The sequence below is a fragment of the Watersipora subatra genome, chromosome 8, assembly GCF_963576615.1.
Source record: "Watersipora subatra chromosome 8, tzWatSuba1.1, whole genome shotgun sequence".
Taxonomy (NCBI): Eukaryota; Metazoa; Bryozoa; class Gymnolaemata; order Cheilostomatida; family Watersiporidae; genus Watersipora; species Watersipora subatra.
The window spans coordinates 23,552,480-23,696,658 of record NC_088715.1 but is presented as its reverse complement, the minus strand read 5'-3'; positions in this window follow the sequence as shown (position 1 = coordinate 23,696,658).

Below are 144,179 nucleotides of genomic sequence, written 5' to 3'. Positions count from 1 at the left end.
GTTGGCCTTTTTTGTTAAGAATACAGTGTACAAACAGATTTTTTTTCACAGATCCGTAGAACCCAATTTGTTCATCGATTATATCTGCTAAAAATATTGTCAAGCTTTGAAAAGCCTTTAACTGCGCATCTATTTTAAAAATAATCATTCAATTGACCGTATAAAATTTGTTTTGTCAAAATTAAATTGCTAACAATTTATTTTCACGGCAAACAATTATTTTGGCAATTATCAGCGCTATGTGCATCAGCATGTAGGAACTAAATCCAAAAGCATTAGAAAAAGATAATGCGGTGCATGGGTATCGAACACACAGCTTTTTGCATATTAAATGTTTGCCTTTTTCATTAATATAATTTCTTTATTCTAAGCACATCATAACGCGGCTCTTGGCTTAACTATATAAATACTGTATTATAGATAATAACCGAAATCTGTTTGCTCCAATTTTTTGTGCGCCCATAGGAGCTCACCGCAACAAAGTAGCATTTAGGCAACTTGTTTGAAAGCTTCTAAAGTTATTTGCCAATTTGTTTTTCACGGCAAACAACTATTTTGGCAATTATCAGCGCTATGTGCATAAGCATGTAGGAACTAAATCCAAAAGCGTTGAAAAAAAATATTGCCGTGCATGGACATCGAACAGACAGCTCTTCCCATATTTACTGTTGGCCTTTTTTGTTAAGAGTACAGAGTACAAAAAGGTTTTTTTCACAGATTCGTAGAACCCAATTTGTTCATCGATTATATCCGCTAAACATATTGTCAAGCTTAGAAAAGCCAATTACTGTACATCTATTTTAAAAATAATCATTCAATTGACCGTGTGAAGTTTGTTTTGTCAAAATTAAATTTCTAACATTTTGTTTTTCTCGGCAAACAACTACTTTGGCAATTATCAGCGGTATGTGCATCAGCATGTAGGAACTAAATTCAGACGCATTGGAATAAGATATTGCGGTGCATGGGTATTAAACACTCAGCTTTTCGCATATTTAGTGTTTGCCTTTTTCATTAATACAATGTCTTTATTTCAAGCACATCATAACGCGGCTCTTGGCTTTACTATATAAATACTGTATTATAGATAATAACCGAAATCTGTTTGCTTTAATTTTTGTGTGCGCCTTTAAGGGCTCATCACAACAAAGTAGCATTTGGGCAACTTTTTGAAGGCTTTTAAGTTATCTGTCAATTTGTTTTTCACGGCAAACAACTATTTTGGCAATTATCAGCGCTATGTGCATCAGCATGTAGGAACTAAATCCAAAAGCGTTGGAAAAAGATGTTGGGGTGCATGGGTTTCGAACACACAGCTTTTTGCATCTATGATTTTAGCCTTTTTTATTAAAACAATTACTTTATTCTAAACAAACCATGATGCGACTCTAAGTTCCACTATAAAAATATGGTATCACAGAAAATAACAGAAAACTGTTCGCTTCAAAATTTTTGTGCGACTTTAGGAGCTCATCACAATGAAGTAGCATTTATGCAAATTTTTTGAAAGCCTTCAAAGTTACCACAAATATTTCAAAAACTTGGTTACTGTAGCAATTTGTGAATCTGAGATGTCTGGTTGCTTGCTATGAGCAAACTCTTTTCGAAAACTCTGTTCATAGTCGCACTTTCCTATTATACCTTTAAATATTGATCTACATTTTCTGACTGACCTTTCAAGAATATCTTTTAATTACTTTCAAACAAACCTTTTTGTATTCTGACTTCCAATCGTGTGAACAGGGCTAGTAAGTGTCTACATTTATACAAGGCTCCTCAATCAAGAATATATACCATATAGTTTAGACTGAAAAGTGACTAAACTATTTAAATTACAGCAACTTGTCCAATGTTTCTTGGGTTAATTTTTATTACTTGTTAGAGCAACTAGTAATCAATTTATATAACTTGATTTATGCTATTTGAACCTTGCTCTGTGACAGGTTTTAGATAGCCATAAGTTTCTTTGGCATTGGCAATTTTTAAAGTAGGTCAGATGATCAATTGCAGAATAACAACAAGGTTGGTGTTTCATACTTTTTCATAGCGGTTTTTAAGTGAGCAGCGCAGGCGCCAGCGAGTCAGTTTAATTATTTTTGGCATCAGGCCTGTGTTACACAATCTCACTTACTCGTTAATGTGCCAACACTACCGCTAATCTTTAGCGGAACCAGTCGTCTGCAAAACTTTCTCTTTTTGATGTGAGTAATCCGTCTCAAATTCCTCAAGCCTAGACTTTCATTGAAAGTTGGGAGTTTAAACCGCACTGAATAGAACCCAATTTATTTAGTGTTTATATTTGCTACACACATTGTCAAGCATTGAAAAGCCCTTAACTGCACATCTATTTTCAAAATAATCATCCAGATGACTGTGTGAGGTTTGTCTGGTCAAATTAAATTGCTCACCATTTGCTTCAACAGCAAAGAACTATTTTGGCACTTACAAGGGCTATGTGCGTCAGCATGTATAAACTAAATCAAAAAAAGAAAGGTATTGCCGTGCATGGATATCGAACACACAGCTTTTCCCATATTTACTGTTGACCAATTTTGTTAAGAGTACAGAGTACGAAAAGGTTTTTTTCACAGATTCGTATAACCCAATTTGTTCATCGATTATATCGGCTAAAACTATTGTCAAGCTTTGAAAAACCATTAACTGTACATCTATTTTAAAAATAATCATTCAATTGACCGTATGAAGTTTGTTTTGTCAAAATTAACATGCTAACAATTTGTTTTTTCACGGCAAACAACTATTTTGGCAATTATCAGCGCTATGTGCATCAGCATGTAGGAACAAAATCAAAAAGCGTTAGAAAAAAATAATGCGGTGCATGGGTATCAAACACCCAGCTTTTTGCACATTTAATGTTTGCCTTTTTCATTAATACAGTGTCTTTATTCCAAGCACATCATAACGCGGCTCTTGGCTTTACTATATAAATACTGTATTATAGATAATAACCGAAATCTGTTTGCTTCAATTTTTGTGTGCGCCTTTAAGGGCTCATCACAACAAAGTAGCATTTGGGCAACTTTTTGAAAGCTTTTAAGTTATCTGTCAAATTGTTTTTCACGGCAAACAACTATTTTGGCAATTATCAGCGCTATGTGCATCAGCATGTAGGAACTAAATCCAAAAGCGTTGGAAAAAGATATTGCGGTTCATGGGTTTCGAACACATAGCTTTTTACAATCTCACTTACTCATTAATGTGCCAACACTACCGCTAATCTTTAGCGGAACCAGTTGTCTGCAAAATTTTCTCCTTTTGATGTGAGTAATCTGTCTGAAATTCCTCAAGCCTAGACTTTCATTGAAAGTTGCGAGTTTAAACCGCACTGAATAGAACCCAATTTATTTAGTGTTTATATTTGCTACATACATTGTTGGGCTTTGAAAAGCCCTTAACTGCACATTTATTTTAAAAATAATCATCCAGATGACTGTGTGAGGTTTTTCTGGTCAAAGTTAAATTACTCACCATTTGTTTTTTACAGCAAAGGACTATTTTGGCGGTTACAAGCGCTATGTGCATCAGCATGTAGGACTAAATCAAAAAGGGTTAAAAAAAATATTGCCGTGCATGGGTATCGAAGACACAGCTTTTTGCATGTTTAAGGTTTGCCTTTTTCATTAATACAATGTCTTTATTCCAAGCACATCATAACGCGGCTCTTGGCTTTACTATATAAATACTGTATTATAGATAATAACCGAAATCTGTTTGCTCCAATTTGTTGCGTGCCCATAAGAGCTCATCACAACAAAGTAGCATTTAGGCAACTTGTTTGAAAGCTTTTAAAGTTGTTTGTCAATTTGTTTTTCACAGCAAACAACTGTTTTGGTAATTATCAGCGCTATGTGCATCAGCATGTAGGAACTAAATCCAGAAGCGTTGGAAAAAGACGTTGCGGTGCAAGGGTTTCGAACACACAGCTTTTTGCATCTATGATTTTACCCTTTTTTATTAAAACAATGACTTTATTCTAAACAAACCATGATGCGACTCTAAGTTCCACTATAAAAATATGGTATCACAGAAAATAACAGAAAACTTTTCGCTTCAAAATTTGTATGCGACTTTAGGAGCTCATCACAATGAAGTAGCATTTATGCAAATTTTTTGAAAGCCTTCAAAGTTACCTCAAATATTTCAAAAACTTGGTTACTGTAGCGATTTGTGAATCTGAGATGTCTGGTTGCTTGCTATGAGCAAACTCTTTTCGAAAACTCTGTTCATAGTCGCACTTTCCTATTATACCTTTAAATATTGATCTACATTTTCTGACTGACCTTTCAGGAATTATCTTTTAATTACATTCAAACAAACCTTTTTATATTCTGACTTCCGATCGTGTGAACAGGGCTAGTAAGTGTCTACATTTATACAAGGCTCCTCAATCAAGAATATATACCATATAGTTTAGACCGAAAAGTGACTAAACTATTTAAATTACAGCAACTTGTCCAATGTTTCTTGGGTAAATTTTTATTATTTGTTAGAGCAACTAGTAATCAATTTATATAACTTGATTTATGCTATTTGAACCTTTTTCTGTGACAGGTTTTAGATAGCCATAAGTTTCTTTGGCATTGGCAATTTTTAAAGTAGGTCAGATGATCAATTGCAGAATAACAACAAGGTTGGTGTTTCATACTTTTTCATAGCAGTTTTTAAGTGAGCGGCGCAGGCGCCAGCGAGTCAGTTTAATAAATTTTCGCATCAGGCCTGTGTTACACAATCTCACTTACTCGTTAATGCGCCAACACTACCGCTAATCTTTAGCGGAACCAGTCGTCTGCAAAACTTTCTCTTTTTGATGTGAGTAATCCGTCTCAAATTCCTTAAGCCTAGACTTTCATTGAAAGTTGCGAGTTTAAACCGCACTGAATACAACCCAATTTATTCATCGTTTATATCTGCTACACACATTTTCAAGCGTTGAAAAGCCCTTAACTGCACATCTATCTTGAAAATAATGATCCAGATGACTGTGTGAGGTTTGTCTGGTCAAAGTTAAATTGCTCACCATTTGTTTTTTACAGCAAAGAACTATTTTGGCAGTTACAAGCGCTATGTGCATCAGCATGTAGAAACTAAATCCAAAAGAGTTGAAAAAAAATATTGCCGTGCATGGACATCGAACACACAGCTCTTCCCATATTTACTGTTAGCCTTTTTTGTTAAGAGTACAGAGTACAAAAAGGTTTTTTTCACAGATCCGTAGAACCCAATTTGTTCATCGATTATATCCGCTAAACATATGGTCAAGCTTTGAAAAACCATTAACTGTACATCTATTTTAAAAATATTCATTCAATTGACCGTATGAAGTTTGTTTTGTCAAAATTAAATTGCTAACAAATTGTTTTTCACGGCAAACAACTATTTTGGCAAATATCAGCGCTATGTGCATCAGCATGTAGGAACTAAATTCAGACGCATTGGAATAAGATATTGCCGTGCATGGGTATCGAACACACAGCTTTTTACATTTTTAATGTTTGCCTTTTTCATTAATACAATGTCTTTATTCCAAGCACATCATAACGCGGCTCTTGGCTTAACTATATAAATACTGTATTATAGATAATAACCGAAATCTGTTTGCTCCAGTTTTTTGTGCGCCCATAAGAGCTCATCACAACAAAGTAGCATTTAGGCAACTTGTTTAAAAGCTTCTAGAGTTATTTGCCAATTTGTTTTTCACGGCAAACCACTATTTTGGCAATTATCAGCGCTATGTGCATCAGCATGTAGGAACTAAATCCAAAAGCGTTAAAAAAAAATATTTCCGTGCATGGACATCGAACACACAGCTCTTCCCATATTTACTGTTAGCCTTTTTTGTTAAGAGTACAGAGTACAAAAAGGTTTTTTTCACAGATCCGTAGAACCCAATTTGTTCATCGATTATATCCGCTAAACATATGGTCAAGCTTTGAAAAACCATTAACTGTACATCTATTTTAAAAATATTCATTCAATTGACCGTATGAAGTTTGTTTTGTCAAAATTAAATTGCTAACAAATTGTTTTTCCCGGCAAACAACTATTTTGGCAATTATCAGCGCTATATGCATCAGCATGTAAGAACTATATCCAGAAGCGTTGTAAAAAGATGTTGCGGTGCATGGGGATCGAACACCCAGCTTTTTGCATATTTAATGTTTGCCTTTTTCATTAATACAGTGTCTTCATTCCAAGCACACCATGATGGGACTCTTGGTTCCACCATAAAATTACGGTATCACAGAAAATAACAGAAAACTGTTCGCTTTGATTTTTCTGTGCGCCTTTGTCAGCTCATCACTACAAAGTAGCAATTATGCAACTTTTTTGAAAGCTTTTAAAGTTACCACAAATGTTTTAAAAACTTGGTTACTGTAGCGAATTGTGAATCTGAGATGTCTTGTTGTTTGCAATTAGCAAACTCTTTTCGAAAACTCTGTTCATAGTTGCACTTTCTTATTATATCTCTACATATTGATCTACATTTTCTGACTGACCTTTCAAGAATTATCTTAAAATTACATTCAAACAAACCTTTTTGGAATCTGACTTTTGGTCGTGTGAACAGGGCGAATAAGTGTCTACATTTTTACAAGGCTCCTCAGTCAACAGAGTATATACCATATAGTTTAGACTGAAAAGTGACTAAACCATTTTAATTTCAGAAACTTGTCCAATGTTTCTTGGGTTAATTTTTATTAAATGTTAGAGCTATTAGTAATCAATTTATATAACTTGATTTATGCTATTTGAACCTTGCTCTGTGACAGGTTTTAGATTGCCATAAGCTTCTTTGGCATTGGCAATTTTTAAAGTAGGTCGGATGATCAAATTCAGAATAACAAGGTTGGTGTTTCATACTTTTTCATAACAGTTTTTAAGTGAGCAGCGCAAGCGCCAGCGAGTCAGTTTAATAATTTTTGGCATCAGGCCTGTGTTACACAATCTCACTTACTCGTTAATGTGCCAACACTACCGCTAATCTTTAGCTGAACCAGTCGTCTGCAAAACTTTCTCCTTTTGATGTGAGTAATCTGTCTCAAATTCTTCAAGCCTAGACTTTCATTGAAAGTTGCGAGTTTAAACCACACTGAATAGAACCCAATTTATTCGTCGTTTATATCTGCTACACACATTGTCAATCGTTAAAAAGCCCTTAACTGCACATCTATTTTGAAAATAATCATCCACATGACTGTGTGAGGTTTGTCTGGTCAAATTAAATTGCTCACCATTTGCTTTTAACAGCAAAGAACTATTTTGGCACTAACAAGAGCTATGTGCGTCAGAATGTATAAACTAAATAAAAAAAAAGGTATTGCCGTGCATGGATATCGAACACACAGCTTTTTCCATATTTACTGTTGGCCTTTTTTGTTAAGAATACAGTGTACAAAATTGTTTTTTTCACAGATTCGTAGAACCCAATTTGTTCATCGATTATATCCGCTAAACATATTGTCAAGCTTAGAAAAGCCAATTACTGTACATCTATTTTAAAAATAATCATTCAATTGACCGTGTGAAGTTTGTTTTGTCAAAATTAAATTGCTAACATTTTGTTTTTCTCGGCAAACAACTACTTTGGCAATTATCAGCGCTATGTGCATCAGCATGTAGGAACTAAATTCAGACGCATTGGAATAAGATATTGCCGTGCATGGGTATCGAACACTCAGCTTTTCGCATATTTAATGTTTGCCTTTTTCATTAATACAATGTCTTTATTCCAAGCACATCATAACGCGGCTCTTGGCTTTACTATATAAATACTGTATTACAGATAATAACCGAAATTTGTTTTCTCCAATTTTTTGTGCGCCCATAAGAGCTCATCACAACAAAATAGCATTTAGGCAACTTGTTTGAAAGCTTCTATAGTTGTTTGTCAATTTGTTTTTCACAGCAAACAACTGTTTTGATAAATATCAGCGCTATGTGCATCAGCATGTATGAACTAAATCTAGAAGCGTTGGAAAAAGATGTTGCGGTGCATGGGTTTCGAACACACAGCTTTTTGCATTTATGATTTTAGCCTTTTTTATTTAAACAATGACTTTATTCTAAACAAACCATGATGCGACTCTAAGTTCCACTATAAAAATATGGTATCACAGAAAATAACAGAAAACTGTTCGCTTCAAAATTTTCATGCGACTTTAGGAGCTCATCACAATGAAGTAGCATTTATGCAAATTTTTTGAAAGCCTTTAAAGTTACCACAATCATTTCAAAAACTTGGTTACTGTAGCGATTTGTGAATCTGAGATGTCTGGTTGCTTGCTATGAGCAAACTCTTTTCGAAAACTCTGTTCATAGTCGCACTTTCCTATTATACCTTTAAAAATCGATCTACATTTTCTGACTGACCTTTCAAGAATTATCTTTTAATTACATTCAAACAAACCTTTTTGTATTCTGACTTCCGATCGTGTGAACAGGGCTAGTAAGTGTCTACATTTATACAAGGCTCCTCAATCAAGAATATATACCATATAGTTTAGACCGAAAAGTGACTAAACTATTTAAATTACAGCAACTTGTCCAATGTTTCTTGTGTTAATTTTTATTATTTGTTAGAGCAACTAGTAATCAATTTATATAACTTGATTTATGCTATTTGAACCTTGTTCTGTGACAGGTTTTAGATAGCCATAAGTTTCTTTGGCATTGGCAATTTTTAAAGTAGGTCAGATGATCAATTGCAGAATAACAACAAGGTTGGTGTTTCATACTTTTTCATAGCAGTTTTTAAGTGAGTAGCGCAGGCGCCAGCGAGTCAGTTTAATTATTTTTGGCATCAGGTCTGTGTTACACAATCTCACTTACTCGTTAATGTGCCTAAACTACCGCTAATCTTTAGCGGAACCAGTCTTCAGCAAAACTTTCTCCTTTTGAAGTGGGTAATCTGTCTTAAATTCCTCAAGCCTAGACTTTCATTGAAAGTTGGGAGTTTAAACCGCACTGAATAGAACCCAACTTATTCATCGTTTATATCTGCTACACACATTGTCAAGCGTTAAAAATCCCTTAACTGCGCATCTATTTTGAAACTAATGAACCAGATGACTGTGTGAGGTTTGTCTGGTCAAATTAAATTGCTCACCATTTGCTTTTAACAGCAAAGAACTATTTTGGCACTTACAAGGGCTATGTGCGTCAGCATGTATAAACTAAATCAAAAAAAGAAAGGTATTGCCATGCATGGATATCGAACACACAGCTTTTCCCATATTTACTGTTGACCAATTTTGTTAAGAGTACAGAGTACGAAAAGGTTTTTTTCACAGATTCGTAGAACCCAATTTGTTCATTGATTGTATCCGCTAAAACTATTGTCAAGCTTTGAAAAGCCATTAACTGTACATCTATTTTAAAACTAATCATTCAATTGACCGTATGAAGTTTGTTTTGTCAAAATTAACATGCTAACAATTTGTTTTTTCACGGCAAACAACTATTTTGGCAATTATCAGCGCTATGTGCATCAGCATGTAGGAACTAAATCAAAAAGCGTTGGAAAGAAATAATGCGGTGCATGGGTATCGAACACCCAGCTTTTTGCACATTTAATGTTTGCCTTTTTCATTAATACAGTGTCTTTATTCCAAGCACATCATAACGCGGCTCTTGGCTTTACTATATAAATACTGTATTATAGATAATAACCGAAATCTGTTTGCTTCAATTTTTGTGTGCGCCTTCAAGGGCTCATCACAACCAAGTAGCATTTGGGCAACTTTTTGAAAGCTTTTAAGTTATCTGTCAAATTGTTTTTCACGGCAAACAACTATTTTGGCAATTATCAGCGCTATGTGCATCAGCATGTAGGAACTAAATCAAAAAGCGTTGGAAAGAAATAATGCGGTGCATGGGTATCGAACACTCAGCTTTTTGCACATTTAATGTTTGCCTTTTTCATTAATACAGGGTCTTTATTCCAAGCACATCATAACGCTGCTCTTGGCTTTACTATATAAATACTGTATTATAGATAATAACCAAAATCTGTTTGCTTCAATTTTTGTGTGCGCCTTCAAGGGCTCATCACAACCAAGTAGCATTTGGGCAACTTTTTGAAAGCTTTCAAGTTACCTGTCAAATTGTTTTTCACGGCAAACAAATATTTTGGCAATTATCAGCGCTATGTGCATCAGCATGTAGGAACTAAATCCAAAAGCGTTGGAAAAAGATATTGCGGTTCATGGGTTTCGAACACATAGCTTTTTACAATCTCACTTACTCATTAATGTGCCAACACTACCGCTAATCTTTAGCGGAACCAGTTGTCTGAAAAATTTTCTCCTTTTGATGTGAGTAATCTGTCTGAAATTCCTCAAGCCTAGACTTTCATTGAAAGTTGTGAGTTTAAACCGCACTGAATAGAACCCAATTTATTTAGTGTTTATATTTGCTACACACATTGTCAAGCATTGAAAAGCCCTTAACTGCACATCTATTTTGAAAATAATCATCCAGATGACTGTGTGAGGTTTGTCTGGTCAAATTAAATTGCTCACCATTTGCTTTTAACAGCAAAGAACTATTTTGGCACTTACAAGGGCTATGTGCGTCAGCATGTATAAACTAAATTAAAAAAAGAAAGGTATTGCCGTGCATGGATATTGAACACACAGCTTTTCCCATATTTACTGTTGACCAATTTTGTTAAGAGTACAGAGTACGAAAAGGTTTTTTTCACAGATTCGTAGAACCCAATTTGTTCATCGATTATATCGGCTAAAACTATTGTCAAGCTTAGAAAAGCCATTTACTGTACATCTATTTTAAAAATAATCATTCAATTGACCGTGTGAAGTTTGTTTTGTCAAAATTAAATTGCTAACATTTTGTTTTTCTCGGCAAACAACTACTTTGGCAATTATCAGCGCTATGTGCATCAGCATGTAGGAACTAAATCAAAAAGCGTTGGAAAGAAATAATGCGGTGCATGGGTATCGAACACCCAGCTTTTTGCACATTTAATGTTTGCCTTTTTCATTAATACAGTGTCTTTATTCCAAGCACATCATAACGCGGCTCTTGGCTTTACTATATAAATACTGTATTATAGATAATAACCGAAATCTGTTTGCTTCAATTTTTGTGTGCGCCTTCAAGGGCTCATCACAACCAAGTAGCATTTGGGCAACTTTTTGAAAGCTTTTAAGTTATCTGTCAAATTGTTTTTCACGGCAAACAACTATTTTGGCAATTATCAGCGCTATGTGCATCAGCATGTAGGAACTAAATCAAAAAGCGTTGGAAAGAAATAATGCGGTGCATGGGTATCGAACACCCAGCTTTTTGCACATTTAATGTTTGCCTTTTTCATTAATACAGTGTCTTTATTCCAAGCACATCATAACGCGGCTCTTGGCTTTACTATATAAATACTGTATTATAGATAATAACCGAAATCTGTTTGCTTCAATTTTTGTGTGCGCCTTCAAGGGCTCATCACAACCAAGTAGCATTTGGGCAACTTTTTGAAAGCTTTCAAGTTATCTGTCAAATTGTTTTTCACGGCAAACAACTATTTTGGCAATTATCAGCGCTATGTGCATCAGCATGTAGGAACTAAATCCAAAAGCGTTGGAAAAAGATATTGCGGTTCATGGGTTTCGAACACATAGCTTTTTACAATCTCACTTACTCATTAATGTGCCAACACTACCGCTAATCTTTAGCGGAACCAGTTGTCTGAAAAATTTTCTCCTTTTGATGTGAGTAATCTGTCTGAAATTCCTCAAGCCTAGACTTTCATTGAAAGTTGTGAGTTTAAACCGCACTGAATAGAACCCAATTTATTTAGTGTTTATATTTGCTACACACATTGTCAAGCATTGAAAAGCCCTTAACTGCACATCTATTTTGAAAATAATCATCCAGATGACTGTGTGAGGTTTGTCTGGTCAAATTAAATTGCTCACCATTTGCTTTTAACAGCAAAGAACTATTTTGGCACTTACAAGGGCTATGTGCGTCAGCATGTATAAACTAAATTAAAAAAAGAAAGGTATTGCCGTGCATGGATATCGAACACACAGCTTTTCCCATATTTACTGTTGACCAATTTTGTTAAGAGTACAGAGTACGAAAAGGTTTTTTTCACAGATTCGTAGAACCCAATTTGTTCATCGATTATATCGGCTAAAACTATTGTCAAGCTTAGAAAAGCCATTTACTGTACATCTATTTTAAAAATAATCATTCAATTGACCGTGTGAAGTTTGTTTTGTCAAAATTAAATTGCTAACATTTTGTTTTTCTCGGCAAACAACTACTTTGGCAATTATCAGCGCTATGTGCATCAGCATGTAGGAACTAAATCAAAAAGCGTTGGAAAGAAATAATGCGGTGCATGGGTATCGAACACCCAGCTTTTTGCACATTTAATGTTTGCCTTTTTCATTAATACAGTGTCTTCATTCCAAGCACACCATGATGGGACTCTTGGTTCCACCATAAAATTACGGTATCACAGAAAATAACAGAAAACTGTTCGCTTTGATTTTTCTGTGCGCCTTTGTCAGCTCATCACTACAAAGTAGCAATTATGCAACTTTTTTGAAAGCTTTTAAAGTTACCACAAATGTTTTAAAAACTTGGTTACTGTAGCGAATTGTGAATCTGAGATGTCTTGTTGTTTGCAATTAGCAAACTCTTTTCGAAAACTCTGTTCATAGTTGCACTTTCTTATTATATCTCTACATATTGATCTACATTTTCTGACTGACCTTTCAAGAATTATCTTAAAATTACATTCAAACAAACCTTTTTGGAATCTGACTTTTGGTCGTGTGAACAGGGCGAATAAGTGTCTACATTTTTACAAGGCTCCTCAGTCAACAGAGTATATACCATATAGTTTAGACTGAAAAGTGACTAAACCATTTTAATTTCAGAAACTTGTCCAATGTTTCTTGGGTTAATTTTTATTAAATGTTAGAGCTATTAGTAATCAATTTATATAACTTGATTTATGCTATTTGAACCTTGTTCTGTGACAGGTTTTAGATTGCCATAAGCTTCTTTGGCATTGGCAATTTTTAAAGTAGGTCGGATGATCAAATTCAGAATAACAAGGTTGGTGTTTCATACTTTTTCATAACAGTTTTTAAGTGAGCAGCGCAAGCGCCAGCGAGTCAGTTTAATAATTTTTGGCATCAGGCCTGTGTTACACAATCTCACTTACTCGTTAATGTGCCAACACTACCGCTAATCTTTAGCTGAACCAGTCGTCTGCAAAACTTTCTCCTTTTGATGTGAGTAATCTGTCTCAAATTCTTCAAGCCTAGACTTTCATTGAAAGTTGCGAGTTTAAACCACACTGAATAGAACCCAATTTATTCGTCGTTTATATCTGCTACACACATTGTCAATCGTTAAAAAGCCCTTAACTGCACATCTATTTTGAAAATAATCATCCACATGACTGTGTGAGGTTTGTCTGGTCAAATTAAATTGCTCACCATTTGCTTTTAACAGCAAAGAACTATTTTGGCACTAACAAGAGCTATGTGCGTCAGAATGTATAAACTAAATAAAAAAAAAGGTATTGCCGTGCATGGATATCGAACACACAGCTTTTTCCATATTTACTGTTGGCCTTTTTTGTTAAGAATACAGTGTACAAAATTGTTTTTTTCACAGATTCGTAGAACCCAATTTGTTCATCGATTATATCCGCTAAACATATTGTCAAGCTTAGAAAAGCCAATTACTGTACATCTATTTTAAAAATAATCATTCAATTGACCGTGTGAAGTTTGTTTTGTCAAAATTAAATTGCTAACATTTTGTTTTTCTCGGCAAACAACTACTTTGGCAATTATCAGCGCTATGTGCATCAGCATGTAGGAACTAAATTCAGACGCATTGGAATAAGATATTGCCGTGCATGGGTATCGAACACTCAGCTTTTCGCATATTTAATGTTTGCCTTTTTCATTAATACAATGTCTTTATTCCAAGCACATCATAACGCGGCTCTTGGCTTTACTATATAAATACTGTATTACAGATAATAACCGAAATTTGTTTTCTCCAATTTTTTGTGCGCCCATAAGAGCTCATCACAACAAAATAGCATTTAGGCAACTTGTTTGAAAGCTTCTATAGTTGTTTGTCAATTTGTTTTTCACAGCAAACAACTGTTTTGATAAATATCAGCGCTATGTGCATCAGCATGTATGAACTAAATCTAGAAGCGTTGGAAAAAGATGTTGCGGTGCATGGGTTTCGAACACACAGCTTTTTGCATTTATGATTTTAGCCTTTTTTATTTAAACAATGACTTTATTCTAAACAAACCATGATGCGACTCTAAGTTCCACTATAAAAATATGGTACAACAGAAAATAACAGAAAACTGTTCGCTTCAAAATTTTCATGCGACTTTAGGAGCTCATCACAATGAAGTAGCATTTATGCAAATTTTTTGAAAGCCTTTAAAGTTACCACAATCATTTCAAAAACTTGGTTACTGTAGCGATTTGTGAATCTGAGATGTCTGGTTGCTTGCTATGAGCAAACTCTTTTCGAAAACTCTGTTCATAGTCGCACTTTCCTATTATACCTTTAAAAATCGATCTACATTTTCTGACTGACCTTTCAAGAATTATCTTTTAATTACATTCAAACAAACTTTTTTGTATTCTGACTTCCGATCGTGTGAACAGGGCTAGTAAGTGTCTACATTTATACAAGGCTCCTCAATCAAGAATATATACCATATAGTTTAGACCGAAAAGTGACTAAACTATTTAAATTACAGCAACTTGTCCAATGTTTCTTGTGTTAATTTTTATTATTTGTTAGAGCAACTAGTAATCAATTTATATAACTTGATTTATGCTATTTGAACCTTGTTCTGTGACAGGTTTTAGATAGCCATAAGTTTCTTTGGCATTGGCAATTTTTAAAGTAGGTCAGATGATCAATTGCAGAATAACAACAAGGTTGGTGTTTCATACTTTTTCATAGCAGTTTTTAAGTGAGTAGCGAAGGCTCCAGCGAGTCAGTTTAATTATTTTTGGCATCAGGTCTGTGTTACACAATCTCACTTACTCGTTAATGTGCCTAAACTACCGCTAATCTTTAGCGGAACCAGTCTTCAGCAAAACTTTCTCCTTTTGAAGTGGGTAATCTGTCTTAAATTCCTCAAGCCTAGACTTTCATTGAAAGTTGGGAGTTTAAACCGCACTGAATAGAACCCAACTTATTCATCGTTTATATCTGCTACACACATTGTCAAGCGTTAAAAATCCCTTAACTGCACATCTATTTTGAAACTAATGAACCAGATGACTGTGTGAGGTTTGTCTGGTCAAATTAAATTGCTCACAATTTGCTTTTAACAGCAAAGAACTATTTTGGCACTTACAAGGGCTATGTGCGTCAGCATGTATAAACTAAATCAAAAAAAGAAAGGTATTGCCATGCATGGATATCGAACACACAGCTTTTCCCATATTTACTGTTGACCAATTTTGTTAAGAGTACAGAGTACGAAAAGGTTTTTTTCACAGATTCGCAGAACCCAATTTGTTCATTGATTGTATCCGCTAAAACTATTGTCAAGCTTTGAAAAGCCATTAACTGTACATCTATTTTAAAACTAATCATTCAATTGACCGTATGAAGTTTGTTTTGTCAAAATTAACATGCTAACAATTTGTTTTTTCACGGCAAACAACTATTTTGGCAATTATCAGCGCTATGTGCATCAGCATGTAGGAACTAAATCAAAAAGCGTTGGAAAGAAATAATGCGGTGCATGGGTATCGAACACCCAGCTTTTTGCACATTTAATGTTTGCCTTTTTCATTAATACAGTGTCTTTATTCCAAGCACATCATAACGCGGCTCTTGGCTTTACTATATAAATACTGTATTATAGATAATAACCGAAATCTGTTTGCTTCAATTTTTGTGTGCGCCTTCAAGGGCTCATCACAACCAAGTAGCATTTGGGCAACTTTTTGAAAGCTTTTAAGTTATCTGTCAAATTGTTTTTCACGGCAAACAACTATTTTGGCAATTATCAGCGCTATGTGCATCAGCATGTAGGAACTAAATTCAGACGCATTGGAATAAGATATTGCCGTGCATGGGTATCGAACACTCAGCTTTTCGCATATTTAATGTTTGCCTTTTTCATTAATACAATGTCTTTATTCCAAGCACATCATAACGCGGCTCTTGGCTTTACTATATAAATACTGTATTACAGATAATAACCGAAATTTGTTTTCTCCAATTTTTTGTGCGCCCATAAGAGCTCATCACAACAAAATAGCATTTAGGCAACTTGTTTGAAAGCTTCTATAGTTGTTTGTCAATTTGTTTTTCACAGCAAACAACTGTTTTGATAAATATCAGCGCTATGTGCATCAGCATGTATGAACTAAATCTAGAAGCGTTGGAAAAAGATGTTGCGGTGCATGGGTTTCGAACACACAGCTTTTTGCATTTATGATTTTAGCCTTTTTTATTTAAACAATGACTTTATTCTAAACAAACCATGATGCGACTCTAAGTTCCACTATAAAAATATGGTATCACAGAAAATAACAGAAAACTGTTCGCTTCAAAATTTTCATGCGACTTTAGGAGCTCATCACAATGAAGTAGCATTTATGCAAATTTTTTGAAAGCCTTTAAAGTTACCACAATCATTTCAAAAACTTGGTTACTGTAGCGATTTGTGAATCTGAGATGTCTGGTTGCTTGCTATGAGCAAACTCTTTTCGAAAACTCTGTTCATAGTCGCACTTTCCTATTATACCTTTAAAAATCGATCTACATTTTCTGACTGACCTTTCAAGAATTATCTTTTAATTACATTCAAACAAACTTTTTTGTATTCTGACTTCCGATCGTGTGAACAGGGCTAGTAAGTGTCTACATTTATACAAGGCTCCTCAATCAAGAATATATACCATATAGTTTAGACCGAAAAGTGACTAAACTATTTAAATTACAGCAACTTGTCCAATGTTTCTTGTGTTAATTTTTATTATTTGTTAGAGCAACTAGTAATCAATTTATATAACTTGATTTATGCTATTTGAACCTTGTTCTGTGACAGGTTTTAGATAGCCATAAGTTTCTTTGGCATTGGCAATTTTTAAAGTAGGTCAGATGATCAATTGCAGAATAACAACAAGGTTGGTGTTTCATACTTTTTCATAGCAGTTTTTAAGTGAGTAGCGAAGGCTCCAGCGAGTCAGTTTAATTATTTTTGGCATCAGGTCTGTGTTACACAATCTCACTTACTCGTTAATGTGCCTAAACTACCGCTAATCTTTAGCGGAACCAGTCTTCAGCAAAACTTTCTCCTTTTGAAGTGGGTAATCTGTCTTAAATTCCTCAAGCCTAGACTTTCATTGAAAGTTGGGAGTTTAAACCGCACTGAATAGAACCCAACTTATTCATCGTTTATATCTGCTACACACATTGTCAAGCGTTAAAAATCCCTTAACTGCACATCTATTTTGAAACTAATGAACCAGATGACTGTGTGAGGTTTGTCTGGTCAAATTAAATTGCTCACAATTTGCTTTTAACAGCAAAGAACTATTTTGGCACTTACAAGGGCTATGTGCGTCAGCATGTATAAACTAAATCAAAAAAAGAAAGGTATTGCCATGCATGGATATCGAACACACAGCTTTTCCCATATTTACTGTTGACCAATTTTGTTAAGAGTACAGAGTACGAAAAGGTTTTTTTCACAGATTCGCAGAACCCAATTTGTTCATTGATTGTATCCGCTAAAACTATTGTCAAGCTTTGAAAAGCCATTAACTGTACATCTATTTTAAAATTAATCATTCAATTGACCGTATGAAGTTTGTTTTGTCAAAATTAACATGCTAACAATTTGTTTTTTCACGGCAAACAACTATTTTGGCAATTATCAGCGCTATGTGCATCAGCATGTAGGAACTAAATCAAAAAGCGTTGGAAAGAAATAATGCGGTGCATGGGTATCGAACACCCAGCTTTTTGCACATTTAATGTTTGCCTTTTTCATTAATACAGTGTCTTTATTCCAAGCACATCATAACGCGGCTCTTGGCTTTACTATATAAATACTGTATTATAGATAATAACCGAAATCTGTTTGCTTCAATTTTTGTGTGCGCCTTCAAGGGCTCATCACAACCAAGTAGCATTTGGGCAACTTTTTGAAAGCTTTTAAGTTATCTGTCAAATTGTTTTTCACGGCAAACAACTATTTTGGCAATTATCAGCGCTATGTGCATCAGCATGTAGGAACTAAATCAAAAAGCGTTGGAAAGAAATAATGCGGTGCATGGGTATCGAACACCCAGCTTTTTGCACATTTAATGTTTGCCTTTTTCATTAATACAGTGTCTTTATTCCAAGCACATCATAACGCGGCTCTTGGCTTTACTATATAAATACTGTATTATAGATAATAACCGAAATCTGTTTGCTTCAATTTTTGTGTGCGCCTTCAAGGGCTCATCACAACCAAGTAGCATTTGGGCAACTTTTTGAAAGCTTTCAAGTTATCTGTCAAATTGTTTTTCACGGCAAACAACTATTTTGGCAATTATCAGCGCTATGTGCATCAGCATGTAGGAACTAAATCCAAAAGCGTTGGAAAAAGATATTGCGGTTCATGGGTTTCGAACACATAGCTTTTTACAATCTCACTTACTCATTAATGTGCCAACACTACCGCTAATCTTTAGCGGAACCAGTTGTCTGAAAAATTTTCTCCTTTTGATGTGAGTAATCTGTCTGAAATTCCTCAAGCCTAGACTTTCATTGAAAGTTGTGAGTTTAAACCGCACTGAATAGAACCCAATTTATTTAGTGTTTATATTTGCTACACACATTGTCAAGCATTGAAAAGCCCTTAACTGCACATCTATTTTGAAAATAATCATCCAGATGACTGTGTGAGGTTTGTCTGGTCAAATTAAATTGCTCACCATTTGCTTTTAACAGCAAAGAACTATTTTGGCACTTACAAGGGCTATGTGCGTCAGCATGTATAAACTAAATTAAAAAAAGAAAGGTATTGCCGTGCATGGATATCGAACACACAGCTTTTCCCATATTTACTGTTGACCAATTTTGTTAAGAGTACAGAGTACGAAAAGGTTTTTTTCACAGATTCGTAGAACCCAATTTGTTCATCGATTATATCGGCTAAAACTATTGTCAAGCTTAGAAAAGCCATTTACTGTACATCTATTTTAAAAATAATCATTCAATTGACCGTGTGAAGTTTGTTTTGTCAAAATTAAATTGCTAACATTTTGTTTTTCTCGGCAAACAACTACTTTGGCAATTATCAGCGCTATGTGCATCAGCATGTAGGGACTTAATCAAAAAGGGTTAAAAAAAATATTGCCGTGCATGGGTATCGAACACACAGCTTATGCATGTTTAAGGTTTGCCTTTATTATTTGTTAGAGCAACTAGTAATCAATTTATATAACTTGATTTATGCTATTTGAACCTTGTTCTGTGACAGGTTTTAGATAGCCATAAGTTTCTTTGGCATTGGCAATTTTTAAAGTAGGTCAGATGATCAATTGCAGAATAACAACAAGGTTGGTGTTTCATACTTTTTCATAGCAGTTTTTAAGTGAGCAGCGCAGGCGCCAGCGAGTCAGTTTAATTATTTTTGGCATCAGGCCTGTGTTACACAATCTCACTTACTCGTTAATGTGCCAACACTACCGCTAATCTTTAGCGGAACCAGTCGTCTGCAAAACTTTCTCTTTTTGATGTGAGTAATCCGTCTCAAATTCCTTAAGCCTAGACTTTCATTGAAAGTTGCGAGTTTAACTCGCACTGAATAGAACCCAATTTGTTCATCGTTTATATCTGCTACACACATTTTCAAGCGTTGAAAAGCCCTTAACTGCACATCTATTTTGAAAAGAATGATCCAGATGACTGTGTGAGGTTTGTCTGGTCAAAGTTAAATTGATCACCATTTGTTTTTTACAGCAAAGAACTATTTTGGCAGTTACAAGCGCTATGTGCATCAGCATGTAGAAACTAAATCCGAAAGAGTTGAAAAAAAAAATTGCCGTGCATGGACATCGAACACACAGCTCTTCCCATATTTACTGTTGCCCTTTTTTGTTAAGAGTACAGAGTACAAAAAGGTTTTTTTCACAGATTCGTAGAACCCAACTTGTTCATGGATTATATCCGCTAAACATATGGTCAAGCTTTGAAAAGCCATAAACTGTACATCTATTTTAAAAATAATCATTCAATTGACCGCATGAAGTTTGTTTTGTCAAAATTAAATTGCTAACAAATTGTTTTTCACGGCAAACAACTATTTTGGCAAATATCAGCGCTATGTGCATCAGCATGTAGGAACTAAATTCAGACGCATTGGAATAAGATATTGCCGTGCATGGGTATCGAACACTCAGCTTTTCGCATATTTAATGTTTGCCTTTTTCATTAATACAATGTCTTTATTCCAAGCACATCATAACGCGGCTCTTGGCTTTACTATATAAATACTGTATTACAGATAATAACCGAAATTTGTTTTCTCCAATTTTTTGTGCGCCCATAAGAGCTCATCACAACAAAATAGCATTTAGGCAACTTGTTTGAAAGCTTCTATAGTTGTTTGTCAATTTGTTTTTCACAGCAAACAACTGTTTTGATAAATATCAGCGCTATGTGCATCAGCATGTATGAACTAAATCTAGAAGCGTTGGAAAAAGATGTTGCGGTGCATGGGTTTCGAACACACAGCTTTTTGCATTTATGATTTTAGCCTTTTTTATTTAAACAATGACTTTATTCTAAACAAACCATGATGCGACTCTAAGTTCCACTATAAAAATATGGTATCACAGAAAATAACAGAAAACTGTTCGCTTCAAAATTTTCATGCGACTTTAGGAGCTCATCACAATGAAGTAGCATTTATGCAAATTTTTTGAAAGCCTTTAAAGTTACCACAATCATTTCAAAAACTTGGTTACTGTAGCGATTTGTGAATCTGAGATGTCTGGTTGCTTGCTATGAGCAAACTCTTTTCGAAAACTCTGTTCATAGTCGCACTTTCCTATTATACCTTTAAAAATCGATCTACATTTTCTGACTGACCTTTCAAGAATTATCTTTTAATTACATTCAAACAAACCTTTTTGTATTCTGACTTCCGATCGTGTGAACAGGGCTAGTAAGTGTCTACATTTATACAAGGCTCCTCAATCAAGAATATATACCATATAGTTTAGACCGAAAAGTGACTAAACTATTTAAATTACAGCAACTTGTCCAATGTTTCTTGTGTTAATTTTTATTATTTGTTAGAGCAACTAGTAATCAATTTATATAACTTGATTTATGCTATTTGAACCTTGTTCTGTGACAGGTTTTAGATAGCCATAAGTTTCTTTGGCATTGGCAATTTTTAAAGTAGGTCAGATGATCAATTGCAGAATAACAACAAGGTTGGTGTTTCATACTTTTTCATAGCAGTTTTTAAGTGAGTAGCGAAGGCTCCAGCGAGTCAGTTTAATTATTTTTGGCATCAGGTCTGTGTTACACAATCTCACTTACTCGTTAATGTGCCTAAACTACCGCTAATCTTTAGCGGAACCAGTCTTCAGCAAAACTTTCTCCTTTTGAAGTGGGTAATCTGTCTTAAATTCCTCAAGCCTAGACTTTCATTGAAAGTTGGGAGTTTAAACCGCACTGAATAGAACCCAACTTATTCATCGTTTATATCTGCTACACACATTGTCAAGCGTTAAAAATCCCTTAACTGCACATCTATTTTGAAACTAATGAACCAGATGACTGTGTGAGGTTTGTCTGGTCAAATTAAATTGCTCACCATTTGCTTTTAACAGCAAAGAACTATTTTGGCACTTACAAGGGCTATGTGCGTCAGCATGTATAAACTAAATCAAAAAAAGAAAGGTATTGCCATGCATGGATATCGAACACACAGCTTTTCCCATATTTACTGTTGACCAATTTTGTTAAGAGTACAGAGTACGAAAAGGTTTTTTTCACAGATTCGCAGAACCCAATTTGTTCATTGATTGTATCCGCTAAAACTATTGTCAAGCTTTGAAAAGCCATTAACTGTACATCTATTTTAAAACTAATCATTCAATTGACCGTATGAAGTTTGTTTTGTCAAAATTAACATGCTAACAATTTGTTTTTTCACGGCAAACAACTATTTTGGCAATTATCAGCGCTATGTGCATCAGCATGTAGGAACTAAATCAAAAAGCGTTGGAAAGAAATAATGCGGTGCATGGGTATCGAACACCCAGCTTTTTGCACATTTAATGTTTGCCTTTTTCATTAATACAGTGTCTTTATTCCAAGCACATCATAACGCGGCTCTTGGCTTTACTATATAAATACTGTATTATAGATAATAACCGAAATCTGTTTGCTTCAATTTTTGTGTGTGCCTTCAAGGGCTCATCACAACCAAGTAGCATTTGGGCAACTTTTTGAAAGCTTTTAAGTTATCTGTCAAATTGTTTTTCACGGCAAACAACTATTTTGGCAATTATCAGCGCTATGTGCATCAGCATGTAGGAACTAAATCAAAAAGCGTTGGAAAGAAATAATGCGGTGCATGGGTATCGAACACCCAGCTTTTTGCACATTTAATGTTTGCCTTTTTCATTAATACAGTGTCTTTATTCCAAGCACATCATAACGCGGCTCTTGGTTTTACTATATAAATACTGTATTATAGATAATAACCGAAATCTGTTTGCTTCAATTTTTGTGTGCGCCTTCAAGGGCTCATCACAACCAAGTAGCATTTGGGCAACTTTTTGAAAGCTTTCAAGTTATCTGTCAAATTGTTTTTCACGGCAAACAACTATTTTGGCAATTATCAGCGCTATGTGCATCAGCATGTAGGAACTAAATCCAAAAGCGTTGGAAAAAGATATTGCGGTTCATGGGTTTCGAACACATAGCTTTTTACAATCTCACTTACTCATTAATGTGCCAACACTACCGCTAATCTTTAGCGGAACCAGTTGTCTGAAAAATTTTCTCCTTTTGATGTGAGTAATCTGTCTGAAATTCCTCAAGCCTAGACTTTCATTGAAAGTTGTGAGTTTAAACCGCACTGAATAGAACCCAATTTATTTAGTGTTTATATTTGCTACACACATTGTCAAGCATTGAAAAGCCCTTAACTGCACATCTATTTTGAAAATAATCATCCAGATGACTGTGTGAGGTTTGTCTGGTCAAATTAAATTGCTCACCATTTGCTTTTAACAGCAAAGAACTATTTTGGCACTTACAAGGGCTATGTGCGTCAGCATGTATAAACTAAATTAAAAAAAGAAAGGTATTGCCGTGCATGGATATCGAACACACAGCTTTTCCCATATTTACTGTTGACCAATTTTGTTAAGAGTACAGAGTACGAAAAGGTTTTTTTCACAGATTCGTAGAACCCAATTTGTTCATCGATTATATCGGCTAAAACTATTGTCAAGCTTAGAAAAGCCATTTACTGTACATCTATTTTAAAAATAATCATTCAATTGACCGTGTGAAGTTTGTTTTGTCAAAATTAAATTGCTAACATTTTGTTTTTCTCGGCAAACAACTACTTTGGCAATTATCAGCGCTATGTGCATCAGCATGTAGGGACTTAATCAAAAAGGGTTAAAAAAAATATTGCCGTGCATGGGTATCGAACACACAGCTTATGCATGTTTAAGGTTTGCCTTTATTATTTGTTAGAGCAACTAGTAATCAATTTATATAACTTGATTTATGCTATTTGAACCTTGTTCTGTGACAGGTTTTAGATAGCCATAAGTTTCTTTGGCATTGGCAATTTTTAAAGTAGGTCAGATGATCAATTGCAGAATAACAACAAGGTTGGTGTTTCATACTTTTTCATAGCAGTTTTTAAGTGAGCAGCGCAGGCGCCAGCGAGTCAGTTTAATTATTTTTGGCATCAGGCCTGTGTTACACAATCTCACTTACTCGTTAATGTGCCAACACTACCGCTAATCTTTAGCGGAACCAGTCGTCTGCAAAACTTTCTCTTTTTGATGTGAGTAATCCGTCTCAAATTCCTTAAGCCTAGACTTTCATTGAAAGTTGCGAGTTTAACTCGCACTGAATAGAACCCAATTTGTTCATCGTTTATATCTGCTACACACATTTTCAAGCGTTGAAAAGCCCTTAACTGCACATCTATTTTGAAAAGAATGATCCAGATGACTGTGTGAGGTTTGTCTGGTCAAAGTTAAATTGATCACCATTTGTTTTTTACAGCAAAGAACTATTTTGGCAGTTACAAGCGCTATGTGCATCAGCATGTAGAAACTAAATCCGAAAGAGTTGAAAAAAAAAATTGCCGTGCATGGACATCGAACACACAGCTCTTCCCATATTTACTGTTGCCCTTTTTTGTTAAGAGTACAGAGTACAAAAAGGTTTTTTTCACAGATTCGTAGAACCCAACTTGTTCATGGATTATATCCGCTAAACATATGGTCAAGCTTTGAAAAGCCATTAACTGTACATCTATTTTAAAAATAATCATTCAATTGACCGCATGAAGTTTGTTTTGTCAAAATTAAATTGCTAACAAATTGTTTTTCACGGCAAACAACTATTTTGGCAAATATCAGCGCTATGTGCATCAGCATGTAGGAACTAAATTCAGACGCATTGGAATAAGATATTGCCGTGCATGGGTATCGAACACACAGCTTTTTGCATTTTTAATGTTTGCCTTTTTCATTAATACAATGTCTTTATTCCAAGCACATCATAACGCGGCTCTTGGCTTAACTATATAAATACTGTATTATAGATAATAACCGAAATCTGTTTGCTCCAGTTTTTTGTGCGCCCATAAGAGCTCATCACAACAAAGTAGCATTTAGGTAACTTGTTTAAAAGCTTCTAGAGTTATTTGCCAATTTGTTTTTCACGGCAAACAACTATTTTGGCAATTATCAGCGCTATGTGCATCAGCATGTAGGAACTAAATCCAAAAGCGTTGAAAAAAATATTGCCGGGCATGGACATCGAACACACAGCTCTTCCCATATTTACTGTTGGCCTTTTTTGTTAAGAGTACAGAGTACAAAAAGGTTTTTTTCACAGATCCGTAGAACCCAATTTGTTCATCGATTATATCCGCTAAACATATGGTTAAGCTTTGAAAAGCCATTAACTGTACATCTATTTTAAAAATAATCATTCAATTGACCGTATGAAGTTTGTTTTGTCAAAATTAAATTGCTAACAAATTGTTTTTCACGGCAAACAACTATTTTGGCAAATATCGTTGCAAGATACTTGTATTACTTGTATACGATAGTATAGTTTATACCATTTTAGTTGAGCCAAAAAATGTGAAAACTATTAACAAACGGCAGTAGCTTGTGTTAATATAGCCTTAAGTTCTATAATGAAATATAATAAACCATAAGGTAATGAAATAATAACAGTTAAAATATGCAATTTTGTATCTTACTGCAGTTTTAAGTTGGGTGGCCTACAATATTTTTCAATATTGATCTAAAGTGTTTGACTGATATTAGAAATAATCCTTGGACATCATTTAAGCAACTCTTTATTGGCTCAAATTTTGACTGTATGAACAGGGCTAACAAAGTGGCTATAGCTCAACAAGGCTCAGTTTTCAGCAGAGTTTATATAATTTAAATTAAGCTAAAAAATGCAATAACTAATAAAAAAGCGGTAAGAAATGTTAATATTAGGTTAAATTACATAATAAGAAATGATAAATAAAAAGATGATCAAGTAGTAAAACTAGAGTTATGGTATTTTGTACATTATTTGAGTTTTGAAAGCTAGTTGACCAAAAATTTTTGCAGTTGTAAAACTTGAAAATGCTTATATTCATAGTGCTGTAACATGAGGTGGTAACTGATCTTGCAATGCATTAGACATATTAATTTAAAGTGTTTTTGACAAACTGAGGTAGCATACATTTTTCAATAAATCTGAACTAATCCATTGAAACACTTTTTGTACTATTTCAACTCTCTAATAGATTTCATATAACGACTAGAACCCGCGGAGTGCCGGAGAGGCTTGTTATAAATCCTATATGTATTTCGAAACAATAGTTTAAGCAGACGACAGGTGATAATGAGTTGTTCTAATACTTATTGGCACGAGTCGTCTGCAAAACTTTCTCCTTTTGATGTTAGGAATCTGACTCAAACATCTCGAGCTTAAGCACTCATTGAAAGTGGCAGTTTTAAATAGCACTAATAAAACCAAATCTATTCATTGTTTATTTTTGCTACACCCATTTTCAAAGCAAACAAATAGACATGTTGGAAAGCAATTACCTGAACAACTTCAAAAACAACTATCAAGATGATTTTTTGAGATGTGTCTGATCAAAATTAAATTGCTAACAGTTTGATTTCCACAGAAAAACTCCTTATGTAAATACAATTACTGTGTTTATAAGTCGGTCTGAACTGATTCTACAAGCTTTGAAAAAGATATTGCCATGGATGAGTATTGAACACACAGCCCTTTGCGTATTTGCCGGTGACATTTTTCGTTAATACGGCGTATTGTTTCCAGGCGCACCGTGATATAAATACTACTGGCACATAATTTACATTAGATGACACACAATAGCCTAACATGATCATTTTCTTGGTATCTTCCTAATGCAACGTTTATTCAACTCTACGCTGATCTCAAATTTGATTGAATCCTATATAATAAGAGAAAACTGTTTTATCCTCTTTTTTGTGAGCTCTAAAAGGTTTACCGCAACAAACTTGTAATCTTGACTTTGAAGAAACTTTTTAAAACACGCATGCGTGTTTAATAACTCAATCATGAAAATATAACAGCCATTTTGACTTTTTCGATAGTTTTTAAAATTACTGCAAATTTTCCTAATTGTTTTAATATAACGCATTGCAATTTTGAAATGTACTGCAGCCTTCGATGACCAAATTCTTAATTTATGAAAAAGTAGGTTTAAAAATGTATTTTCTTACGATATTTTTATTGATTAATCTAAATAGTTTGACTGACATTTGTAAAATATCTTTTAATTCCATTTGAACAACCCTATTTTGGCTTTGACTTTTGACTGTGTTAACAAAGAACTTACTCACCTAAATTATATTGAGGCTTGATTTTCAGCAGAGTTTATATCGCGTAAGTTAACCCCAAAATTTGCTAACTAGTAAAAAACAAGAGTAGATCGCGTTAACATAGTTTAAAATACATGATGTGGGAAAAATCATTAATAAAAGTTATTAATAATCAACTTAGAATTATGCCATTTTGTACCTTATTGTAGTTTTAAAAGTTACGTGGCCAAAAGTTTATTGCAGTCGTATAACTTAGAATGAATGATAATCGTCGCGCCGTGAAATGAAATGCTGATTGAAATTGCAATGCGTTAGACAATTTATTGTAAAGAGTTCTCTGTAAGCTGCGGTAGCGTACATTTTTAAACACATCTGCACAATTTTATTGAAAAACGTTAAACTGCCTTATGTAAAATAATCTTTAATAAGAAAATCGAATAACAAATTTTGAATTATGCAATTTTGTACCTTATTGTAGCTTTCATAGTAAGGTGGCCAAATGGTGATATTCGTCGCGCCGTGAAATGAAATGCTGATTTTAATTGCAATGCGTTAGACAGTTTATTGTAAAGAGTTCTCTGTAAGCTGCGGTAGCGTACATTGTTAAATACGTCGGCACAAGTTTATTGAAAAACGTTAAACTGTCTCATGTAAAATAATCTATAATAAGAAAATCGAATAACAAATTTTGGATTATGCAATTTTGTACCTTATTGTAGCTTTCATAGTAAGGTGGCCAAAAGTTATTTGCAGTTGTAAAATTTAAAAAGGCTTGTATTCATCGCGCTGTAACATGAAGTGGTAAATGATCTTGCGATGCATTAGGAATATTAATTTAAAGTGTTTTTGACAAACTGAGGTAGCATACATTTTTCAATAAATCTGAACTAATCCATTGAAACACTTTTTGTACTATTTCAACTCTCTAATCGATTTCATATAACGACTAGAACCCGCGGAGTGCCGGAGAGGCTTGTTATAATTCCTATATGTATTTCGAAACAATAGTTTAAGCAGACGACAGGTGATAATGAGTTGTTCTAATACTTAATGGCACGAGTCGTCTGCAAAACTTTCTCCTTTTGATGTTAGGAATCTGACTCAAACATCTCGAGCTTAAGCACTCATTGAAAGTGGCATTTTTAAATAGCACTAATAAAACCAAATCTATTCATTGTTTATTTTTGCTACACCCATTTTCAAAGCAAACAAATAGACATGTTGGAAAGCAATTACCTGAACGACTTCAAAAACAACTATCAAGATGATTTTTTGAGATGTGTCTGATCAAAATTAAACTGCTAACAGTTTGATTTCCACAGAAAAACCCCTTATGTAAATACAATTACTGTGTTTATAAGTCGGTCTGAACTGATTCTACAAGCTTTGAAAAAGATATTGCCATGGATGGGTATTGAACACACAGCCCTTTGCGTATTTGCCGGTGACATTTTTCATTAATATGGCATATTGTTTCCAGGTGCACTGTGATATAAATACTACTAGCACATAAATTACATTAGATGACACACAATAGCCTAACATGATCATTTTCTTGGTATCTTCCTAATGCAACGTTTATTCAACTCTACGCTGATCTCAAATTTGATTGAATCCTATATAATAAGATAAAACTGTTTTATCCTCCTTTTTGTGAGCTCTAAAAGGTTTACCGCAACAAACTTGTAATCTTGACTTTGAAGAAACTTTTTAAAACACGCATGCGTGTTTAATAACTCAATCATGAAAATATAACAGCCACTTTGACTTTTTCGATAGTTTTTAAAATTACTGCAAATTTTCCAAATTGTTTTAATATAACGCATTGCAATTTTCAAATGTACTGCAGCCTTCGATGACCAAATTCTTAATTTATGAAAAAGTAGGTTTAAAAATGTATTTTCTTGCGATATTTTTATTGATTAATCTAAATAGTTTGACTGACATTTGTAAAATATCTTTTAATTCCATTTGAACAACCCTATTTTGGCTTTGACTTTTGACTGTGTTAACAAAGAACTTACTCACCTAAACTTTATTGAGGCTTGATTTTCAGCAGAGTGTATACTGTGTAAGTTAACCCCAAAATTTGCTAACTAGTAAAAAACAAGAGTAGATCGCGTTAACATAGTTTAAAATTCATAATGTTGGAAAAATCATTAATAAAAAGTATTAATAATCAACTTAGAATTATGCCATTTTGCACCTTATTGTAGTTTTAAAAGTTACGCGGCCAAAAGTTTTTTGCAGTCGTATAACTTAGAATGAATGATAATCGTCGCGCCGTGAAATGAAATGCTGATTGAAATTGCAATGCGTTAGACAATTTATTGTAAGGAGCTCTCTGTAAGCTGCGGTAGCGTACATTTTTAAATACGTCGGCACAAGTTTATTGAAAAACGTTAAACTGTCTCATCTAAAATAATCTATAATAAGAAGATCGAATAACAAATTTTGGATTATGCAATTTTGTACCTTATTGTAGCTTTCATAGTCAGGTGGCCAAAAGTTATTTGTAGTTGTAAAACTTGAAAAGGCTCGTATTCATCGCGCTGTAACATGAAGTGGTAAATGATCTTGCGATGCATTAGGCATATTAATTTAAATTATTTTTGACAAACTGAGGTAGCATACATTTTTCAATAAATCTGAACTAATCCGTTGAAACACTTTTTGTACTATTTCAACTCTCTAATCGATTTCATATAACGACTAGAATTCGCGGAGTGCCGGAGAGGCTTGTTATAATTCCTATATGTATTTCGAAACAATAGTTTAAGCAGACGACAGGTGATAATGAGTTGTTCTAATACTTAATGGCACGAGTCGTCTGCAAAACTTTCTCCTTTTGATGTTAGGAATCTGACTCAAACATCTCGAGCTTAAGCACTCATTGAAAGTGGCATTTTTAAATAGCACTAATAAAACCAAATCTATTCACTGTTTATTTTTGCTACACCCATTTTCAAAGAAAACAAATAGACATGTTGGAAAGCAATTACCTGAACAACTTCAAAAACAACTATCAAGATGATTTTTTGAGATGTGTCTGATCAAAATTAAATTGCTAACAGTTTGATTTCCACAGAAAAACCCCTTATGTAAATACAATTACTGTGTTTATAAGTCGGTCTGAACTGATTCTACAAGCTTTGAAAAAGATATTGCCATGGATGGGTATTGAACACACAGCCCTTTGCGTATTTGCCGGTGACATTTTTCGTTAATATGGCGTATTGTTTCCAGGTGCACCGTGATATAAATACTACTAGCACATAAATTACATTAGATGACACACAATATCCTAACATGATCATTTTCTTGGTGTCTTCCTAATGCAACGTTTATTCAACTCTACGCTGATCTCAAATTTGATTGAATCCTATATAATAAGATAAAACTGTTTTATCCTCCTTTTTGTGAGCTCTAAAAGGTTTACCGCAACAAACTTGTAATCTTGACTTTGAAGAAACTTTTTAAAACACGCATGCGTGTTTAATAACTCAATCATGAAAATATAACAGCCATTTTGACTTTTTCGATAGTTTTTAAAATTACTGCAAATTTTCCAAATTGTTTTAATATAACGCATTGCAATTTTCAAATGTACTGCAGCCTTCGATGACCAAATTCTTAGTTTATGAAAAAGTAGGTTTATAAATGTATTTTCTTACGATATTTTTATTGATTAATTTAAATAGTTTGACTGACTTTTGAAAAATATCTTTTAATTACATTTGAACAACCCAATTTTGGCTTTATATATCGGTCAATATATAAAGCCAAAATTGGGTTTAAATATTGACCGATATATAAAGCCAAATTAATTTGGAATAAATTAAATTGGAATATTAATTTAAAGTGTTTTTGACAAACTGAGGTAGCATACATTTTTCAATAAATCTGAACTAATCCATTGAAACACTTTTTGTACTATTTCAACTCTCTAATCGATTTCATATAACGACTAGAACCCGCGGAGTGCCGGAGAGGCTTGTTATAATTCCTATATGTATTTCGAAACAATAGTTTAAGCAGACGACAGGTGATAATGAGTTGTTCTAATACTTAATGGCACGAGTCGTGTGCAAAACTTTCTCCTTTTGATGTGAGGAATCTGACTCAAACATCTCGAGCTTAAGCACTCATTGAAAGTGGCATTTTTAAATAGCACTAATAAAATCAAATCTATTCATTGTTTATTTTTGCTACACCCATTTTCAAAGCAAACAAATAGACATGTTGGAAAGCAATTACCTGAACAACTTCAAAAACAACTATCGAGATGATTTTTTGAGATGTGTCTGATCAAAATTAAACTGCTAACAGTTTGATTTCCACAGAAAAACCCCTTATGTAACTACAATTACTGTGTTTATAAGTCGGTCTGAACTGATTCTACAAGCTTTGAAAAAGATATTGCCATGGATGAGTATTGAACACACAGCCCTTTGCGTATTTGCCGGTGACATTTTTCGTTAATACGGCGTATTGTTTCCAGGCGCACCGTGATATAAATACTACTGGCACATAATTTACATTAGATGACACACAATAGCCTAACATGATCATTTTCTTGGTATCTTCCTAATGCAACGTTTATTCAACTCTACGCAGATCTCAAATTTGATTGAATCCTATATAATAAGAGAAAACTGTTTTATCCTCCTTTTTGTGAGCTCTAAAAGGTTTACCGCAACAAACTTGTAATCTTGACTTTGAAGAAACTTTTTAAAACACGCATGTGTGTATAATAACTCAATCATGAAAATATAACAGCCACTTTGACTTTTTCGATAGTTTTTAAAATTACTGCAAATTTTCCAAATTGTTTTAATATAACGCATTGCAATTTTCAAATGTACTGCAGCCTTCGATGACCAAATTCTTAATTTATGAAAAAGTAGGTTTAAAAATGTATTTTCTTACGATATTTTTATTGATTAATCTAAATAGTTTGACTGACATTTGTAAAATATCTTTTAATTCCATTTGAACAACCCTATTTTGGCTTTAACTTTTGAATGTGTTAACAAAGAAAATACTCACCTAAGTTTCACCGAGGCTTGATTTTCAGCAGAGTTTATATCGCGTAAGTTAGCCCCAAAAATGCGCAAACTTGAAAAAAAAACAAGAGTAGATCATGTTAACATAGTTTAAAATACATAATGTGGGAAAAATCATTAATAAAAGTTATTAATAATCAACTTAGAATTATGCCATTTTGTACCTTATTGTAGTTTTAAAAGTTACGTTGCCAAAAGTTTTTGCAGTCGTATAACTTAGAATGAATGATAATCGTCGCGCCGTGAAACGAAATGCTTATTGAAATTGCAATGCGTTAGACAATTTATTGTAAAGATTTCTCTGTAAGCTGCGGTAGCGTACATTTGTAAACACGTCTGCACAAGTTTATTGAAAAACGTTATACTGTCTTATGTAAAATAATCTTTAATAAGAAAATCGAATAACAAACTTTGAATTATGCAATTTTGTACCTTATTGTAGCTTTCATAGTCAGGTGGCCAAAAGTTATTTGTAGTTGTAAAACTTGAAAAGGCTCGTATTCATCGCGCTGTAACATGAAGTGGTAAATGATCTTGCGATGCATTAGGCATATTAATTTAAATTGTTTTTGACAAACTGAGGTAGCATACATTTTTCAATAAATCTGAACTAATCCGTTGAAACACTTTTTGTACTATTTCAACTCTCTAATCGATTTCATATAACGACTAGAACTCGCGGAGTGCCGGAGAGGCTTGTTATAATTCCTATATGTATTTCGAAACAATAGTTTAAGCAGACGACAGGTGATAATGAGTTGTTCTAATACTTAATGGCACGAGTCGTCTGCAAAACTTTCTCCTTTTGATGTTAGGAATCTGACTCAAACATCTCGAGCTTAAGCACTCATTGAAAGTGGCATTTTTAAATAGCACTAATAAAACCAAATCTATTCATTGTTTATTTTTGCTACACCCATTTTCAAAGCAAACAAATAGACATGTTGGAAAGCAATTACCTGAACGACTTCAAAAACAACTATCAAGATGATTTTTTGAGATGTGTCTGATCAAAATTAAACTGCTAACAGTTTGATTTCCACAGAAAAACCCCTTATGTAAATACAATTACTGTGTTTATAAGTCGGTCTGAACTGATTCTACAAGCTTTGAAAAAGATATTGCCATGGATGGGTATTGAACACACAGCCCTTTGCGTATTTGCCGGTGACATTTTTCGTTAATATGGCATATTGTTTCCAGGTGCACTGTGATATAAATACTACTAGCACATAAATTACATTAGATGACACACAATAGCCTAACATGATCATTTCCTTGGTATCTTCCTAATGCAACGTTTATTCAACTCTACGCTGATCTCAAATTTGATTGAATCCTATATAATAAGATAAAACTGTTTTATCCTCCTTTTTGTGAGCTCTAAAAGGTTTACCGCAACAAACTTGTAATCTTGACTTTGAAGAAACTTTTTAAAACACGCATGCGTGTTTAATAACTCAATCATGAAAATATAACAGCCACTTTGACTTTTTCGATAGTTTTTAAAATTACTGCAAATTTTCCAAATTGTTTTAATATAACGCATTGCAATTTTCAAATGTACTGCAGCCTTCGATGACCAAATTCTTAATTTATGAAAAAGTAGGTTTAAAAATGTACTTTCTTGCGATATTTTTATTGATTAATCTAAATAGTTTGACTGACATTTGTAAAATATCTTTTAATTCCATTTGAACAACCCTATTTTGGCTTTAACTTTTGACTGTGTTAACAAAGAACTTACTCACCTAATCTTTTTTGAGGCTTGATTTTCAGCAGAGTGTATACTGCGTAAGTTAACCCCAAAATTTGCTAACTAGTAAAAAACAAGAGTAGATCGCGTTAACATAGTTTAAAATACATAATGTGGGAAAAATCATTAATAAAAGTTATTAATAATCAACTTAGAATTATGCCATTTTGTACCTTATTGTAGTTTTAAAAGTTCCTTGGCCAAAAGTTTATTGCAGTCGTATAACTTAGAATGAATGATAATCGTCGCGCCGTGAAATGAAATGCTGATTGAAATTGCAATGCGTTAGACAATTTATTGTAAAGAGTTCTCTGTAAGCTGCGGTAGCGTACATTTTTAAACACATCTGCACAATTTTATTGAAAAACGTTAAACTGCCTTATGTAAAATAATCTTTAATAAGAAAATCGAATAACAAATTTTGAATTATGCAATTTTGTACCTTATTGTAGCTTTCATAGTAAGGTGGCCAAATGGTGATATTCGTCGCGCCGTGAAATGAAATGCTGATTTTAATTGCAATGCGTTAGACAGTTTATTGTAAAGAGTTCTCTGTAAGCTGCGGTAGCGTACATTGTTAAATACGTCGGCACAAGTTTATTGAAAAACGTTAAACTGTCTCATGTAAAATAATCTATAATAAGAAAATCGAATAACAAATTTTGGATTATGCAATTTTGTACCTTATTGTAGCTTTCATAGTAAGGTGGCCAAAAGTTATTTGCAGTTGTAAAATTTAAAAAGGCTTGTATTCATCGCGCTGTAACATGAAGTGGTAAATGATCTTGCGATGCATTAGGAATATTAATTTAAAGTGTTTTTGACAAACTGAGGTAGCATACATTTTTCAATAAATCTGAACTAATCCATTGAAACACTTTTTGTACTATTTCAACTCTCTAATCGATTTCATATAACGACTAGAACCCGCGGAGTGCCGGAGAGGCTTGTTATAATTCCTATATGTATTTCGAAACAATAGTTTAAGCAGACGACAGGTGATAATGAGTTGTTCTAATACTTAATGGCACGAGTCGTCTGCAAAACTTTCTCCTTTTGATGTTAGGAATCTGACTCAAACATCTCGAGCTTAAGCACTCATTGAAAGTGGCATTTTTAAATAGCACTAATAAAACCAAATCTATTCATTGTTTATTTTTGCTACACCCATTTTCAAAGCAAACAAATAGACATGTTGGAAAGCAATTACCTGAACGACTTCAAAAACAACTATCAAGATGATTTTTTGAGATGTGTCTGATCAAAATTAAACTGCTAACAGTTTGATTTCCACAGAAAAACCCCTTATGTAAATACAATTACTGTGTTTATAAGTCGGTCTGAACTGATTCTACAAGCTTTGAAAAAGATATTGCCATGGATGGGTATTGAACACACAGCCCTTTGCGTATTTGCCGGTGACATTTTTCATTAATATGGCATATTGTTTCCAGGCGCACTGTGATATAAATACTACTAGCACATAAATTACATTAGATGACACACAATAGCCTAACATGATCATTTTCTTGGTATCTTCCTAATGCAACGTTTATTCAACTCTACGCTGATCTCAAATTTGATTGAATCCTATATAATAAGATAAAACTGTTTTATCCTCCTTTTTGTGAGCTCTAAAAGGTTTACCGCAACAAACTTGTAATCTTGACTTTGAAGAAACTTTTTAAAACACGCATGCGTGTTTAATAACTCAATCATGAAAATATAACAGCCACTTTGACTTTTTCGATAGTTTTTAAAATTACTGCAAATTTTCCAAATTGTTTTAATATAACGCATTGCAATTTTCAAATGTACTGCAGCCTTCGATGACCAAATTCTTAATTTATGAAAAAGTAGGTTTAAAAATGTATTTTCTTGCGATATTTTTATTGATTAATCTAAATAGTTTGACTGACATTTGTAAAATATCTTTTAATTCCATTTGAACAACCCTATTTTGGCTTTGACTTTTGACTGTGTTAACAAAGAACTTACTCACCTAAACTTTATTGAGGCTTGATTTTCAGCAGAGTGTATACTGTGTAAGTTAACCCCAAAATTTGCTAACTAGTAAAAAACAAGAGTAGATCGCGTTAACATAGTTTAAAATTCATAATGTGGGAAAAATCATTAATAAAAAGTATTAATAATCAACTTAGAATTATGCCATTTTGCACCTTATTGTAGTTTTAAAAGTTACGCGGCCAAAAGTTTTTTGCAGTCGTATAACTTAGAATGAATGATAATCGTCGCGCCGTGAAATGAAATGCTGATTGAAATTGCAATGCGTTAGACAATTTTTTGTAAGGAGCTCTCTGTAAGCTGAGGTAGCGTACATTTTTAAATACGTCGGCACAAGTTTATTGAAAAACGTTAAACTGTCTCATCTAAAATAATCTATAATAAGAAGATCGAATAACAAATTTTGGATTATGCAATTTTGTACCTTATTGTAGCTTTCATAGTCAGGTGGCCAAAAGTTATTTGTAGTTGTAAAACTTGAAAAGGCTCGTATTCATCGCGCTGTAACATGAAGTGGTAAATGATCTTGCGATGCATTAGGCATATTAATTTAAATTATTTTTGACAAACTGAGGTAGCATACATTTTTCAATAAATCTGAACTAATCCGTTGAAACACTTTTTGTACTATTTCAACTCTCTAATCGATTTCATATAACGACTAGAATTCGCGGAGTGCCGGAGAGGCTTGTTATAATTCCTATATGTATTTCGAAACAATAGTTTAAGCAGACGACAGGTGATAATGAGTTGTTCTAATACTTAATGGCACGAGTCGTCTGCAAAACTTTCTCCTTTTGATGTTAGGAATCTGACTCAAACATCTCGAGCTTAAGCACTCATTGAAAGTGGCATTTTTAAATAGCACTAATAAAACCAAATCTATTCACTGTTTATTTTTGCTACACCCATTTTCAAAGAAAACAAATAGACATGTTGGAAAGCAATTACCTGAACAACTTCAAAAACAACTATCAAGATGATTTTTTGAGATGTGTCTGATCAAAATTAAATTGCTAACAGTTTGATTTCCACAGAAAAACCCCTTATGTAAATACAATTACTGTGTTTATAAGTCGGTCTGAACTGATTCTACAAGCTTTGAAAAAGATATTGCCATGGATGGGTATTGAACACACAGCCCTTTGCGTATTTGCCGGTGACATTTTTCGTTAATATGGCGTATTGTTTCCAGGTGCACCGTGATATAAATACTACTAGCACATAAATTACATTAGATGACACACAATATCCTAACATGATCATTTTCTTGGTGTCTTCCTAATGCAACGTTTATTCAACTCTACGCTGATCTCAAATTTGATTGAATCCTATATAATAAGATAAAACTGTTTTATCCTCCTTTTTGTGAGCTCTAAAAGGTTTACCGCAACAAACTTGTAATCTTGACTTTGAAGAAACTTTTTAAAACACGCATGCGTGTTTAATAACTCAATCATGAAAATATAACAGCCATTTTGACTTTTTCGATAGTTTTTAAAATTACTGCAAATTTTCCAAATTGTTTTAATATAACGCATTGCAATTTTCTAATGTACTGCAGCCTTCGATGACCAAATTCTTAGTTTATGAAAAAGTAGGTTTATAAATGTATTTTCTTACGATATTTTTATTGATTAATTTAAATAGTTTGACTGACTTTTGAAAAATATCTTTTAATTACATTTGAACAACCCAATTTTGGCTTTATATATCGGTCAATATATAAAGCCAAAATTGGGTTTAAATATTGACCGATATATAAAGCCAAATTAATTTGGAATAAATTAAATTGGAATATTAATTTAAAGTGTTTTTGACAAACTGAGGTAGCATACATTTTTCAATAAATCTGAACTAATCCATTGAAACACTTTTTGTACTATTTCAACTCTCTAATCGATTTCATATAACGACTAGAACCCGCGGAGTGCCGGAGAGGCTTGTTATAATTCCTATATGTATTTCGAAACAATAGTTTAAGCAGACGACAGGTGATAATGAGTTGTTCTAATACTTAATGGCACGAGTCGTGTGCAAAACTTTCTCCTTTTGATGTGAGGAATCTGACTCAAACATCTCGAGCTTAAGCACTCATTGAAAGTGGCATTTTTAAATAGCACTAATAAAATCAAATCTATTCATTGTTTATTTTTGCTACACCCATTTTCAAAGCAAACAAATAGACATGTTGGAAAGCAATTACCTGAACAACTTCAAAAACAACTATCGAGATGATTTTTTGAGATGTGTCTGATCAAAATTAAACTGCTAACAGTTTGATTTCCACAGAAAAACCCCTTATGTAACTACAATTACTGTGTTTATAAGTCGGTCTGAACTGATTCTACAAGCTTTGAAAAAGATATTGCCATGGATGAGTATTGAACACACAGCCCTTTGCGTATTTGCCGGTGACATTTTTCGTTAATACGGCGTATTGTTTCCAGGCGCACCGTGATATAAATACTACTGGCACATAATTTACATTAGATGACACACAATAGCCTAACATGATCATTTTCTTGGTATCTTCCTAATGCAACGTTTATTCAACTCTACGCAGATCTCAAATTTGATTGAATCCTATATAATAAGAGAAAACTGTTTTATCCTCCTTTTTGTGAGCTCTAAAAGGTTTACCGCAACAAACTTGTAATCTTGACTTTGAAGAAACTTTTTAAAACACGCATGCGTGTTTAATAACTCAATCATGAAAATATAACAGCCACTTTGACTTTTTCGATAGTTTTTAAAATTACTGCAAATTTTCCAAATTGTTTTAATATAACGCATTGCAATTTTCAAATGTACTGCAGCCTTCGATGACCAAATTCTTAATTTATGAAAAAGTAGGTTTAAAAATGTATTTTCTTACGATATTTTTATTGATTAATCTAAATAGTTTGACTGACATTTGTAAAATATCTTTTAATTCCATTTGAACAACCCTATTTTGGCTTTAACTTTTGAATGTGTTAACAAAGAAAATACTCACCTAAGTTTCACCGAGGCTTGATTTTCAGCAGAGTTTATATCGCGTAAGTTAACCACAAAATTTGCTAACTAGTAAAAAACAAGAGTAGATCGCGTTAACATAGTTTAAAATACATAATGTGGGAAAAATCATTAATAAAAGTTATTAATAATCAACTTAGAATTATGCCATTTTGTACCTTATTGTAGTTTTAAAAGTTACGTGGCCAAAAGTTTTTTGCAGTCGTATAACTTAGAGTGAATGATATTCGTCGCGCCGTGAAATGAAATGCTGATTGAAATTGCAATGCGTTAGACAATTTATTGTAAAGAGTTCTCTGTAAGCTGCGGTAGCGTACATTTTTAAACACGTCTGCACAAGTTTATTGAAAAACGTTAAACTGTCTTATGTAAAATAATCTTTAATAAGAAAATCGAATAACAAATTTTGAATTATGCAATTTTGTACCTTATTGTAGCTTTCATAGTAAGGTGGCCAAAAGTTATTTGCAGTTGTAAAATTTGAAAAGGCTTGTATTCATCGCGCTGTAACATGAAGTGGTAAATGATCCTGCGATGCATTAGGAATATTAATTTAAAGTGTTTTTGACAAACTGAGGTAGCATACATTTTTCAATAAATCTGAACTAATCCATTGAAACACTTTTTGTACTATTTCAACTCTCTAATCAATTTCATATAACGACTAGAACTCGCGGAGTGCCGGAGAGGCTTGTTATAATTCCTATATGTATTTCGAAACAATAGTTTAAGCAGACGACAGGTGATAATGAGTTGTTCTAATACTTATTGGCACGAGTCGTCTGCAAAACTTTCTCCTTTTGATGTTAGGAATCTGACTCAAACATCTCGAGCTTAAGCACTCATTGAAAGTGGCAGTTTTAAATAGCACTAATAAAACCAAATCTATTCATTGTTTATTTTTGCTACACCCATTTTCAAAGCAAACAAATAGACATGTTGGAAAGCAATTACCTGAACAACTTCAAAAACAACTATCAAGATGATTTTTTGAGATGTGTCTGATCAAAATTAAATTGCTAACAGTTTGATTTCCACAGAAAAACTCCTTATGTAAATACAATTACTGTGTTTATAAGTCGGTCTGAACTGATTCTACAAGCTTTGAAAAAGATATTGCCATGGATGAGTATTGAACACACAGCCCTTTGCGTATTTGCCGGTGACATTTTTCGTTAATACGGCGTATTGTTTCCAGGCGCACCGTGATATAAATACTACTGGCACATAATTTACATTAGATGACACACAATAGCCTAACATGATCATTTTCTTGGTATCTTCCTAATGCAACGTTTATTCAACTCTACGCTGATCTCAAATTTGATTGAATCCTATATAATAAGAGAAAACTGTTTTATCCTCTTTTTTGTGAGCTCTAAAAGGTTTACCGCAACAAACTTGTAATCTTGACTTTGAAGAAACTTTTTAAAACACGCATGCGTGTTTAATAACTCAATCATGAAAATATAACAGCCATTTTGACTTTTTCGATAGTTTTTAAAATTACTGCAAATTTTCCTAATTGTTTTAATATAACGCATTGCAATTTTGAAATGTACTGCAGCCTTCGATGACCAAATTCTTAATTTATGAAAAAGTAGGTTTAAAAATGTATTTTCTTACGATAGTTTTATTGATTAATCTAAATAGTTTGACTGACATTTGTAAAATATCTTTTAATTCCATTTGAACAACCCTATTTTGGCTTTGACTTTTGACTGTGTTAACAAAGAACTTACTCACCTAAATTATATTGAGGCTTGATTTTCAGCAGAGTTTATATCGCGTAAGTTAACCCCAAAATTTGCTAACTAGTAAAAAACAAGAGTAGATCGCGTTAACATAGTTTAAAATACATGATGTGGGAAAAATCATTAATAAAAGTTATTAATAATCAACTTAGAATTATGCCATTTTGTACCTTATTGTAGTTTTAAAAGTTACGTCGCCAAAAGTTTATTGCAGTCGTATAACTTAGAATGAATGATAATCGTCGCGCCGTGAAATGAAATGCTGATTGAAAGTGCAATGCGTTAGACAATTTATTGTAAAGAGTTCTCTGTAAGCTGCGGTAGCGTACATTTTTAAACACATCTGCACAATTTTATTGAAAAACGTTAAACTGCCTTATGTAAAATAATCTTTAATAAGAAAATCGAATAACAAATTTTGAATTATGCAATTTTGTACCTTATTGTAGCTTTCATAGTAAGGTGGCCAAATGGTGATATTCGTCGCGCCGTGAAATGAAATGCTGATTTTAATTGCAATGCGTTAGACAGTTTATTGTAAAGAGTTCTCTGTAAGCTGCGGTAGCGTACATTGTTAAATACGTCGGCACAAGTTTATTGAAAAACGTTAAACTGTCTCATGTAAAATAATCTATAATAAGAAAATCGAATAACAAATTTTGGATTATGCAATTTTGTACCTTATTGTAGCTTTCATAGTAAGGTGGCCAAAAGTTATTTGCAGTTGTAAAATTTAAAAAGGCTTGTATTCATCGCGCTGTAACATGAAGTGGTAAATGATCTTGCGATGCATTAGGAATATTAATTTAAAGTGTTTTTGACAAACTGAGGTAGCATACATTTTTCAATAAATCTGAACTAATCCATTGAAACACTTTTTGTACTATTTCAACTCTCTAATCGATTTCATATAACGACTAGAACCCGCGGAGTGCCGGAGAGGCTTGTTATAATTCCTATATGTATTTCGAAACAATAGTTTAAGCAGACGACAGGTGATAATGAGTTGTTCTAATACTTAATGGCACGAGTCGTCTGCAAAACTTTCTCCTTTTGATGTTAGGAATCTGACTCAAACATCTCGAGCTTAAGCACTCATTGAAAGTGGCATTTTTAAATAGCACTAATAAAACCAAATCTATTCATTGTTTATTTTTGCTACACCCATTTTCAAAGCAAACAAATAGACATGTTGGAAAGCAATTACCTGAACGACTTCAAAAACAACTATCAAGATGATTTTTTGAGATGTGTCTGATCAAAATTAAACTGCTAACAGTTTGATTTCCACAGAAAAACCCCTTATGTAAATACAATTACTGTGTTTATAAGTCGGTCTGAACTGATTCTACAAGCTTTGAAAAAGATATTGCCATGGATGGGTATTGAACACACAGCCCTTTGCGTATTTGCCGGTGACATTTTTCATTAATATGGCATATTGTTTCCAGGTGCACTGTGATATAAATACTACTAGCACATAAAGTACATTAGATGACACACAATAGCCTAACATGATCATTTTCTTGGTATCTTCCTAATGCAACGTTTATTCAACTCTACGCTGATCTCAAATTTGATTGAATCCTATATAATAAGATAAAACTGTTTTATCCTCCTTTTTGTGAGCTCTAAAAGGTTTACCGCAACAAACTTGTAATCTTGACTTTGAAGAAACTTTTTAAAACACGCATGCGTGTTTAATAACTCAATCATGAAAATATAACAGCCACTTTGACTTTTTCGATAGTTTTTAAAATTACTGCAAATTTTCCAAATTGTTTTAATATAACGCATTGCAATTTTCAAATGTACTGCAGCCTTCGATGACCAAATTCTTAATTTATGAAAAAGTAGGTTTAAAAATGTATTTTCTTGCGATATTTTTATTGATTAATCTAAATAGTTTGACTGACATTTGTAAAATATCTTTTAATTCCATTTGAACAACCCTATTTTGGCTTTGACTTTTGACTGTGTTAACAAAGAACTTACTCACCTAAACTTTATTGAGGCTTGATTTTCAGCAGAGTGTATACTGTGTAAGTTAACCCCAAAATTTGCTAACTAGTAAAAAACAAGAGTAGATCGCGTTAACATAGTTTAAAATTCATAATGTGGGAAAAATCATTAATAAAAAGTATTAATAATCAACTTAGAATTATGCCATTTTGCACCTTATTGTAGTTTTAAAAGTTACGCGGCCAAAAGTTTTTTGCAGTCGTATAACTTAGAATGAATGATAATCGTCGCGCCGTGAAATGAAATGCTGATTGAAATTGCAATGCGTTAGACAATTTATTGTAAGGAGCTCTCTGTAAGCTGCGGTAGCGTACATTTTTAAATACGTCGGCACAAGTTTATTGAAAAACGTTAAACTGTCTCATCTAAAATAATCTATAATAAGAAGATCGAATAACAAATTTTGGATTATGCAATTTTGTACCTTATTGTAGCTTTCATAGTCAGGTGGCCAAAAGTTATTTGTAGTTGTAAAACTTGAAAAGGCTCGTATTCATCGCGCTGTAACATGAAGTGGTAAATGATCTTGCGATGCATTAGGCATATTAATTTAAATTATTTTTGACAAACTGAGGTAGCATACATTTTTCAATAAATCTGAACTAATCCGTTGAAACACTTTTTGTACTATTTCAACTCTCTAATCGATTTCATATAACGACTAGAATTCGCGGAGTGCCGGAGAGGCTTGTTATAATTCCTATATGTATTTCGAAACAATAGTTTAAGCAGACGACAGGTGATAATGAGTTGTTCTAATACTTAATGGCACGAGTCGTCTGCAAAACTTTCTCCTTTTGATGTTAGGAATCTGACTCAAACATCTCGAGCTTAAGCACTCATTGAAAGTGGCATTTTTAAATAGCACTAATAAAACCAAATCTATTCACTGTTTATTTTTGCTACACCCATTTTCAAAGAAAACAAATAGACATGTTGGAAAGCAATTACCTGAACAACTTCAAAAACAACTATCAAGATGATTTTTTGAGATGTGTCTGATCAAAATTAAATTGCTAACAGTTTGATTTCCACAGAAAAACCCCTTATGTAAATACAATTACTGTGTTTATAAGTCGGTCTGAACTGATTCTACAAGCTTTGAAAAAGATATTGCCATGGATGGGTATTGAACACACAGCCCTTTGCGTATTTGCCGGTGACATTTTTCGTTAATATGGCGTATTGTTTCCAGGTGCACCGTGATATAAATACTACTAGCACATAAATTACATTAGATGACACACAATATCCTAACATGATCATTTTCTTGGTGTCTTCCTAATGCAACGTTTATTCAACTCTACGCTGATCTCAAATTTGATTGAATCCTATATAATAAGATAAAACTGTTTTATCCTCCTTTTTGTGAGCTCTAAAAGGTTTACCGCAACAAACTTGTAATCTTGACTTTGAAGAAACTTTTTAAAACACGCATGCGTGTTTAATAACTCAATCATGAAAATATAACAGCCATTTTGACTTTTTCGATAGTTTTTAAAATTACTGCAAATTTTCCAAATTGTTTTAATATAACGCATTGCAATTTTCAAATGTACTGCAGCCTTCGATGACCAAATTCTTAGTTTATGAAAAAGTAGGTTTATAAATGTATTTTCTTACGATATTTTTATTGATTAATTTAAATAGTTTGACTGACTTTTGAAAAATATCTTTTAATTACATTTGAACAACCCAATTTTGGCTTTATATATCGGTCAATATATAAAGCCAAAATTGGGTTTAAATATTGACCGATATATAAAGCCAAATTAATTTGGAATAAATTAAATTGGAATATTAATTTAAAGTGTTTTTGACAAACTGAGGTAGCATACATTTTTCAATAAATCTGAACTAATCCATTGAAACACTTTTTGTACTATTTCAACTCTCTAATCGATTTCATATAACGACTAGAACCCGCGGAGTGCCGGAGAGGCTTGTTATAATTCCTATATGTATTTCGAAACAATAGTTTAAGCAGACGACAGGTGATAATGAGTTGTTCTAATACTTAATGGCACGAGTCGTCTGCAAAACTTTCTCCTTTTGATGTTAGGAATCTGACTCAAACATCTCGAGCTTAAGCACTCATTGAAAGTGGCATTTTTAAATAGCACTAATAAAACCAAATCTATTCATTGTTTATTTTTGCTACACCCATTTTCAAAGCAAACAAATAGACATGTTGGAAAGCAATTACCTGAACGACTTCAAAAACAACTATCAAGATGATTTTTTGAGATGTGTCTGATCAAAATTAAACTGCTAACAGTTTGATTTCCACAGAAAAACCCCTTATGTAAATACAATTACTGTGTTTATAAGTCGGTCTGAACTGATTCTACAAGCTTTGAAAAAGATATTGCCATGGATGGGTATTGAACACACAGCCCTTTGCGTATTTGCCGGTGACATTTTTCGTTAATATGGCATATTGTTTCCAGGTGCACTGTGATATAAATACTACTAGCACATAAATTACATTAGATGACACACAATAGCCTAACATGATCATTTCCTTGGTATCTTCCTAATGCAACGTTTATTCAACTCTACGCTGATCTCAAATTTGATTGAATCCTATATAATAAGATAAAACTGTTTTATCCTCCTTTTTGTGAGCTCTAAAAGGTTTACCGCAACAAACTTGTAATCTTGACTTTGAAGAAACTTTTTAAAACACGCATGCGTGTTTAATAACTCAATCATGAAAATATAACAGCCACTTTGACTTTTTCGATAGTTTTTAAAATTACTGCAAATTTTCCAAATTGTTTTAATATAACGCATTGCAATTTTCAAATGTACTGCAGCCTTCGATGACCAAATTCTTAATTTATGAAAAAGTAGGTTTAAAAATGTATTTTCTTGCGATATTTTTATTGATTAATCTAAATAGTTTGACTGACATTTGTAAAATATCTTTTAATTCCATTTGAACAACCCTATTTTGGCTTTAACTTTTGACTGTGTTAACAAAGAACTTACTCACCTAATCTTTTTTGAGGCTTGATTTTCAGCAGAGTGTATACTGCGTAAGTTAACCCCAAAATTTGCTAACTAGTAAAAAACAAGAGTAGATCGCGTTAACATAGTTTAAAATACATAATGTGGGAAAAATCATTAATAAAAGTTATTAATAATCAACTTAGAATTATGCCATTTTGTACCTTATTGTAGTTTTAAAAGTTACGTGGCCAAAAGTTTTTTGCAGTCGTATAACTTAGAGTGAATGATATTCGTCGCGCCGTGAAATGAAATGCTGATTGAAATTGCAATGCGTTAGACAATTTATTGTAAAGAGTTCTCTGTAAGCTGCGGTAGCGTACATTTTTAAACACGTCCGCACAAGTTTATTGAAAAACGTTAAACTGTCTTATGTAAAATAATCTTTAATAAGAAAATCGAATAACAAATTTTGAATTATGCAATTTTGTACCTTATTGTAGCTTTCATAGTAAGGTGGCCAAAAGTTATTTGCAGTTGTAAAATTTGAAAAGGCTTGTATTCATCGCGCTGTAACATGAAGTGGTAAATGATCCTGCGATGCATTAGGAATATTAATTTAAAGTGTTTTTGACAAACTGAGGTAGCATACATTTTTCAATAAATCTGAACTAATCCATTGAAACACTTTTTGTACTATTTCAACTCTCTAATCAATTTCATTTAACGACTAGAACTCGCGGAGTGCCGGAGAGGCTTGTTATAATTCCTATATGTATTTCGAAACAATAGTTTAAGCAGACGACAGGTGATAATGAGTTGTCCTAATACTTAATGGCACGAGTCGTCTGCAAAACTTTTTCCTTTTGATGTTAGGAATCTGACTCAAACATCTCGAGCTTAAGCACTCATTGAAAGTGGCATTTTTCAATAGCACTAATAAAACCAAATCTATTCATTGTTTATTTTTGCTACACCCATTTTCAAAGCAAACAAATAGACATGTTGGAAAGCAATTACCTGAACAACTTCAAAAACAACTATCGAGATGATTTTTTGAGATGTGTCTGATCAAAATTAAACTGCTAACAGTTTGATTTCCACAGAAAAACCCCTTATGTAACTACAATTACTGTGTTTATAAGTCGGTCTGAACTGATTCTACAAGCTTTGAAAAAGATATTGCCATGGATGAGTATTGAACACACAGCCCTTTGCGTATTTGCCGGTGACATTTTTCGTTAATACGGTGTATTGTTTCCAGGCGCACCGTGATATAAATACTACTGGCACATAATTTACATTAGATGACACACAATAGCCTAACATGATCATTTTCTTGGTATCTTCCTAATGCAACGTTTATTCAACTCTACGCTGATCTCAAATTTGATTGAATCCTATATAATAAGAGAAAACTGTTTTATCCTCCTTTTTGTGAGCTCTAAAAGGTTTACCGCAACAAACTTGTAATCTTGACTTTGAAGAAACTTTTTAAAACACGCATGTGTGTTTAATAACTCAATCATGAAAATATAACAGCCACTTTGACTTTTTCGATAGTTTTTAAAATTACTGCAAATTTTCCAAATTGTTTTAATATAACGCATTGCAATTTTCAAATGTACTGCAGCCTTCGATGACCAAATTCTTAATTTATGAAAAAGTAGGTTTAAAAATGTATTTTCTTACGATATTTTTATTGATTAATCTAAATAGTTTGACTGACATTTGTAAAATATCTTTTAATTCCATTTGAACAACCCTATTTTGGCTTTAACTTTTGAATGTGTTAACAAAGAAAATACTCACCTAAGTTTCACCGAGGCTTGATTTTCAGCAGAGTTTATATCGCGTATGTTAGCCCCAAAAATGCGCAAACTTGAAAAAAAAACAAGAGTAGATCATGTTAACATAGTTTAAAATACATAATGTGGGAAAAATCATTAATAAAAGTTATTAATAATCAACTTAGAATTATGCCATTTTGTACCTTATTGTAGTTTTAAAAGTTACGTTGCCAAAAGTTTTTTGCAGTCCTATAACTTAGAATGAATGATAATCGTCGCGCCGTGAAATGAAATGCTTATTGAAATTGCAATGCGTTAGACAATTTATTGTAAAGAGTTCTCTGTAAGCTGCGGTAGCGTACATTTGTAAACACGTCTGCACAAGTTTATTGAAAAACGTTATACTGTCTTATGTAAAATAATCTTTAATAAGAAAATCGAATAACAAATTTTGAATTATGCAATTTTGTACCTTATTGTAGCTTTCATAGTCAGGTGGCCAAAAGTTATTTGTAGTTGTAAAACTTGAAAAGGCTCGTATTCATCGCGCTGTAACATGAAGTGGTAAATGATCTTGCGATGCATTAGGCATATTAATTTAAATTGTTTTTGACAAACTGAGGTAGCATACATTTTTCAACAAATCTGAACTAATCCGTTGAAACACTTTTTGTACTATTTCAACTCTCTAATCGATTTCATATAACGACTAGAACTCGCGGAGTGCCGGAGAGGCTTGTTATAATTCCTATATGTATTTCGAAACAATAGTTTAAGCAGACGACAGGTGATAATGAGTTGTTCTAATACTTAATGGCACGAGTCGTCTGCAAAACTTTCTCCTTTTGATGTTAGGAATCTGACTCAAACATCTCGAGCTTAAGCACTCATTGAAAGTGGCAGTTTTAAATAGCACTAATAAAACCAAATCTATTCATTGTTTATTTTTGCTACACCCATTTTCAAAGCAAACGAATAGACATGTTGGAAAGCAATTACCTGAACAACTTCAAAAACAACTATCAAGATGATTTTTTGAGATGTGTCTGATCAGAATTAAATTGCTAACAGTTTGATTTCCACAGAAAAACCCCTTATGTAAATACAATTACTGTGTTTATAAGTCGGTCTGAACTGATTCTACAAGCTTTGAAAAAGATATTGCCATGGATGAGTATTGAACACACAGCCCCTTGCGTATTTGCCGGTGACATTTTTCGTTAATACGGCGTATTGTTTCCAGGTGCACCGTGATACAAATACTACTAGCACATAAATTACATTAGATGACACACAATATCCTAACATGATCATTTTCTTGGTGTCTTCCTAATGCAACGTTTATTCAACTCTACGCTGATCTCAAATTTGATTGAATCCTATATAATAAGATAAAACTGTTTTATCCTCCTTTTTGTGAGCTCTAAAAGGTTTACCGCAACAAACTTGTAATCTTGACTTTGAAGAAACTTTTTAAAACACGCATGCGTGTTTAATAACTCAATCATGAAAATATAACAGCCATTTTGACTTTTTCGATAGTTTTTAAAATTACTGCAAATTTTCCAAATTGTTTTAATATAACGCACTGCAATTTTCAAATGTACTGCAGCCTTCGATGACCAAATTCTTCGTTTATGAAAAAGTAGGTTTATAAATGTATTTTCTTACGATATTTTTATTGATTAATTTAAATAGTTTGACTGACTTTTGAAAAATATCTTTTAATTACATTTGAACAACCCAATTTTGGCTTTATATATCGGTCAATATATAAAGCCAAAATTGGGTTTAAATATTGACCGATATATAAAGCCAAATTAATTTGGATTCAATTAAATTGAAATATTAATTTAAAGTGTTTTTGACAAACTGAGGTAGCATACATTTTTCAATAAATCTGAACTAATCCATTGAAACACTTTTTGTACTATTTCAACTCTCTAATCGATTTCATATAACGACTAGAACCCGCGGAGTGCCGGAGAGGCTTGTTATAATTCCTATATGTATTTCGAAACAATAGTTTAAGCAGACGACAGGTGATAATGAGTTGTTCTAATACTTAATGGCACGAGTCGTGTGCAAAACTTTCTCCTTTTGATGTGAGGAATCTGACTCAAACATCTCGAGCTTAAGCACTCATTGAAAGTGGCATTTTTAAATAGCACTAATAAAATCAAATCTATTCATTGTTTATTTTTGCTACACCCATTTTCAAAGCAAACAAATAGACATGTTGGAAAGCAATTACCTGAACAACTTCAAAAACAACTATCAAGATGATTTTTTGAGATGTGTCTGATCAAAATTAAATTGCTAACAGTTTGATTTTCACAGAAAAACCCCTTATGTAAATACAATTACTGTGTTTATAAGTCGGTCTGAACTGATTCTACAAGCTTTGAAAAAGATATTGCCATGGATGAGTATTGAACACACAGCCCTTTGCGTATTTGCCGGTGACATTTTTCGTTAATACGGCGTATTGTTTCCAGGCGCACCGTGATATAAATACTACTGGCACATAATTTACATTAGATGACACACAATAGCCTAACATGATCATTTTCTTGGTATCTTCCTAATGCAACGTTTATTCAACTCTACGCTGATCTCAAAATTGATTGAATCCTATATAATAAGAGAAAACTGTTTTATCCTCCTTTTTGTGAGCTCTAAAAGGTTTACCGCAACAAACTTGTAATCTTGACTTTGAAGAAACTTTTTAAAACACGCATGTGTGTTTAATAACTCAATCATGAAAATATAACAGCCACTTTGACTTTTTCGATAGTTTTTAAAATTACTGCAAATTTTCCAAATTGTTTTAATATAACGCATTGCAATTTTCAAATGTACTGCAGCCTTCGATGACCAAATTCTTAATTTATGAAAAAGTAGGTTTAAAAATGTATTTTCTTACGATATTTTTATTGATTAATCTAAATAGTTTGACTGACATTTGTAAAATATCTTTTAATTCCATTTGAACAACCCTATTTTGGCTTTAACTTTTGAATGTGTTAACAAAGAAAATACTCACCTAAGTTTCACCGAGGCTTGATTTTCAGCAGAGTTTATATCGCGTATGTTAGCCCCAAAAATGCGCAAACTTGAAAAAAAAACAAGAGTAGATCATGTTAACATAGTTTAAAATACATAATGTGGGAAAAATTATTAATAAAAGTTATTAATAATCAACTTAGAATTATGCCATTTTGTACCTTATTGTAGTTTTAAAAGTTACGTTGCCAAAAGTTTTTTGCAGTCGTATAACTTAGAATGAATGATAATCGTCGCGCCGTGAAATGAAATGCTTATTGAAATTGCAATGCGTTAGACAATTTATTGTAAAGAGTTCTCTGTAAGCTGCGGTAGCGTACATTTGTAAACATGTCTGCACAAGTTTATTGAAAAACGTTATACTGTCTTATGTAAAATAATCTTTAATAAGAAAATCGAATAACAAATTTTGAATTATGCAATTTTGTACCTTATTGTAGCTTTCATAGTCAGGTGGCCAAAAGTTATTTGTAGTTGTAAAACTTGAAAAGGCTCGTATTCATCGCGCTGTAACATGAAGTGGTAAATGATCTTGCGATGCATTAGGCATATTAATTTAAATTGTTTTTGACAAACTGAGGTAGCATACATTTTTCAACAAATCTGAACTAATCCGTTGAAACACTTTTTGTACTATTTCAACTCTCTAATCGATTTCATATAACGACTAGAACTCGCGGAGTGCCGGAGAGGCTTGTTATAATTCCTATATGTATTTCGAAACAATAGTTTAAGCAGACGACAGGTGATAATGAGTTGTTCTAATACTTAATGGCACGAGTCGTCTGCAAAACTTTCTCCTTTTGATGTTAGGAATCTGACTCAAACATCTCGAGCTTAAGCACTCATTGAAAGTGGCAGTTTTAAATAGCACTAATAAAACCAAATCTATTCATTGTTTATTTTTGCTACACCCATTTTCAAAGCAAACGAATAGACATGTTGGAAAGCAATTACCTGAACAACTTCAAAAACAACTATCAAGATGATTTTTTGAGATGTGTCTGATCAGAATTAAATTGCTAACAGTTTGATTTCCACAGAAAAACCCCTTATGTAAATACAATTACTGTGTTTATAAATTGGTCTGAACTGATTCTACAAGCTTTGAAAAAGATATTGCCATGGATGGGTATTGAACACACAGCCCTTTGTGTATTTGCCGGTGACATTTTTCATTAATACGGCGTATTGTTTCCAGGTGCACCGTGATATAAATACTACTGGCACATAATTTACATTAGATGACACACAATAGCCTAACACGATCATTTTCTTGGTATCTTCCTAATGCAACGTTTATTCAAATCTACGCTGATCTCAAATTTGATTAAATCCTATATAATAAAAGAAAACTGTTTTATCCTCCTTTTTGTGAGCTCTAAAAGGTTTACCGCAACAAACTTGTAATCTTGACTTTGAAGAAACTTTTTAAAACACGCATGCATGTTTAAAAACTCAATCATGAAAATTTAACAGCCATTTTGACTTTTTCGATAGTTTTTAAAATTACTGCAAATTTTCCAAATTGTTTTAATATAACGCATTGCAATTTTCAAATGTACTGCAGCCTTCGATGACCAAATTCTTAATTTATGAAAAAGTAGGTTTAAAAATGTATTTTCTTACGATATTTTTATTGATTAATCTAAATAGTTTGACTGAAATTTGTAAAATATCTTTTAATTCCATTTGAACAACCCTATTTTGGCTTTAACTTTTGAATGTGTTAACAAAGAAAATACTCACCTAAGTTTCACTGAGGCTTGATTTTCAGCAGAGTTTATACTGCGTAAGTTAACCCCAAAATTTGCTAACTAGTAAAAAACAAGAGTAGATCGCGTTAACATAGTTTAAAATACATAATGTGGGAAAAATCATTAATAAAAGTTATTAATAATCAACTTAGAATTATGCCATTTTGTACCTTATTGTAGTTTTAAAAGTTACGTGGCCAAAAGTTTTTTGCAGTCGTATAACTTAGAGTGAATGATATTCGTTGCGCCGTGAAATGAAATGCTGATTGAAATTGCAATGCGTTAGACAATTTATTGTAAAGAGTTCTCTGTAAGCTGCGGTAGCGTACATTTTTAAATACGTCGGCACAAGTTTATTGAAAAACGTTAAACTGTCTCATGTAAAATAATCTATAATAAGAAGATCGAATAACAAATTTTGGATTATGCAATTTTGTGCCTTATTGTAGCTTTCATAGTCAGGTGGCCAAAAGTTATTTGTAGTTGTAAAACTTGAAAAGGCTCGTATTCATCGCGCTGTAACATGAAGTGGTAAATGATCTTGCGATGCATTAGGCATATTAATTTAAATTGTTTTTGACAAACTGAGGTAGCATACATTTTTCAATAAATCTGAACTAATCCGTTGAAACACTTTTTGTACTATTTCAACTCTCTAATCGATTTCATAAAATGACTAGAACTGGCGGAGTGCCGGAGAGGCTTGTTATAATTCTTATATGTATTTCGAAACAATAGTTTAAGCAGACGACAGGTGATAATGAGTTGTTCTAATACTTAATGGCACGAGTCGTCTGCAAAACTTTCTCCTTTTGATGTTAGGAATCTGACTCAAACATCTCGAGCTTAAGCACTCATTGAAAGTGACATTTTTAAATAGCACTAATAAAACCAAATCTATTCATTGTTTATTTTTGCTACACCCATTTTCAAAGCAAACAAATAGACATGTTGGAAAGCAATTACCTGAACAACTTCAAAAACAACTATCAAGATGATTTTTTGAGATGTGTCTGATCAAAATTAAATTGCTAACAGTTTGATTTCCACAGAAAAACCCCTTATGTAAATACAATTACTGTGTTTATAAGTCGGTCTGAACTGATTCTACAAGCTTTGAAAAAGATATTGCCATGGATGAGTATTGAACACACTGCCCCTTGCGTATTTGCCGGTGACATTTTTCGTTAATACGGCGTATTGTTTCCAGGCGCACCGTGATTTAAATACTACTGGTACATAATTTACATTAGATGACACACAATAGCCCAACATGATCATTTTCTTGGTATCTTCCTAATGCAACGTTTATTCAACTCTACGCTGATCTCAAATTTGATTGAATCCTATATAATAAGAGAAAACTGTTTTATCCTCCTTTTTGTGAGCTCTAAAAGGTTTACCGCAACAAACTTGTAATCTTGACTTTGAAGAAACTTTTTAAAACATGGATGCGTGTTTAATAACTCAATCATGAAAATACAACAGCCATTTTGACTGTTTCGATAGTTTTTAAAATTGCTGCAAAATTTCTAAATTGTTTTAATATAACGCATTGCAATTTTCAAATGTACTGCAGCCTTCGATGACCAAACTCTTAATTTATGAAAAAGTAGGTTTAAAAATGTATTTTCTTACGATATTTTTATTGATTAATCTAATTAGTTTGACTGAAATTTGTAAAATATATTTTAATTCCATTTGAACAACCCTATTTTGGCTTTGACTTTTGACTGTGTTAACAAAGAACTTACTCACCTAAATTTTATTGAGGCTTGATTTTCAGCAGAGTGTATACTGCGTAAGTTAACCCCAAAATTTGCTAACTAGTAAAAAACAAGAGTAGATCGCGTTAACATAGTTTAAAATACATAATGTGGGAAAAATCATTAGTAAAAGTTATTAATAATCAAATTAGAATTATGCCATTTTGTACCTTATTGTAGTTTTAAAAGTTACGTGGCCAAAAGTTTTTTGCAGTCGTATAACTTAGAGTGAATGATGTTCGTCGCGCCGTGAAATGAAATGCTGATTGAAATTGCAATGCGTTAGACAGTTTATTGTAAAGAGTTCTCTGTAAGCTGCGGTAGCGTACATTTTTAAATACGTCGGCACAAGTTTATTGAAAAACGTTAAACTGTCTCATGTAAAATAATCTATAATAAGAAGATCGAATAACAAATTTTGGATTATGCAATTTTGTACCTTATTGTAGCTTTCATAGTCAGGTGGCCAAAAGTTATTTGTAGTTGTAAAATTTGAAAAGGCTCGTATTCATCGCGCTGTAACATGAAGTGGTAAATGATCTTGCGATGCATTAGGCATATTAATTTAAATTGTTTTTGACAAACTGAGGTAGCATACATTTTTAAATAAATCTGAACTAATCCGTTGAAACACTTTTTGTACTATTTCAACTCTCTAATCGATTTCATATAACGACTAGAACTCGCGGAGTGCCGGAGAGGTTTGTTATAATTCCTATACGTATTTCGAAACAATAGTTTATGCAGACGACAGGTGATAATGAGTTGTTCTAATACTTAATGGCACGAGTCGTCTGCAAAACTTTCTCCTTTTGATGTTAGGAATCTGACTCAAACATCTCGAGCTTAAGCACTCATTGAAAGTGACATTTTTAAATAGCACTAATAAAACCAAATCTATTCATTGTTTATTTTTGCTACACCCATTTTCAAAGCAAACAAATAGACATGTTGGAAAGCAATTACTTGAACAACTTCAAAAACAACTATTAAGATGATTTTTTGAGATGTGTCTGATCAAAATTAAATTGCTAACAGTTTGATTTCCACAGAAAAACCCCTTATGTAAATACAATTACTGTGTTTATAAGTCGGTCTGAACTGATTCTACAAGCTTTGAAAAAGATATTGCCATGGATGAGTATTGAACACACAGCCCTTTGTGTATTTGCCGGTGACATTTTTCGTTAATACGGCGTATTGTTTCCAGGCGCACCGTGATATAAATACTACTGGCACATAATTTACATTAGATGACACACAATAGCCCAACATGATCATTTTCTTGGTATCTTCCTAATGCAACGTTTATTCAACTCTACGCTGATGTCAAATTTGATTGAATCCTATATAATAAGAGAAAACTGTTTTATCCTCCTTTTTGTGAGCTCTAAAAGGTTTACCGCAACAAACTTGTAATCTTGACTTTGAAGAAACTTTTTATAACATGGATGCGTGTTTAATAACTCAATCATGAAAATACAACAGCCATTTTGACTTTTTCGATAGTTTTTAAAATTGCTGCAAAATTTCTAAATTGTTTTAATATAACGCATTGCAATTTTCAAATGTACTGCAGCCTTCGATGACCAAATTCTTAATTTATGAAAAAGTAGGTTTAAAAATGAATTTTCTTACAATATTTTTATTGATTAATCTAAATAGTTTGACTGAAATTTGTAAAATATCTTTTAATTCCATTTGAACAACCCTATTTTGGCTTTGACTTTTGACTGTGTTAACAAAGAACTTACTCACCTAAATTTTATTGAGGCTTGATTTTCAGCAGAGTGTATACTGCGTATGTTAACCCCAAAATTTGCTAACTAGTAAAAAACAAGAGTAGATCGCGTTAACATAGTTTAAAATTCATAATGAGGGAAAAATCATTAACAAAAAGTATTAATAATCAACTTAGAATTATGCCATTTTGTACCTTATTGTAGTTTTAAAAGTTACGTGGCCAAAAGTTTTTTGCAGTCGTATAACTTAGAGTGAATGATATTCGTCGCGCCGTGAAATGAAATGCTGATTGAAATTGCAATGCGTTAGACAGTTTATTGTGAAAAGTTCTCTGTAAGCTGCGGTAGCGTACAATTTTAAATACGTCGGCACAAGTTTATTGAAAAACGTTAAACTGTCTCATGTAAAATAATCTATAATAAGAAGATCGAATAACAAATTTTGGATTATGCAATTTTGTACCTTATTGTAGCTTTCATAGTCAGGTGGCCAAAAGTTATTTGTAGTTGTAAAACTTGAAAAGGCTCGTATTCATCGCGCTGTAACACGAAGTGGTAAATGATCTTGCGATGCATTAGGCATATTAATTTAAATTGTTTTTGACAAACTGAGGTAGCATACATTTTTCAATAAATCTGAACTAATCCGTTGGAACACTTTTTGTACTATTTCAACTCTCTAATCGATTTCATATAACGGCTAGAACTCGCGGAGTGCCGGAGAGGCTTGTTATAGTTCCTATATGTATTTCGAAACAATAGTTTAAGCAGACGACAGGTGATAATGAGTTGTTCTAATACTTAATGGCACGAGTCGTCTGCAAAACTTTCTCCTTTTGATGTTAGGAATCTGACTCAAACATCTCGAGCTTAAGCACTCATTGAAAGTGGCATTTTTAAATAGCACTAATAAAACCAAATCTATTCATTGTTTATTTTTGCTACACCCATTTTCAAAGCAAACAAATAGACATGTTGGAAAGCAATTACCTGAACAACTTCAAAAACAACTATCAAGATGATTTTTTTAGATGTGTCTGATCAAAGTTAAAATGCTAACAGTTTGATTTCCACAGAAAAATCCCTTATGTAAATACAATTACTGTGTTTATAAGTCGGTCTGAACTGATTCTACAAGCTTTGAAAAAGATATTGCCATGGATGAGTATTGAACACACAGCCCTTTGCGTATTTGCCGGTGACATTTTTCGTTAATACGGCGTATTGTTTCCAGGCGCACCGTGATATAAATACTACTGGCACATAATTTACATTAGATGACACACACTAGCCTAACATGATCATTTTCTTGGTATCTTCTTAATGCAACATTTATTCAACTCTACGCTGATCTCAAATTTGATTGAATCCTATATAATAAGAGAAAACTGTTTTATCCTTCTTTTTGTGAGCTCTAAAAGGTTTACCGCAACAAACTTGTAATCTTGACTTTGAAGAAACTTTTTAAAACACGCATGCGTGTTTAATAACTCAATCATGAAAATATAACAGCCATTTTGACTTTTTCGATAGTTTTTAAAATTACTGCAAATTTTCCAAATTGTTTTAATATAACGCATTGCAATTTTCAAGTGTACTGCAGCCTTTGATGACCAAATTCTTAATTTATAAAAAAGTAGGTTTAAAAATGTATTTTCTTACGATATTTTTATTGATTAATCTAAATAGTTTGACTGGAATTTGTAAAATATCTTTTAATTCCATTTGAACAACCCTATTTTGGCTTTGACTTTTGACTGTGTTAACAAAGAACTTACTCACCTAAATTTTATTGAGGCTTGATTTTCAGCAGAGTGTATACTGCGTAAGTTAACCCAAAATTTGCTAACTAGTAAAAAACAAGAGTAGATCGCGTTAACATAGTTTAAAATTCATAATGTGGGAAAAATCATTAATAAAAAGTATTAATAATCAACTTAGAATTATGCCATTTTGTACCTTATTGTAGTTTTAAAAGTTACGTGGCCAAAAGGTTTTTGCAGTCGTATAACTTAGAGTGAATGATATTCGTCGCGCGGTGAAATGAAATGCTGATTGAAATTGCAATGCGTTAGACAGTTTATTGTAAAGAGTTCTCTGTAAGCTGCGGTAGCGTACATTTTTAAATACGTCGGCACAAGTTTATTGAAAAACGTTAAACTGTCTCATGTAAAATAATCTATAATAAGAAGATCGAATAACAAATTTTGGATTATGCAATTTTGTACATTATTGTAGCTTTCATAGTCAGGTGGCCAAAAGTTATTTGTAGTTGTAAAACTTGAAAAGGCTCGTATTCATCGCGCTGTAACATGAAGTGGTAAATGATCTTGCGATGCATTAGGCATATTAATTTAAATTGTTTTTGACAAACCGAGGTAGCATACATTTTTCAAAAAATCTGAACTAATCCGTTGAAACACTTTTTGTACTATTTCAACTCTCTAATCGATTTCATATAACGACTAGAACTCGCGGAGTGCCGGAGAGGCTTGTTATAATTCCTATATGTATTTCGAAACAATAGTTTAAGCAGACGACAGGTGATAATGAGTTGTTCTAATACTTAATGGCACGAGTCGTCTGCAAAACTTTCTCCTTTTGATGTTAGGAATCTGACTCAAACATCTCGAGCTTAAGCACTCATTGAAAGTGGCATTTTTAAATAGCACTAATAAAACCAAATCTATTCGTTGTTTATTTTTGCTACACCCATTTTCAAAGCAAACAAATAGACATGTTGGAAAGCATATACCTGAACAACTTCAAAAACAACTATCAAGATGATTTTTTGAGATGTGTCTGATCAAAATTAGATTGCTAACAGTTTGATTTCCACAGAAAAACCCCTTATGTAAATACAATTACTGTGTTTATAAGTCGGTCTGAACTGATTCTACAAGCTTTGAAAAAGATATTGCCATGGATGAGTATTGAACACACAGCCCTTTGCGTATTTGCCGGTGACATTTTTCGTTAATACGGCGTATTGTTTCCAGGCACACCGTGATATAAATACTACTGGCACATAATTTACATTAGATAACACACAATAGCCTAACATGATCATTTTCTTGGTATCTTCCTAATGCAACGTTTATTCAACACTACGCTGATCTCAAATTTGATTGAATCCTATATAATAAGAGAAAACTGTTTTATCCTCCTTTTTGTGAGCTCTAAAAGGTTTACCGCAACAAACTTGTAATCTTGACTTTGAAGAAACTATTTAAAACACGCATGCGTGTTTAATAACTCAATCATGAAAATATAACAGCCATTTTGACTTTTTCGATAGTTTTTAAAATTACTGCAAATTTTCCAAATTGTTTTAATATAACGCATTGCAATTTTCAAATGTACTGCAGCCTTCGATGACCAAATTCTTAATTTATGAAAAAGTAGGTTTAAAAATGTATTTTCTTACGATATTTTTATTGATTAATCTAAATAGTTTGACTGACATTTGTAAAATATCTTTTAATTCCATTTGAACAACCCTATTTTGGCTTTGACTTTTGACTGTGTTAACAAAGAACTTACTCACCTAAATTTTATTGAGGCTTGATTTTCAGCAGAGTGTATACTGCGTAAGTTAACCCCAAAATTGGCTAACTAGTAAAAAACAAGAGTAGATCGCCTTAACATAGTTTAAAATTCATGATGTGGGAAAAATCATTAATAAAAGTTATTAATAATCAACTTAGAATTATGCCATTTTGTACCTTATTGTAGTTTTAAAAGTTACGTGGCCAAAAGTTTTTTGCAGTCGTATAACTTAGAGTGAATGATATTCGTCGCGCCGTGAAATGAAATGCTGATTGAAATTGCAATGCGTTAGACAGTTTATTGTAAAGAGTTCTCTGTAAGCTGCGGTAGCGTACATTTTTAAATACGTCGGCACAAGTTTATTGAAAAACGTTAAACTGTCTCATGTAAAATAATCTATAATAAGAAGATCGAATAACAAATTTTGGATTATGCAATTTTGTACCTTATTGTAGCTTTCATAGTCAGGTGGCCAAAAGTTATTTGTAGTTGTAAAACTTGAAAAGGCTCGTATTCATCGCGCTGTAACATGAAGTGGTAAATGATCTTGCGATGCATTAGGCATATTAATTTAAATTGTTTTTGACAAACCGAGGTAGCATACATTTTTCAATAAATCTGAACTAATCCGTTGAAACACTTTTTGTACTACTTCAACTCTCTAATCGATTTCATATAACGACTAGAACTCGCGGAGTGCCGGAGAGGCTTGTTATAATTCCTATATGTATTTCGAAACAATAGTTTAAGCAGACGACAGGTGATAATGAGTTGTTCTAATACTTAATGGCACGAGTCATCTGCAAAACTTTCTCCTTTTGATGTTAGGAATCTGACTCAAACATCTCGAGCTTAAGCACTCATTGAAAGTGGCATTTTTAAATAGCACTAATAAAACCAAATCTATTCATTGTTTATTTTTGCTACACCCATTTTCAAAGCAAACAAATAGACATGTTGGAAAGCAATTACCTGAACAACTTCAAAAACAACTATCAAGATGATTTTTTGAGATGTGTCTGATCAAAATTAAATTGCTAACAGTTTGATTTCCACAGAAAAACCCCTTATGTAAATACAATTACTATGTTTATAAGTCGGTCTGAACTGATTCTACAAGCTTTGAAAAAGATATTGCCATGGATGAGTATTGAACACACAGCCCCTTGCGTATTTGCCGGTGACATTTTTCGTTAATACGGCGTATTGTTTCCAGGCGCACCGTGATATAAATACTACTGGCACATAATTTACATTAGATGACACACAATAGCCTAACATGATCATTTTCTTGGTATCTTCCTAATGCAACGTTTATTCAACTCTACGCTGATCTCAAATTTGATTGAATCCTATATAATAAGAGAAAACTGTTTTATCCTCCTTTTTGTGAGCTCTAAAAGGTTTACCGCAACAAACTTGTAATCTTGACTTTGAAGAAACTTTTTAAAACACGCATGCGTGTTTAATAACTCAATCATGAAAATATAACAGCCATTTTGACTTTTTCGATAGTTTTTAAAATTACTGCAAATTTTCCAAATTGTTTTAATATAACGCATTGCAATTTTCAAATGTACTGCAGCCTTCGATGACCAAATTCTTAATTTATGAAAAAGTAGGTTTAAAAATGTATTTTCTTACGATATTTTTATTGATTAATCTAAATAGTTTGACTGACATTTGTAAAATATCTTTTAATTTCATTTGAACAACCCTATTTTGGCTTTGACTTTTGACTGTGTTAACAAAGAACTTACTCACCTAAATTTTATTGAGGCTTGAATTTCAGCAGAGTGTATACTGCGTAAGTTAACCCCAAAATTTGCTAACTAGTAAAAAACAAGAGTAGATCGCGTTAACATAGTTTAAAATTCATAATGTGGGAAAAATCATTAATAAAAAGTATTAATAATCAACTTAGAATTATGCCATTTTGTACCTTATTGTAGTTTTAAAAGTTACGTGGCCAAAAGTTTTTTGCAGTCGTATAACTTAGAGTGAATGATATTCGTCGCGCCGTGAAATGAAATGCTGATTGAAATTGCAATGCGTTAGACAGTTTATTGTAAAGAGTTCTCTGTAAGCTGCGGTAGCGTACATTTTTAAATACGTCGGCACAAGTTTATTGAAAAACGTTAAACTGTCTCATGTAAAATAATCTATAATAAGAAGATCGAATAACAAATTTTGGATTATGCAATTTTGTACCTTATTTTAGCTTTCATAGTCAGGTGGCCAAAAGTTATTTGTAGTTGTAAAACTTGAAAAGGCTCGTATTCATCGCGCTGTAACATGAAGTGGTAAATGATCTTGCGATGCATTAGGCATATTAATTTAAATTGTTTTTGACAAACCGAGGTAGCATACATTTTTCAAAAAATCTGAACTAATCCGTTGAAACACTTTTTGTACTATTTCAACTCTCTAATCGATTTCATATAACGACTAGAACTCGCGGAGTGCCGGAGAGGCTTGTTATAATTCCTATATGTATTTCGAAACAATAGTTTAAGCAGACGACAGGTGATAATGAGTTGTTCTAATACTTAATGGCACGAGTCGTCTGCAAAACTTTCTCCTTTTGATGTTAGGAATCTGACTCAAACATCTCGAGCTTAAGCACTCATTGAAAGTGGCATTTTTAAATAGCACTAATAAAACCAAATCTATTCATTGTTTATTTTTGCTACACCCATTTTCAAAGCAAACAAATAGACATGTTGGAAAGCAATTACCTGAACAACTTCAAAAACAACTATCAAGATGATTTTTTGAGATGTGTCTGATCAAAATTAGATTGCTAACAGTTTGATTTCCACAGAAAAACCCCTTATGTAAATACAATTACTGTGTTTATAAGTCGGTCTGAACTGATTCTACAAGCTTTGAAAAAGATATTGCCATGGATGAGTATTGAACACACAGCCCTTCGCGTATTTGCCGGTGACATTTTTCGTTAATACGGCGTATTGTTTCCAGGCGCACCGTGATATAAATACTACTGGCACATAATTTACATTAGATGACACACAATAGCCTAACATGATCATTTTCTTGGTATCTTCCTAATGCAACGTTTATTCAACTCTACGCTGATCTCAAATTTGATTGAATCCTATATAATAAGAGAAAACTATTTTATCCTCCTTTTTGTGAGCTCTAAAAGGTTTACCGCAACAAACTTGTAATCTTGACTTTGAAGAAACTTTTTAAAACACGCATGCGTGTTTAATAACTCAATCATGAAAATACAACAGCCATTTTGACTTTTTCGATAGTTTTTAAAATTGCTGCAAATTTTCTAAATTGTTTTAATATAACGCATTGCAATTTTCAAATGTACTGCAGCCTTCGATGACCAAATTCTTAATTTATGAAAAAGTAGGTTTAAAAATGTATTTTCTTACGATATTTTTATTGATTAATCTAAATAGTTTGACTGGAATTTGTAAAATATCTTTTAATTCCATTTGAACAACCCTATTTTGGCTTTGACTTTTGACTGTGTTAACAAAGAACTTACTCACCTAAATTTTATTGAGGCTTGATTTTCAGCAGAGTGTATACTGCGTAAGTTAACCCCAAAATTGGCTAACTAGTAAAAAACAAGAGTAGATCGCGTTAACATAGTTTAAAGTACATGATGTGGGAAAAATCATTAATAAAAGTTATTGATAATCAACTTAGAATTATGCCATTTTGTACCTTATTGTAGTTTTAAAAGTTACGTGGCCAAAAGTTTTTTGCAGTCGTATAACTTAGAGTGAATGATATTCGTCGCGCCGTGAAATGAAATGCTGATTGAAATTGCAATGCGTTAGACAATTTATTGTAAAGAGTTCTCTGTAAGCTGCGGTAGCGTACATTTTTAAACACGTCTGCACAAGTTTATTGAAAAACGTTAAACTGTCTCATGTAAAATAATCTATAATAAGAAAATCGAATAACAAATTTTGAATTATGCAATTTTGTACCTTATTGTAGCTTTCATAGTAAGGTGGCCAAAAGTTATTTGTAGTTGTAAAACTTGAAAAGGCTCGTATTCATCGCGCTGTAACATGAAGTGGTAAATGATCTTGCGATGCATTAGGCATATTAATTTAAATTGTTTTTGACAAACTGAGGTAGCATACATTTTTCAATAAATCTGAACTAATCCGTTGAAACACTTTTTGTACTATTTCAACTCTCCAATCGATTTCATATAACGACTAGAACTCGCGGAATGCCGGAGAGGCTTGTTATAATTCCTATATGTATTTCGAAACAATAGTTTAAGCAGACGACAGGTGATAATGAGTTGTTCTAATACTTAATGGCACGAGTCGTCTGCAAAACTTTCTCCTTTTGATGTTAGGAATCTGACTCAAACATCTCGAGCTTAAGCACTCATTGAAAGTGGCATTTTTAAATAGCACTAATAAAACCAAATCTATTCATTGTTTATTTTTGCTACACCCATTTTCAAAGCAAACAAATAGACATGTTGGAAAGCAATTACCTGAACAACTTCAAAAACAACTATCAAGATGATTTTTTGAGATGTGTCTGATCAAAATTAGATTGCTAACAGTTTGATTTCCACAGAAAAACCCCTTATGTAAATACAATTACTGTGTTTATAAGTCGGTCTGAACTGATTCTACAAGCTTTGAAAAAGATATTGCCATGGATGAGTATTGAACACACAGCCCTTTGCGTATTCGCCAGTGACATTTTTCAATAACAAAGCGTATTGTTTCCAGGAGCACCGTGATATAAATACTACTGGCACATAATTTACATTAGATGACACACAATAGCCTAACATGATCATTTTCTTGGTATCTTCCTAATGCAACGTTTATTCAACTCTACGCTGATCTCAAATTTGATTGAATCCTATATAATAAGAGAAAACTGTTTTATCCTCCTTTTTGTGAGCTCTAAAAGGTTTACCGCAACAAACTTGTAATCTTGACTTTGAAGAAACTTTTTAAAACACGCATGCGTGTTTAATAACTCAATCATGAAAATATAACAGCCATTTTGACTTTTTCGATAGTTTTTAAAATTACTGCAAATTTTCCAAATTGTTTTAATATAACGCATTGCAATTTTCAAATGTACTGCAGCCTTCGATGACCAAATTCTTAATTTATGAAAAAGTAGGTTTAAAAATGTATTTTCTTACGATATTTTTATTGATTAATCTAAATAGTTTGACTGACATTTGTAAAATATCTTTTAATTCCATTTGAACAACCCTATTTTGGCTTTGACATTTGACTGTGTTAACAAAGAACTTACTCACCTAAATTTTATTGAGGCTTGATTTTCAGCAGAGTGTATACTGCGTAAGTTAACCCCAAAATTGGCTAACTAGTAAAAAACAAGAGTAGATCGCGTTAACATAGTTTAAAATTCATGATGTGGGAAAAATCATTAATAAAAGTTATTAATAATCAACTTAGAATTATGCCATTTTGTACCTTATTGTAGTTTTAAAAGTTACGTGGCCAAAAGTTTTTTGCAGTCGTATAACTTAGAGTGAATGATATTCGTCGCGCCGTGAAATGAAATGCTGATTGAAATTGCCATGCGTTAGACAATTTATTGTAAAGAGTTCTCTGTAAGCTGCGGTAGCGTACATTTTTAAACACGTCTGCACAAGTTTATTGAAAAACGTTAAACTGTCTCATGTAAAATAATCTATAATAAGAAAATCGAATAACAAATTTTGGATTATGCAATTTTGTACCTTATTGTAGCTTTCATAGTCAGGTGGCCAAAAGTTATTTGTAGTTGTAAAACTTGAAAAGGCTCGTATTCATCGCGCTGTAACATGAAGTGGTAAATGATCTTGCGATGCATTAGGCATATTAATTTAAATTGTTTTTGACAAACTGAGGTAGCATACATTTTTCAATAAATCTGAACTAATCCGTTGAAACACTTTTTGTACTATTTCAACTCTCCAATCGATTTCATATAACGACTAGAACTCGCGGAATGCCGGAGAGGCTTGTTATAGTTCCTATATGTATTTCGAAACAATAGTTTAAGCAGACGACAGGTGATAATGAGTTGTTCTAATACTTAATGGCACGAGTCGTCTGCAAAACTTTCTCCTTTTGATGTTAGGAATCTGACTCAAACATCTCGAGCTTAAGCACTCATTGAAAGTGGCATTTTTAAATAGCACTAATAAAACCAAATCTATTCATTGTTTATTTTTGCTACACCCATTTTCAAAGCAAACAAATAGACATGTTGGAAAGCAATTACCTGAACAACTTCAAAAACAACTATCAAGATGATTTTTTGAGATGTGTCTGATCAAAATTAGATTGCTAACAGTTTGATTTCCACAGAAAAACCCCTTATGTAAATACAATTACTGTGTTTATAAGTCGGTCTGAACTGATTCTACAAGCTTTGAAAAAGATATTGCCATGGATGAGTATTGAACACACAGCCCTTTGCGTATTCGCCAGTGACATTTTTCAATAACACAGCGTATTGTTTCCAGGAGCACCGTGATATAAATACTACTGGCACATAATTTACATTAGATGACACACAATAGCCTAACATGATCATTTTCTTGGTATCTTCCTAATGCAACGTTTATTCAACTCTACGCTGATCTCAAATTTGATTGAATCCTATATAATAAGAGAAAACTGTTTTATCCTCCTTTTTGTGAGCTCTAAAAGGTTTACCGCAACAAACTTGTAATCTTGACTTTGAAGAAACTTTTTAAAACACGCATGCGTGTTTAATAACTCAATCATGAAAATATAACAGCCATTTTGACTTTTTCGATAGTTTTTAAAATTACTGCAAATTTTCCAAATTGTTTTAATATAACGCATTGCAATTTTCAAATGTACTGCAGCCTTCGATGACCAAATTCTTAATTTATGAAAAAGTAGGTTTAAAAATGTATTTTCTTACGATATTTTTATTGATTAATCTAAATAGTTTGACTGACATTTGTAAAATATCTTTTAATTCCATTTGAACAACCCTATTTTGGCTTTGACATTTGACTGTGTTAACAAAGAACTTACTCACCTAAATTTTATTGAGGCTTGATTTTCAGCAGAGTGTATACTGCGTAAGTTAACCCCAAAATTGGCTAACTAGTAAAAAACAAGAGTAGATCGCGTTAACATAGTTTAAAATTCATGATGTGGGAAAAATCATTAATAAAAGTTATTAATAATCAACTTAGAATTATGCCATTTTGTACCTTATTGTAGTTTTAAAAGTTACGTGGCCAAAAGTTTTTTGCAGTCGTATAACTTAGAGTGAATGATATTCGTCGCGCCGTGAAATGAAATGCTGATTGAAATTGCCATGCGTTAGACAATTTATTGTAAAGAGTTCTCTGTAAGCTGCGGTAGCGTACATTTTTAAACACGTCTGCACAAGTTTATTGAAAAACGTTAAACTGTCTCATGTAAAATAATCTATAATAAGAAAATCGAATAACAAATTTTGGATTATGCAATTTTGTACCTTATTGTAGCTTTCATAGTCAGGTGGCCAAAAGTTATTTGTAGTTGTAAAACTTGAAAAGGCTCGTATTCATCGCGCTGTAACATGAAGTGGTAAATGATCTTGCGATGCATTAGGCATATTAATTTAAATTGTTTTTGACAAACTGAGGTAGCATACATTTTTCAATAAATCTGAACTAATCCGTTGAAACACTTTTTGTACTATTTCAACTCTCCAATCGATTTCATATAACGACTAGAACTCGCGGAATGCCGGAGAGGCTTGTTATAGTTCCTATATGTATTTCGAAACAATAGTTTAAGCAGACGACAGGTGATAATGAGTTGTTCTAATACTTAATGGCACGAGTCGTCTGCAAAACTTTCTCCTTTTGATGTTAGGAATCTGACTCAAACATCTCGAGCTTAAGCACTCATTGAAAGTGGCATTTTTAAATAGCACTAATAAAACCAAATCTATTCATTGTTTATTTTTGCTACACCCATTTTCAAAGCAAACAAATAGACATGTTGGAAAGCATATACCTGAACAACTTCAAAAACAACTATCAAGATGATTTTTTGAGATGTGTCTGATCAAAATTAGATTGCTAACAGTTTGATTTCCACAGAAAAACCCCTTATGTAAATACAATTACTGTGTTTATAAGTCGGTCTGAACTGATTCTACAAGCTTTGAAAAAGATATTGCCATGGATGAGTATTGAACACACAGCCCTTTGCGTATTTGCCGGTGACATTTTTCGTTAATACGGCGTATTGTTTCCAGGCGCACCGTGATATAAATACTACTGGCACATAATTTACATTAGATGACACACAATAGCCTAACATGATCATTTTCTTGGTATCTTCCTAATGCAACGTTTATTCAACTCTACGCTGATCTCAAATTTGATTGAATCCTATATAATAAGAGAAAACTGTTTTATCCTCCTTTTTGTGAGCTCTAAAAGGTTTACCGCAACAAACTTGTAATCTTGACTTTGAAGAAACTTTTTAAAACACGCATGCGTGTTTAATAACTCAATCATGAAAATATAACAGCCATTTTGACTTTTTCGATAGTTTTTAAAATTACTGCAAATTTTCCAAATTGTTTTAATATAACGCATTGCAATTTTCAAGTGTACTGCAGCCTTCGATGACCAAATTCTTAATTTATGAAAAAGTAGGTTTAAAAATGTATTTTCTTACGATATTTTTATTGATTAATCTAAATAGTTTGACTGGAATTTGTAAAATATCTTTTAATTCCATTTGAACAACCCTATTTTGGCTTTGACTTTTGACTGTGTTAACAAAGAACTTACTCACCTAAATTTTATTGAGGCTTGATTTTCAGCAGAGTGTATACTGCGTAAGTTAACCCCAAAATTGGCTAACTAGTAAAAAACAAGAGTAGATCGCGTTAACATAGTTTAAAGTACATGATGTGGGAAAAATCATTAATAAAAGTTATTGATAATCAACTTAGAATTATGCCATTTTGTACCTTATTGTAGTTTTAAAAGTTACGTGGCCAAAAGTTTTTTGCAGTCGTATAACTTAGAGTGAATGATATTCGTCGCGCCGTGAAATGAAATGCTGATTGAAATTGCAATGCGTTAGACAATTTATTGTAAAGAGTTCTCTGTAAGCTGCGGTAGCGTACATTTTTAAACACGTCTGCACAAGTTTATTGAAAAACGTTAAACTGTCTCATGTAAAATAATCTATAATAAGAAAATCGAATAACAAATTTTGAATTATGCAATTTTGTACCTTATTGTAGTTTTCATAGTAAGGTGGCCAAAAGTTATTTGTAGTTGTAAAACTTGAAAAGGCTCGTATTCATCGCGCTGTAACATGAAGTGGTAAATGATCTTGCGATGCATTAGGCATATTAATTTAAATTGTTTTTGACAAACCGAGGTAGCATACATTTTTCAATAAATCTGAACTAATCCGTTGAAACACTTTTTGTACTATTTCAACTCTCCAATCGATTTCATATAACGACTAGAACTCGCGGAATGCCGGAGAGGCTTGTTATAATTCCTATATGTATTTCGAAACAATAGTTTAAGCAGACGACAGGTGATAATGAGTTGTTCTAATACTTAATGGCACGAGTCGTCTGCAAAACTTTCTCCTTTTGATGTTAGGAATCTGACTCAAACATCTCGAGCTTAAGCACTTATTGAAAGTGGCATTTTTAAATAGCACTAATAAAACCAAATCTATTCATTGTTTATTTTTGCTACACCCATTTTCAAAGCAAATAAATAGACATGTTGGAAAGCAATTACCTGAACAACTTCAAAAACAACTATCAAGATGATTTTTTGAGATGTGTCTGATCAAAATTAGATTGCTAACAGTTTGATTTCCACAGAAAAACCCCTTATGTAAATACAATTACTGTGTTTATAAGTCGGTCTGAACTGATTCTACAAGCTTTGAAAAAGATATTGCCATGGATGAGTATTGAACACACAGCCCTTTGCGTATTTGCCGGTGACATTTTTCGTTAACACAGCGTATTGTTTCCAGGAGCACCGTGATATAAATACTACTGGCACATAATTTACATTAGATGACACACAATAGCCTAACATGATCATTTTCTTGGTATCTTCCTAATGCAACGTTTATTCAACTCTACGCTGATCTCAAATTTGATTGAATCCTATATAATAAGAGAAAACTGTTTTATCCTCCTTTTTGTGAGCTCTAAAAGGTTTACCGCAACAAACTTGTAATCTTGACTTTGAAGAAACTTTTTAAAACACGCATGCGTGTTTCATAACTCAATCATGAAAATACAACAGCCATTTTGACTTTTTCGATAGTTTTTAAAATTACTGCAAATTTTCCAAATTGTTTTAATATAACGCATTGCAATTTTCAAATGTACTGCAGCCTTCGATGACCAAATTCTTAATTTATGAAAAAGTAGGTTTAAAAATGTATTTTCTTACGATATTTTTATTGATTAATCTAAATAGTTTGACTGAAATTTGTAAAATATCTTTTAATTCCATTTGAACAACCCTATTTTGGCTTTAACTTTTGAATGTGTTAACAAAGAAAATACTCACCTAAGTTTCACCGAGGCTTGATTTTCAGCAGAGTTTATATCGCGTATGTTAGCCCCAAAAATGCGCAAACTTGAAAAAAAAACAAGAGTAGATCATGTTAACATAGTTTAAAATACATAATGTGGGAAAAATCATTAATAAAAGTTATTAATAATCAACTTAGAATTATGCCATTTTGTACCTTATTGTAGTTTTAAAAGTTACGTGGCCAAAAGTCTTTTGCAGTCGTATAACTTAGAGTGAATGATATTCGTCGCGCCGTGAAATGAAATGCTGATTGAAATTGCAATGCGTTGGACAGTTTATTGTAAAGAGTTCTCTGTAAGCTGCGGTAGCATACAATTTTAAATACGTCTGCACAAGTTTATTGAAAAACGTTAAACTGTCTCATGTAAAATAATCTATAATAAGAAGATCGAATAACAAATTTTGGATTATGCAATTTTGTACCTTATTGTAGCTTTCATAGTCAGGTGGCCAAAAGTTATTTGTAGTTGTAAAACTTGAAAAGGCTCGTATTCATCGCGCTGTAACATGAAGTGGTAAATGATCTTGCGATGCATTAGGCATATTAATTTAAATTGTTTTTGACAAACTGAGGTAGCATACATTTTTCAACAAATCTGAACTAATCCGTTGAAACACTTTTTGTACTATTTCAACTCTCTAATCGATTTCATATAACGACTAGAACTCGCGGAGTGCCGGAGAGGCTTGTTATAATTCCTATATGTATTTCGAAACAATAGTTTAAGCAGACGACAGGTGATAATGAGTTGTTCTAATACTTAATGGCACGAGTCGTCTGCAAAACTTTCTCCTTTTGATGTTAGGAATCTGACTCAAACATCTTGAGCTTAAGCACTCATTGAAAGTGGCAGTTTTAAATAGCACTAATAAAACCAAATCTATTCATTGTTTATTTTTGCTACACCCATTTTCAAAGCAAACGAATAGACATGTTGGAAAGCAATTACCTGAACAAGTTCAAAAACAACAATCAAGATGATTTTTTGAGATGTGTCTGATCAGAATTAAATTGCTAACAGTTTGATTTCCACAGAAAAACCCCTTATGTAAATACAATTACTGTGTTTATAAATTGGTCTGAACTGATTCTACAAGCTTTGAAAAAGATATTGCCATGGATGGGTATTGAACACACAGCCCTTTGTGTATTTGCCGGTGACATTTTTCATTAATACGGCGTATTGTTTCCAGGTGCACCGTGATATAAATACTACTGGCACATAATTTACATTAGATGACACACAATAGCCTAACACGATCATTTTCTTGGTATCTTCCTAATGCAACGTTTATTCAAATCTACGCTGATCTCAAATTTGATTAAATCCTATATAATAAAAGAAAACTGTTTTATCCTCCTTTTTGTGAGCTCTAAAAGGTTTACCGCAACAAACTTGTAATCTTGACTTTGAAGAAACTTTTTAAAACACGCATGCGTGTTTAAAAACTCAATCATGAAAATTTAACAGCCATTTTGACTTTTTCGATAGTTTTTAAAATTACTGCAAATTTTCCAAATTGTTTTAATATAACGCATTGCAATTTTCAAATGTACTGCAGCCTTCGATGACCAAATTCTTAATTTATGAAAAAGTAGGTTTAAAAATGTATTTTCTTACGATATTTTTATTGATTAATCTAAATAGTTTGACTGAAATTTGTAAAATATCTTTTAATTCCATTTGAACAACCCTATTTTGGCTTTAACTTTTGAATGTGTTAACAAAGAAAATACTCACCTAAGTTTCACTGAGGCTTGATTTTCAGCAGAGTTTATACTGCGTAAGTTAACCCCAAAATTTGCTAACTAGTAAAAAACAAGAGTAGATCGCGTTAACATAGTTTAAAATACATAATGTGGGAAAAATCATTAATAAAAGTTATTAATAATCAACTTAGAATTATGCCATTTTGTACCTTATTGTAGTTTTAAAAGTTACGTGGCCAAAAGTTTTTTGCAGTCGTATAACTTAGAGTGAATGATATTCGTTGCGCCGTGAAATGAAATGCTGATTGAAATTGCAATGCGTTAGACAATTTATTGTAAAGAGTTCTCTGTAAGCTGCGGTAGCGTACATTTTTAAATACGTCGGCACAAGTTTATTGAAAAACGTTAAACTGTCTCATGTAAAATAATCTATAATAAGAAGATCGAATAACAAATTTTGGATTATGCAATTTTGTGCCTTATTGTAGCTTTCATAGTCAGGTGGCCAAAAGTTATTTGTAGTTGTAAAACTTGAAAAGGCTCGTATTCATCGCGCTGTAACATGAAGTGGTAAATGATCTTGCGATGCATTAGGCATATTAATTTAAATTGTTTTTGACAAACTGAGGTAGCATACATTTTTCAATAAATCTGAACTAATCCGTTGAAACACTTTTTGTACTATTTCAACTCTCTAATCGATTTCATAAAATGACTAGAACTGGCGGAGTGCCGGAGAGGCTTGTTATAATTCTTATATGTATTTCGAAACAATAGTTTACGCAGACGACAGGTGATAATGAGTTATTCTAATACTTAATGGCACGAGTCGTCTGCAAAACTTTCTCCTTTTGATGTTAGGAATCTGACTCAAACATCTCGAGCTTAAGCACTCATTGAAAGTGGCAATTTTAAATAGCACTAATAAAACCAAATCTATTCGTTGTTTATTTTTGCTACACCCATTTTCAAAGCAAACAAATAGACATGTTGGAAAGCAATTACCTGAACAACTTCAAAAACAACTATCAAGATGATTTTTTGAGATGTGTCTGATCAAAATTAAATTGCTAACAGTTTGATTTCCACAGAAAAACCCCTTATGTAAATACAATTACTGTGTTTATAAGTCGGTCTGAACTGATTCTACAAGCTTTGAAAAAGATATTGCCATGGATGAGTATTGAACACACAGCCCCTTGCGTATTTGCCGGTGACATTTTTCGTTAATACGGCGTATTGTTTCCAGGCGCACCGTGATATAAATACTACTGGCACATAATTTACATTAGATGACACACAATAGCCCAACATGATCATTTTCTTGGTATCTTCCTAATGCAACGTTTATTCAACTCTACGCTGATCTCAAATTTGATTGAATCCTATATAATAAGAGAAAACTGTTTTATCCTCCTTTTTGTGAGCTCTAAAAGGTTTACCGCAACAAACTTGTAATCTTGACTTTGAAGAAACTTTTTAAAACACGCATGCGTGTTTAATAACTCAATCATGAAAATATAACAGCCATTTTGACTTTTTCGATAGTTTTTAAAATTACTGCAAATTTTCCAAATTATTTTAATATAACGCATTGCAATTTTTAAATGTACTGCAGCCTTCGATGATCAAACTCTTAATTTATGAAAAAGTAGGTTTAAAAATGTATTTTCTTATGATATTTTTATTGATTAATCTAAATAGTTTGACTGAAATTTGTAAAATATCTTTTAATTCCATTTGAACAACCCTATTTTGGCTTTGACTTTTGACTGTGTTAACAAAGAACTTACTCACCTAAATTTTATTGAGGCTTGATTTTCAGCAGAGTGTATACTGCGTAAGTTAACCCCAAAATTTGCTAACTAGTAAAAAACAAGAGTAGATCGCGTTAACATAGTTTAAAATTCATAATGTGGGAAAAATCATTAATAAAAAGTATTAATAATCAACTTAGAATTATGCCATTTTGCACCTTATTGTAGTTTTAAAAGTCTTTGGCCAAAAGTTTTTTGCAGTCGTATAACTTAGAGTGAATGATATTTGTCGCGCCGTGAAATGAAATGCTGATTGAAATCGCATTGCGTTAAACAATTTATTGTAAGAGTTCTCTGTAAGCTGCGGTAGCGTACATTTTTAAACACGTCTGCACAAGTTTATTGACAAACGTTAAACTGTCTCATGTAAAATAATCTATAATAAGAAGATCGAATAACAAATTTTGGATTATGCAATTTTGTACCTTATTGTAGCTTTCATAGTCAGGTGGCTAAAAGTTATTTGTAGTTGTAAAACTTGAAAAGGCTCGTATTCATCGCGCTGTAACATGAAGTGGTAAATGATCTTGCGATGCATTAGGCATATTAATTTAAATTGTTTTTGACAAACTGAGGTAGCATACATTTTTCAATAAATCTGAACTAATCCGTTGAAACACTTTTTGTACTATTTCAACTCTCTAATCGATTTCATATAACGACTAGAACTCGTGGAGTGCCGGAGAGGCTTGTTATAATTCCTATACATATTTCGAAACAATAGTTTAAGCAGACGACAGGTGATAATGAGTTGTTCTAATACTTAATGGCACGAGTCGTCTGCAAAACTTTCTCCTTTTGATGTTAGGAATCTGACTCAAACATCTCGAGCTTAAGCACTCATTGAAAGTGACATTTTTAAATAGCACTAATAAAACCAAATCTATTCATTGTTTATTTTTGCTACACCCATTTTCAAAGCAAACAAATAGACATGTTGGAAAGCAATTACCTGAACAACTTCAAAAACAACTATCAAGATGATTTTTTGAGATGTGTCTGATCAAAATTAAATTGCTAACAGTTTGATTTCCACAGAAAAACCCCTTATGTAAATACAATTACTGTGTTTATAAGTCGGTCTGAACTGATTCTACAAACTTTGAAAAAGATATTGCCATGGATGAGTATTGAACACACTGCCCCTTGCGTATTTGCCGGTGACATTTTTCGTTAATACGGCGTATTGTTTCCAGGCGCACCGTGATTTAAATACTACTGGTACATAATTTACATTAGATGACACACAATAGCCCAACATGATCATTTTCTTGGTATCTTCCTAATGCAACGTTTATTCAACTCTACGCTGATCTCAAATTTGATTGAATCCTATATAATAAGAGAAAACTGTTTTATCCTCCTTTTTGTGAGCTCTAAAAGGTTTACCGCAACAAACTTGTAATCTTGACTTTGAAGAAACTTTTTAAAACATGGATGCGTGTTTAATAACTCAATCATGAAAATACAACAGCCATTTTGACTGTTTCGATAGTTTTTAAAATTGCTGCAAAATTTCTAAATTGTTTTAATATAACGCATTGCAATTTTCAAATGTACTGCAGCCTTCGATGACCAAACTCTTAATTTATGAAAAAGTAGGTTTAAAAATGTATTTTCTTACGATATTTTTATTGATTAATCTAATTAGTTTGACTGAAATTTGTAAAATATCTTTTAATTCCATTTGAACAACCCTATTTTGGCTTTGACTTTTGACTGTGTTAACAAAGAACTTACTCACCTAAATTTTATTGAGGCTTGATTTTCAGCAGAGTGTATACTGCGTAAGTTAACCCCAAAATTTGCTAACTAGTAAAAAACAAGAGTAGATCGCGTTAACATAGTTTAAAATACATAATGTGGGAAAAATCATTAGTAAAAGTTATTAATAATCAAATTAGAATTATGCCATTTTGTACCTTATTGTAGTTTTAAAAGTTACGTGGCCAAAAGTTTTTTGCAGTCGTATAACTTAGAGTGAATGATATTCGTCGCGCCGTGAAATGAAATGCTGATTGAAATTGCAATGCGTTAGACAATTTATTGTAAAGAGTTCTCTGTAAGCTGCGGTAGCGTACATTTTTAAATACGTCGGCACAAGTTTATTGAAAAACGTTAAACTGTCTCATGTAAAATAATCTATAATAAGAAGATCGAATAACAAATTTTGGATTATGCAATTTTGTACCTTATTTTAGCTTTCATAGTCAGGTGGCCAAAAGTTATTTGTAGTTGTAAAACTTGAAAAGGCTCGTATTCATCGCGCTGTAACATGAAGTGGTAAATGATCTTGCGATGCATTAGGCATATTAATTTAAATTGTTTTTGACAAACCGAGGTAGCATACATTTTTCAAAAAATCTGAACTAATCCGTTGAAACACTTTTTGTACTATTTCAACTCTCTAATCGATTTCATATAACGACTAGAACTCGCGGAGTGCCGGAGAGGCTTGTTATAATTCCTATATGTATTTCGAAACAATAGTTTAAGCAGACGACAGGTGATAATGAGTTGTTCTAATACTTAATGGCACGAGTCGTCTGCAAAACTTTCTCCTTTTGATGTTAGGAATCTGACTCAAACATCTCGAGCTTAAGCACTCATTGAAAGTGGCATTTTTAAATAGCACTAATAAAACCAAATCTATTCATTGTTTATTTTTGCTACACCCATTTTCAAAGCAAACAAATAGACATGTTGGAAAGCAATTACCTGAACAACTTCAAAAACAACTATCAAGATGATTTTTTGAGATGTGTCTGATCAAAATTAGATTGCTAACAGTTTGATTTCCACAGAAAAACCCCTTATGTAAATACAATTACTGTGTTTATAAGTCGGTCTGAACTGATTTTACAAGCTTTGAAAAAGATATTGCCATGGATGAGTATTGAACACACAGCCCTTCGCGTATTTGCCGGTGACATTTTTCGTTAATACGGCGTATTGTTTCCAGGCGCACCGTGATATAAATACTACTGGCACATAATTTACATTAGATGACACACAATAGCCTAACATGATCATTTTCTTGGTATCTTCCTAATGCAACGTTTATTCAACTCTACGCTGATCTCAAATTTGATTGAATCCTATATAATAAGAGAAAACTATTTTATCCTCCTTTTTGTGAGCTCTAAAAGGTTTACCGCAACAAACTTGTAATCTTGACTTTGAAGAAACTTTTTAAAACACGCATGCGTGTTTAATAACTCAATCATGAAAATACAACAGCCATTTTGACTTTTTCGATAGTTTTTAAAATTGCTGCAAATTTTCTAAATTGTTTTAATATAACGCATTGCAATTTTCAAATGTACTGCAGCCTTCGATGACCAAATTCTTAATTTATGAAAAAGTAGGTTTAAAAATGTATTCTCTTACGATATTTTTATTGATTAATCTAAATAGTTTGACTGAAATTTGTAAAATATCTTTTAATTTCATTTGAACAACCCTATTTTGGCTTTGACTTTTGACTGTGTTAACAAAGAACTTACTCACCTAAATTTTATTGAGGCTTGATTTTCAGCAGAGTGTATACTGCGTAAGTTAACCCCAAAATTTGCTAACTAGTACAAAACAAGAGTAGATCGCGTTAACATAGTTTAAATTTCATAATGTGGGAAAAATCATTAATAAAAAGTACTAATAATCAACTTAGAATTATGCCATTTTGTACCTTATTGTAGTTTTAAAAGTTACGTGGCCAAAAGTCTTTTGCAGTCGTATAACTTAGAGTGAATGATATTCGTCGCGCCGTGAAATGAAATGCTGATTGAAATTGCAATGCGTTAGACAATTTATTGTAAATAGTTCTCTGTAAGCTGCGATAGCGTACATTTTTAAATACGTCGGCACAAGTTCATTGAAAAACGTTAAACTGTCTCATGTAAAATAATCTATAATAAGAAGATCGAATAACAAATTTTGGATTATGCAATTTTGTACCTTATTGTAGCTTTCATAGTCAGGTGGCCAAAAGTTATTTGTAGTTGTAAAACTTGAAAAGGCTCGTATTCATCGCGCTGTAACATGAAGTGGTAAATGATCTTGCGATGCATTAGGCATATTAATTTAAATTGTTTTTGACAAACCGAGGTAGCATACATTTTTCAAAAAATCTGAACTAATCCGTTGAAACACTTTTTGTACTATTTCAACTCTCTAATCGATTTCATATAACGACTAGAACTCGCGGAGTGCCGGAGAGGCTTGTTATAATTCCTATATGTATTTCGAAACAATAGTTTAAGCAGACGACAGGTGATAATGAGTTGTTCTAATACTTAATGGCACGAGTCGTCTGCAAAACTTTCTCCTTTTGATGTTAGGAATCTGACTCAAACATCTCGAGCTTAAGCACTCATTGAAAGTGGCATTTTTAAATAGCACTAATAAAACCAAATCTATTCATTGTTTATTTTTGCTACACCCATTTTCAAAGCAAACAAATAGACATGTTGGAAAGCATATACCTGAACAACTTCAAAAACAACTATCAAGATGATTTTTTGAGATGTGTCTGATCAAAATTAGATTGCTAACAGTTTGATTTCCACAGAAAAACCCCTTATGTAAATACAATTACTGTGTTTATAAGTCGGTCTGAACTGATTCTACAAGCTTTGAAAAAGATATTGCCATGGATGAGTATTGAACACACAGCCCTTTGCGTATTTGCCGGTGACATTTTTCGTTAATACGGCGTATTGTTTCCAGGCGCACCGTGATATAAATACTACTGGCACATAATTTACATTAGATGACACACAATAGCCTAACATGATCATTTTCTTGGTATCTTCCTAATGCAACGTTTATTCAACTCTACGCTGATCTCAAATTTGATTGAATCCTATATAATAAGAGAAAACTGTTTTATCCTCCTTTTTGTGAGCTCTAAAAGGTTTACCGCAACAAACTTGTAATCTTGACTTTGAAGAAACTTTTTAAAACACGCATGCGTGTTTAATAACTCAATCATGAAAATATAACAGCCATTTTGACTTTTTCGATAGTTTTTAAAATTACTGCAAATTTTCCAAATTGTTTTAATATAACGCATTGCAATTTTCAAATGTACTGCAGCCTTCGATGACCAAATTCTTAATTTATGAAAAAGTAGGTTTAAAAATGTATTTTCTTACGATATTTTTATTGATTAATCTAAATAGTTTGACTGGAATTTGTAAAATATCTTTTAATTCCATTTGAACAACCCTATTTTGGCTTTGACTTTTGACTGTGTTAACAAAGAACTTACTCACCTAAATTTTATTGAGGCTTGATTTTCAGCAGAGTGTATACTGCGTAAGTTAACCCCAAAATTGGCTAACTAGTAAAAAACAAGAGTAGATCGCGTTAACATAGTTTAAAGTACATGATGTGGGAAAAATCATTAATAAAAGTTATTGATAATCAACTTAGAATTATGCCATTTTGTACCTTATTGTAGTTTTAAAAGTTACGTGGCCAAAAGTTTTTTGCAGTCGTATAACTTAGAGTGAATGATATTCGTCGCGCCGTGAAATGAAATGCTGATTGAAATTGCAATGCGTTAGACAATTTATTGTAAAGAGTTCTCTGTAAGCTGCGGTAGCGTACATTTTTAAACACGTCTGCACAAGTTTATTGAAAAACGTTAAACTGTCTCATGTAAAATAATCTATAATAAGAAAATCGAATAACAAATTTTGAATTATGCAATTTTGTACCTTATTGTAGCTTTCATAGTAAGGTGGCCAAAAGTTATTTGTAGTTGTAAAACTTGAAAAGGCTCGTATTCATCGCGCTGTAACATGAAGTGGTAAATGATCTTGCGATGCATTAGGCATATTAATTTAAATTGTTTTTGACAAACTGAGGTAGCATACATTTTTCAATAAATCTGAACTAATCCGTTGAAACACTTTTTGTACTATTTCAACTCTCTAATCGATTTCATATAACGACTAGAACTCGCGGAGTGCCGGAGAGGCTTGTTATAATTCCTATATGTATTTCGAAACAATAGTTTAAGCAGACGACAGGTGATAATGAGTTGTTCTAATACTTAATGGCACGAGTCGTCTGCAAAACTTTCTCCTTTTGATGTTAGGAATCTGACTCAAACATCTCGAGCTTAAGCACTCATTGAAAGTGGCATTTTTAAATAGCACTAATAAAACCAAATCTATTCATTGTTTATTTTTGCTACACCCATTTTCAAAGCAAACAAATAGGTGCATGGGGATCGAACACCCAGCTTTTTGCATATTTAATGTTTGCCTTTTTCATTAATACAGTGTCTTCATTCCAAGCACACCATGATGGGACTCTTGGTTCCACCATAAAATTACGGTATCACAGAAAATAACAGAAAACTGTTCGCTTTGATTTTTCTGTGCGCCTTTGTCAGCTCATCACTACAAAGTAGCAATTATGCAACTTTTTTGAAAGCTTTTAAAGTTACCACAAATGTTTTAAAAACTTGGTTACTGTAGCGAATTGTGAATCTGAGATGTCTTGTTGTTTGCAATTAGCAAACTCTTTTCGAAAACTCTGTTCATAGTTGCACTTTCTTATTATATCTCTACATATTGATCTACATTTTCTGACTGACCTTTCAAGAATTATCTTAAAATTACATTCAAACAAACCTTTTTGGAATCTGACTTTTGGTCGTGTGAACAGGGCGAATAAGTGTCTACATTTTTACAAGGCTCCTCAGTCAACAGAGTATATACCATATAGTTTATACTGAAAAGTGACTAAACCATTTTAATTTCAGAAACTTGTCCAATGTTTCTTGGGTTAATTTTTATTAAATGTTAGAGCTATTAGTAATCAATTTATATAACTTGATTTATGCTATTTGAACCTTGTTCTGTGACAGGTTTTAGATTGCCATAAGCTTCTTTGGCATTGGCAATTTTTAAAGTAGGTCGGATGATCAAATTCAGAATAACAAGGTTGGTGTTTCATACTTTTTCATAACAGTTTTTAAGTGAGCAGCGCAAGCGCCAGCGAGTCAGTTTAATAATTTTTGGCATCAGGCCTGTGTTACACAATCTCACTTACTCGTTAATGTGCCAACACTACCGCTAATCTTTAGCTGAACCAGTCGTCTGCAAAACTTTCTCCTTCTGATGTGAGTAATCTGTCTCAAATTCTTCAAGCCTAGACTTTCATTGAAAGTTGCGAGTTTAAACCACACTGAATAGAACCCAATTTATTCGTCGTTTATATCTGCTACACACATTGTCAATCGTTAAAAAGCCCTTAACTGCACATCTATTTTGAAAATAATCATCCACATGACTGTGTGAGGTTTGTCTGGTCAAATTAAATTGCTCACCATTTGCTTTTAACAGCAAAGAACTATTTTGGCACTAACAAGAGCTATGTGCGTCAGAATGTATAAACTAAATAAAAAAAAAGGTATTGCCGTGCATGGATATCGAACACACAGCTTTTTCCATATTTACTGTTGGCCTTTTTTGTTAAGAATACAGTGTACAAAATTGTTTTTTTCACAGATTCGTAGAACCCAATTTGTTCATCGATTATATCCGCTAAACATATTGTCAAGCTTAGAAAAGCCAATTACTGTACATCTATTTTAAAAATAATCATTCAATTGACCGTGTGAAGTTTGTTTTGTCAAAATTAAATTGCTAACATTTTGTTTTTCTCGGCAAACAACTACTTTGGCAATTATCAGCGCTATGTGCATCAGCATGTAGGAACTAAATTCAGACGCATTGGAATAAGATATTGCCGTGCATGGGTATCGAACACTCAGCTTTTCGCATATTTAATGTTTGCCTTTTTCATTAATACAATGTCTTTATTCCAAGCACATCATAACGCGGCTCTTGGCTTTACTATATAAATACTGTATTACAGATAATAACCGAAATTTGTTTTCTCCAATTTTTTGTGCGCCCATAAGAGCTCATCACAACAAAATAGCATTTAGGCAACTTGTTTGAAAGCTTCTATAGTTGTTTGTCAATTTGTTTTTCACAGCAAACAACTGTTTTGATAAATATCAGCGCTATGTGCATCAGCATGTATGAACTAAATCTAGAAGCGTTGGAAAAAGATGTTGCGGTGCATGGGTTTCGAACACACAGCTTTTTGCATTTATGATTTTAGCCTTTTTTATTTAAACAATGACTTTATTCTAAACAAACCATGATGCGACTCTAAGTTCCACTATAAAAATATGGTATCACAGAAAATAACAGAAAACTGTTCGCTTCAAAATTTTCATGCGACTTTAGGAGCTCATCACAATGAAGTAGCATTTATGCAAATTTTTTGAAAGCCTTTAAAGTTACCACAATCATTTCAAAAACTTGGTTACTGTAGCGATTTGTGAATCTGAGATGTCTGGTTGCTTGCTATGAGCAAACTCTTTTCGAAAACTCTGTTCATAGTCGCACTTTCCTATTATACCTTTAAAAATCGATCTACATTTTCTGACTGACCTTTCAAGAATTATCTTTTAATTACATTCAAACAAACCTTTTTGTATTCTGACTTCCGATCGTGTGAACAGGGCTAGTAAGTGTCTACATTTATACAAGGCTCCTCAATCAAGAATATATACCATATAGTTTAGACCGAAAAGTGACTAAACTATTTAAATTACAGCAACTTGTCCAATGTTTCTTGTGTTAATTTTTATTATTTGTTAGAGCAACTAGTAATCAATTTATATAACTTGATTTATGCTATTTGAACCTTGTTCTGTGACAGGTTTTAGATAGCCATAAGTTTCTTTGGCATTGGCAATTTTTAAAGTAGGTCAGATGATCAATTGCAGAATAACAACAAGGTTGGTGTTTCATACTTTTTCATAGCAGTTTTTAAGTGAGTAGCGAAGGCTCCAGCGAGTCAGTTTAATTATTTTTGGCATCAGGTCTGTGTTACACAATCTCACTTACTCGTTAATGTGCCTAAACTACCGCTAATCTTTAGCGGAACCAGTCTTCAGCAAAACTTTCTCCTTTTGAAGTGGGTAATCTGTCTTAAATTCCTCAAGCCTAGACTTTCATTGAAAGTTGGGAGTTTAAACCGCACTGAATAGAACCCAACTTATTCATCGTTTATATCTGCTACACACATTGTCAAGCGTTAAAAATCCCTTAACTGCACATCTATTTTGAAACTAATGAACCAGATGACTGTGTGAGGTTTGTCTGGTCAAATTAAATTGCTCACAATTTGCTTTTAACAGCAAAGAACTATTTTGGCACTTACAAGGGCTATGTGCGTCAGCATGTATAAACTAAATCAAAAAAAGAAAGGTATTGCCATGCATGGATATCGAACACACAGCTTTTCCCATATTTACTGTTGACCAATTTTGTTAAGAGTACAGAGTACGAAAAGGTTTTTTTCACAGATTCGCAGAACCCAATTTGTTCATTGATTGTATCCGCTAAAACTATTGTCAAGCTTTGAAAAGCCATTAACTGTACATCTATTTTAAAACTAATCATTCAATTGACCGTATGAAGTTTGTTTTGTCAAAATTAACATGCTAACAATTTGTTTTTTCACGGCAAACAACTATTTTGGCAATTATCAGCGCTATGTGCATCAGCATGTAGGAACTAAATCAAAAAGCGTTGGAAAGAAATAATGCGGTGCATGGGTATCGAACACCCAGCTTTTTGCACATTTAATGTTTGCCTTTTTCATTAATACAGTGTCTTTATTCCAAGCACATCATAACGCGGCTCTTGGCTTTACTATATAAATACTGTATTATAGATAATAACCGAAATCTGTTTGCTTCAATTTTTGTGTGCGCCTTCAAGGGCTCATCACAACCAAGTAGCATTTGGGCAACTTTTTGAAAGCTTTTAAGTTATCTGTCAAATTGTTTTTCACGGCAAACAACTATTTTGGCAATTATCAGCGCTATGTGCATCAGCATGTAGGAACTAAATCAAAAAGCGTTGGAAAGAAATAATGCGGTGCATGGGTATCGAACACCCAGCTTTTTGCACATTTAATGTTTGCCTTTTTCATTAATACAGTGTCTTTATTCCAAGCACATCATAACGCGGCTCTTGGCTTTACTATATAAATACTGTATTATAGATAATAACCGAAATCTGTTTGCTTCAATTTTTGTGTGCGCCTTCAAGGGCTCATCACAACCAAGTAGCATTTGGGCAACTTTTTGAAAGCTTTCAAGTTATCTGTCAAATTGTTTTTCACGGCAAACAACTATTTTGGCAATTATCAGCGCTATGTGCATCAGCATGTAGGAACTAAATCCAAAAGCGTTGGAAAAAGATATTGCGGTTCATGGGTTTCGAACACATAGCTTTTTACAATCTCACTTACTCATTAATGTGCCAACACTACCGCTAATCTTTAGCGGAACCAGTTGTCTGAAAAATTTTCTCCTTTTGATGTGAGTAATCTGTCTGAAATTCCTCAAGCCTAGACTTTCATTGAAAGTTGTGAGTTTAAACCGCACTGAATAGAACCCAATTTATTTAGTGTTTATATTTGCTACACACATTGTCAAGCATTGAAAAGCCCTTAACTGCACATCTATTTTGAAAATAATCATCCAGATGACTGTGTGAGGTTTGTCTGGTCAAATTAAATTGCTCACCATTTGCTTTTAACAGCAAAGAACTATTTTGGCACTTACAAGGGCTATGTGCGTCAGCATGTATAAACTAAATTAAAAAAAGAAAGGTATTGCCGTGCATGGATATCGAACACACAGCTTTTCCCATATTTACTGTTGACCAATTTTGTTAAGAGTACAGAGTACGAAAAGGTTTTTTTCACAGATTCGTAGAACCCAATTTGTTCATCGATTATATCGGCTAAAACTATTGTCAAGCTTAGAAAAGCCATTTACTGTACATCTATTTTAAAAATAATCATTCAATTGACCGTGTGAAGTTTGTTTTGTCAAAATTAAATTGCTAACATTTTGTTTTTCTCGGCAAACAACTACTTTGGCAATTATCAGCGCTATGTGCATCAGCATGTAGGGACTTAATCAAAAAGGGTTAAAAAAAATATTGCCGTGCATGGGTATCGAACACACAGCTTATGCATGTTTAAGGTTTGCCTTTATTATTTGTTAGAGCAACTAGTAATCAATTTATATAACTTGATTTATGCTATTTGAACCTTGTTCTGTGACAGGTTTTAGATAGCCATAAGTTTCTTTGGCATTGGCAATTTTTAAAGTAGGTCAGATGATCAATTGCAGAATAACAACAAGGTTGGTGTTTCATACTTTTTCATAGCAGTTTTTAAGTGAGCAGCGCAGGCGCCAGCGAGTCAGTTTAATTATTTTTGGCATCAGGCCTGTGTTACACAATCTCACTTACTCGTTAATGTGCCAACACTACCGCTAATCTTTAGCGGAACCAGTCGTCTGCAAAACTTTCTCTTTTTGATGTGAGTAATCCGTCTCAAATTCCTTAAGCCTAGACTTTCATTGAAAGTTGCGAGTTTAACTCGCACTGAATAGAACCCAATTTGTTCATCGTTTATATCTGCTACACACATTTTCAAGCGTTGAAAAGCCCTTAACTGCACATCTATTTTGAAAAGAATGATCCAGATGACTGTGTGAGGTTTGTCTGGTCAAAGTTAAATTGATCACCATTTGTTTTTTACAGCAAAGAACTATTTTGGCAGTTACAAGCGCTATGTGCATCAGCATGTAGAAACTAAATCCGAAAGAGTTGAAAAAAAAAATTGCCGTGCATGGACATCGAACACACAGCTCTTCCCATATTTACTGTTGCCCTTTTTTGTTAAGAGTACAGAGTACAAAAAGGTTTTTTTCACAGATTCGTAGAACCCAACTTGTTCATGGATTATATCCGCTAAACATATGGTCAAGCTTTGAAAAGCCATAAACTGTACATCTATTTTAAAAATAATCATTCAATTGACCGCATGAAGTTTGTTTTGTCAAAATTAAATTGCTAACAAATTGTTTTTCACGGCAAACAACTATTTTGGCAAATATCAGCGCTATGTGCATCAGCATGTAGGAACTAAATTCAGACGCATTGGAATAAGATATTGCCGTGCATGGGTATCGAACACTCAGCTTTTCGCATATTTAATGTTTGCCTTTTTCATTAATACAATGTCTTTATTCCAAGCACATCATAACGCGGCTCTTGGCTTTACTATATAAATACTGTATTACAGATAATAACCGAAATTTGTTTTCTCCAATTTTTTGTGCGCCCATAAGAGCTCATCACAACAAAATAGCATTTAGGCAACTTGTTTGAAAGCTTCTATAGTTGTTTGTCAATTTGTTTTTCACAGCAAACAACTGTTTTGATAAATATCAGCGCTATGTGCATCAGCATGTATGAACTAAATCTAGAAGCGTTGGAAAAAGATGTTGCGGTGCATGGGTTTCGAACACACAGCTTTTTGCATTTATGATTTTAGCCTTTTTTATTTAAACAATGACTTTATTCTAAACAAACCATGATGCGACTCTAAGTTCCACTATAAAAATATGGTATCACAGAAAATAACAGAAAACTGTTCGCTTCAAAATTTTCATGCGACTTTAGGAGCTCATCACAATGAAGTAGCATTTATGCAAATTTTTTGAAAGCCTTTAAAGTTACCACAATCATTTCAAAAACTTGGTTACTGTAGCGATTTGTGAATCTGAGATGTCTGGTTGCTTGCTATGAGCAAACTCTTTTCGAAAACTCTGTTCATAGTCGCACTTTCCTATTATACCTTTAAAAATCGATCTACATTTTCTGACTGACCTTTCAAGAATTATCTTTTAATTACATTCAAACAAACCTTTTTGTATTCTGACTTCCGATCGTGTGAACAGGGCTAGTAAGTGTCTACATTTATACAAGGCTCCTCAATCAAGAATATATACCATATAGTTTAGACCGAAAAGTGACTAAACTATTTAAATTACAGCAACTTGTCCAATGTTTCTTGTGTTAATTTTTATTATTTGTTAGAGCAACTAGTAATCAATTTATATAACTTGATTTATGCTATTTGAACCTTGTTCTGTGACAGGTTTTAGATAGCCATAAGTTTCTTTGGCATTGGCAATTTTTAAAGTAGGTCAGATGATCAATTGCAGAATAACAACAAGGTTGGTGTTTCATACTTTTTCATAGCAGTTTTTAAGTGAGTAGCGAAGGCTCCAGCGAGTCAGTTTAATTATTTTTGGCATCAGGTCTGTGTTACACAATCTCACTTACTCGTTAATGTGCCTAAACTACCGCTAATCTTTAGCGGAACCAGTCTTCAGCAAAACTTTCTCCTTTTGAAGTGGGTAATCTGTCTTAAATTCCTCAAGCCTAGACTTTCATTGAAAGTTGGGAGTTTAAACCGCACTGAATAGAACCCAACTTATTCATCGTTTATATCTGCTACACACATTGTCAAGCGTTAAAAATCCCTTAACTGCACATCTATTTTGAAACTAATGAACCAGATGACTGTGTGAGGTTTGTCTGGTCAAATTAAATTGCTCACCATTTGCTTTTAACAGCAAAGAACTATTTTGGCACTTACAAGGGCTATGTGCGTCAGCATGTATAAACTAAATCAAAAAAAGAAAGGTATTGCCATGCATGGATATCGAACACACAGCTTTTCCCATATTTACTGTTGACCAATTTTGTTAAGAGTACAGAGTACGAAAAGGTTTTTTTCACAGATTCGCAGAACCCAATTTGTTCATTGATTGTATCCGCTAAAACTATTGTCAAGCTTTGAAAAGCCATTAACTGTACATCTATTTTAAAACTAATCATTCAATTGACCGTATGAAGTTTGTTTTGTCAAAATTAACATGCTAACAATTTGTTTTTTCACGGCAAACAACTATTTTGGCAATTATCAGCGCTATGTGCATCAGCATGTAGGAACTAAATCAAAAAGCGTTGGAAAGAAATAATGCGGTGCATGGGTATCGAACACCCAGCTTTTTGCACATTTAATGTTTGCCTTTTTCATTAATACAGTGTCTTTATTCCAAGCACATCATAACGCGGCTCTTGGCTTTACTATATAAATACTGTATTATAGATAATAACCGAAATCTGTTTGCTTCAATTTTTGTGTGCGCCTTCAAGGGCTCATCACAACCAAGTAGCATTTGGGCAACTTTTTGAAAGCTTTTAAGTTATCTGTCAAATTGTTTTTCACGGCAAACAACTATTTTGGCAATTATCAGCGCTATGTGCATCAGCATGTAGGAACTAAATCAAAAAGCGTTGGAAAGAAATAATGCGGTGCATGGGTATCGAACACCCAGCTTTTTGCACATTTAATGTTTGCCTTTTTCATTAATACAGTGTCTTTATTCCAAGCACATCATAACGCGGCTCTTGGTTTTACTATATAAATACTGTATTATAGATAATAACCGAAATCTGTTTGCTTCAATTTTTGTGTGCGCCTTCAAGGGCTCATCACAACCAAGTAGCATTTGGGCAACTTTTTGAAAGCTTTCAAGTTATCTGTCAAATTGTTTTTCACGGCAAACAACTATTTTGGCAATTATCAGCGCTATGTGCATCAGCATGTAGGAACTAAATCCAAAAGCGTTGGAAAAAGATATTGCGGTTCATGGGTTTCGAACACATAGCTTTTTACAATCTCACTTACTCATTAATGTGCCAACACTACCGCTAATCTTTAGCGGAACCAGTTGTCTGAAAAATTTTCTCCTTTTGATGTGAGTAATCTGTCTGAAATTCCTCAAGCCTAGACTTTCATTGAAAGTTGTGAGTTTAAACCGCACTGAATAGAACCCAATTTATTTAGTGTTTATATTTGCTACACACATTGTCAAGCATTGAAAAGCCCTTAACTGCACATCTATTTTGAAAATAATCATCCAGATGACTGTGTGAGGTTTGTCTGGTCAAATTAAATTGCTCACCATTTGCTTTTAACAGCAAAGAACTATTTTGGCACTTACAAGGGCTATGTGCGTCAGCATGTATAAACTAAATTAAAAAAAGAAAGGTATTGCCGTGCATGGATATCGAACACACAGCTTTTCCCATATTTACTGTTGACCAATTTTGTTAAGAGTACAGAGTACGAAAAGGTTTTTTTCACAGATTCGTAGAACCCAATTTGTTCATCGATTATATCGGCTAAAACTATTGTCAAGCTTAGAAAAGCCATTTACTGTACATCTATTTTAAAAATAATCATTCAATTGACCGTGTGAAGTTTGTTTTGTCAAAATTAAATTGCTAACATTTTGTTTTTCTCGGCAAACAACTACTTTGGCAATTATCAGCGCTATGTGCATCAGCATGTAGGGACTTAATCAAAAAGGGTTAAAAAAAATATTGCCGTGCATGGGTATCGAACACACAGCTTATGCATGTTTAAGGTTTGCCTTTATTATTTGTTAGAGCAACTAGTAATCAATTTATATAACTTGATTTATGCTATTTGAACCTTGTTCTGTGACAGGTTTTAGATAGCCATAAGTTTCTTTGGCATTGGCAATTTTTAAAGTAGGTCAGATGATCAATTGCAGAATAACAACAAGGTTGGTGTTTCATACTTTTTCATAGCAGTTTTTAAGTGAGCAGCGCAGGCGCCAGCGAGTCAGTTTAATTATTTTTGGCATCAGGCCTGTGTTACACAATCTCACTTACTCGTTAATGTGCCAACACTACCGCTAATCTTTAGCGGAACCAGTCGTCTGCAAAACTTTCTCTTTTTGATGTGAGTAATCCGTCTCAAATTCCTTAAGCCTAGACTTTCATTGAAAGTTGCGAGTTTAACTCGCACTGAATAGAACCCAATTTGTTCATCGTTTATATCTGCTACACACATTTTCAAGCGTTGAAAAGCCCTTAACTGCACATCTATTTTGAAAAGAATGATCCAGATGACTGTGTGAGGTTTGTCTGGTCAAAGTTAAATTGATCACCATTTGTTTTTTACAGCAAAGAACTATTTTGGCAGTTACAAGCGCTATGTGCATCAGCATGTAGAAACTAAATCCGAAAGAGTTGAAAAAAAAAATTGCCGTGCATGGACATCGAACACACAGCTCTTCCCATATTTACTGTTGCCCTTTTTTGTTAAGAGTACAGAGTACAAAAAGGTTTTTTTCACAGATTCGTAGAACCCAACTTGTTCATGGATTATATCCGCTAAACATATGGTCAAGCTTTGAAAAGCCATAAACTGTACATCTATTTTAAAAATAATCATTCAATTGACCGCATGAAGTTTGTTTTGTCAAAATTAAATTGCTAACAAATTGTTTTTCACGGCAAACAACTATTTTGGCAAATATCAGCGCTATGTGCATCAGCATGTAGGAACTAAATTCAGACGCATTGGAATAAGATATTGCCGTGCATGGGTATCGAACACTCAGCTTTTCGCATATTTAATGTTTGCCTTTTTCATTAATACAATGTCTTTATTCCAAGCACATCATAACGCGGCTCTTGGCTTTACTATATAAATACTGTATTACAGATAATAACCGAAATTTGTTTTCTCCAATTTTTTGTGCGCCCATAAGAGCTCATCACAACAAAATAGCATTTAGGCAACTTGTTTGAAAGCTTCTATAGTTGTTTGTCAATTTGTTTTTCACAGCAAACAACTGTTTTGATAAATATCAGCGCTATGTGCATCAGCATGTATGAACTAAATCTAGAAGCGTTGGAAAAAGATGTTGCGGTGCATGGGTTTCGAACACACAGCTTTTTGCATTTATGATTTTAGCCTTTTTTATTTAAACAATGACTTTATTCTAAACAAACCATGATGCGACTCTAAGTTCCACTATAAAAATATGGTATCACAGAAAATAACAGAAAACTGTTCGCTTCAAAATTTTCATGCGACTTTAGGAGCTCATCACAATGAAGTAGCATTTATGCAAATTTTTTGAAAGCCTTTAAAGTTACCACAATCATTTCAAAAACTTGGTTACTGTAGCGATTTGTGAATCTGAGATGTCTGGTTGCTTGCTATGAGCAAACTCTTTTCGAAAACTCTGTTCATAGTCGCACTTTCCTATTATACCTTTAAAAATCGATCTACATTTTCTGACTGACCTTTCAAGAATTATCTTTTAATTACATTCAAACAAACCTTTTTGTATTCTGACTTCCGATCGTGTGAACAGGGCTAGTAAGTGTCTACATTTATACAAGGCTCCTCAATCAAGAATATATACCATATAGTTTAGACCGAAAAGTGACTAAACTATTTAAATTACAGCAACTTGTCCAATGTTTCTTGTGTTAATTTTTATTATTTGTTAGAGCAACTAGTAATCAATTTATATAACTTGATTTATGCTATTTGAACCTTGTTCTGTGACAGGTTTTAGATAGCCATAAGTTTCTTTGGCATTGGCAATTTTTAAAGTAGGTCAGATGATCAATTGCAGAATAACAACAAGGTTGGTGTTTCATACTTTTTCATAGCAGTTTTTAAGTGAGTAGCGAAGGCTCCAGCGAGTCAGTTTAATTATTTTTGGCATCAGGTCTGTGTTACACAATCTCACTTACTCGTTAATGTGCCTAAACTACCGCTAATCTTTAGCGGAACCAGTCTTCAGCAAAACTTTCTCCTTTTGAAGTGGGTAATCTGTCTTAAATTCCTCAAGCCTAGACTTTCATTGAAAGTTGGGAGTTTAAACCGCACTGAATAGAACCCAACTTATTCATCGTTTATATCTGCTACACACATTGTCAAGCGTTAAAAATCCCTTAACTGCACATCTATTTTGAAACTAATGAACCAGATGACTGTGTGAGGTTTGTCTGGTCAAATTAAATTGCTCACCATTTGCTTTTAACAGCAAAGAACTATTTTGGCACTTACAAGGGCTATGTGCGTCAGCATGTATAAACTAAATCAAAAAAAGAAAGGTATTGCCATGCATGGATATCGAACACACAGCTTTTCCCATATTTACTGTTGACCAATTTTGTTAAGAGTACAGAGTACGAAAAGGTTTTTTTCACAGATTCGCAGAACCCAATTTGTTCATTGATTGTATCCGCTAAAACTATTGTCAAGCTTTGAAAAGCCATTAACTGTACATCTATTTTAAAACTAATCATTCAATTGACCGTATGAAGTTTGTTTTGTCAAAATTAACATGCTAACAATTTGTTTTTTCACGGCAAACAACTATTTTGGCAATTATCAGCGCTATGTGCATCAGCATGTAGGAACTAAATCAAAAAGCGTTGGAAAGAAATAATGCGGTGCATGGGTATCGAACACCCAGCTTTTTGCACATTTAATGTTTGCCTTTTTCATTATACAGTGTCTTTATTCCAAGCACATCATAACGCGGCTCTTGGCTTTACTATATAAATACTGTATTATAGATAATAACCGAAATCTGTTTGCTTCAATTTTTTGTGTGCGCCTTCAAGGGCTCATCACAACCAAGTAGCATTTGGGCAACTTTTTGAAAGCTTTTAAGTTATCTGTCAAATTGTTTTTCACGGCAAACAACTATTTTGGCAATTATCAGCGCTATGTGCATCAGCATGTAGGAACTAAATCAAAAAAGCGTTGGAAAGAAATAATGCGGTGCATGGGTATCGAACACCCAGCTTTTTGCACATTTAATGTTTTGCCCTTTTTCATTAATACAGTGTCTTTATTCCAAGCACATCATAACGCGGCTCTTGGTTTTACTATATAAATACTGTATTATAGATAATAACCGAAATCTGTTTGCTTCAATTTTTGTGTGCGCCTTCAAGGGCTCATCACAACCAAGTAGCATTTGGGCAACTTTTTGAAAGCTTTCAAGTTATCTGTCAAATTGTTTTTCACGGACAACTATTTTGGCAATTATCAGCGCTATGTGCATCAGCATGTAGGAACTAAATCCAAAAGCGTTGGAAAAAGATATTGCGGTTCATGGGTTTCGAACACATAGCTTTTTACAATCTCACTTACTCATTAATGTGCCAACACTACCGCTAATCTTTAGCGGAACCAGTTGTCTGAAAAATTTTCTCCTTTTGATGTGAGTAATCTGTCTGAAATTCCTCAAGCCTAGACTTTCATTGAAAGTTGTGAGTTTAAACCGCACTGAATAGAACCCAATTTATTTAGTGTTTATATTTGCTACACACATTGTCAAGCATTGAAAAGCCCTTAACTGCACATCTATTTTGAAAATAATCATCCAGATGACTGTGTGAGGTTTGTCTGGTCAAATTAAATTGCTCACCATTTGCTTTTAACAGCAAAGAACTATTTTGGCACTTACAAGGGCTATGTGCGTCAGCATGTATAAACTAAATTAAAAAAAGAAAGGTATTGCCGTGCATGGATATCGAACACACAGCTTTTCCCATATTTACTGTTGACCAATTTTGTTAAGAGTACAGAGTACGAAAAGGTTTTTTTCACAGATTCGTAGAACCCAATTTGTTCATCGATTATATCGGCTAAAACTATTGTCAAGCTTAGAAAAGCCATTTACTGTACATCTATTTTAAAAATAATCATTCAATTGACCGTGTGAAGTTTGTTTTGTCAAAATTAAATTGCTAACATTTTGTTTTTCTCGGCAAACAACTACTTTGGCAATTATCAGCGCTATGTGCATCAGCATGTAGGGACTTAATCAAAAAGGGTTAAAAAAAATATTGCCGTGCATGGGTATCGAACACACAGCTTATGCATGTTTAAGGTTTGCCTTTATTATTTGTTAGAGCAACTAGTAATCAATTTATATAACTTGATTTATGCTATTTGAACCTTGTTCTGTGACAGGTTTTAGATAGCCATAAGTTTCTTTGGCATTGGCAATTTTTAAAGTAGGTCAGATGATCAATTGCAGAATAACAACAAGGTTGGTGTTTCATACTTTTTCATAGCAGTTTTTAAGTGAGCAGCGCAGGCGCCAGCGAGTCAGTTTAATTATTTTTGGCATCAGGCCTGTGTTACACAATCTCACTTACTCGTTAATGTGCCAACACTACCGCTAATCTTTAGCGGAACCAGTCGTCTGCAAAACTTTCTCTTTTTGATGTGAGTAATCCGTCTCAAATTCCTTAAGCCTAGACTTTCATTGAAAGTTGCGAGTTTAACTCGCACTGAATAGAACCCAATTTGTTCATCGTTTATATCTGCTACACACATTTTCAAGCGTTGAAAAGCCCTTAACTGCACATCTATTTTGAAAAGAATGATCCAGATGACTGTGTGAGGTTTGTCTGGTCAAAGTTAAATTGATCACCATTTGTTTTTTACAGCAAAGAACTATTTTGGCAGTTACAAGCGCTATGTGCATCAGCATGTAGAAACTAAATCCGAAAGAGTTGAAAAAAAAAATTGCCGTGCATGGACATCGAACACACAGCTCTTCCCATATTTACTGTTGCCCTTTTTTGTTAAGAGTACAGAGTACAAAAAGGTTTTTTTCACAGATTCGTAGAACCCAACTTGTTCATGGATTATATCCGCTAAACATATGGTCAAGCTTTGAAAAGCCATTAACTGTACATCTATTTTAAAAATAATCATTCAATTGACCGCATGAAGTTTGTTTTGTCAAAATTAAATTGCTAACAAATTGTTTTTCACGGCAAACAACTATTTTGGCAAATATCAGCGCTATGTGCATCAGCATGTAGGAACTAAATTCAGACGCATTGGAATAAGATATTGCCGTGCATGGGTATCGAACACACAGCTTTTTGCATTTTTAATGTTTGCCTTTTTCATTAATACAATGTCTTTATTCCAAGCACATCATAACGCGGCTCTTGGCTTAACTATATAAATACTGTATTATAGATAATAACCGAAATCTGTTTGCTCCAGTTTTTTGTGCGCCCATAAGAGCTCATCACAACAAAGTAGCATTTAGGTAACTTGTTTAAAAGCTTCTAGAGTTATTTGCCAATTTGTTTTTCACGGCAAACAACTATTTTGGCAATTATCAGCGCTATGTGCATCAGCATGTAGGAACTAAATCCAAAAGCGTTGAAAAAAATATTGCCGGGCATGGACATCGAACACACAGCTCTTCCCATATTTACTGTTGGCCTTTTTTGTTAAGAGTACAGAGTACAAAAAGGTTTTTTTCACAGATCCGTAGAACCCAATTTGTTCATCGATTATATCCGCTAAACATATGGTTAAGCTTTGAAAAGCCATTAACTGTACATCTATTTTAAAAATAATCATTCAATTGACCGTATGAAGTTTGTTTTGTCAAAATTAAATTGCTAACAAATTGTTTTTCACGGCAAACAACTATTTTGGCAAATATCGTTGCAAGATACTTGTATTACTTGTATACGATAGTATAGTTTATACCATTTTAGTTGAGCCAAAAAATGTGAAAACTATTAACAAACGGCAGTAGCTTGTGTTAATATAGCCTTAAGTTCTATAATGAAATATAATAAACCATAAGGTAATGAAATAATAACAGTTAAAATATGCAATTTTGTATCTTACTGCAGTTTTAAGTTGGGTGGCCTACAATATTTTTCAATATTGATCTAAAGTGTTTGACTGATATTAGAAATAATCCTTGGACATCATTTAAGCAACTCTTTATTGGCTCAAATTTTGACTGTATGAACAGGGCTAACAAAGTGGCTATAGCTCAACAAGGCTCAGTTTTCAGCAGAGTTTATATAATTTAAATTAAGCTAAAAAATGCAATAACTAATAAAAAAGCGGTAAGAAATGTTAATATTAGGTTAAATTACATAATAAGAAATGATAAATAAAAAGATGATCAAGTAGTAAAACTAGAGTTATGGTATTTTGTACATTATTTGAGTTTTGAAAGCTAGTTGACCAAAAATTTTTGCAGTTGTAAAACTTGAAAATGCTTATATTCATAGTGCTGTAACATGAGGTGGTAACTGATCTTGCAATGCATTAGACATATTAATTTAAAGTGTTTTTGACAAACTGAGGTAGCATACATTTTTCAATAAATCTGAACTAATCCATTGAAACACTTTTTGTACTATTTCAACTCTCTAATAGATTTCATATAACGACTAGAACCCGCGGAGTGCCGGAGAGGCTTGTTATAAATCCTATATGTATTTCGAAACAATAGTTTAAGCAGACGACAGGTGATAATGAGTTGTTCTAATACTTATTGGCACGAGTCGTCTGCAAAACTTTCTCCTTTTGATGTTAGGAATCTGACTCAAACATCTCGAGCTTAAGCACTCATTGAAAGTGGCAGTTTTAAATAGCACTAATAAAACCAAATCTATTCATTGTTTATTTTTGCTACACCCATTTTCAAAGCAAACAAATAGACATGTTGGAAAGCAATTACCTGAACAACTTCAAAAACAACTATCAAGATGATTTTTTGAGATGTGTCTGATCAAAATTAAATTGCTAACAGTTTGATTTCCACAGAAAAACTCCTTATGTAAATACAATTACTGTGTTTATAAGTCGGTCTGAACTGATTCTACAAGCTTTGAAAAAGATATTGCCATGGATGAGTATTGAACACACAGCCCTTTGCGTATTTGCCGGTGACATTTTTCGTTAATACGGCGTATTGTTTCCAGGCGCACCGTGATATAAATACTACTGGCACATAATTTACATTAGATGACACACAATAGCCTAACATGATCATTTTCTTGGTATCTTCCTAATGCAACGTTTATTCAACTCTACGCTGATCTCAAATTTGATTGAATCCTATATAATAAGAGAAAACTGTTTTATCCTCTTTTGTGTGAGCTCTAAAAGGTTTACCGCAACAAACTTGTAATCTTGACTTTGAAGAAACTTTTTAAAACACGCATGCGTGTTTAATAACTCAATCATGAAAATATAACAGCCATTTTGACTTTTTCGATAGTTTTTAAAATTACTGCAAATTTTCCTAATTGTTTTAATATAACGCATTGCAATTTTGAAATGTACTGCAGCCTTCGATGACCAAATTCTTAATTTATGAAAAAGTAGGTTTAAAAATGTATTTTCTTACGATATTTTTATTGATTAATCTAAATAGTTTGACTGACATTTGTAAAATATCTTTTAATTCCATTTGAACAACCCTATTTTGGCTTTGACTTTTGACTGTGTTAACAAAGAACTTACTCACCTAAATTATATTGAGGCTTGATTTTCAGCAGAGTTTATATCGCGTAAGTTAACCCCAAAATTTGCTAACTAGTAAAAAACAAGAGTAGATCGCGTTAACATAGTTTAAAATACATGATGTGGGAAAAATCATTAATAAAAGTTATTAATAATCAACTTAGAATTATGCCATTTTGTACCTTATTGTAGTTTTAAAAGTTACGTGGCCAAAAGTTTATTGCAGTCGTATAACTTAGAATGAATGATAATCGTCGCGCCGTGAAATGAAATGCTGATTGAAATTGCAATGCGTTAGACAATTTATTGTAAAGAGTTCTCTGTAAGCTGCGGTAGCGTACATTTTTAAACACATCTGCACAATTTTATTGAAAAACGTTAAACTGCCTTATGTAAAATAATCTTTAATAAGAAAATCGAATAACAAATTTTGAATTATGCAATTTTGTACCTTATTGTAGCTTTCATAGTAAGGTGGCCAAATGGTGATATTCGTCGCGCCGTGAAATGAAATGCTGATTTTAATTGCAATGCGTTAGACAGTTTATTGTAAAGAGTTCTCTGTAAGCTGCGGTAGCGTACATTGTTAAATACGTCGGCACAAGTTTATTGAAAAACGTTAAACTGTCTCATGTAAAATAATCTATAATAAGAAAATCGAATAACAAATTTTGGATTATGCAATTTTGTACCTTATTGTAGCTTTCATAGTAAGGTGGCCAAAAGTTATTTGCAGTTGTAAAATTTAAAAAGGCTTGTATTCATCGCGCTGTAACATGAAGTGGTAAATGATCTTGCGATGCATTAGGAATATTAATTTAAAGTGTTTTTGACAAACTGAGGTAGCATACATTTTTCAATAAATCTGAACTAATCCATTGAAACACTTTTTGTACTATTTCAACTCTCTAATCGATTTCATATAACGACTAGAACCCGCGGAGTGCCGGAGAGGCTTGTTATAATTCCTATATGTATTTCGAAACAATAGTTTAAGCAGACGACAGGTGATAATGAGTTGTTCTAATACTTAATGGCACGAGTCGTCTGCAAAACTTTCTCCTTTTGATGTCAGGAATCTGACTCAAACATCTCGAGCTTAAGCACTCATTGAAAGTGGCATTTTTAAATAGCACTAATAAAACCAAATCTATTCATTGTTTATTTTTGCTACACCCATTTTCAAAGCAAACAAATAGACATGTTGGAAAGCAATTACCTGAACGACTTCAAAAACAACTATCAAGATGATTTTTTGAGATGTGTCTGATCAAAATTAAACTGCTAACAGTTTGATTTCCACAGAAAAACCCCTTATGTAAATACAATTACTGTGTTTATAAGTCGGTCTGAACTGATTCTACAAGCTTTGAAAAAGATATTGCCATGGATGGGTATTGAACACACAGCCCTTTGCGTATTTGCCGGTGACATTTTTCATTAATATGGCATATTGTTTCCAGGTGCACTGTGATATAAATACTACTAGCACATAAATTACATTAGATGACACACAATAGCCTAACATGATCATTTTCTTGGTATCTTCCTAATGCAACGTTTATTCAACTCTACGCTGATCTCAAATTTGATTGAATCCTATATAATAAGAGAAAACTGTTTTATCCTCCTTTTTGTGAGCTCTAAAAGGTTTACCGCAACAAACTTGTAATCTTGACTTTGAAGAAACTTTTTAAAACACGCATGCGTGTTTAATAACTCAATCATGAAAATATAACAGCCACTTTGACTTTTTCGATAGTTTTTAAAATTACTGCAAATTTTCCAAATTGTTTTAATATAACGCATTGCAATTTTCAAATGTACTGCAGCCTTCGATGACCAAATTCTTAATTTATGAAAAAGTAGGTTTAAAAATGTATTTTCTTGCGATATTTTTATTGATTAATCTAAATAGTTTGACTGACATTTGTAAAATATCTTTTAATTCCATTTGAACAACCCTATTTTGGCTTTGACTTTTGACTGTGTTAACAAAGAACTTACTCACCTAAACTTTATTGAGGCTTGATTTTCAGCAGAGTGTATACTGTGTAAGTTAACCCCAAAATTTGCTAACTAGTAAAAAACAAGAGTAGATCGCGTTAACATAGTTTAAAATTCATAATGTGGGAAAAATCATTAATAAAAAGTATTAATAATCAACTTAGAATTATGCCATTTTGCACCTTATTGTAGTTTTAAAAGTTACGCGGCCAAAAGTTTTTTGCAGTCGTATAACTTAGAATGAATGATAATCGTCGCGCCGTGAAATGAAATGCTGATTGAAATTGCAATGCGTTAGACAATTTATTGTAAGGAGCTCTCTGTAAGCTGCGGTAGCGTACATTTTTAAATACGTCGGCACAAGTTTATTGAAAAACGTTAAACTGTCTCATCTAAAATAATCTATAATAAGAAGATCGAATAACAAATTTTGGATTATGCAATTTTGTACCTTATTGTAGCTTTCATAGTCAGGTGGCCAAAAGTTATTTGTAGTTGTAAAACTTGAAAAGGCTCGTATTCATCGCGCTGTAACATGAAGTGGTAAATGATCTTGCGATGCATTAGGCATATTAATTTAAATTATTTTTGACAAACTGAGGTAGCATACATTTTTCAATAAATCTGAACTAATCCGTTGAAACACTTTTTGTACTATTTCAACTCTCTAATCGATTTCATATAACGACTAGAATTCGCGGAGTGCCGGAGAGGCTTGTTATAATTCCTATATGTATTTCGAAACAATAGTTTAAGCAGACGACAGGTGATAATGAGTTGTTCTAATACTTAATGGCACGAGTCGTCTGCAAAACTTTCTCCTTTTGATGTTAGGAATCTGACTCAAACATCTCGAGCTTAAGCACTCATTGAAAGTGGCATTTTTAAATAGCACTAATAAAACCAAATCTATTCACTGTTTATTTTTGCTACACCCATTTTCAAAGAAAACAAATAGACATGTTGGAAAGCAATTACCTGAACAACTTCAAAAACAACTATCAAGATGATTTTTTGAGATGTGTCTGATCAAAATTAAATTGCTAACAGTTTGATTTCCACAGAAAAACCCCTTATGTAAATACAATTACTGTGTTTATAAGTCGGTCTGAACTGATTCTACAAGCTTTGAAAAAGATATTGCCATGGATGGGTATTGAACACACAGCCCTTTGCGTATTTGCCGGTGACATTTTTCGTTAATATGGCGTATTGTTTCCAGGTGCACCGTGATATAAATACTACTAGCACATAAATTACATTAGATGACACACAATATCCTAACATGATCATTTTCTTGGTGTCTTCCTAATGCAACGTTTATTCAACTCTACGCTGATCTCAAATTTGATTGAATCCTATATAATAAGATAAAACTGTTTTATCCTCCTTTTTGTGAGCTCTAAAAGGTTTACCGCAACAAACTTGTAATCTTGACTTTGAAGAAACTTTTTAAAACACGCATGCGTGTTTAATAACTCAATCATGAAAATATAACAGCCATTTTGACTTTTTCGATAGTTTTTAAAATTACTGCAAATTTTCCAAATTGTTTTAATATAACGCATTGCAATTTTCAAATGTACTGCAGCCTTCGATGACCAAATTCTTAGTTTATGAAAAAGTAGGTTTATAAATGTATTTTCTTACGATATTTTTATTGATTAATTTAAATAGTTTGACTGACTTTTGAAAAATATCTTTTAATTACATTTGAACAACCCAATTTTGGCTTTATATATCGGTCAATATATAAAGCCAAAATTGGGTTTAAATATTGACCGATATATAAAGCCAAATTAATTTGGAATAAATTAAATTGGAATATTAATTTAAAGTGTTTTTGACAAACTGAGGTAGCATACATTTTTCAATAAATCTGAACTAATCCATTGAAACACTTTTTGTACTATTTCAACTCTCTAATCGATTTCATATAACGACTAGAACCCGCGGAGTGCCGGAGAGGCTTGTTATAATTCCTATATGTATTTCGAAACAATAGTTTAAGCAGACGACAGGTGATAATGAGTTGTTCTAATACTTAATGGCACGAGTCGTGTGCAAAACTTTCTCCTTTTGATGTGAGGAATCTGACTCAAACATCTCGAGCTTAAGCACTCATTGAAAGTGGCATTTTTAAATAGCACTAATAAAATCAAATCTATTCATTGTTTATTTTTGCTACACCCATTTTCAAAGCAAACAAATAGACATGTTGGAAAGCAATTACCTGAACAACTTCAAAAACAACTATCGAGATGATTTTTTGAGATGTGTCTGATCAAAATTAAACTGCTAACAGTTTGATTTCCACAGAAAAACCCCTTATGTAACTACAATTACTGTGTTTATAAGTCGGTCTGAACTGATTCTACAAGCTTTGAAAAAGATATTGCCATGGATGAGTATTGAACACACAGCCCTTTGCGTATTTGCCGGTGACATTTTTCGTTAATACGGCGTATTGTTTCCAGGCGCACCGTGATATAAATACTACTGGCACATAATTTACATTAGATGACACACAATAGCCTAACATGATCATTTTCTTGGTATCTTCCTAATGCAACGTTTATTCAACTCTACGCAGATCTCAAATTTGATTGAATCCTATATAATAAGAGAAAACTGTTTTATCCTCCTTTTTGTGAGCTCTAAAAGGTTTACCGCAACAAACTTGTAATCTTGACTTTGAAGAAACTTTTTAAAACACGCATGTGTGTTTAATAACTCAATCATGAAAATATAACAGCCACTTTGACTTTTTCGATAGTTTTTAAAATTACTGCAAATTTTCCAAATTGTTTTAATATAACGCATTGCAATTTTCAAATGTACTGCAGCCTTCGATGACCAAATTCTTAATTTATGAAAAAGTAGGTTTAAAAATGTATTTTCTTACGATATTTTTATTGATTAATCTAAATAGTTTGACTGACATTTGTAAAATATCTTTTAATTCCATTTGAACAACCCTATTTTGGCTTTAACTTTTGAATGTGTTAACAAAGAAAATACTCACCTAAGTTTCACCGAGGCTTGATTTTCAGCAGAGTTTATATCGCGTAAGTTAGCCCCAAAAATGCGCAAACTTGAAAAAAAAACAAGAGTAGATCATGTTAACATAGTTTAAAATACATAATGTGGGAAAAATCATTAATAAAAGTTATTAATAATCAACTTAGAATTATGCCATTTTGTACCTTATTGTAGTTTTAAAAGTTACGTTGCCAAAAGTTTTTGCAGTCGTATAACTTAGAATGAATGATAATCGTCGCGCCGTGAAACGAAATGCTTATTGAAATTGCAATGCGTTAGACAATTTATTGTAAAGATTTCTCTGTAAGCTGCGGTAGCGTACATTTGTAAACACGTCTGCACAAGTTTATTGAAAAACGTTATACTGTCTTATGTAAAATAATCTTTAATAAGAAAATCGAATAACAAACTTTGAATTATGCAATTTTGTACCTTATTGTAGCTTTCATAGTCAGGTGGCCAAAAGTTATTTGTAGTTGTAAAACTTGAAAAGGCTCGTATTCATCGCGCTGTAACATGAAGTGGTAAATGATCTTGCGATGCATTAGGCATATTAATTTAAATTGTTTTTGACAAACTGAGGTAGCATACATTTTTCAATAAATCTGAACTAATCCGTTGAAACACTTTTTGTACTATTTCAACTCTCTAATCGATTTCATATAACGACTAGAACTCGCGGAGTGCCGGAGAGGCTTGTTATAATTCCTATATGTATTTCGAAACAATAGTTTAAGCAGACGACAGGTGATAATGAGTTGTTCTAATACTTAATGGCACGAGTCGTCTGCAAAACTTTCTCCTTTTGATGTTAGGAATCTGACTCAAACATCTCGAGCTTAAGCACTCATTGAAAGTGGCATTTTTAAATAGCACTAATAAAACCAAATCTATTCATTGTTTATTTTTGCTACACCCATTTTCAAAGCAAACAAATAGACATGTTGGAAAGCAATTACCTGAACGACTTCAAAAACAACTATCAAGATGATTTTTTGAGATGTGTCTGATCAAAATTAAACTGCTAACAGTTTGATTTCCACAGAAAAACCCCTTATGTAAATACAATTACTGTGTTTATAAGTCGGTCTGAACTGATTCTACAAGCTTTGAAAAAGATATTGCCATGGATGGGTATTGAACACACAGCCCTTTGCGTATTTGCCGGTGACATTTTTCGTTAATATGGCATATTGTTTCCAGGTGCACTGTGATATAAATACTACTAGCACATAAATTACATTAGATGACACACAATAGCCTAACATGATCATTTCCTTGGTATCTTCCTAATGCAACGTTTATTCAACTCTACGCTGATCTCAAATTTGATTGAATCCTATATAATAAGATAAAACTGTTTTATCCTCCTTTTTGTGAGCTCTAAAAGGTTTACCGCAACAAACTTGTAATCTTGACTTTGAAGAAACTTTTTAAAACACGCATGCGTGTTTAATAACTCAATCATGAAAATATAACAGCCACTTTGACTTTTTCGATAGTTTTTAAAATTACTGCAAATTTTCCAAATTGTTTTAATATAACGCATTGCAATTTTCAAATGTACTGCAGCCTTCGATGACCAAATTCTTAATTTATGAAAAAGTAGGTTTAAAAATGTACTTTCTTGCGATATTTTTATTGATTAATCTAAATAGTTTGACTGACATTTGTAAAATATCTTTTAATTCCATTTGAACAACCCTATTTTGGCTTTAACTTTTGACTGTGTTAACAAAGAACTTACTCACCTAATCTTTTTTGAGGCTTGATTTTCAGCAGAGTGTATACTGCGTAAGTTAACCCCAAAATTTGCTAACTAGTAAAAAACAAGAGTAGATCGCGTTAACATAGTTTAAAATACATAATGTGGGAAAAATCATTAATAAAAGTTATTAATAATCAACTTAGAATTATGCCATTTTGTACCTTATTGTAGTTTTAAAAGTTCCTTGGCCAAAAGTTTATTGCAGTCGTATAACTTAGAATGAATGATAATCGTCGCGCCGTGAAATGAAATGCTGATTGAAATTGCAATGCGTTAGACAATTTATTGTAAAGAGTTCTCTGTAAGCTGCGGTAGCGTACATTTTTAAACACATCTGCACAATTTTATTGAAAAACGTTAAACTGCCTTATGTAAAATAATCTTTAATAAGAAAATCGAATAACAAATTTTGAATTATGCAATTTTGTACCTTATTGTAGCTTTCATAGTAAGGTGGCCAAATGGTGATATTCGTCGCGCCGTGAAATGAAATGCTGATTTTAATTGCAATGCGTTAGACAGTTTATTGTAAAGAGTTCTCTGTAAGCTGCGGTAGCGTACATTGTTAAATACGTCGGCACAAGTTTATTGAAAAACGTTAAACTGTCTCATGTAAAATAATCTATAATAAGAAAATCGAATAACAAATTTTGGATTATGCAATTTTGTACCTTATTGTAGCTTTCATAGTAAGGTGGCCAAAAGTTATTTGCAGTTGTAAAATTTAAAAAGGCTTGTATTCATCGCGCTGTAACATGAAGTGGTAAATGATCTTGCGATGCATTAGGAATATTAATTTAAAGTGTTTTTGACAAACTGAGGTAGCATACATTTTTCAATAAATCTGAACTAATCCATTGAAACACTTTTTGTACTATTTCAACTCTCTAATCGATTTCATATAACGACTAGAACCCGCGGAGTGCCGGAGAGGCTTGTTATAATTCCTATATGTATTTCGAAACAATAGTTTAAGCAGACGACAGGTGATAATGAGTTGTTCTAATACTTAATGGCACGAGTCGTCTGCAAAACTTTCTCCTTTTGATGTTAGGAATCTGACTCAAACATCTCGAGCTTAAGCACTCATTGAAAGTGGCATTTTTAAATAGCACTAATAAAACCAAATCTATTCATTGTTTATTTTTGCTACACCCATTTTCAAAGCAAACAAATAGACATGTTGGAAAGCAATTACCTGAACGACTTCAAAAACAACTATCAAGATGATTTTTTGAGATGTGTCTGATCAAAATTAAACTGCTAACAGTTTGATTTCCACAGAAAAACCCCTTATGTAAATACAATTACTGTGTTTATAAGTCGGTCTGAACTGATTCTACAAGCTTTGAAAAAGATATTGCCATGGATGGGTATTGAACACACAGCCCTTTGCGTATTTGCCGGTGACATTTTTCATTAATATGGCATATTGTTTCCAGGCGCACTGTGATATAAATACTACTAGCACATAAATTACATTAGATGACACACAATAGCCTAACATGATCATTTTCTTGGTATCTTCCTAATGCAACGTTTATTCAACTCTACGCTGATCTCAAATTTGATTGAATCCTATATAATAAGATAAAACTGTTTTATCCTCCTTTTTGTGAGCTCTAAAAGGTTTACCGCAACAAACTTGTAATCTTGACTTTGAAGAAACTTTTTAAAACACGCATGCGTGTTTAATAACTCAATCATGAAAATATAACAGCCACTTTGACTTTTTCGATAGTTTTTAAAATTACTGCAAATTTTCCAAATTGTTTTAATATAACGCATTGCAATTTTCAAATGTACTGCAGCCTTCGATGACCAAATTCTTAATTTATGAAAAAGTAGGTTTAAAAATGTATTTTCTTGCGATATTTTTATTGATTAATCTAAATAGTTTGACTGACATTTGTAAAATATCTTTTAATTCCATTTGAACAACCCTATTTTGGCTTTGACTTTTGACTGTGTTAACAAAGAACTTACTCACCTAAACTTTATTGAGGCTTGATTTTCAGCAGAGTGTATACTGTGTAAGTTAACCCCAAAATTTGCTAACTAGTAAAAAACAAGAGTAGATCGCGTTAACATAGTTTAAAATTCATAATGTGGGAAAAATCATTAATAAAAAGTATTAATAATCAACTTAGAATTATGCCATTTTGCACCTTATTGTAGTTTTAAAAGTTACGCGGCCAAAAGTTTTTTGCAGTCGTATAACTTAGAATGAATGATAATCGTCGCGCCGTGAAATGAAATGCTGATTGAAATTGCAATGCGTTAGACAATTTTTTGTAAGGAGCTCTCTGTAAGCTGCGGTAGCGTACATTTTTAAATACGTCGGCACAAGTTTATTGAAAAACGTTAAACTGTCTCATCTAAAATAATCTATAATAAGAAGATCGAATAACAAATTTTGGATTATGCAATTTTGTACCTTATTGTAGCTTTCATAGTCAGGTGGCCAAAAGTTATTTGTAGTTGTAAAACTTGAAAAGGCTCGTATTCATCGCGCTGTAACATGAAGTGGTAAATGATCTTGCGATGCATTAGGCATATTAATTTAAATTATTTTTGACAAACTGAGGTAGCATACATTTTTCAATAAATCTGAACTAATCCGTTGAAACACTTTTTGTACTATTTCAACTCTCTAATCGATTTCATATAACGACTAGAATTCGCGGAGTGCCGGAGAGGCTTGTTATAATTCCTATATGTATTTCGAAACAATAGTTTAAGCAGACGACAGGTGATAATGAGTTGTTCTAATACTTAATGGCACGAGTCGTCTGCAAAACTTTCTCCTTTTGATGTTAGGAATCTGACTCAAACATCTCGAGCTTAAGCACTCATTGAAAGTGGCATTTTTAAATAGCACTAATAAAACCAAATCTATTCACTGTTTATTTTTGCTACACCCATTTTCAAAGAAAACAAATAGACATGTTGGAAAGCAATTACCTGAACAACTTCAAAAACAACTATCAAGATGATTTTTTGAGATGTGTCTGATCAAAATTAAATTGCTAACAGTTTGATTTCCACAGAAAAACCCCTTATGTAAATACAATTACTGTGTTTATAAGTGGGTCTGAACTGATTCTACAAGCTTTGAAAAAGATATTGCCATGGATGGGTATTGAACACACAGCCCTTTGCGTATTTGCCGGTGACATTTTTCGTTAATATGGCGTATTGTTTCCAGGTGCACCGTGATATAAATACTACTAGCACATAAATTACATTAGATGACACACAATATCCTAACATGATCATTTTCTTGGTGTCTTCCTAATGCAACGTTTATTCAACTCTACGCTGATCTCAAATTTGATTGAATCCTATATAATAAGATAAAACTGTTTTATCCTCCTTTTTGTGAGCTCTAAAAGGTTTACCGCAACAAACTTGTAATCTTGACTTTGAAGAAACTTTTTAAAACACGCATGCGTGTTTAATAACTCAATCATGAAAATATAACAGCCATTTTGACTTTTTCGATAGTTTTTAAAATTACTGCAAATTTTCCAAATTGTTTTAATATAACGCATTGCAATTTTCAAATGTACTGCAGCCTTCGATGACCAAATTCTTAGTTTATGAAAAAGTAGGTTTATAAATGTATTTTCTTACGATATTTTTATTGATTAATTTAAATAGTTTGACTGACTTTTGAAAAATATCTTTTAATTACATTTGAACAACCCAATTTTGGCTTTATATATCGGTCAATATATAAAGCCAAAATTGGGTTTAAATATTGACCGATATATAAAGCCAAATTAATTTGGAATAAATTAAATTGGAATATTAATTTAAAGTGTTTTTGACAAACTGAGGTAGCATACATTTTTCAATAAATCTGAACTAATCCATTGAAACACTTTTTGTACTATTTCAACTCTCTAATCGATTTCATATAACGACTAGAACCCGCGGAGTGCCGGAGAGGCTTGTTATAATTCCTATATGTATTTCGAAACAATAGTTTAAGCAGACGACAGGTGATAATGAGTTGTTCTAATACTTAATGGCACGAGTCGTGTGCAAAACTTTCTCCTTTTGATGTGAGGAATCTGACTCAAACATCTCGAGCTTAAGCACTCATTGAAAGTGGCATTTTTAAATAGCACTAATAAAATCAAATCTATTCATTGTTTATTTTTGCTACACCCATTTTCAAAGCAAACAAATAGACATGTTGGAAAGCAATTACCTGAACAACTTCAAAAACAACTATCGAGATGATTTTTTGAGATGTGTCTGATCAAAATTAAACTGCTAACAGTTTGATTTCCACAGAAAAACCCCTTATGTAACTACAATTACTGTGTTTATAAGTCGGTCTGAACTGATTCTACAAGCTTTGAAAAAGATATTGCCATGGATGAGTATTGAACACACAGCCCTTTGCGTATTTGCCGGTGACATTTTTCGTTAATACGGCGTATTGTTTCCAGGCGCACCGTGATATAAATACTACTGGCACATAATTTACATTAGATGACACACAATAGCCTAACATGATCATTTTCTTGGTATCTTCCTAATGCAACGTTTATTCAACTCTACGCAGATCTCAAATTTGATTGAATCCTATATAATAAGAGAAAACTGTTTTATCCTCCTTTTTGTGAGCTCTAAAAGGTTTACCGCAACAAACTTGTAATCTTGACTTTGAAGAAACTTTTTAAAACACGCATGCGTGTTTAATAACTCAATCATGAAAATATAACAGCCACTTTGACTTTTTCGATAGTTTTTAAAATTACTGCAAATTTTCCAAATTGTTTTAATATAACGCATTGCAATTTTCAAATGTACTGCAGCCTTCGATGACCAAATTCTTAATTTATGAAAAAGTAGGTTTAAAAATGTATTTTCTTACGATATTTTTATTGATTAATCTAAATAGTTTGACTGACATTTGTAAAATATCTTTTAATTCCATTTGAACAACCCTATTTTGGCTTTAACTTTTGAATGTGTTAACAAAGAAAATACTCACCTAAGTTTCACCGAGGCTTGATTTTCAGCAGAGTTTATATCGCGTAAGTTAACCACAAAATTTGCTAACTAGTAAAAAACAAGAGTAGATCGCGTTAACATAGTTTAAAATACATAATGTGGGAAAAATCATTAATAAAAGTTATTAATAATCAACTTAGAATTATGCCATTTTGTACCTTATTGTAGTTTTAAAAGTTACGTGGCCAAAAGTTTTTTGCAGTCGTATAACTTAGAGTGAATGATATTCGTCGCGCCGTGAAATGAAATGCTGATTGAAATTGCAATGCGTTAGACAATTTATTGTAAAGAGTTCTCTGTAAGCTGCGGTAGCGTACATTTTTAAACACGTCTGCACAAGTTTATTGAAAAACGTTAAACTGTCTTATGTAAAATAATCTTTAATAAGAAAATCGAATAACAAATTTTGAATTATGCAATTTTGTACCTTATTGTAGCTTTCATAGTAAGGTGGCCAAAAGTTATTTGCAGTTGTAAAATTTGAAAAGGCTTGTATTCATCGCGCTGTAACATGAAGTGGTAAATGATCCTGCGATGCATTAGGAATATTAATTTAAAGTGTTTTTGACAAACTGAGGTAGCATACATTTTTCAATAAATCTGAACTAATCCATTGAAACACTTTTTGTACTATTTCAACTCTCTAATCAATTTCATATAACGACTAGAACTCGCGGAGTGCCGGAGAGGCTTGTTATAATTCCTATATGTATTTCGAAACAATAGTTTAAGCAGACGACAGGTGATAATGAGTTGTTCTAATACTTATTGGCACGAGTCGTCTGCAAAACTTTCTCCTTTTGATGTTAGGAATCTGACTCAAACATCTCGAGCTTAAGCACTCATTGAAAGTGGCAGTTTTAAATAGCACTAATAAAACCAAATCTATTCATTGTTTATTTTTGCTACACCCATTTTCAAAGCAAACAAATAGACATGTTGGAAAGCAATTACCTGAACAACTTCAAAAACAACTATCAAGATGATTTTTTGAGATGTGTCTGATCAAAATTAAATTGCTAACAGTTTGATTTCCACAGAAAAACTCCTTATGTAAATACAATTACTGTGTTTATAAGTCGGTCTGAACTGATTCTACAAGCTTTGAAAAAGATATTGCCATGGATGAGTATTGAACACACAGCCCTTTGCGTATTTGCCGGTGACATTTTTCGTTAATACGGCGTATTGTTTCCAGGCGCACCGTGATATAAATACTACTGGCACATAATTTACATTAGATGACACACAATAGCCTAACATGATCATTTTCTTGGTATCTTCCTAATGCAACGTTTATTCAACTCTACGCTGATCTCAAATTTGATTGAATCCTATATAATAAGAGAAAACTGTTTTATCCTCTTTTTTGTGAGCTCTAAAAGGTTTACCGCAACAAACTTGTAATCTTGACTTTGAAGAAACTTTTTAAAACACGCATGCGTGTTTAATAACTCAATCATGAAAATATAACAGCCATTTTGACTTTTTCGATAGTTTTTAAAATTACTGCAAATTTTCCTAATTGTTTTAATATAACGCATTGCAATTTTGAAATGTACTGCAGCCTTCGATGACCAAATTCTTAATTTATGAAAAAGTAGGTTTAAAAATGTATTTTCTTACGATAGTTTTATTGATTAATCTAAATAGTTTGACTGACATTTGTAAAATATCTTTTAATTCCATTTGAACAACCCTATTTTGGCTTTGACTTTTGACTGTGTTAACAAAGAACTTACTCACCTAAATTATATTGAGGCTTGATTTTCAGCAGAGTTTATATCGCGTAAGTTAACCCCAAAATTTGCTAACTAGTAAAAAACAAGAGTAGATCGCGTTAACATAGTTTAAAATACATGATGTGGGAAAAATCATTAATAAAAGTTATTAATAATCAACTTAGAATTATGCCATTTTGTACCTTATTGTAGTTTTAAAAGTTACGTCGCCAAAAGTTTATTGCAGTCGTATAACTTAGAATGAATGATAATCGTCGCGCCGTGAAATGAAATGCTGATTGAAAGTGCAATGCGGTAGACAATTTATTGTAAAGAGTTCTCTGTAAGCTGCGGTAGCGTACATTTTTAAAAACATCTGCACAATTTTATTGAAAAACGTTAAACTGCCTTATGTAAAATAATCTTTAATAAGAAAATCGAATAACAAATTTTGAATTATGCAATTTTGTACCTTATTGTAGCTTTCATAGTAAGGTGGCCAAATGGTGATATTCGTCGCGCCGTGAAATGAAATGCTGATTTTAATTGCAATGCGTTAGACAGTTTATTGTAAAGAGTTCTCTGTAAGCTGCGGTAGCGTACATTGTTAAATACGTCGGCACAAGTTTATTGAAAAACGTTAAACTGTCTCATGTAAAATAATCTATAATAAGAAAATCGAATAACAAATTTTGGATTATGCAATTTTGTACCTTATTGTAGCTTTCATAGTAAGGTGGCCAAAAGTTATTTGCAGTTGTAAAATTTAAAAAGGCTTGTATTCATCGCGCTGTAACATGAAGTGGTAAATGATCTTGCGATGCATTAGGAATATTAATTTAAAGTGTTTTTGACAAACTGAGGTAGCATACATTTTTCAATAAATCTGAACTAATCCATTGAAACACTTTTTGTACTATTTCAACTCTCTAATCGATTTCATATAACGACTAGAACCCGCGGAGTGCCGGAGAGGCTTGTTATAATTCCTATATGTATTTCGAAACAATAGTTTAAGCAGACGACAGGTGATAATGAGTTGTTCTAATACTTAATGGCACGAGTCGTCTGCAAAACTTTCTCCTTTTGATGTTAGGAATCTGACTCAAACATCTCGAGCTTAAGCACTCATTGAAAGTGGCATTTTTAAATAGCACTAATAAAACCAAATCTATTCATTGTTTATTTTTGCTACACCCATTTTCAAAGCAAACAAATAGACATGTTGGAAAGCAATTACCTGAACGACTTCAAAAACAACTATCAAGATGATTTTTTGAGATGTGTCTGATCAAAATTAAACTGCTAACAGTTTGATTTCCACAGAAAAACCCCTTATGTAAATACAATTACTGTGTTTATAAGTCGGTCTGAACTGATTCTACAAGCTTTGAAAAAGATATTGCCATGGATGGGTATTGAACACACAGCCCTTTGCGTATTTGCCGGTGACATTTTTCATTAATATGGCATATTGTTTCCAGGCGCACTGTGATATAAATACTACTAGCACATAAATTACATTAGATGACACACAATAGCCTAACATGATCATTTTCTTGGTATCTTCCTAATGCAACGTTTATTCAACTCTACGCTGATCTCAAATTTGATTGAATCCTATATAATAAGATAAAACTGTTTTATCCTCCTTTTTGTGAGCTCTAAAAGGTTTACCGCAACAAACTTGTAATCTTGACTTTGAAGAAACTTTTTAAAACACGCATGCGTGTTTAATAACTCAATCATGAAAATATAACAGCCACTTTGACTTTTTCGATAGTTTTTAAAATTACTGCAAATTTTCCAAATTGTTTTAATATAACGCATTGCAATTTTCAAATGTACTGCAGCCTTCGATGACCAAATTCTTAATTTATGAAAAAGTAGGTTTAAAAATGTATTTTCTTGCGATATTTTTATTGATTAATCTAAATAGTTTGACTGACATTTGTAAAATATCTTTTAATTCCATTTGAACAACCCTATTTTGGCTTTGACTTTTGACTGTGTTAACAAAGAACTTACTCACCTAAACTTTATTGAGGCTTGATTTTCAGCAGAGTGTATACTGTGTAAGTTAACCCCAAAATTTGCTAACTAGTAAAAAACAAGAGTAGATCGCGTTAACATAGTTTAAAATTCATAATGTGGGAAAAATCATTAATAAAAAGTATTAATAATCAACTTAGAATTATGCCATTTTGCACCTTATTGTAGTTTTAAAAGTTACGCGGCCAAAAGTTTTTTGCAGTCGTATAACTTAGAATGAATGATAATCGTCGCGCCGTGAAATGAAATGCTGATTGAAATTGCAATGCGTTAGACAATTTATTGTAAGGAGCTCTCTGTAAGCTGCGGTAGCGTACATTTTTAAATACGTCGGCACAAGTTTATTGAAAAACGTTAAACTGTCTCATCTAAAATAATCTATAATAAGAAGATCGAATAACAAATTTTGGATTATGCAATTTTGTACCTTATTGTAGCTTTCATAGTCAGGTGGCCAAAAGTTATTTGTAGTTGTAAAACTTGAAAAGGCTCGTATTCATCGCGCTGTAACATGAAGTGGTAAATGATCTTGCGATGCATTAGGCATATTAATTTAAATTATTTTTGACAAACTGAGGTAGCATACATTTTTCAATAAATCTGAACTAATCCGTTGAAACACTTTTTGTACTATTTCAACTCTCTAATCGATTTCATATAACGACTAGAATTCGCGGAGTGCCGGAGAGGCTTGTTATAATTCCTATATGTATTTCGAAACAATAGTTTAAGCAGACGACAGGTGATAATGAGTTGTTCTAATACTTAATGGCACAAGTCGTCTGCAAAACTTTCTCCTTTTGATGTTAGGAATCTGACTCAAACATCTCGAGCTTAAGCACTCATTGAAAGTGGCATTTTTAAATAGCACTAATAAAACCAAATCTATTCACTGTTTATTTTTGCTACACCCATTTTCAAAGAAAACAAATAGACATGTTGGAAAGCAATTACCTGAACAACTTCAAAAACAACTATCAAGATGATTTTTTGAGATGTGTCTGATCAAAATTAAATTGCTAACAGTTTGATTTCCACAGAAAAACCCCTTATGTAAATACAATTACTGTGTTTATAAGTCGGTCTGAACTGATTCTACAAGCTTTGAAAAAGATATTGCCATGGATGGGTATTGAACACACAGCCCTTTGCGTATTTGCCGGTGACATTTTTCGTTAATATGGCGTATTGTTTCCAGGTGCACCGTGATATAAATACTACTAGCACATAAATTACATTAGATGACACACAATATCCTAACATGATCATTTTCTTGGTGTCTTCCTAATGCAACGTTTATTCAACTCTACGCTGATCTCAAATTTGATTGAATCCTATATAATAAGATAAAACTGTTTTATCCTCCTTTTTGTGAGCTCTAAAAGGTTTACCGCAACAAACTTGTAATCTTGACTTTGAAGAAACTTTTTAAAACACGCATGCGTGTTTAATAACTCAATCATGAAAATATAACAGCCATTTTGACTTTTTCGATAGTTTTTAAAATTACTGCAAATTTTCCAAATTGTTTTAATATAACGCATTGCAATTTTCTAATGTACTGCAGCCTTCGATGACCAAATTCTTAGTTTATGAAAAAGTAGGTTTATAAATGTATTTTCTTACGATATTTTTATTGATTAATTTAAATAGTTTGACTGACTTTTGAAAAATATCTTTTAATTACATTTGAACAACCCAATTTTGGCTTTATATATCGGTCAATATATAAAGCCAAAATTGGGTTTAAATATTGACCGATATATAAAGCCAAATTAATTTGGAATAAATTAAATTGGAATATTAATTTAAAGTGTTTTTGACAAACTGAGGTAGCATACATTTTTCAATAAATCTGAACTAATCCATTGAAACACTTTTTGTACTATTTCAACTCTCTAATCGATTTCATATAACGACTAGAACCCGCGGAGTGCCGGAGAGGCTTGTTATAATTCCTATATGTATTTCGAAACAATAGTTTAAGCAGACGACAGGTGATAATGAGTTGTTCTAATACTTAATGGCACGAGTCGTGTGCAAAACTTTCTCCTTTTGATGTGAGGAATCTGACTCAAACATCTCGAGCTTAAGCACTCATTGAAAGTGGCATTTTTAAATAGCACTAATAAAATCAAATCTATTCATTGTTTATTTTTGCTACACCCATTTTCAAAGCAAACAAATAGACATGTTGGAAAGCAATTACCTGAACAACTTCAAAAACAACTATCGAGATGATTTTTTGAGATGTGTCTGATCAAAATTAAACTGCTAACAGTTTGATTTCCACAGAAAAACCCCTTATGTAACTACAATTACTGTGTTTATAAGTCGGTCTGAACTGATTCTACAAGCTTTGAAAAAGATATTGCCATGGATGAGTATTGAACACACAGCCCTTTGCGTATTTGCCGGTGACATTTTTCGTTAATACGGCGTATTGTTTCCAGGCGCACCGTGATATAAATACTACTGGCACATAATTTACATTAGATGACACACAATAGCCTAACATGATCATTTTCTTGGTATCTTCCTAATGCAACGTTTATTCAACTCTACGCAGATCTCAAATTTGATTGAATCCTATATAATAAGAGAAAACTGTTTTATCCTCCTTTTTGTGAGCTCTAAAAGGTTTACCGCAACAAACTTGTAATCTTGACTTTGAAGAAACTTTTTAAAACACGCATGTGTGTTTAATAACTCAATCATGAAAATATAACAGCCACTTTGACTTTTTCGATAGTTTTTAAAATTACTGCAAATTTTCCAAATTGTTTTAATATAACGCATTGCAATTTTCAAATGTACTGCAGCCTTCGATGACCAAATTCTTAATTTATGAAAAAGTAGGTTTAAAAATGTATTTTCTTACGATATTTTTATTGATTAATCTAAATAGTTTGACTGACATTTGTAAAATATCTTTTAATTCCATTTGAACAACCCTATTTTGGCTTTAACTTTTGAATGTGTTAACAAAGAAAATACTCACCTAAGTTTCACCGAGGCTTGATTTTCAGCAGAGTTTATATCGCGTAAGTTAGCCCCAAAAATGCGCAAACTTGAAAAAAAAACAAGAGTAGATCATGTTAACATAGTTTAAAATACATAATGTGGGAAAAATCATTAATAAAAGTTATTAATAATCAACTTAGAATTATGCCATTTTGTACCTTATTGTAGTTTTAAAAGTTACGTTGCCAAAAGTTTTTTGCAGTCGTATAACTTAGAATGAATGATAATCGTCGCGCCGTGAAACGAAATGCTTATTGAAATTGCAATGCGTTAGACAATTTATTGTAAAGATTTCTCTGTAAGCTGCGGTAGCGTACATTTGTAAACACGTCTGCACAAGTTTATTGAAAAACGTTATACTGTCTTATGTAAAATAATCTTTAATAAGAAAATCGAATAACAAATTTTGAATTATGCAATTTTGTACCTTATTGTAGCTTTCATAGTCAGGTGGCCAAAAGTTATTTGTAGTTGTAAAACTTGAAAAGGCTCGTATTCATCGCGCTGTAACATGAAGTGGTAAATGATCTTGCGATGCATTAGGCATATTAATTTAAATTGTTTTTGACAAACTGAGGTAGCATACATTTTTCAATAAATCTGAACTAATCCGTTGAAACACTTTTTGTACTATTTCAACTCTCTAATCGATTTCATATAACGACTAGAACTCGCGGAGTGCCGGAGAGGCTTGTTATAATTCCTATATGTATTTCGAAACAATAGTTTAAGCAGACGACAGGTGATAATGAGTTGTTCTAATACTTAATGGCACGAGTCGTCTGCAAAACTTTCTCCTTTTGATGTTAGGAATCTGACTCAAACATCTCGAGCTTAAGCACTCATTGAAAGTGGCATTTTTAAATAGCACTAATAAAACCAAATCTATTCATTGTTTATTTTTGCTACACCCATTTTCAAAGCAAACAAATAGACATGTTGGAAAGCAATTACCTGAACGACTTCAAAAACAACTATCAAGATGATTTTTTGAGATGTGTCTGATCAAAATTAAACTGCTAACAGTTTGATTTCCACAGAAAAACCCCTTATGTAAATACAATTACTGTGTTTATAAGTCGGTCTGAACTGATTCTACAAGCTTTGAAAAAGATATTGCCATGGATGGGTATTGAACACACAGCCCTTTGCGTATTTGCCGGTGACATTTTTCGTTAATATGGCATATTGTTTCCAGGTGCACTGTGATATAAATACTACTAGCACATAAATTACATTAGATGACACACAATAGCCTAACATGATCATTTCCTTGGTATCTTCCTAATGCAACGTTTATTCAACTCTACGCTGATCTCAAATTTGATTGAATCCTATATAATAAGATAAAACTGTTTTATCCTCCTTTTTGTGAGCTCTAAAAGGTTTACCGCAACAAACTTGTAATCTTGACTTTGAAGAAACTTTTTAAAACACGCATGCGTGTTTAATAACTCAATCATGAAAATATAACAGCCACTTTGACTTTTTCGATAGTTTTTAAAATTACTGCAAATTTTCCAAATTGTTTTAATATAACGCATTGCAATTTTCAAATGTACTGCAGCCTTCGATGACCAAATTCTTAATTTATGAAAAAGTAGGTTTAAAAATGTATTTTCTTGCGATATTTTTATTGATTAATCTAAATAGTTTGACTGACATTTGTAAAATATCTTTTAATTCCATTTGAACAACCCTATTTTGGCTTTAACTTTTGACTGTGTTAACAAAGAACTTACTCACCTAATCTTTTTTGAGGCTTGATTTTCAGCAGAGTGTATACTGCGTAAGTTAACCCCAAAATTTGCTAACTAGTAAAAAACAAGAGTAGATCGCGTTAACATAGTTTAAAATACATAATGTGGGAAAAATCATTAATAAAAGTTATTAATAATCAACTTAGAATTATGCCATTTTGTACCTTATTGTAGTTTTAAAAGTTACGTGGCCAAAAGTTTTTTGCAGTCGTATAACTTAGAGTGAATGATATTCGTCGCGCCGTGAAATGAAATGCTGATTGAAATTGCAATGCGTTAGACAATTTATTGTAAAGAGTTCTCTGTAAGCTGCGGTAGCGTACATTTTTAAACACGTCCGCACAAGTTTATTGAAAAACGTTAAACTGTCTTATGTAAAATAATCTTTAATAAGAAAATCGAATAACAAATTTTGAATTATGCAATTTTGTACCTTATTGTAGCTTTCATAGTAAGGTGGCCAAAAGTTATTTGCAGTTGTAAAATTTGAAAAGGCTTGTATTCATCGCGCTGTAACATGAAGTGGTAAATGATCCTGCGATGCATTAGGAATATTAATTTAAAGTGTTTTTGACAAACTGAGGTAGCATACATTTTTCAATAAATCTGAACTAATCCATTGAAACACTTTTTGTACTATTTCAACTCTCTAATCAATTTCATTTAACGACTAGAACTCGCGGAGTGCCGGAGAGGCTTGTTATAATTCCTATATGTATTTCGAAACAATAGTTTAAGCAGACGACAGGTGATAATGAGTTGTCCTAATACTTAATGGCACGAGTCGTCTGCAAAACTTTTTCCTTTTGATGTTAGGAATCTGACTCAAACATCTCGAGCTTAAGCACTCATTGAAAGTGGCATTTTTCAATAGCACTAATAAAACCAAATCTATTCATTGTTTATTTTTGCTACACCCATTTTCAAAGCAAACAAATAGACATGTTGGAAAGCAATTACCTGAACAACTTCAAAAACAACTATCGAGATGATTTTTTGAGATGTGTCTGATCAAAATTAAACTGCTAACAGTTTGATTTCCACAGAAAAACCCCTTATGTAACTACAATTACTGTGTTTATAAGTCGGTCTGAACTGATTCTACAAGCTTTGAAAAAGATATTGCCATGGATGAGTATTGAACACACAGCCCTTTGCGTATTTGCCGGTGACATTTTTCGTTAATACGGCGTATTGTTTCCAGGCGCACCGTGATATAAATACTACTGGCACATAATTTACATTAGATGACACACAATAGCCTAACATGATCATTTTCTTGGTATCTTCCTAATGCAACGTTTATTCAACTCTACGCTGATCTCAAATTTGATTGAATCCTATATAATAAGAGAAAACTGTTTTATCCTCCTTTTTGTGAGCTCTAAAAGGTTTACCGCAACAAACTTGTAATCTTGACTTTGAAGAAACTTTTTAAAACACGCATGTGTGTTTAATAACTCAATCATGAAAATATAACAGCCACTTTGACTTTTTCGATAGTTTTTAAAATTACTGCAAATTTTCCAAATTGTTTTAATATAACGCATTGCAATTTTCAAATGTACTGCAGCCTTCGATGACCAAATTCTTAGTTTATGAAAAAGTAGGTTTAAAAATGTATTTTCTTACGATATTTTTATTGATTAATCTAAATAGTTTGACTGACATTTGTAAAATATCTTTTAATTCCATTTGAACAACCCTATTTTGGCTTTAACTTTTGAATGTGTTAACAAAGAAAATACTCACCTAAGTTTCACCGAGGCTTGATTTTCAGCAGAGTTTATATCGCGTATGTTAGCCCCAAAAATGCGCAAACTTGAAAAAAAAACAAGAGTAGATCATGTTAACATAGTTTAAAATACATAATGTGGGAAAAATCATTAATAAAAGTTATTAATAATCAACTTAGAATTATGCCATTTTGTACCTTATTGTAGTTTTAAAAGTTACGTTGCCAAAAGTTTTTTGCAGTCCTATAACTTAGAATGAATGATAATCGTCGCGCCGTGAAATGAAATGCTTATTGAAATTGCAATGCGTTAGACAATTTATTGTAAAGAGTTCTCTGTAAGCTGCGGTAGCGTACATTTGTAAACACGTCTGCACAAGTTTATTGAAAAACGTTATACTGTCTTATGTAAAATAATCTTTAATAAGAAAATCGAATAACAAATTTTGAATTATGCAATTTTGTACCTTATTGTAGCTTTCATAGTCAGGTGGCCAAAAGTTATTTGTAGTTGTAAAACTTGAAAAGGCTCGTATTCATCGCGCTGTAACATGAAGTGGTAAATGATCTTGCGATGCATTAGGCATATTAATTTAAATTGTTTTTGACAAACTGAGGTAGCATACATTTTTCAACAAATCTGAACTAATCCGTTGAAACACTTTTTGTACTATTTCAACTCTCTAATCGATTTCATATAACGACTAGAACTCGCGGAGTGCCGGAGAGGCTTGTTATAATTCCTATATGTATTTCGAAACAATAGTTTAAGCAGACGACAGGTGATAATGAGTTGTTCTAATACTTAATGGCACGAGTCGTCTGCAAAACTTTCTCCTTTTGATGTTAGGAATCTGACTCAAACATCTCGAGCTTAAGCACTCATTGAAAGTGGCAGTTTTAAATAGCACTAATAAAACCAAATCTATTCATTGTTTATTTTTGCTACACCCATTTTCAAAGCAAACGAATAGACATGTTGGAAAGCAATTACCTGAACAACTTCAAAAACAACTATCAAGATGATTTTTTGAGATGTGTCTGATCAGAATTAAATTGCTAACAGTTTGATTTCCACAGAAAAACCCCTTATGTAAATACAATTACTGTGTTTATAAGTCGGTCTGAACTGATTCTACAAGCTTTGAAAAAGATATTGCCATGGATGAGTATTGAACACACAGCCCCTTGCGTATTTGCCGGTGACATTTTTCGTTAATACGGCGTATTGTTTCCAGGTGCACCGTGATATAAATACTACTAGCACATAAATTACATTAGATGACACACAATATCCTAACATGATCATTTTCTTGGTGTCTTCCTAATGCAACGTTTATTCAACTCTACGCTGATCTCAAATTTGATTGAATCCTATATAATAAGATAAAACTGTTTTATCCTCCTTTTTGTGAGCTCTAAAAGGTTTACCGCAACAAACTTGTAATCTTGACTTTGAAGAAACTTTTTAAAACACGCATGCGTGTTTAATAACTCAATCATGAAAATATAACAGCCATTTTGACTTTTTCGATAGTTTTTAAAATTACTGCAAATTTTCCAAATTGTTTTAATATAACGCACTGCAATTTTCAAATGTACTGCAGCCTTCGATGACCAAATTCTTCGTTTATGAAAAAGTAGGTTTATAAATGTATTTTCTTACGATATTTTTATTGATTAATTTAAATAGTTTGACTGACTTTTGAAAAATATCTTTTAATTACATTTGAACAACCCAATTTTGGCTTTATATATCGGTCAATATATAAAGCCAAAATTGGGTTTAAATATTGACCGATATATAAAGCCAAATTAATTTGGATTCAATTAAATTGAAATATTAATTTAAAGTGTTTTTGACAAACTGAGGTAGCATACATTTTTCAATAAATCTGAACTAATCCATTGAAACACTTTTTGTACTATTTCAACTCTCTAATCGATTTCATATAACGACTAGAACCCGCGGAGTGCCGGAGAGGCTTGTTATAATTCCTATATGTATTTCGAAACAATAGTTTAAGCAGACGACAGGTGATAATGAGTTGTTCTAATACTTAATGGCACGAGTCGTGTGCAAAACTTTCTCCTTTTGATGTGAGGAATCTGACTCAAACATCTCGAGCTTAAGCACTCATTGAAAGTGGCATTTTTAAATAGCACTAATAAAATCAAATCTATTCATTGTTTATTTTTGCTACACCCATTTTCAAAGCAAACAAATAGACATGTTGGAAAGCAATTACCTGAACAACTTCAAAAACAACTATCAAGATGATTTTTTGAGATGTGTCTGATCAAAATTAAATTGCTAACAGTTTGATTTTCACAGAAAAACCCCTTATGTAAATACAATTACTGTGTTTATAAGTCGGTCTGAACTGATTCTACAAGCTTTGAAAAAGATATTGCCATGGATGAGTATTGAACACACAGCCCTTTGCGTATTTGCCGGTGACATTTTTCGTTAATACGGCGTATTGTTTCCAGGCGCACCGTGATATAAATACTACTGGCACATAATTTACATTAGATGACACACAATAGCCTAACATGATCATTTTCTTGGTATCTTCCTAATGCAACGTTTATTCAACTCTACGCTGATCTCAAAATTGATTGAATCCTATATAATAAGAGAAAACTGTTTTATCCTCCTTTTTGTGAGCTCTAAAAGGTTTACCGCAACAAACTTGTAATCTTGACTTTGAAGAAACTTTTTAAAACACGCATGCGTGTTTAATAACTCAATCATGAAAATATAACAGCCATTTTGACTTTTTCGATAGTTTTTAAAATTACTGCAAATTTTCCAAATTGTTTTAATATAACGCATTGCAATTTTCAAATGTACTGCAGCCTTCGATGACCAATATCTTAATTTATGAAAAAGTAGGTTTAAAAATGTATTTTCTTACGATATTTTTATTGATTAATTTAAATAGTTTGACTGACATTTGTAAAATATCTTTTAATTCCATTTGAACAACCCTATTTTGGCTTTAACTTTTGAATGTGTTAACAAAGAAAATACTCACCTAAGTTTCACCGAGGCTTGATTTTCAGCAGAGTTTATATCGCGTATGTTAGCCCCAAAAATGCGCAAACTTGAAAAAAAAACAAGAGTAGATCATGTTAACATAGTTTAAAATACATAATGTGGGAAAAATTATTAATAAAAGTTATTAATAATCAACTTAGAATTATGCCATTTTGTACCTTATTGTAGTTTTAAAAGTTACGTTGCCAAAAGTTTTTTGCAGTCGTATAACTTAGAATGAATGATATTCGTTGCGCCGTGAAATGAAATGCTTATTGAAATTGCAATGCGTTAGACAATTTATTGTAAAGAGTTCTCTGTAAGCTGCGGTAGCGTACATTTTTAAATACGTCGGCACAAGTTTATTGAAAAACGTTAAACTGTCTCATGTAAAATAATCTATAATAAGAAGATCGAATAACAAATTTTGGATTATGCAATTTTGTGCCTTATTGTAGCTTTCATAGTCAGGTGGCCAAAAGTTATTTGTAGTTGTAAAACTTGAAAAGGCTCGTATTCATCGCGCTGTAACATGAAGTGGTAAATGATCTTGCGATGCATTAGGCATATTAATTTAAATTGTTTTTGACAAACTGAGGTAGCATACATTTTTCAATAAATCTGAACTAATCCGTTGAAACACTTTTTGTACTATTTCAACTCTCTAATCGATTTCATAAAATGACTAGAACTGGCGGAGTGCCGGAGAGGCTTGTTATAATTCTTATATGTATTTCGAAACAATAGTTTAAGCAGACGACAGGTGATAATGAGTTATTCTAATACTTAATGGCACGAGTCGTCTGCAAAACTTTCTCCTTTTGATGTTAGGAATCTGACTCAAACATCTCGAGCTTAAGCACACATTGAAAGTGGCAATTTTAAATAGCACTAATAAAACCAAATCTATTCGTTGTTTATTTTTGCTACACCCATTTTCAAAGCAAACAAATAGACATGTTGGAAAGCAATTACCTGAACAACTTCAAAAACAACTATCAAGATGATTTTTTGAGATGTGTCTGATCAAAATTAAATTGCTAACAGTTTGATTTCCACAGAAAAACCCCTTATGTAAATACAATTACTGTGTTTATAAGTCGGTCTGAACTGATTCTACAAGCTTTGAAAAAGATATTGCCATGGATGAGTATTGAACACACAGCCCCTTGCGTATTTGCCGGTGACATTTTTCGTTAATACGGCGTATTGTTTCCAGGCGCACCGTGATATAAATACTACTGGCACATAATTTACATTAGATGACACACAATAGCCTAACATGATCATTTTCTTGGTATCTTCCTAATGCAACGTTTATTCAACTCTACGCTGATCTCAAATTTGATTGAATCCTATATAATAAGAGAAAACTGTTTTATCCTCCTTTTTGTGAGCTCTAAAAGGTTTACCGCAACAAACTTGTAATCTTGACTTTGAAGAAACTTTTTAAAACACGCATGCGTGTTTAATAACTCAATCATGAAAATATAACAGCCATTTTGACTTTTTCGATAGTTTTTAAAATTACTGCAAATTTTCCAAATTGTTTTAATATAACGCATTGCAATTTTCAAATGTACTGCAGCCTTCGATGACCAAATTCTTAATTTATGAAAAAGTAGGTTTAAAAATGTATTTTCTTACGATATTTTTATTGATTAATCTAAATAGTTTGACTGGAATTTGTAAAATATCTTTTAATTCCATTTGAACAACCCTATTTTGGCTTTGACTTTTGACTGTGTTAACAAAGAACTTACTCACCTAAATTTTATTGAGGCTTGATTTTCAGCAGAGTGTATACTGCGTAAGTTAACCCCAAAATTGGCTAACTAGTAAAAAACAAGAGTAGATCGCGTTAACATAGTTTAAAGTACATGATGTGGGAAAAATCATTAATAAAAGTTATTGATAATCAACTTAGAATTATGCCATTTTGTACCTTATTGTAGTTTTAAAAGTTACGTGGCCAAAAGTTTTTTGCAGTCGTATAACTTAGAGTGAATGATATTCGTCGCGCCGTGAAATGAAATGCTGATTGAAATTGCAATGCGTTAGACAATTTATTGTAAAGAGTTCTCTGTAAGCTGCGGTAGCGTACATTTTTAAACACGTCTGCACAAGTTTATTGAAAAACGTTAAACTGTCTCATGTAAAATAATCTATAATAAGAAAATCGAATAACAAATTTTGAATTATGCAATTTTGTACCTTATTGTAGCTTTCATAGTAAGGTGGCCAAAAGTTATTTGTAGTTGTAAAACTTGAAAAGGCTCGTATTCATCGCGCTGTAACATGAAGTGGTAAATGATCTTGCGATGCATTAGGCATATTAATTTAAATTGTTTTTGACAAACTGAGGTAGCATACATTTTTCAATAAATCTGAACTAATCCGTTGAAACACTTTTTGTACTATTTCAACTCTCCAATCGATTTCATATAACGACTAGAACTCGCGGAATGCCGGAGAGGCTTGTTATAATTCCTATATGTATTTCGAAACAATAGTTTAAGCAGACGACAGGTGATAATGAATTGTTCTAATACTTAATGGCACGAGTCGTCTGCAAAACTTTCTCCTTTTGATGTTAGGAATCTGACTCAAACATCTCGAGCTTAAGCACTCATTGAAAGTGGCATTTTTAAATAGCACTAATAAAACCAAATCTATTCATTGTTTATTTTTGCTACACCCATTTTCAAAGCAAACAAATAGACATGTTGGAAAGCAATTACCTGAACAACTTCAAAAACAACTATCAAGATGATTTTTTGAGATGTGTCTGATCAAAATTAGATTGCTAACAGTTTGATTTCCACAGAAAAACCCCTTATGTAAATACAATTACTGTGTTTATAAGTCGGTCTGAACTGATTCTACAAGCTTTGAAAAAGATATTGCCATGGATGAGTATTGAACACACAGCCCTTTGCGTATTCGCCAGTGACATTTTTCAATAACACAGCGTATTGTTTCCAGGAGCACCGTGATATAAATACTACTGGCACATAATTTACATTAGATGACACACAATAGCCTAACATGATCATTTTCTTGGTATCTTCCTAATGCAACGTTTATTCAACTCTACGCTGATCTCAAATTTGATTGAATCCTATATAATAAGAGAAAACTGTTTTATCCTCCTTTTTGTGAGCTCTAAAAGGTTTACCGCAACAAACTTGTAATCTTGACTTTGAAGAAACTTTTTAAAACACGCATGCGTGTTTAATAACTCAATCATGAAAATATAACAGCCATTTTGACTTTTTCGATAGTTTTTAAAATTACTGCAAATTTTCCAAATTGTTTTAATATAACGCATTGCAATTTTCAAATGTACTGCAGCCTTCGATGACCAAATTCTTAATTTATGAAAAAGTAGGTTTAAAAATGTATTTTCTTACGATATTTTTATTGATTAATCTAAATAGTTTGACTGACATTTGTAAAATATCTTTTAATTCCATTTGAACAACCCTATTTTGGCTTTGACATTTGACTGTGTTAACAAAGAACTTACTCACCTAAATTTTATTGAGGCTTGATTTTCAGCAGAGTGTATACTGCGTAAGTTAACCCCAAAATTGGCTAACTAGTAAAAAACAAGAGTAGATCGCGTTAACATAGTTTAAAATTCATGATGTGGGAAAAATCATTAATAAAAGTTATTAATAATCAACTTAGAATTATGCCATTTTGTACCTTATTGTAGTTTTAAAAGTTACGTGGCCAAAAGTTTTTTGCAGTCGTATAACTTAGAGTGAATGATATTCGTCGCGCCGTGAAATGAAATGCTGATTGAAATTGCCATGCGTTAGACAATTTATTGTAAAGAGTTCTCTGTAAGCTGCGGTAGCGTACATTTTTAAACACGTCTGCACAAGTTTATTGAAAAACGTTAAACTGTCTCATGTAAAATAATCTATAATAAGAAAATCGAATAACAAATTTTGGATTATGCAATTTTGTACCTTATTGTAGCTTTCATAGTCAGGTGGCCAAAAGTTATTTGTAGTTGTAAAACTTGAAAAGGCTCGTATTCATCGCGCTGTAACATGAAGTGGTAAATGATCTTGCGATGCATTAGGCATATTAATTTAAATTGTTTTTGACAAACTGAGGTAGCATACATTTTTCAATAAATCTGAACTAATCCGTTGAAACACTTTTTGTACTATTTCAACTCTCCAATCGATTTCATATAACGACTAGAACTCGCGGAATGCCGGAGAGGCTTGTTATAGTTCCTATATGTATTTCGAAACAATAGTTTAAGCAGACGACAGGTGATAATGAGTTGTTCTAATACTTAATGGCACGAGTCGTCTGCAAAACTTTCTCCTTTTGATGTTAGGAATCTGACTCAAACATCTCGAGCTTAAGCACTCATTGAAAGTGGCATTTTTAAATAGCACTAATAAAACCAAATCTATTCATTGTTTATTTTTGCTACACCCATTTTCAAAGCAAACAAATAGACATGTTGGAAAGCATATACCTGAACAACTTCAAAAACAACTATCAAGATGATTTTTTGAGATGTGTCTGATCAAAATTAGATTGCTAACAGTTTGATTTCCACAGAAAAACCCCTTATGTAAATACAATTACTGTGTTTATAAGTCGGTCTGAACTGATTCTACAAGCTTTGAAAAAGATATTGCCATGGATGAGTATTGAACACACAGCCCTTTGCGTATTTGCCGGTGACATTTTTCGTTAATACGGCGTATTGTTTCCAGGCGCACCGTGATATAAATACTACTGGCACATAATTTACATTAGATGACACACAATAGCCTAACATGATCATTTTCTTGGTATCTTCCTAATGCAACGTTTATTCAACTCTACGCTGATCTCAAATTTGATTGAATCCTATATAATAAGAGAAAACTGTTTTATCCTCCTTTTTGTGAGCTCTAAAAGGTTTACCGCAACAAACTTGTAATCTTGACTTTGAAGAAACTTTTTAAAACACGCATGCGTGTTTAATAACTCAATCATGAAAATATAACAGCCATTTTGACTTTTTCGATAGTTTTTAAAATTACTGCAAATTTTCCAAATTGTTTTAATATAACGCATTGCAATTTTCAAATGTACTGCAGCCTTCGATGACCAAATTCTTAATTTATGAAAAAGTAGGTTTAAAAATGTATTTTCTTACGATATTTTTATTGATTAATCTAAATAGTTTGACTGGAATTTGTAAAATATCTTTTAATTCCATTTGAACAACCCTATTTTGGCTTTGACTTTTGACTGTGTTAACAAAGAACTTACTCACCTAAATTTTATTGAGGCTTGATTTTCAGCAGAGTGTATACTGCGTAAGTTAACCCCAAAATTGGCTAACTAGTAAAAAACAAGAGTAGATCGCGTTAACATAGTTTAAAGTACATGATGTGGGAAAAATCATTAATAAAAGTTATTGATAATCAACTTAGAATTATGCCATTTTGTACCTTATTGTAGTTTTAAAAGTTACGTGGCCAAAAGTTTTTTGCAGTCGTATAACTTAGAGTGAATGATATTCGTCGCGCCGTGAAATGAAATGCTGATTGAAATTGCAATGCGTTAGACAATTTATTGTAAAGAGTTCTCTGTAAGCTGCGGTAGCGTACATTTTTAAACACGTCTGCACAAGTTTATTGAAAAACGTTAAACTGTCTCATGTAAAATAATCTATAATAAGAAAATCGAATAACAAATTTTGAATTATGCAATTTTGTACCTTATTGTAGCTTTCATAGTCAGGTGGCCAAAAGTTATTTGTAGTTGTAAAACTTGAAAAGGCTCGTATTCATCGCGCTGTAACATGAAGTGGTAAATGATCTTGCGATGCATTAGGCATATTAATTTAAATTGTTTTTGACAAACCGAGGTAGCATACATTTTTCAATAAATCTGAACTAATCCGTTGAAACACTTTTTGTACTATTTCAACTCTCCAATCGATTTCATATAACGACTAGAACTCGCGGAATGCCGGAGAGGCTTGTTATAGTTCCTATATGTATTTCGAAACAATAGTTTAAGCAGACGACAGGTGATAATGAGTTGTTCTAATACTTAATGGCACGAGTCGTCTGCAAAACTTTCTCCTTTTGATGTTAGGAATCTGACTCAAACATCTCGAGCTTAAGCACTTATTGAAAGTGGCATTTTTAAATAGCACTAATAAAACCAAATCTATTCATTGTTTATTTTTGCTACACCCATTTTCAAAGCAAATAAATAGACATGTTGGAAAGCAATTACCTGAACAACTTCAAAAACAACTATCAAGATGATTTTTTGAGATGTGTCTGATCAAAATTAGATTGCTAACAGTTTGATTTCCACAGAAAAACCCCTTATGTAAATACAATTACTGTGTTTATAAGTCGGTCTGAACTGATTCTACAAGCTTTGAAAAAGATATTGCCATGGATGAGTATTGAACACACAGCCCTTTGCGTATTTGCCGGTGACATTTTTCGTTAACACAGCGTATTGTTTCCAGGAGCACCGTGATATAAATACTACTGGCACATAATTTACATTAGATGACACACAATAGCCTAACATGATCATTTTCTTGGTATCTTCCTAATGCAACGTTTATTCAACTCTACGCTGATCTCAAATTTGATTGAATCCTATATAATAAGAGAAAACTGTTTTATCCTCCTTTTTGTGAGCTCTAAAAGGTTTACCGCAACAAACTTGTAATCTTGACTTTGAAGAAACTTTTTAAAACACGCATGCGTGTTTAATAACTCAATCATGAAAATACAACAGCCATTTTGACTTTTTCGATAGTTTTTAAAATTACTGCAAATTTTCCAAATTGTTTTAATATAACGCATTGCAATTTTCAAATGTACTGCAGCCTTCGATGATCAAATTCTTAATTTATGAAAAAGTAGGTTTAAAAATGTATTTTCTTACGATATTTTTATTGATTAATCTAAATAGTTTGACTGAAATTTGTAAAATATCTTTTAATTTCATTTGAACAACCCTATTTTGGCTTTGACTTTTGACTGTGTTAACAAAGAACTTACTCACCTAAATTTTATTGAGGCTTGATTTTCAGCAGAGTGTATACTGCGTAAGTTAACCCCAAAATTGGCTAACTAGTAAAAAACAAGAGTAGATCGCGTTAACATAGTTTAAATTTCATAATGTGGGAAAAATCATTAATAAAAAGTACTAATAATCAACTTAGAATTATGCCATTTTGTACCTTATTGTAGTTTTAAAAGTTACGTGGCCAAAAGTCTTTTGCAGTCGTATAACTTAGAGTGAATGATATTCGTCGCGCCGTGAAATGAAATGCTGATTGAAATTGCAATGCGTTGGACAGTTTATTGTAAAGAGTTCTCTGTAAGCTGCGGTAGCATACAATTTTAAATACGTCGGCACAAGTTTATTGAAAAACGTTAAACTGTCTCATGTAAAATAATCTATAATAAGAAGATCGAATAACAAATTTTGGATTATGCAATTTTGTACCTTATTGTAGCTTTCATAGTCAGGTGGCCAAAAGTTATTTGTAGTTGTAAAACTTGAAAAGGCTCGTATTCATCGCGCTGTAACATGAAGTGGTAAATGATCTTGCGATGCATTAGGCATATTAATTTAAATTGTTTTTGACAAACTGAGGTAGCATACATTTTTCAAAAAATCTGAACTAATCCGTTGAAACACTTTTTGTACTATTTCAACTCTCTAATCGATTTCATATAACGACTAGAACTCGCGGAGTGCCGGAGAGGCTTGTTATAATTCCTATATGTATTTCGAAACAATAGTTTAAGCAGACGACAGGTGATAATGAGTTGTTCTAATACTTAATGGCACGAGTCGTCTGCAAAACTTTCTCCTTTTGATGTTAGGAATCTGACTCAAACATCTCGAGCTTAAACTCTCATTGAAAGTGGCAACTTTAAATAGCACTAATAAAACCAATTCCATTCTTTATTTATTTTCGCTACAGCCTTTTTCAAAGCACACAAATAAACATGTTGAAAAGCATTTACCTGAACAAGTTCAAAAACAACAATCAAGATGATTTTTTGAGATGTGTTCGGTCAAAATTAAATTGCTAACAGTTTGATTTCCACAGAAAAACCTCTTATGTAAATACAATTGCTGTGTTCATACGTCGGTCTGAACTGATTGTAAGCGCTTTGCAAAAAATATTGCCATGGATGGGTATTGAACACACAGCCCTTTGCGTATTTGCCGGCGGCATTTTTCGTTAATACGGAGTGTTGTTTCCAGGTACACCGTGATATAAATACTACTGGCACATAATTTACATTAGATGACACACTATGGCCTAACATGATCATTTTCTTGATATCTTCCTAATGTAACGTTTTTTCAACTCTACGCTGAGCTCAATTTTAATTGAATCATATATAATAAAAGGAAACTGGTTTATTCTCTTTTTTGTGAGCCCTAAAAGGTATACCGCAACAGATTTGTATTCTTGACTTTTAAGAAACTTTTTAAAACATGCATGCGTGTTCAATAACTCAATCATGAAAATATAACAGCCATTTTGACTTTTTCGAAAGTTTTCAAAATTACTACAATTACTTTCATAATTCGGTTACTATAGCATGATGTAAATTTTAAATTTCTTGCACTCTTTGATGACCAAATTCTTTGATTATGAAAAATTGTTTCTATATGTAAATTATATGTGAAGTATGTTAGCATTGTAAATTTGAGATGTTCTAGTGTTTGCAATAAACAAACTTTTCATGAAAACTCTGTTTATGTTTGGGGTTTCTTATCATATTTCTAAGTATTGATCTAAACTGTCCTACTGACTGTTCGAGAATCATCTTTTATCTCGATTTATACAATAATTTTGGAACTTTGATTTTGGATTTTGTAAACAGGGCTGATAAGTGACTACAGTTATACAAGGCTCATCATACAACATATTATTTACCATACAGTTTAGGCCAAATGGTGAAAAAGCTATTTAAATTACAGCAATTTTTCAAGTTAATCTTGGGTTAATTTTTATTATCTGTTAGAGCAATTATTAAAGTAATCAAATCATACAACTTGTTTATGCTATTTTGAACTTTATTTTGTGATAAGTGTTAGGTTGCCATAAGGTCTTTGGCTTTAAAGACGGTCAGATGAGCCGTTGCAGAGTAACAAAAAGGTAGGTATTTCACACTTTGTATAAAAGTTTTTAGGCAAACATCACCTGTGTCAGTCAGTTAATATAATCCCTTTGGCACCAGGCGTCTGCCAAACAATCTCACCTAGTCGTTAATTAGCCTAATCCATTGACTCAAGTTGGAACTCAAACTCACACTTGAACTCTAATCCTCTCTCAATAGAACTCTATTGTTCTCCCTGAGGCTGGAATCATATAAAAGACAGTGCTGGGCTAATTGAGATTCACATCATCGTCGGACTCGGAGAGGGAACGTGCTTTAAGGAAGAGTTCATCACAACCCTGTAGCGTTGAAGGGTCAATAATATACGATTATTTTACCATGTGAACTCAATTGCCAAACTTATAACGCTGGCATAAGTTATTTAAATGAACCGCTAAACTAGTGTTCGAGATCAACACAGGATAATGCCTACAATACAGTTTACACTTTGTAATCTTTAACGACGGACTTCATGACTAAGGTTTCTAAGGTCGGTAAGCTTTAATTTGTTGCTCTTCGCTTAGCCGTCATATGTAATAGTTTTTTTATTTCAAGTTATACGCTTTGCAGGGAATTCTAATCATCACTTTTGGTTCTAATGGCACAGTTAGTAATTTTGGTGTTCTGGTAGAAATATGAGAAAAAGAGTAGAAGTAAATGTTATATATGACATACTGTTACCTTATTAGAAAGACCGCAAGCAGAAATCAAAGTTGGAAAAGTAGAAATGCTGTTTTACGTTCCCTTTGCGGCAGGAGGCTAATAAGATTCAGTTTCAGTGTCTTGTTGATGTTTGCTTTTATCATTGGTTTTAGTGTCTTTGTGGGGTTGTCGGTTTTAGGTTTTGGCTTCCACGTTGATTGTTAAGTGTCGTTGCAGTGCCTGTTTGACTTCTTGCTCCTTTTGTTTTATTGGTCGGTTGTTTCAGTTTGTTGATGGCTTGTGTTTGTTTGAACTTTAGTTTCCCTTGATGGCTTATGCCATTTAGTTTTTGTTGGTCAGGTGTTTCTATTTGGTACGTCTATCTAGGTAGTCAAGTTATTTTATTGTGCGGTCTTTCTAATTAGGTTTTAGTGTTCGGATTTGAATTGAAGTTTTTTATCTTCTCAATATCTTGCCAGACGAATTTCTGACAAGCCACTATGAAGATGTTTAAACATTGATGAAATGCTAAAACAATTTAATCATGCCTCTCCAATGTTAGCTGTATTTAAATTTGTCAAACATTTCTATTGACAACTGTCGAAAAATGTATTTAGCCTATTTCTAGCTTAGTAATTTTATAGATTTTAAAAATCCTTGTTTTGACTCATGACTAACATATTTGAGATTTGTATTTGTTGAGGAAAGTTTCGCAGAAGAGGAAAAGTGACTTGAAGTCAAAAGAACTCTATACAGATATAAAGACGAAAAGTATTTTCATAAGAAGGCTAGTAGCACAGAACCTTTTACCTCGTCGTCAACAGCCAAAGAATGCAACAGACTAGCTCAGAATAAATCTAATCATACAGAAAGAAAGTGGCATGTTCTATCACATGCAACACACCGGACAACTCGAAACAAGGCGCAAGATAAAGTCTCAAGACAATATTTTCTACAGATAGCTCAATCCTACATTCGTTGACATGTAGAAGATGGTGCTTTTGCTAAACAAGATGACAAGATAAACCACTACGTAAATCCATCATCATCAATACGCCGAAGAGCAAACAGAACTAACCCATAAGCCAATAACCTGCTGTCAAACCGATTGACTGATTGACATCATTTATATGTAGTTTTGCAATTTTGATGATTGCAAAAAAGTAGACCTATTATACTCGAGCCAGGTTTGCTTGTGAGAATGGAATTACCATGACTGAAAATTGACAGCAATGCACACTGGAGACAATAGTGCAGTCTCAAGAAAGCTTTTCCTACAAAGTGATTGAAGAAGTCAGCTAGGTAAGCAACGTTATATATATTTTGAAATGCTAAACAATATTTTTAGGGCCATTATTTTCACTTTCACTAAAAAATCAATTCAAAAGCCTTTTGTTTGTTGCTTACGCTAAAAATTCTCTTTGAGTACAATTATTTTGTCATATTGCATGATAGAGCTGATGACAAATGTGGCTGGAAACTTGCCACTTCGTTTTATTACTACTTGCATAAAGTTAGTGTTGTTTAAAATTAAAGATGATTGTTAAATGTTTATGTTCAAAAGGTTTGATAGTTTTACAAAGTTAACCAATTTGCTACTGTTTTGCTAAAAAACCAAATCATTGCTGTAAAGATGGCGTGGCTGATCCTTTTTCTTTGTTACGTTGCAAAATGGTGTTTCAATCCACCACAAAGGATAGTTATTCAATGCTTTTTTTCAATTTTCTTTTTTCATAAATTTTTTTCTCAGATTTTTACGCTACAATGTATCTCGTTTATTTTATCCAAACATCAAGGCAGCCCGGTAGTATTATTTGAAAATTAAAACATTTTCAAGTTGTAAAGTTTGACTGCGACAAAAACATTTTTAAACTTGGTTGGTTAAGCAACACTATGTCTTGTTTGTCAGACTTGAAAAAGTCGCCAATTTAAATTGTCTTCGTTGTTTTGGAAAACTATATTGTCTGCATAAATTTGAGAAACGGCATGTCATATTGCGGCAATAATGTACATGTAAAATGCTTTATAAAAGTAGATATCTGGCACATTTTTTCATGATTTGCTAATAACTGTCATAGCTCGTCTGATTAGTTCGCATGCTTTTGTATTCACTTTGCCTAATCTCTTGGCAACTCAACTCAGTTGTATGCTTTATGAGAGAAACTGCTGATATGGTATGACAGAAGTAGTTGGAGACTCATAAAGAATCCATGCAAGTGGTAAAGAAGTTGTATCTCTGAAGGTGAAGCAGCTTCCTCCTGTTTATTCTCAAAGCTGTTTTTGACAAAAAAGGTACGTTGTATAAATGCTATAAAGTTTTCTGTGCTCAGCAAAATTTCAAAAACATGTTGCTTGTAATAATTTAGTAATAAAGTAAATTGTCTCTTGTTTTGTTGGTGTCAGTGTTTTTTGACTGTTCTACTCCTGTGATTTTTATCTCACGCTAGTTCGTTCCGCCGCCGATCGTTTGCTCGTTTGTCAACCGTTCATCGTTTGTTCGATCGATATTGCTCGTCGATACGTCGTTGTTATACGTCGATCGTACGTTGTTGCTTGTTATTGTTTGTAAAGTTAACTTTTTTTAATTTTCGCATTTATTTTTAAGGTTACTGGTATTTCAACCGAGCTCCTTACATGTTAATGGCAACCATTTACGGTTTCAGAAGTTTATTTTGAGTTTGTATTGCTTTGATGTGTAGGGTTATAGTTGATTTAGGAATATTCGCTTTTTATTAGGCCAGTGGGTTGATTATAGGTCACCAATCGCTGACTTTTGTTCTGACAGTCTATGGTGGCCTACAAATTTTTTGGTATTGCTAAATGCCTTTTGTTATCACAATTGGAACAGGCCAATTCTAAGTCTATAGCGAATTCTAAGTCTATAGCGAATTCTAAGTCTATAGCGAATTCTAAGTCTATAGCGAATTCTAAGTCTATAGCGAATTCTAAGTCTATAGCGAGTTCTAAGTCTATAGACAATTCTAAGTCTATAGCCAATTCTAAGTCTATAGCGAATTCTAAGTCTATAGCGAATTCTAAGTCTATAGCGAATTCTAAGTCTATAGCGAATTCTAAGTCTATAGCGAATTCTAAGTCTATAGCGAATTCTAAGTCTATAGCGAATTCTAAGTCTATAGCGAATTCTAAGTCTATAGCGAATTCTAAGTCTATAGCCAATTCTAAGTCTATAGCCAATTCTAAGTCTATAGCGAATTCTAAGTCTATAGCGAATTCTAAGTCTATAGCGAATTCTAAGTCTATAGCGAATTCTAAGTCTATAGCGAATTCTAAGTCTATAGCGAGTTCTAAGTCTATAGCGAATTCTAAGTCTATAGCGAATTCTAAGTCTATAGCGAATTCTTAAGTCTATAGCGAATTCTAAGTCTATAGCGAATTCTAAGTCTATAGCCAATTTAAACTCTATAGCCAATTTTAACTCTATAGCCAATTTTAACTCTATAGCCAATTTTAACTCTATAGCCAATTCTAAGTCTATAGCCAATTCTAAGTCTATAGCCAATTCTAAGTCTATAGCCAATTCTAAGTCTATAGCCAATTCTAAGTCTGTAGCGAATTCTAAGTTTGTAGCGAACTCTAAGTTTGTAGCGAACTCTAAGTTTGTAGCGAACTCTAAGTCTGTAGCGAATTCTAAGTTTTTAATGTTGCAATGGGTTTTTATAACAGTCAGATAGCCGCTCTTGTTGAGCGGTTATTTTGTATTACTCAAGCCTCTTCAATGACACTCTATTTTACTAGATATCTTTTTGGTCCTGTTTTTCCCCCACTGTCCCGAAACGCTATAAAGCGCACTCTAGGTATATGACACTCTATTTTACTAGATATCTTTTTGGTCCTGTTTTTCCCCCACTGTCCCGAAACGCTATAAAGCGCACTCTAGGTATATGACACTCTATTTTACTAGATATCTTTTTGGTCCTGTTTTTCCCCCACTGTCCCGAAACGCTATAAAGCGCACTCTAGGTATATGACACTCTATTTTACTAGATATCTTTTTGGTCCTGTTTTTCCCCCACTGTCCCGAAACGCTATAAAGCGCACTCTAGGTATATGACACTCTATTTTACTAGATATCTTTTTGGTCCTGTTTTTCCCCCACTGTCCCGAAACGCTATAAAGCGCACTCTAGGTATATGACACTCTATTTTACTAGATATCTTTTTGGTCCTGTTTTTCCCCCACTGTCCCGAAACGCTATAAAGCGCACTCTAGGTATATGACACTCTATTTTACTAGATATCTTTTTGGTCCTGTTTTTCCCCCACTGTCCCGAAACGCTATAGAGCGCACTCTAGGTATATGACACTCTATTTTACTAGATATCTTTTTGGTCCTGTTTTTCCCCCACTGTCCCGAAACGCTATAGAGCGCACTCTAGGTATATGACACTCTATTTAATTAGATATCTTTTTGGTCCTGTTTTTCCTCCACTGTCCCGAAACGCTATAAAGCGTACTCTAGGTATATGACACTCTATTTTATTAGATATCTTTTTGGTCCTGTTTTTCCTCCACTGTCCCGAAACGCTATAGAGCGCACTCTAGGTATATGACACTCTATTTTATTAGATACCTTTTTGGTCCTGTTTTTCCTCCACTGTCCCGAAACGCTATAGAGCGCACTCTAGGTATATGACACTCTATTTTATTAGATACCTTTTTGGTCCTGTTTTTCCTCCACTGTCCCGAAACGCTATAGAGCGCACTCTAGGTATATGACACTCTATTTTATTAGATACCTTTTTGGTCCTGTTTTTCCTCCACTGTCCCGAAACGCTATAGAGCGCACTCTAGGTATATGACACTCTATTTTATTAGATACCTTTTTGGTCCTGTTTTTCCTCCACTGTCCCGAAACGCTATAGAGCGCACTCTAGGTATATGACACTCTATTTTATTAGATACCTTTTTGGTCCTGTTTTTCCTCCACTGTCCCGAAACGCTATAGAGCGCACTCTAGGTATATGACACTCTATTTTATTAGATACCTTTTTGGTCCTGTTTTTCCTCCACTGTCCCGAAACGCTATAGAGCGCACTCTAGGTATATGACACTCTATTTTATTAGATACCTTTTTGGTCCTGTTTTTCCTCCACTGTCCCGAAACGCTATAGAGCGCACTCTAGGTATATGACACTCTATTTTATTAGTCTAAGTCTAAGTCTAAGTCTAAGTCTAAGTCTAAGTCTAAGTCTAAGTCTAAGTCTAAGTCTAAGTCTAAGTCTAAGTCTAAGTCTAAGTCTAAGTCTAAGTCTAAGTCTAAGTCTAAGTCTAAGTCTAAGTCTAAGTCTAAGTCTAAGTCTAAGTCTAAGTCTAAGTCTAAGTCTAAGTCTAAGTCTAAGTCTAAGTCTAAGTCTAAGTCTAAGTCTAAGTCTAAGTCTAAGTCTAAGTCTAAGTCTAAGTCTAAGTCTAAGTCTAAGTCTAAGTCTAAGTCTAAGTCTAAGTCTAAGTCTAAGTCTAAGTCTAAGTCTAAGTCTAAGTCTAAGTCTAAGTCTAAGTCTAAGTCTAAGTCTAAGTCTAAGTCTAAGTCTAAGTCTAAGTCTAAGTCTAAGTCTAAGTCTAAGTCTAAGTCTAAGTCTAAGTCTAAGTCTAAGTCTAAGTCTAAGTCTAAGTCTAAGTCTAAGTCTAAGTCTAAGTCTAAGTCTAAGTCTAAGTCTAAGTCTAAGTCTAAGTCTAAGTCTAAGTCTAAGTCTAAGTCTAAGTCTAAGTCTAAGTCTAAGTCTAAGTCTAAGTCTAAGTCTAAGTCTAAGTCTAAGTCTAAGTCTAAGTCTAAGTCTAAGTCTAAGTCTAAGTCTAAGTCTAAGTCTAAGTCTAAGTCTAAGTCTAAGTCTAAGTCTAAGTCTAAGTCTAAGTCTAAGTCTAAGTCTAAGTCTAAGTCTAAGTCTAAGTCTAAGTCTAAGTCTAAGTCTAAGTCTAAGTCTAAGTCTAAGTCTAAGTCTAAGTCTAAGTCTAAGTCTAAGTCTAAGTCTAAGTCTAAGTCTAAGTCTAAGTCTAAGTCTAAGTCTAAGTCTAAGTCTAAGTCTAAGTCTAAGTCTAAGTCTAAGTCTAAGTCTAAGTCTAAGTCTAAGTCTAAGTCTAAGTCTAAGTCTAAGTCTAAGTCTAAGTCTAAGTCTAAGTCTAAGTCTAAGTCTAAGTCTAAGTCTAAGTCTAAGTCTAAGTCTAAGTCTAAGTCTAAGTCTAAGTCTAAGTCTAAGTCTAAGTCTAAGTCTAAGTCTAAGTCTAAGTCTAAGTCTAAGTCTAAGTCTAAGTCTAAGTCTAAGTCTAAGTCTAAGTCTAAGTCTAAGTCTAAGTCTAAGTCTAAGTCTAAGTCTAAGTCTAAGTCTAAGTCTAAGTCTAAGTCTAAGTCTAAGTCTAAGTCTAAGTCTAAGTCTAAGTCTAAGTCTAAGTCTAAGTCTAAGTCTAAGTCTAAGTCTAAGTCTAAGTCTAAGTCTAAGTCTAAGTCTAAGTCTAAGTCTAAGTCTAAGTCTAAGTCTAAGTCTAAGTCTAAGTCTAAGTCTAAGTCTAAGTCTAAGTCTAAGTCTAAGTCTAAGTCTAAGTCTAAGTCTAAGTCTAAGTCTAAGTCTAAGTCTAAGTCTAAGTCTAAGTCTAAGTCTAAGTCTAAGTCTAAGTCTAAGTCTAAGTCTAAGTCTAAGTCTAAGTCTAAGTCTAAGTCTAAGTCTAAGTCTAAGTCTAAGTCTAAGTCTAAGTCTAAGTCTAAGTCTAAGTCTAAGTCTAAGTCTAAGTCTAAGTCTAAGTCTAAGTCTAAGTCTAAGTCTAAGTCTAAGTCTAAGTCTAAGTCTAAGTCTAAGTCTAAGTCTAAGTCTAAGTCTAAGTCTAAGTCTAAGTCTAAGTCTAAGTCTAAGTCTAAGTCTAAGTCTAAGTCTAAGTCTAAGTCTAAGTCTAAGTCTAAGTCTAAGTCTAAGTCTAAGTCTAAGTCTAAGTCTAAGTCTAAGTCTAAGTCTAAGTCTAAGTCTAAGTCTAAGTCTAAGTCTAAGTCTAAGTCTAAGTCTAAGTCTAAGTCTAAGTCTAAGTCTAAGTCTAAGTCTAAGTCTAAGTCTAAGTCTAAGTCTAAGTCTAAGTCTAAGTCTAAGTCTAAGTCTAAGTCTAAGTCTAAGTCTAAGTCTAAGTCTAAGTCTAAGTCTAAGTCTAAGTCTAAGTCTAAGTCTAAGTCTAAGTCTAAGTCTAAGTCTAAGTCTAAGTCTAAGTCTAAGTCTAAGTCTAAGTCTAAGTCTAAGTCTAAGTCTAAGTCTAAGTCTAAGTCTAAGTCTAAGTCTAAGTCTAAGTCTAAGTCTAAGTCTAAGTCTAAGTCTAAGTCTAAGTCTAAGTCTAAGTCTAAGTCTAAGTCTAAGTCTAAGTCTAAGTCTAAGTCTAAGTCTAAGTCTAAGTCTAAGTCTAAGTCTAAGTCTAAGTCTAAGTCTAAGTCTAAGTCTAAGTCTAAGTCTAAGTCTAAGTCTAAGTCTAAGTCTAAGTCTAAGTCTAAGTCTAAGTCTAAGTCTAAGTCTAAGTCTAAGTCTAAGTCTAAGTCTAAGTCTAAGTCTAAGTCTAAGTCTAAGTCTAAGTCTAAGTCTAAGTCTAAGTCTAAGTCTAAGTCTAAGTCTAAGTCTAAGTCTAAGTCTAAGTCTAAGTCTAAGTCTAAGTCTAAGTCTAAGTCTAAGTCTAAGTCTAAGTCTAAGTCTAAGTCTAAGTCTAAGTCTAAGTCTAAGTCTAAGTCTAAGTCTAAGTCTAAGTCTAAGTCTAAGTCTAAGTCTAAGTCTAAGTCTAAGTCTAAGTCTAAGTCTAAGTCTAAGTCTAAGTCTAAGTCTAAGTCTAAGTCTAAGTCTAAGTCTAAGTCTAAGTCTAAGTCTAAGTCTAAGTCTAAGTCTAAGTCTAAGTCTAAGTCTAAGTCTAAGTCTAAGTCTAAGTCTAAGTCTAAGTCTAAGTCTAAGTCTAAGTCTAAGTCTAAGTCTAAGTCTAAGTCTAAGTCTAAGTCTAAGTCTAAGTCTAAGTCTAAGTCTAAGTCTAAGTCTAAGTCTAAGTCTAAGTCTAAGTCTAAGTCTAAGTCTAAGTCTAAGTCTAAGTCTAAGTCTAAGTCTAAGTCTAAGTCTAAGTCTAAGTCTAAGTCTAAGTCTAAGTCTAAGTCTAAGTCTAAGTCTAAGTCTAAGTCTAAGTCTAAGTCTAAGTCTAAGTCTAAGTCTAAGTCTAAGTCTAAGTCTAAGTCTAAGTCTAAGTCTAAGTCTAAGTCTAAGTCTAAGTCTAAGTCTAAGTCTAAGTCTAAGTCTAAGTCTAAGTCTAAGTCTAAGTCTAAGTCTAAGTCTAAGTCTAAGTCTAAGTCTAAGTCTAAGTCTAAGTCTAAGTCTAAGTCTAAGTCTAAGTCTAAGTCTAAGTCTAAGTCTAAGTCTAAGTCTAAGTCTAAGTCTAAGTCTAAGTCTAAGTCTAAGTCTAAGTCTAAGTCTAAGTCTAAGTCTAAGTCTAAGTCTAAGTCTAAGTCTAAGTCTAAGTCTAAGTCTAAGTCTAAGTCTAAGTCTAAGTCTAAGTCTAAGTCTAAGTCTAAGTCTAAGTCTAAGTCTAAGTCTAAGTCTAAGTCTAAGTCTAAGTCTAAGTCTAAGTCTAAGTCTAAGTCTAAGTCTAAGTCTAAGTCTAAGTCTAAGTCTAAGTCTAAGTCTAAGTCTAAGTCTAAGTCTAAGTCTAAGTCTAAGTCTAAGTCTAAGTCTAAGTCTAAGTCTAAGTCTAAGTCTAAGTCTAAGTCTAAGTCTAAGTCTAAGTCTAAGTCTAAGTCTAAGTCTAAGTCTAAGTCTAAGTCTAAGTCTAAGTCTAAGTCTAAGTCTAAGTCTAAGTCTAAGTCTAAGTCTAAGTCTAAGTCTAAGTCTAAGTCTAAGTCTAAGTCTAAGTCTAAGTCTAAGTCTAAGTCTAAGTCTAAGTCTAAGTCTAAGTCTAAGTCTAAGTCTAAGTCTAAGTCTAAGTCTAAGTCTAAGTCTAAGTCTAAGTCTAAGTCTAAGTCTAAGTCTAAGTCTAAGTCTAAGTCTAAGTCTAAGTCTAAGTCTAAGTCTAAGTCTAAGTCTAAGTCTAAGTCTAAGTCTAAGTCTAAGTCTAAGTCTAAGTCTAAGTCTAAGTCTAAGTCTAAGTCTAAGTCTAAGTCTAAGTCTAAGTCTAAGTCTAAGTCTAAGTCTAAGTCTAAGTCTAAGTCTAAGTCTAAGTCTAAGTCTAAGTCTAAGTCTAAGTCTAAGTCTAAGTCTAAGTCTAAGTCTAAGTCTAAGTCTAAGTCTAAGTCTAAGTCTAAGTCTAAGTCTAAGTCTAAGTCTAAGTCTAAGTCTAAGTCTAAGTCTAAGTCTAAGTCTAAGTCTAAGTCTAAGTCTAAGTCTAAGTCTAAGTCTAAGTCTAAGTCTAAGTCTAAGTCTAAGTCTAAGTCTAAGTCTAAGTCTAAGTCTAAGTCTAAGTCTAAGTCTAAGTCTAAGTCTAAGTCTAAGTCTAAGTCTAAGTCTAAGTCTAAGTCTAAGTCTAAGTCTAAGTCTAAGTCTAAGTCTAAGTCTAAGTCTAAGTCTAAGTCTAAGTCTAAGTCTAAGTCTAAGTCTAAGTCTAAGTCTAAGTCTAAGTCTAAGTCTAAGTCTAAGTCTAAGTCTAAGTCTAAGTCTAAGTCTAAGTCTAAGTCTAAGTCTAAGTCTAAGTCTAAGTCTAAGTCTAAGTCTAAGTCTAAGTCTAAGTCTAAGTCTAAGTCTAAGTCTAAGTCTAAGTCTAAGTCTAAGTCTAAGTCTAAGTCTAAGTCTAAGTCTAAGTCTAAGTCTAAGTCTAAGTCTAAGTCTAAGTCTAAGTCTAAGTCTAAGTCTAAGTCTAAGTCTAAGTCTAAGTCTAAGTCTAAGTCTAAGTCTAAGTCTAAGTCTAAGTCTAAGTCTAAGTCTAAGTCTAAGTCTAAGTCTAAGTCTAAGTCTAAGTCTAAGTCTAAGTCTAAGTCTAAGTCTAAGTCTAAGTCTAAGTCTAAGAGTCTAAGTCTAAGTCTAAGTCTAAGTCTAAGTCTAAGTCTAAGTCTAAGTCTAAGTCTAAGTCTAAGTCTAAGTCTAAGTCTAAGTCTAAGTCTAAGTCTAAGTCTAAGTCTAAGTCTAAGTCTAAGTCTAAGTCTAAGTCTAAGTCTAAGTCTAAGTCTAAGTCTAAGTCTAAGTCTAAGTCTAAGTCTAAGTCTAAGTCTAAGTCTAAGTCTAAGTCTAAGTCTAAGTCTAAGTCTAAGTCTAAGTCTAAGTCTAAGTCTAAGTCTAAGTCTAAGTCTAAGTCTAAGTCTAAGTCTAAGTCTAAGTCTAAGTCTAAGTCTAAGTCTAAGTCTAAGTCTAAGTCTAAGTCTAAGTCTAAGTCTAAGTCTAAGTCTAAGTCTAAGTCTAAGTCTAAGTCTAAGTCTAAGTCTAAGTCTAAGTCTAAGTCTAAGTCTAAGTCTAAGTCTAAGTCTAAGTCTAAGTCTAAGTCTAAGTCTAAGTCTAAGTCTAAGTCTAAGTCTAAGTCTAAGTCTAAGTCTAAGTCTAAGTCTAAGTCTAAGTCTAAGTCTAAGTCTAAGTCTAAGTCTAAGTCTAAGTCTAAGTCTAAGTCTAAGTCTAAGTCTAAGTCTAAGTCTAAGTCTAAGTCTAAGTCTAAGTCTAAGTCTAAGTCTAAGTCTAAGTCTAAGTCTAAGTCTAAGTCTAAGTCTAAGTCTAAGTCTAAGTCTAAGTCTAAGTCTAAGTCTAAGTCTAAGTCTAAGTCTAAGTCTAAGTCTAAGTCTAAGTCTAAGTCTAAGTCTAAGTCTAAGTCTAAGTCTAAGTCTAAGTCTAAGTCTAAGTCTAAGTCTAAGTCTAAGTCTAAGTCTAAGTCTAAGTCTAAGTCTAAGTCTAAGTCTAAGTCTAAGTCTAAGTCTAAGTCTAAGTCTAAGTCTAAGTCTAAGTCTAAGTCTAAGTCTAAGTCTAAGTCTAAGTCTAAGTCTAAGTCTAAGTCTAAGTCTAAGTCTAAGTCTAAGTCTAAGTCTAAGTCTAAGTCTAAGTCTAAGTCTAAGTCTAAGTCTAAGTCTAAGTCTAAGTCTAAGTCTAAGTCTAAGTCTAAGTCTAAGTCTAAGTCTAAGTCTAAGTCTAAGTCTAAGTCTAAGTCTAAGTCTAAGTCTAAGTCTAAGTCTAAGTCTAAGTCTAAGTCTAAGTCTAAGTCTAAGTCTAAGTCTAAGTCTAAGTCTAAGTCTAAGTCTAAGTCTAAGTCTAAGTCTAAGTCTAAGTCTAAGTCTAAGTCTAAGTCTAAGTCTAAGTCTAAGTCTAAGTCTAAGTCTAAGTCTAAGTCTAAGTCTAAGTCTAAGTCTAAGTCTAAGTCTAAGTCTAAGTCTAAGTCTAAGTCTAAGTCTAAGTCTAAGTCTAAGTCTAAGTCTAAGTCTAAGTCTAAGTCTAAGTCTAAGTCTAAGTCTAAGTCTAAGTCTAAGTCTAAGTCTAAGTCTAAGTCTAAGTCTAAGTCTAAGTCTAAGTCTAAGTCTAAGTCTAAGTCTAAGTCTAAGTCTAAGTCTAAGTCTAAGTCTAAGTCTAAGTCTAAGTCTAAGTCTAAGTCTAAGTCTAAGTCTAAGTCTAAGTCTAAGTCTAAGTCTAAGTCTAAGTCTAAGTCTAAGTCTAAGTCTAAGTCTAAGTCTAAGTCTAAGTCTAAGTCTAAGTCTAAGTCTAAGTCTAAGTCTAAGTCTAAGTCTAAGTCTAAGTCTAAGTCTAAGTCTAAGTCTAAGTCTAAGTCTAAGTCTAAGTCTAAGTCTAAGTCTAAGTCTAAGTCTAAGTCTAAGTCTAAGTCTAAGTCTAAGTCTAAGTCTAAGTCTAAGTCTAAGTCTAAGTCTAAGTCTAAGTCTAAGTCTAAGTCTAAGTCTAAGTCTAAGTCTAAGTCTAAGTCTAAGTCTAAGTCTAAGTCTAAGTCTAAGTCTAAGTCTAAGTCTAAGTCTAAGTCTAAGTCTAAGTCTAAGTCTAAGTCTAAGTCTAAGTCTAAGTCTAAGTCTAAGTCTAAGTCTAAGTCTAAGTCTAAGTCTAAGTCTAAGTCTAAGTCTAAGTCTAAGTCTAAGTCTAAGTCTAAGTCTAAGTCTAAGTCTAAGTCTAAGTCTAAGTCTAAGTCTAAGTCTAAGTCTAAGTCTAAGTCTAAGTCTAAGTCTAAGTCTAAGTCTAAGTCTAAGTCTAAGTCTAAGTCTAAGTCTAAGTCTAAGTCTAAGTCTAAGTCTAAGTCTAAGTCTAAGTCTAAGTCTAAGTCTAAGTCTAAGTCTAAGTCTAAGTCTAAGTCTAAGTCTAAGTCTAAGTCTAAGTCTAAGTCTAAGTCTAAGTCTAAGTCTAAGTCTAAGTCTAAGTCTAAGTCTAAGTCTAAGTCTAAGTCTAAGTCTAAGTCTAAGTCTAAGTCTAAGTCTAAGTCTAAGTCTAAGTCTAAGTCTAAGTCTAAGTCTAAGTCTAAGTCTAAGTCTAAGTCTAAGTCTAAGTCTAAGTCTAAGTCTAAGTCTAAGTCTAAGTCTAAGTCTAAGTCTAAGTCTAAGT